Raw genomic sequence first — 142,399 nt, 5'->3', positions numbered from 1 at the left:
TTCCCTGCAGCGCAGACAGCAGAAAATCATCTCATGCTGCAGATATTTCTGCATGCTCCCTCTTGGCCAATCTTCCTGTACCCAGGGTCTGAGCCGTGGCTCATCCGTGCCGATGTGTAGTCCTCAAACTGCCCCTTCATACAGAAGGGGATGCCCTAAAATGAGCAAACAACATGCAGGGGAAGAGGAAAAGCAGAAGCTGGATCAGAGGGAATGTCAGCTGATGAAGTAACAAATCCATTTGCTGATACAGCTTCTACAACCCCAGAGAGCCTTTGCCAAAATTAAGCAATTCCCTTGCCTCACGTTGGTTCTAAGTGACTTTCAGTCCGCACCAGCTGTATGAGCTCTTACGAAACTCTTTTACTACTGCTTTGTTGAGAAAAAAAATAATATTAATATTAATAAATAATAATAAAAAGAGTGTCTTGGAGTTTTGAATTGAATGTTCAGTCCACACAGATGGGGTTTTGATGCTGTGCCTTTGGTCCTCAGCACCCAATGGGGCCAAAATGCCCTGCTGCACCTGCTGGGGAAGCCCTCCAGAGCCTCTTCCAGCTGGGACATGGAGCTGGGCACGTCTTCACAGCGGCTGGGTGCTTTTCATTGGCATAACAGGAACAAAAGAGCAGGTAAAGTGTGTGCAAAAGGGTATGTGAGCGCTTCTTATAAAAATGCTAATGCTGCTTCGGGCCTCTTGAGGGTGTTTGGTGATGCGCAATAAATTACTTTTATAGGGTTTTGTGAGCAGCCGTGAATTTAACGCTATTTTCAAGGAGCAAGAACTGTCTCTCTAATCACAGGCAAGGAACCTGAATAAAAAAACCTTCCAGTCAGCAAGAGTAAAAATATCAGGCCTTTACCTTTAGAGCCTTCCTGATAATGCCTGGAAACCAGTTAAACCTGTGTACCCAGGAGAAAAATATCACAAATAATGTGTCTCTTCCAAGACGTTTAGTTACTCTTCCTTCTGCAAAAATCAAAGGAATGGTCCAAAAATGTGAGGTCATTAGAGACAAGCCCACTTCCCTGGCTGAGATGCGTGGTGCTCCGGTCCAGGGCAGTGACCCTAAGTGATGAGCTGCTGCTGCGCTCAGATCTCGTGGGTCTGCCCACGGTTTGGAAGCAAACAGCTTCTGCTTTGGAGATCGGGAGCAGAAGTTGGTGGAAGAAAGCTGGTAATGGGACAGGAAGGATAAACTGAGGTCTGTGAGCCACCTGAATTCAGGCACAAAGTCCAGGTTCCTGTGCAGGTGACAAAGCAGGCGGGGAAAAGGTGCTGCTGGGTGCCCCCTTCCCAGCCGGCATGCAGGAGGTCAGGTCTCCAGCAGGCACCAGCCCTGCAGCCCAGGCTCCTCGTCTGCCCAAAACATGGGTGCACCAGGGCTGACCCCATATTCCTGGAAGGAGAGAGCCCAAGGACGAGAAGTCGAGCTTTAGGGAACCCAGAGGCTGTTGTGTGCGGCTACAAGATGCATTGAAGTGGTCCAGAACTGATTCAACTTTTAAGTGGTCATTTTGTTTATTTCAGATGAGAAAAAAAAAAAAAAAATCCCTAGCAGAAAGCGACCCGGGGTAGGATTTGAGCTGGGGGTGGATGGCAGCTCCTCCCTGTGAGTCACCGAGCAGGACTTCCCCAGGATGTGCTCCTCCTGAGAAACTCGGGAGAGGTTGAGGCTGGCAGGCAGCAGCATCTCGGCTGACTCGCAGTGCTCCGGTGCGGAGATTGCAGGAGAAGTGCAGCCTGTTTGGCTTTGTTTGCACGGATATCCCAAAGCCTGTGTGTGCCTCTTCCTTGTTCTGGGGCAGTTTATTTGAGCAGTCTGCACTGGGTTCCCTCTGCAGACACTTTGTCTGTTTACACTGCTCCAAAACAAGCTCTCCTCCTAACACGCAGCTTCGTGTTTCTGCTTTGATTTGCCCGGCACTCTGACCCTTCCTGGAGATGCTCAGACCCTCCAGTCTTCACCCCTTTAACACGGTGATCATGTTTTTAGTTCCCCGGATGAAATATGACATATATAGGTTCAGCACACCATGCTGGGTCTCAGACATGACCTTCAGCTGAAACAATTCACTACTGCAGGTGGTCCTTGGGCAGGCAGGGGATGCAGCATCTCCCAGAACAGGAGTCCCCAGGGAATCGAGGAGTATCAGGACACCCAGAGGATAACCCACGTGTGCCCTCCTGGCAGGGGGTGGGCTTTCACTTCCCAGCAAATTAAAATCTACCAGGTGAGGTGCAGGGCATGGTGATTCTCCCTGCAGTTTGAGCTGTGGTTTGTAGTTTAATGGTAAAACTCCTTTCACCTGCAGACCTTGAAGGACTGCAGGTGCCACCCTGAGTTAGAGACAGAGCCGAGACCCTCTGTTATCTGCAGCTGCTGTTAAAAGAGAGGACGGTTTTGTGTCTGTGATTCCACAACACCTACAGATAACAGCACTATCGGGAGGTGGAGGAGGGCAACGAGGAGCAAGAGGTGTCTGACAAGTGGCCGGGGAAGGAGGCCGCGAGGTTAAAGAGTTACAGGGAACGGGGCCAGAGCCCATGCCAGGGGGGAGGCAGCTTCGCCAGGTGCTGGGCGATCGGTTTACTCCTCATCTAAATCTAGTGCAGGATTATTAACGGCGTGACAAGTGCGGAGTGTGGGATGACAACAAGGCCGCGGCCAGCGTACGAGAGCACTTGGCGCCGGGAGCTCCTGCTCCGACCTCTAAATTAGGAGTGCTTTCTCCACAGATAAAGACAGGGAACATGCTCTGAAAGGTTACCCAGGGGTTAATCAAGGTGCCTGAGGGATGAGCGGGCACAGTGGTTGCACCTAACATCAGGCAGGGATAAAATGGGCGAAGTTCCTCCACTTTTGGTCCACTTTTGGTATGAGGAGGAACCACATTCCTGCACGGCTCCGGCCTGTAGAGCACTGCCAGGCTGCGGGAAAACTCCTGGAAGCACAGGACCGAGGGGAGGTCTGGAGCTGGCATCCTCAGCTGACCTCCCGCTACAGGGCTCTGTTTATTTATTTATAAGTGCCCCGATAAGGCTAGAGTTCAGGAACGCAGCCGTGTTTATAGCTGCGGAGCCAAATCGCCCTCTCGGGCACCTTCCTCGTGCCAGGGAATTCTGAGAGGGTATTTGCTCTATCAGGATGGCCAAAACAGGCCCCCAAAATAATTCCCTGCAACACTACGCTGAAGAATACCCGAGCACATGGAAGCCCCTGTTATGGCCAACAGCAGTGGCTGCTGAATCGAGCCTGCTGAAGCAAACAAAACTCCTCGTATTCAGTCACGCTGCTCTGGGGGAGAAGAGCTGCAGGACCAAAGGTCAATATAATCCAGCACAGAAACCGAATGTGGTCTCGGTCCCTTGTGAGTGCTCCCACACACCACAGCAACACCAATGTCAGCCCTTGCCATCCCTGCCGTTTCCTATCGGCCTCGCAAACAAAAAGGCATGCAGCAGCCCAAACCAGCCTCCCTGCTTTGCAGCGGCACCTTTGTTGTTTTTTGCTTGCAACAAATATTTGCACAAGGATAAATTAAAAAATAAAACAAAATCATCTGCCACCTAGTGGCAAATTTCTTTCAGGGAGATGCTGGCGTGAGCATGTCTTGCTGTGTTAGTGGTAGCTGTCCAGGAGTATTTTTGTTTAGCAAGCTCTCATCGAAGCAGCATTTGGAGGGTACGGATTTCAGTTACACTTTTGGGTAAGTCCCAGGCATGTAGGTGTTCACAGAGCTCAGTGACCGAGTGATTTGCTTCTATTATGCAGGTCTTAAAGGTGCTTCAACCCGTCCGGACACATTGCACAGGACATAAAACGAATTAGGATTTTTCCTCAGTCTCCCAGCCTTCAAGTCTGTGAATTTAAGCACTAACAGCCTTAATTGGTAGGCTAAACATCTATTTGTAGTTCATTTCTGTAAGAAAACATGTTTTTGGTCCTACATCTTGCTTTAATAATTGGTGTGCATCCCCCCTGGACACATCACCGTGCCCTCAGGGCATCCCTGCGTCAGCAGCAGGAGAGCCAGGAGCAGCGGCTCCGTCCCGGCGGGGTGGCGGTGGTCAGGGAGCAGCAGAAATACCTCCTGCAGTGCCATGTCAGAGACACGTGGGGCCCTTGGAAAGACCAAAGCAGGGGGAATGGTGTGCTTCATGGAGAAAAAGTGATTTCTACTGTGTTAGTGGGTGAGACAGGGAACTGCTGCTCCCAGTCTGGTGTCCACAAGGGCACTGAAAGCCTGAAAAAGGGTGCAAATATGGAACAACAATACCAAGGGGCTGGAAACCGGCTTCTTACAATGAGCAAATCTGGAATTCAGGATTGAAAAGTGACTTACTGGCAATGTACGAGAAGCTCGTAGCTACCACTGTGTTCTGACAAAGCCGGCTTCTGAGGGCTTTTTTTCATCCGGCAGAGTCAAAAAGAATGAACTGATGGTGCCAGGCGATCTCATGTTAGTAACAAGGCATGACATTTAATTACGAGGAAATTAGTCACTGGAACAGAATACAAAGAGAAGCGCTGGAGTCTGTCTCCTGAAGTCTTCAAATCAAGACTAGAAGCTTCCCCAGAACTCACACTTTGGGCAGCTGGTTTGTGGTATAATAGGAGATGAGGCCAGGCGATCTGACAGTGCCTTTTAGTCTTAAAATCTGGGAATAAAACCATATCTGTAAATAAAATCATGATGTTCGGGAGTTTAATTTGTCTTTGGAAGCCCAATTTAGGAGCAAAGTGTGAGGAGGATGTGTTAAGGATGAGCAGTGAGGATAAGAGCAGTCGCAGCCAGCCCTGCGATCGCTGCGGGGCTGTGCATGCTCTGCAAGTCTGAAGTCATGGGTAGATGGGAGGTGTTGAAATCTGTTTCTCTTCTGCACGCTGAGACAGCTTCTGCAGAAATAGTTACCGAGTGAGAAGGCTGTGTCCCAGAGGGGTTTCGTTTGTATTATTCCGTGTGTTGCTCTGCCTGAAGGAGGTCTCCTCAGGGCTCCTGAGCATCCTTGTGGCCGTGAGAGCAGGAGGAGGCCTCCTTGCTGAGGCGTGGATTATTTCCATGTGTCCTCCACCAGCGTCAGGAAAACCAGGCTGCCCGCACGTAGGCTGGTACGTACTGACCCAGATACACACCAAGCCCATAAAGCTTGAAGTTTGTTATCGGATATTTGAGTGCTACCTGGACGCTGAACACCTGCCAGCAGCAGCACGTTTCTCGCACCAGTGTTGAGTTACCTCGCTGCCTACGGCCAAACCAGTCCTCGGGAGGGGATGTCTGCTAGAGGTGGCTTCTCCCAGGGATGGGAGGTGAACCCAGACAAATTTAGGGAACAAAGACCCAGCTTCCAAAGAGCAAGAACAACTCCCCACTAGCACAGGTAACCTTGGAAGGAGTCTCCTCCCTTTGAGGTGATTATTATCGAGCCCTAGGAAATATCCTTACAGCTCCAATGGAAGTGATGGGATTGGGAGAAATTTCCTTATTGTAGAAGTGTGATTGATAAATGGTTTCATTCAGCTTTTGAAATCCACAAGATTTATAAGCAGCAGCAGTACCTGTGCTCAATCAGGCTACCTCCTGCAGTGTCCTTTTACCTAGCAAGTGACCGCAGCCAAGTATTCCCCAAATATCTTTGTGTTTTCCCCTATCTTCGTGTTTTCCCCCTGGCACCCCCCCTTTCCAATCACCAAACCCTTTTGAAATGAAATGAGGCTCGCACACTTTTTTTTTTTTGAATGCTCTGTTTTGTTTTGGAAGAGGCGAGAAGTGCTGGTGGTGCCCACAGACAGGATGGAGCTGGAGCCCACGGGAGGAAGGAGAGAAGGAAGGACCCTGCCGGGGTCGCCCCGGGTGGCTCAGAATCTCATGAGGCAGGGGCAGTGCTTGTGGGCGGTTTCAATCTTCATGATCCTGTTGGATCCTACCGAGTAGGTCACCTCGTCTTCACTCACCCCTGGTGGCAAGGAGATTTCCTTCCTGATGTTTTTGTAGTTGTACTCCCTCCCTCGCGCGCTGGTGTGTGCCTCCTCGTGCTCCGCTAGCACCTGGACCTTCCTGTCCTTCACCTTCACGGTGACTTCCTCGGGGTCAAAACCCTTCACATCCATCACAGCTAAAACGTTACGGTCCCGGGAAGCACTCGGCAGCCTGTTAGATCTTCGTTGTATGCTGCAATGGAAACAAGAACAGCGCCTTGCAGACCGACTCGTGGGGGAATGGGTGGGTAACTCCGAGGCCAAGAGAAGCAAATGGGAAACTGTCAGCTCCACCTTCGCACGCAGGCTAACCCACAGCACTTGGGCTGCTGTTGGCCCATTCCTGCAAGCTTTGGTGGTCAGGAGCACTTCAGCGTGCCCTGTTGGGATGGGGCAGCTGAAGTGCTGCCATCCCTTCTGGTCTCCCAGCATTTGGTTACACCTTCTCTCTGTGTCCCGTACCGCCCCCCGTGCGGCCCTATTACCTGACCAGCTCCTGCTCGATGTCCACCGTGGCCGGCAGGGCCCTGCCCCGCTCTGCCAGGTGGCTGGATGTCCCGCGGGGATGCAGGCAGGGGCAGGGGGGATGCGGCAGGGGGCTGCAGGGGCAGCAGGGGGGCAGCTCCTCCCGCAGGTGCCGCAGCTGCCGGTCCAGCAGCCGCACCTGCCTCTGCATTTCTCTCTCGGCTCTCCTCAAATCCCACTCGGCATCCTCCAAAACGTGGTTGAACAGAGACATCTTCGAGCTGCGGCGAGCCGCATCAGTGCCCGAGCGCGGGTTGCGCTCGGAGATGGAGGGGAAAAAAATTTGCCCGGAGAGCTGCGGGTTGGCGTGAGGCGTGGGGCGCAGCCACGGGTGTTCTTATGAGTGCTGTGAGCCCGGGAGGTGCCTTGTGACATCAGGGGGCTGGGGACGTGTCACGGGGCTGGGGACGTGTCACAGCCCCATGCGTGTCCCCAGGAGACCCACCAAAACAGGCCGCCCAAAGCCCCATCCAGCCTGGCCTGGAGCACCTTCTCTGGGCAGCCTGTGCCAGGGCCTCACCACCCTCACAGTGAAGAATTTATTGCAAATATCTAACCTAAATTCACTTTCTTTTAGCTTTAAACCATTATTCCTTGTCCTATCCCTACACCCCTGACACAGAGTCCCTCCCCAGCTGTCCTGCAGCCCCCTTTAGGCACTGGCAGGCCACTGTAAGCTCTGCCCGGGGCCTTCTCTTCTCCAGGCCAAACACCCCCAGCTCCCTCAGCCTGTCTGCACAGGACAGGGGCTCCAGCCCTCTAAGCATCCTCGTGGCCCTCCTCTGGACTCACTCCAGCAGCTCCATGTCCTTGTGCTGGGGGCCCCAGAGCCAAATGCAGGGCTCCCGGTGGGGTTTCAGGGCAGCAAATGTCTGTTAGCAGCCGAATGCTTCACATGTACTCATGCACACATAAGAGCCAGCTTATTTTATATTGAATGGTAGTCTCACTCAGGAAAAAAAAAATCACTTTATGATTTATTACTCATAAAACGCTCGTTTTTTTTTTTTTTGTTTTCAGGCTGAATCTTTTATTTAAAAGCTGAATTCAAAGGCTGCCACTGTGTGAAGGGCCCCTCCTGGAAGGAGGCTGCGCACCTTTCCGACTGGGGTACTTTGCCTTCAAAACCCTGACGCTCTCCGGTCCCCCTGGCTCCACATGAAAGAGCCTTTCAGGAGGTCTCTCTCGCGTGGTACAAGCCTGAATCATTTATTTCACAGAGGAAGTTTCCTTTGCCAAGTCACATCTGAGGAGACGAGATCTGGAGCAGACCGCTCACGCTGAGGAGCGCTGCGCTAAATCTTCCTGACAGAGTCCTCGGGGCACGGAGAGCAGCAGCTCCCCGTGCTGTGAAGGCACGCAGCCGAGGAGAGAAGGTGGGTCAGGGTAACCCAGCACCCCTGCGAGGAAAGGGGGCCCCGCAGAGGTGGCCTGATCCTGGCCGGCTGCCCCACGGGACCCCAGGCTGCTATTTTCTTTTTTTTCCCTCTTGCTTTTTTTCTTCTTTCCACATTTTGGCAGCAAAGCCCACAGGCTGTCCAAATTGCACATTTACAGCAGAGAAGCCCAGTAGGTGCGTGACTTACATAGAGTCTAGGTTTGACCTTAAAGCTACCTCCCTTTCACATTTACCTCCTTCTTCTTTCAGTTATGTATTTATTTATTTATTTAAAGTTCTAGCAGGTCCCAAGAGACCCGTGAATCACCTAAAAAATTTATAGAGGAAAAAAAGAAAACAGGTAGCAGAATAAAGCAGTTGCCCACCTCAGGTCCCATCGGTCACGGCACGCACACTTCAGAGCCAGGAACATTTCAACACTTGGCCCTGGACCAGGGATCAGAAGAGAAAAGCTGAAGCGAGACTGGGGAGGATACACCAAGAAAGAGCCCCAGAGAATGGCTGGCAGTGAATACAACGGGCCATGTGGCGAGCCACCAAACTTGCCCCACTGCCCTTAGGACAACTGGTCCTGGGGGGCTGCTCTCCAGACGTGGCTGCTGTGGTCCCTCCTGTGAGCTCATGCAAGGAGGCTGCATGACATTTTACAAAACACACCCGAGGGGTTGCTGGTTTTCTAAGAGTCACTGCAAGCCAGCCACCCTGTGATCTGAAGGCTCTGTTGGCATTCAGGCAGGCGAACATCACACACAGAGAAGGTCTGCAAGGTCCTTTGCTTGGCTAGCTCAGCTGCTGAGGCAGCTGGTTTTAGCAGCTGGGACATCCGAAACCAAGGAGCACATTCTCCAGCACTTCCAAGAGGTGTCCAGCGTGTATTTATGTTTACTCCTGGGCAGCAGTGAGGGGGGTGTTGCCAGCAGCCTCCAAACACCACCCTCGGAGGCAAGGACACCTCTAGGCCACACGGGTGAGCCCCTCTCCAAGCTGGCACACAAGATGCAGTCCGTCATTTGGCCGTGCTGCTCGGATGATGACCTCTGGGCATGGCAGGAGAAGGACATCTGAGCTTAGTAAGTGTCCACGTGTGCCCTTACCTGCTGGTGGGGCTCTCCTGATCTTTTGCACATCCCTCGCAGCAGCACCTCTGGCTTGACATCCTGGGTCAAGTGCCACCACTTGCCCCAGAGCTGCAGGGAGCCACGAGAAGCCGAGCCATGAGGGCTTCACTGCCACCCCACTGATGTGTGGGGCAAGGACTTCTCACAGTCCAGCTTGTTCTCAGGCCTGGAGAGCATCAGCACAGCCCCTGACCCCGAGCAGGACACGAAGGTATGCGTGCCTGCAGGACACACACACACCAAGCATGTTAACTGAGCTGCTTTTCTCCCCCTCTGCTCCCTTTCCCATCCCATTCCCACCAGCTGAAGCACGTTGAGTAGGACTGCCCCTGACACACGGTGCCTGCTTTTTCTTGTCTTCCCGTGCCCTAAAACCTCCCGGGGAATTCTGCAGTGGGCAGACACGCGGTGTCAGCAGCGCCTGCTGTGAAGCCAAGCAGCACGGGAGCAGCTCTGCTGTTTTACAAACATTTCCTGAAACACCTGTGCACGGAATTGCTCGCCCCCAGGGCACCGAATGCTCCAGCACTGCCACGCTGGGTTGATATCTTTACTTGTATTTTCAACCAATGGTTAAAAATATAAAAACCTTTTTGCAGCCAGGACTTTTATTTATTTATTTATTTAGTTATTTTAAATGAGCTGTAGTTTTAAAACCAGAAGTAGACACGCATCTCTGAAGGCAATCTGTAGCCTTTTTTTTTCCTGTTTCTGCATCAACTGTGCAAGAATTGTGTGCCGTCAGGGTGCTTTTTTCACATTTCTGTTGTTGCTTTTATCAGCAAACAAACAAACAAACAAAAAAAAAAACAATGCTATAAACCTTTGGTCCTCCCCAGCACTTAGCACTGTTTGCAAATTACAGCAGCTGAGTATCATAAATTTAGTTTCAGCATCGTCTCAGCCATATGTGATCATTCTCAGGAGTGCCCTCATATAGGTTGCTGTCTGTGGATGCCATTTTTAGGAAAGGGACCTCAGCAATCAGATCTGGCTCGTTTGGCAAGTGATGGTTTGGGTTGCCTGCTGTCCCTTTTCAGGCTTCATGTCCTTTGGGGCATGGCGTTATAGAGAAACCGATGGTCTAAGTGGTTCAGATGAACCAGATCACACCTCAGCCTGGCACATAAAAGCCAGCAAATGTTAATGATAAAAAGCCCCAAATCACAGATGTCCTTGCTCCCAGTACAGCAAGAGAAAGAGGGACTGGTGACAGCCTGTGGTGCTTGGGAGGTGAGCAACACGTGGAGGTGGGTACACCACGAAGAATCATAGAAACGTTCAGATTGGAAAAGCCCTCTAAGACCATCAGGTCCAACCTTTAACCTATTTCACCGATAAACTCTGCTACTAAGTTTTACGCCTACACGTTTCTTGGATACCTCCAGGGATGGTGACTCAACCACTTCCCTGGGCAGCCTGTTCCAGTGCCTCACAACCCCTTCAGTAACGAAGTTTCTCCTAATATCCTCCTCTCTGAGGGGATGGCTCCTGCAATGTCCCCATGAGCTGGTGAAGCAGCTAAGGACAACCTCTTAACTCAGCACTTGGCCAAACTCCCCCAGCCCAAGCAGCCTGCAGAGCCCACGTGCCAGGCCCATTGCCCTGTGGGCACCAGCTTGTGGGGCCACGGGGACCTTCACGGCCCTCCAGGGCAACACGGGGCTGTGGGCAGGACGGTGAACGGGAAGCATGGCTGTGCCAGCCTGAAACAGCTCCTCCTGAACGCCTGCTCCTTCTGCAGCCATTTCTGAAAGCACGCGATCCTGTCACGAAGGGCTGGGCTCCTGACTCATGAGGGGCGTATTCATCACGGCAGCAGCTCGCTTCTGAGGCAGAGTAATCCGCCGTGTGCTAAACAAGCCTTTCCTGACGGGCTGCTCACACATGGCCGGAGCCGTGCCCGCTCCTTCCCTTCCTGCTAATCCCTCGGCAGCGATGCCCAAGCCCGTCCGGCCCCACTGTCCAGACGAGGGGCGTGCGAGTGTGTCAGGGAACGCCATGCCCCGTGAGTAACGCTGGCAGCGTCACTGGGATGTGTCAGGAGGAGCCGTGCGAGGCAGGAAGCCTGGCTGCTCTGCAATTATTTCCTGTGGGCTGCGGGTGGCCTCACCGTCGGGGACTTCTCCGGCACGGGGAGGTGGCACCCAGGTTGCTGTGGGCACAGCTACCACGGTGTTCGCCTCTGATCTGGCCCTTGTCGGTCTCACCGGTGGGCTCGAAGTCACCCTGATGATAAAAACCAACGCAGCTACGCCAAACGCCATCTGGGTTCTTCGTCGCCTCGTTTCTGAGCCTTCGTGGGTGTCAAGATCTTCCTGACACACAGGAAGCTGAGAACCTTAATCTTAAAACACAAAAGGGGAGTGGAAGGATGGACAGCAGAGGACGTCTATCAGACTGCTGCTCCATAGCCCCGCGAGGAGCTGGAGACCCCGCTCAGAGCCCAGCTTGTTGGGACGGCCCCTTAAAGATACCCCAAATAACATGAAGCGTGCAATCCCCTCCACTCCATCCACTTCCCTCTCCTCATTTCCATATGCGACGGAGGTAATTAGCCATGTAACCGTGCACTTCTGTGTCCAGCCAGGCATTGCTGAGAGGCTTGGAGCAGGCCCAGGGAGCCAGGCTCTCGGGCTCAGCCTGCTCCTCTTTCCAGGGACGGAGCCTCCCCGTACGCAGCCTGTCCCAGCGACGTCCCGTGGGTGTTATTCCTGGATTCCCAGCACGCTGCTCGTGGACATGACAACATTCTTTGATATCCTCTCGGTTCTAAAAACATTGTTAACACTCTTTAACCTTCAATCATTTGTTTTTTTATTTTTTATTTTTGTTTTTTCTTTAACATACTTAGGCCAGACAGAAGAAAATGAGTGCTACTTTTCCCTTTTGGAGCAAAACAGTTAATGAATTGCTGACTTGCCAATAGCATCTTCACTCTGCCTCTGCATGCTGGAGCACAATTAAAGCAGTGACAAGTCCCTCCCCTGCACATTTCAGGTCACCACCGAATCCAGCATCTGTGCTAAAGCTGCGTTACCCCATTTATTTATAAGATTGCATCTGAAACACCCAGCAGCAGCATGTCTCCAAGAGCAGAATCCAGTGGCATGCCTGTCCCAGCATGTTATTTGTATTCATTCACTAAGCTTGCCCTTTCTAGAGCCTCTTGTAACCCAAAACATCCCAACAGCTCCCCAGTGCTGGAAAGCAGCACTGTCCGTGCTTTCCAGCTCTTGGGTCAGTGGATGAGGTACGTGGGTATTTCACAGCAACACTGTCCAATTTAAGCATCTTGTCTACCTACATGTAAACACAGAAGAAAATGGTATTCTCTATAACAATGCATTTTGTGTTGCTAATTAACAGTCTGACGTCCACTTCTGTTCAGGGCAGTCCTCTAGAAATGAAACAGCTTGCTTTAGGTGTAGAAATCAATGTGTTAGTGCAATGCAAGAGAGAGCTCATTGTTACAACATCCACCTTCTGTTTTTCTCTCTGCACGATGAAGGAAAGGCCCAGCCACTTGTTGGTGATATTCCAAGGCTACCTGAATGCTGGTGAAGTCCCCTGCATTTCAATCCGTGTATTAAGTGAAAGTCCTTCCCCCGAAGAGCATCCTTGGAAGACGACCAGGAGCATCTGATGGGCTGCATGTGGGAATTCCCCTTGCAGCAGACCGGCTGCAGTCACTCGCTGCAGACAGGAATGCGCCTGCCAGCAGGCAGCACTGCGCTTCTCCAGCATTGTGCAAGGAGGCTTGGAGCCCTGCGAGCCTCAGAGTTCACGTCTTCTTGGGAAACCTGAGTATTTCAAGTCTCCTTTCCAAGCTGGAACATTGTATAGGTAGCAAAACAAGCTTACCGAAGCCCTTTGCTTAGATGCTGGTGCTTTGATATTTGATGGGATTCCTATGAAGGGGAGAAAGATCTAAAGTGCTTGATAATTCTGTCGTATCTCAGTGAAATCCATTTCCAATCTCATCTGTGCTGCTAGGGAGAAAAAAAATCCATCAGTTTTAATGAGAATGAAGCTCCAAGGTGAGGTTCTCCAGGCTACAGATCTGGAGCCTCAGAGCAGAAGGCACTGCAGTTATGTGTGGAGGAGAAAGAGCCTGAGATGTCTCTGCAAAGTGTTGTTATCCAAGATTTGTTTGATTTGTTTGATCGATTTTCTTCCTCTGGGGGTAATTATCGAATTAAATGGCTTAATAATGAAAATTAGAGAAACTCTCTGAGGGGGAAAAAAAAAAGGTAGCCTCAGAGCTTGGTATCCTCTCCCAAGAAAGCTGTGAAGTCTCTCTCATAATGTGGGAACTGTAATTTAATTGTGTTGTACAGTAGACTGGAAAAATGCATGAATCAGACTGACAAGTGCTTCCAGCCACCTGTGATTACAAAAATCCCAGCTCACAGCATGAGCCCTCTCCAAGCGCATCCAGGGGGTTGCATTGGTGAAACAGATCAAAGGCCGGACCAAAACGTTGCTCTCATCACCTGGCCTGAACTAGGAAAGGTCCAGATGTTGCTATAGCTCTCGCAAAATTTTCCTGTTCCGGAACCTATATCGGAATAAAATACTTTGTTCTATAATTAATAGCTGGGTTTCTGTCTCTACAGAATGTCTCGGAGCCCGTCCTCCCCCAGCATCTCGCAGGCACGCAGCGAAAGAGCATTGCTGGGCCACAGAGCACAGAGCTAGTCGAAACCTGTCCCTAATATCCAGGGCTGATTCTATTAGCTAATTATACGTTGTGCAAAAAGGGATTTCCTAACAGCCTTTTTTAAGTTAAAACGAAGATCTGGATCTTTTTTTTTTTATATGTCAAGGGACCAGATAAACCAGAATGTAAAACCCTGTAACAAACACACCTCACGTACTGGCCTTGTGCATCAGCACTGTGCCTCCTGCAGTTTTGTGCTTCAGTTTTTGGGGAAACACACAGGCTGGCAGGTGGTTACAATTCTCCTACAGGTGCCTGCGCTGCGAAACTTCCCCGACTCATTGTGGAGGTTTCCTAGCAACTTCCTTTCACGGGCTTTTGTGCTCAAATTTGTTTGGAGATGTGGGCTATCATAAAACAGTATTTCTGCCTATTTAAACTAGTTCAGCTCTTTTCAGCCAGCAAGGCAAGCACAGTAGCAGCAGCAGTGTCTGATTTATATCCTTTTCAGCTGTTTCCTCCAAAACAAACAGAACCATGAATTATTATAGGTGAGTTTCTTGCCTTTAGTCACTAACCGGTTCACCAATCTAGTGCTCAAATTGCTGAGCAATGGGAAAACTCCAAATCTTTTTTTTATTTTTTATTTGTTTTTAAGACATAGCACCTGTATTTCCAATGATGTCTGCATCAATGACATTATTACTCAGTTCCTTTTGCATACCTGAAACTAACAGATGTTGACTCTGGACAGTCCTTTCCAAATACGCGAGAGACACCGCATTTTTGGGGGGCCAAAAGTGCTCTTAAAAACAAGCAAAAACAAAACAGCCAAACCTTGCTAACCTTTGTGCGCGTGCGTGTGCAATCAGTTTAAAACTGGTCGTGGGTTTTACTTAGGTCTGTAAATTCACTGTGGGTGGTAGCATCCCGGTTTGAACACGCTGAAGGAGTGTTTATCCAGGATTTTGGACTGGCTCAAGCAGCTTGCCACGCCATCCTTAGCTGAAAAGGAAGTGAGCGAGCAGCTTGGTGAGCACAGCAAACCTGAGAGAGAGCAAGGGCACGCAGGAGAGGAACCTCCACGTGCTGGGGGAGCTTCTCGTCCCACCCGGGCACGGCTGAGGCACGGCAGCACTCCTGAAACTGCCGAGCATGAAACCTCTCCCCAAGCTGGCCCGCCGCTGTGGCTGGTTTACCTCCGCACCAGATAGCCCTAGCAGAGATTAGCCATGCTTCCACCCTTGTGTGCACTGGGGATTTGCCAAATCCTGGCATTTGTCACACTTTGCTGCCCTAAACCATTGTGTTTCTTGCTTCACGCCGCTGTTTGTCCCCGTGCAGCTATGTCAGCTGTTGCCATCAGTTGCGGAGACCAGGGCAGGCTTCCAGAGCAGATCAGGCCCTGGATTTCTACCAAAACCCATCTGATCCTGGCTGATTCCCCCCACCTTTACGTCTGGGTGAGGTGACAAGCGACAGAGCCCACAAAGCAGCACACCACGCAGCTCTTTAAATAGCTGTCCTCTCCAGCAAGTCACGGCTGCTCCTCTATCCTGCGCGCAGCAGTCCACCCACGGGGCCGGGAGGGCTCCTCGCCGACCATGCCGATTGTTTTAAGACCTGCTGACATTTGGAAAAAGAAATTTGATATTTCTCCCTCTTCTGTCAGTGTGACAGGAGCTGCTTGGCGTGTGCCTCGCGCCTCGAGCCCTGTAATTAAAGCCCGCGAGGTTTTGACGAGCGCCCAGGCGCCGCTATTGTTCCTGTGCTCAGCAGCAAGAGGTAGTGCGAAGGGTTAACTTTCCGCTGCGTGCCTCCACAAATCTGCATAATGCCTTGCATTTGGCAGCTCATTTGCATAATTTTAAATGACTCTTTTGTCTCGGAAATAAAATCTGAAAGGCAGCTTCAGGAGTAAGTGCTCGATATTAACGTTTCACATAATCAGAAGGCTCGGCTCAGTCTGTTTGTCGGAGCCCTTCAAACGGGGGGCTGGAAAAAAAAACAATTTTTGTAGGGAGCTGGTGTTTCCCCATCGCCGAGCCTTGGGTGTTCTCTCCCGGTGCCATCTTGGCTGCCCAGAGCCAGCTCTCTGCTGGTGCTGAGCCAGCCCACCGCCCCCCAGCAGGCCCTGGGGAGGGAGGCTGCTCCCCAGGGGCTGCACCACCGAGGCAGCGGCTAAGCCACTCGAATCGTCACATCCCAAAGCAGCGCACTGCCAGCCCTAGAAGTCAGGCAAAGCAGAGCACGTTTTCCACCTCACGGCAGCTGCCACCTCGCCACGCTGCAGGCAGGCTGCTCCTCTTCCTCTGGTGCTTTGCTGTTTTGCCACGAGGGCCCTCGGTCCCGTTCCTTCCCAGCCAGACGGAGCAGCTTCGGGGAGAGCTTGAGGCAAATCCAGCTCAGCCTGGGCAGCACACACAGGCTGTATGGGAAAAGGACAAGTGTACGTCTGTAATCCTGAGTGAACAGGTCTGTCAAATGCCAGCAAGCTTCTACACAGCACGTTTAGCTCAGTTTTACTTTTGTCTGATGCTCGTAACCCAAATTCAGGTGAACTCCAAACTTTCGTGCATGTGTTCCCTCTGAGTTTCCTCCCTCAGTCCCCAGTGGCATGAAAGTTTTAAATAAAACACTTCCAAGACTGTCTAGGGACATTTTTTCTGCCTTCACCTTTTGCCTTAGCCGACCCTTTTAACCGAAACTGCTGGTAAAATTAGCCAAAGGCGGGTTGCGGTGTTAAAAATTTCAGCCCCAATGAAAGCCTGAGGCAACACTGACTGCAAGCGAAGCTACCTGCACGGTCAGTTGGGAGCCCGTGGGTCTGTGTTTGTCAATCTGCCTGCCTGCTTGTGTCACCCACCACACACACACAGCCGTACACCTCAGCCAAGTGGTGGAGTTGCTGTTTTCCACCCCAAAATGCTCATCCACCAGCTAACGGTGTCCCTTGCCCCTTACGCTGCGCTGGATAAAAAACCTCCAGAATAAAACCTTTCCGAATATTTATTCGGGTTTGCCTCACCCCGGTAGTTTCGGTGAAGCCTGATGTTACCTACAGCAGCAGTTCTCAGCACAGGCCTTGCTCCTTCATCTCCCTCTATCTGCTGCCCCCGCTCCCTTTTTCTTTTTTCCCCTTCAGCTCTGACATACCATCACTGCAGAAACCCTAAAACCTCATTTCACGGGACTTCCACCTGTTAGAGCTGTCCCTCTGCACATGAACCAATATTTATTTATTTATTTATTTATTTATTTTGGACGTTTCATCACTTGTGCGACTGGTTGGGCTGACCTGGCGCAATGATGTTCTCAGCTTGCGAACATGCTACTGGGATAGAGAGGCACATTTACAGAGCAGCTCTCCTGCTCTGTGTAAGCGCCCTTAGTGATTTAAGGGAGGGGGGAAAAAGGGAAAAAGCTCACCAGACTGCTAGCAGAATAACTAACCCAATTGAATGGAAAGAACGGGGAAATAAAAACCCTTTTTTGTCCCAGTTAATCACCCAGCCTCCCCTGATGGGCTGCAGGCAGATGTGTGGGGATCTCACAGGCCACGGGGCCGAGCTGCTAAGGCCACGGGCCCAACTTTCAGGCTGCTAAATTCCCATTTCTGTCTCGTCACCAGCTTGCAGGAAGCTGCTTTGATGTGAAATAGTTAACTCCAGCTAGAAGCAGGGTGAGGAGCAATAACAAATGATGGGTTAAGGACGGAAAACAAAACGTGAGTCTGCCAGGTGTCGGTGGCTCACCTCGATCCCAGGCGCATCGTGCCAACCTCCCCTAGGCAGGAGAAGGGAAACCTAGCCAGGAGAGGAAAAGACTGCAGCAGAGCTCGGGTTTTTTTGGTTGCTGGAGAAGCCACAGAGCACAGAGCTGCAGCAGGTGCTCTGCTAGGTGCTGAAATCCGCAGTAAGATTACAGCTTGAGACCCGGACTTGCTTTGGACTTTGCTTCGGTTTGTGGCATAAGGTGCCAAAAATGAGATTTCTTTCTTTGCAATGCGCTCTCTTGATCACTCCAGAAACTTCCCTTTGGTCTTGGGAACCATCTAGAAGCCGCAGTTTTCTCCACAGCACCCCTGTTGACATTTCCAAGAACGCCGGCCTCATTTCTTCCCCGGCCAGTGACGGTCGGATGCTGCCAGCCCGATGTCATCTCTGTTGACATCTGAAGTCAACAGCCTGGAAAACGCGCTGTGGGGTCCTCAGATGCCTCGGGCTTTCGCTTTTGTTCAGAGCCTCCTTCCCCGACTCCTGCGTGCTGCACCAGCCCGGGGCACACCTACCAGCATCCACCTCCACCGGCCACACAGCAAAGGCCCTTGCAGGCTTTTACCCCAATCCTCCCACCCCTACAAAGTCCCCTCCCTTTGGGACTTGCAACAGAAACCTGGGGAAACACCCGGCTGCAGCTGCTGAGTGAGCCGAGCAAGCTGTGAGCAGTGAGTCCGTCCTGCTGCGTATTTTTCAGATCCTTCTGGGGGAAAAGTTCCTGGAGCATCCACCCGAGCTGCGTGTCCTCGCAGGAAGGGGCTGGGCGAGACAACCTGCCAACCCACACGCTCCTCTGATCCCAAAGCCTTCAGAAAATGTTGCCTCTCAGCAAACCTCAGCTTCAGACACGACAGCTATAAACCCACGGGAGTTATTTTACGCGGCCTTTCTAAGCGGGCAAAAATTCCAATTAGCCACGTCTACGAGGAGGAAACCCGTCCTGCTGGTCGGGTGGTGCTGTATTTATAGCTGCACCTTCGCGAGGAAGCTTCTTTATCAGCAGCCCTGAAAATAGCAACATTTGGACGCAGAGGAGTTGTGCAACTAAAGCTCTTAGGCCGAGGCAGGAGGCCTGCCTTGAAAATAGTTTGGAAAGAAAGAAAATCCAGTTGTGCTCTTCATTTTTCTCAGGACTTAGGAAATGCACATTTTGAAACCATTTTACTAATGGATGTTGTCGTCCCAGAGGCTTAGACAATGCAAAAGTCTTGGGAACATCTTTTTATTTTGAAGCTCTTGAAAAAACAAGCAAGAAGGAGCAGTCCTTGGATTGAACATTTGGACTGATGTCCTCTCATCCACGCTTAGGGTCAGCTGCTGTTGGAGACAGCAGGGTAAACTCCTGGTGTGAACGCTGAAAGCTGAGATTCGCACCACTGAAGTTTATTCTGGCTCCGAGCATGAGTTGCAGTGAAATCTTTTTTTTTTTTTTTTTTTTTTTTTTCTTTTTGTGTATGCTGAGTGTTTGCATTGGCACGGCCACAGGCAACGGCTAAAACTGGGGTTCAGTGATAATGTAAATAAAGCCACAGAAAGGGATTGCTCACAAACGCCAGCAGCAGGCTGCTGAGCCCTAACAGACCTATCTCCCTTTGGGCTTTTCCAGCTCTTTTCCTGTCCTTTATCTAATAGCTTTCCATAACCCATTAACTTTTAAAGCCTGCTCGTCAAGTGTGGAAGGAAGAGAGTAATTGAAATCACATCCTTATGCCCGGCCCTTAAAAACACTCCTCTGAACAAGTCACGTTACTTGGAAATCCAAGCGCTTTGGAGAACTAGATCTCGATCCCGAGAGCCACTGTAAATTATTGGGATCTTCCCAAGCCCCACTAAATGCATTTGAAACATCACCAAGGATACAGCAAGGATGCAGGACTTGATGTGGCCCATCTTCCAACAGTCCAGCGTGAAGGGGAATGACTGCCAAAGGCAAGCAGTCAATAGTGGTGTAAGAATAAAACCAAAAAACAAGGTGCGAAGTTTTACAGGAGATTGTCATCCTGATAAAATGACTGAGGTCGAGACAACTTAGAAGATCCTCCTGTTGCAGTAAAGTACGGGAATGTTTCAGGGAAACCATAAATAAAAATAACAAGAAAAGCAGAACAAAACAGGGAAAGAAGGAAAGAAAAAAGAACAAAACAAACACTTTGCTATGAGAAAATGCAGAACTAAGCCATCCAGAAACCCCTAGTTCTGTCTGAACAAAAAAGAAATCATGGATCTCCCCTGTTTTTAAAAGCACAGCTACTGCACTGTCCCGGTACAGAACAGATTTCATCCTGTTCCACGCCTTGTGCATTGCCAGCAGCCTGCTTGGATTTCTCCTCTAAGTAGTTCAGGTTGTCTTGTGTGTGTTCGCAAACGTGTTTGAGTATTGCTGCCACCTGAGAGCAGAACATATGGGGAAACAGTATCTGAGAGTAAGAAACTTGGAACACGACAATGTAATATTTGCTTTTTATCCCGTTTCCTCGTGTTAATGATAGCTGCACTGGAGAAAAATCCTTCACCAGCTCCTCAGCTCCCAGGGCTGCAGGCTCCTGACAGCCAGGGGGGAACCCAGGGAAGAACGGGGGCTGCAACATGGCAAGTCCCCAAATTACCTATGTCCTTACATTTGGGAACAGATTTGGGGGGAATACCACTACATGGCCTCAAAGAGGGCTCGTAGCTTCCTGACCTAGGCTGGGGGGTTATTTGGTACCATTATCATGGGGCATGCCAAAAAAAAATCCACACTGGTTTTCCAAATTCCTGAAAACATGCAAAAATAAGCTGGAAAACCAGCAAGGAAAAAAATAAAAATAAATGAGATGAGAACCTTGTTTAACCCCAATCAAGGTGTAAGTTTCTGTAGAAGTGACTGCTTTTCTGACTGGTTATATTTTGTGTAAAGTCACTATTTTCTGACTGGTTATATTTTATGTAGAAGTCACTATTTTTCTGACTCGTTATATTTTGTGTAGAAGTGACCATTTTTCTGATGGGTTATATTTTGTGTAAAAATGGCTATTTTTTCTGACTGGTTATATTTTACGTAGAAGTCACTATTTTTCTGACTAGTTGTGTATTGTGTGGAAGTGACTGTTTTTTCTGACCGGTTATATTTTGTGTGAAAGTGACTTGTTTTTCTGACCACTTACATTTTGTGTAGAAGCAGCTGGTTTTTCTGACTGGTTATATTTTATGTAGAAGTGACCGTTTTTCTGACTGGTTATATTTTGCATAGAAGTGACTTTTTTCTGATTGGTTATATTTTGCGTAAAAGTGACCATTTTTCTGACTGGTCACTTTTCTGTCCGGCCATATTTTGTGTAGAAGTGACTTTTTTCTGACCGGTCATATTTTGCGTAAAAGTGACCATTTTTCTGACCGGTCATATTTTGTGTAGAAGCAGCTGTTTTTTCTGACTGGTTATATTTTGTGTAGAAGTGACCATTTTTCTGACTGGTTATATTTTGCATAGAAGTGACTTTTTCCTCACCGGTCGTATTTTGCGTAAAAGTGACCATTTTTCTGACCGCTCATATTTTGTGTAGAAGCGCCTGCTTTTCCTGACTGTTTATACCTCGTGTAAAACTGACCACTTTCCCGACTCCTTCATATTTTCTACAAAACCGGCTATTTTATTAACTCGTAACACCGTCCCCCCCTGAGGCACCCGAGGCGGGCGCTCACCCCCCCCCGCCCCCCCCGGGCACGCGGCCCTTCACGTCCCCCGCGCATGACATCACCCCCCCTCCCTCCCCCCCCCTTCCCTCTCCACCAACCAGCGGCGAGCTTAGTGCCATGCCGCCCGGCGGCCGCTCTTCCGCCACTCAGCGCCCTCCTTACAGGGGCCGGCCGCCGCCCCGCCCTCCCCTCCCTCCCTGGCGCGGCGGCGGAGGCGGAGCCGGCCCCGCGGCGGAGCCAAGATGGCGGCGCGTGGGTGAGCGCGGCGCGCCCGGAGCCTCCTCCCGCTGCCGTTGCTGCCCGGGGCCGCGCTCGCCTCCAGCCCCTCCGCCACAGCACCCCGGGGCCTCCGGGGAGCGGCCGCGAGCGCCCCGGGGCGAGCCCGGTAGGCGGCGGCGGCCCGGAGGCCGCGGGCCCTCCCCCCCCCCCCCCCTTTCCTCCGCCTCATTGTGTGCCCGGCCCCTGCCCGCCTCCCTCCGCCGGGGGGAGCCGCGGCGGCGGCGGCGGCGCGGACCATGACCTCCATCCACTTCGTGGTGCACCCGCTGCCGGGCACCGAGGACCAGCTCAATGACCGGTGAGGGCCGGGGGGGGGTAGGGGCGGGAGGGGAGCCCCGCAGGGCCTGGGGCCCGCCGGGAAGGGCCTCGCCGAGGCCTCCCCCGGGGCCCTCAGCCCCTTCCCGGGGGGTGCGGGGCCCTGCGCGGGCTCTCAGCGCTCTGTGCTTCTCCCCCCTCATCGTTTATTTATTTTTTTAATAATAAAGCAGGCCCCGCTGCCGCATCGCCGCTGCCCTGCGGCTCGGCGGGGGGAAGCCGGCGGCCAGCTCGGCTCGGGGAGGAAAGGCAGAGCCCAGGGGAAGCGGCCTGGGAGGAAACCGGGCTGCGAGGCCGCTCTCCTGCCCCGCTCGGTGCGGCGCTGACAGCGAGCGCTGCGGCTCTGCGCCTCTTCCCTGGGGTCTGCCCGGAGCGTGCGCTGCGCTTGAGAAGCGCCGCTGCTGCTCTCGGCCGTAAATCCTTTAGAAACGTGCGGATTTTCATTTCTTTTGAAGTTTGTGCATGGAAATAATCTATATTTTTAATCATCGCTGGGTAGAGATTATATATTTTACACTATAGAGAAACTCTATTTAATTTTTTCGATGGTCTTTTAGGTATATATAAAACTTTAAAAAGTGCATGCTCTTGCTTTTATATATATATTTATATATTATATATTTATATATTACATATAATATATATATATATATTATATATTTTGTGATCTTAGTGGGTTTCAGGACAGGTCAGGGTCCAGTTCCCTTCCCCTGTTATTTGCAGTTTGGCTAAGGAAGAGTGATCTGTAGAGAAACGCTATTTAATCTTTACAAGTGTTTTTGGATATATATAATTTTTAAAAAGTGGATGCTTTGGGTTATATTCTCAGGGATTTTTGTGATCTTGCCGGGTTTCAGAATAGGTCAGGGTCCAGCTCACTTCCCCTGTTGTTTGCAGTTGGGGTTAGGACAAGTGACCCAGCTGTGCTGAGACAACTCTGTTAAGACATGGCAGAGGTTCGAGGGCATGCGACGAGGAAAATGGGTCATTGTAAAGATGAAACTCCTGCCGAACTGCATCACCCCTGCTCTTAAAAGAGGGAAAATAAACTCGTAATGATAAAATAGGTCCTAGACTTGAAGCATGTCAGCATGGAGTGTGCTTTTTTTTTTTTTTCCTTAACCTGATGATGCATTTTGCAGGACCCCGCTTCCTTTGGGGAGGCCTGCCCATTCCTAAGGGATTGTTTGGCTTTCTCCACAGTAACGCGTTGGGATTTGGCATACATCTTCCTTTAGAGTGACAGGCTGAGAGGTGATGCTGTAGGAGGAGTTCTGCTGCTTCTTCATTGTGCTGGTTTGATTTAGGATAATGATCTGGGGCTTCAAACTTAAAAGGACCCCAGCGGTTTTTCTTTGTCTTTCTTCCTTTCTTTCTTTCCCTTTATTTTATATCTTTTTTAATGTTGGTAGGCCCTTTCGAAAGCATTTGGCATGTAATTATCATGCTTTGCTTGGAGTGAGAGAGCTCATCTGTTTTTTCTTTAATGTAACCCATTTTCTTCACTTATTGTTAAACATGGTGTCCCTTCACTCTCCGTAATGCTTCCTAATTTATTATTTTCTGTTTCTTGCCATTGCAGCAGCTTTTTTGATACAGGAAGCTTCATCAAGTGTGGTAATTAATAGAAGGAGAAGGCTGCAGAAGTGCCTTTAAGTAGTGACTTATTCTGAAAAAATCAAGCGGCCCCTCAATCTGAGCTGCAAGTCATAAATTTCCGCTTGGTAAACATCATTTCACGAGAAGTGTGGTAGCTGCGCACCAGAACTTGCAGGGCAGGGAAACGGGAACGGTTCAGAAATGGGGCTGAGGTGCCCGTGGACGTGCTGCAAATGCCAGCTCAATTCTATCAGCGTTGTTGCCTATTGCAGTTCTGTCAATACAGATTAGGATCAGGACAGCTGAATGAATTTTCACATCATATACACATGGAAGTTGGAATCCTGGAACATCTCCAGTCTCTGTTTCTTTCCCTCCTTGCCCTCCATAGGCTTTTTGAGGCCGCGCTGCAGGTCGTGGTCGGTATTCCCCATTGCTTTTTTTCTGTCTCCATTCAGCATGATAATTGCTGCTCAAAATCCGATTTTGGGGCTCTAGTTCTGCGTTGTGCGTGTTCATTAGGAGCGTGCATCGAACGTGGTCGGCCGTATTGCTTTCAGGAGTGCAGTAATCACATTTTAAAGCACAAGGGATTTATTAGTGCAGTCCTGGTGTGAGTTTTTATCCGAAAGTACTCGCTACACTTAGCAGTAATCAGTGTGGATGTCTGCAGTGGACAGGTTGTGTTTGGAAAGCATCCTTTTCTTCAAGTGCTGATACACTCTTAAACGGCCTCCAAAACGCGAGGAAGTAGCTGTTCTCAGTTTGATTTGGTGCAGTTTGTGTCGCTCCGTTCTGCAGTTTTTACTCTATTTTCAGTGTCTCTAGTTACCCCTCTTACTCAGCAGCGACTCGGAGAGCAGCACAGCACTGAAGAGCAGAAGAAAAAGTAACTGTAGAACCGCGAATAATTGGGAAGGCTCCCAAACGCGGGCGCACACTGTTGGAAAGTGCTTAACTAGTATTTTTGAGAACACTTAATGCTCTGCCTTAGTGGTAGTTATTAGACCTCTCTCAAATTACTTGAAGCAATGTTGGCTTCTCCGTGGTGCTCATCCAGATGTCTGGAAGCTAGGTGTGCTGGAGAAAGCTCACCGAGTCCAAGGTTATATTTACTCCTGAAGCTGTCTTAGATTTCACTTTTTGAAACGGGTAACAGGCTAAACTTTCGTTTTGGATGAGCTAAAGTAATTAAACCTTTTCCTCTAAGTTTATTTAGGAAGGTAGGCAACTTGGAGCTCTTCCCCTGAACCATTTCTCTGCAAAGTGAATATGAAAAGTTGAATGGGAGAAATATCAGGTATGGCCTGCAGTAAGGCTCTGTAAAGTATTTGGGTTGTAAATAATTGCTGTCACCTCTGAAAAAGAGAAGCCCAGCTTCTACTGCAGTGTGTGTTAAATATATTTTATGGGTTATCCACCCCGCTCCAGGTATGTTTCAGAGTTGGAGACTTTGTGCCTTGTAAAGGAAGCTTAACACCCAACTTCATCGATAGCTCTGTCTTAGAAAATGTTAGTTTTTTTTTTTTAATTTTTATGTTGGGTAGGAAGTGGGTGTAACCGCAGCCAATAACTATTTCGTGGCTGTTAGGAAACCTCCCAGGAGCAGCTCAACCTGCTGCTCTGTGGAACGGGAGCCGTGCTCCTCGCATTACGCTTCGTGGCTTTCCCTAGACGAACTCCCCGTTGGGGATGGGGCTTGTCTGGAGGCTTTGCTTTGTGTTTTTACCTTGCACTAAGAAAATTACCGTCAGCTAAGCCATTGAAGTGGCGGCACAGATAGGGGAAGATGTCATTTTTGAAGTGGTTATTATTGATGTATGGGTAATGTCCTTTCTTCCTTCCCCTGTGAAGATGAGCCCCGGTGAATGTGGTTAAAGAGGGAGTGTTTTGCAGTTCAGGTGAGTGGCACGCAGTCGGTTTTCTTGCAGTGGGCTGCGTGAAGCGAGTGATGTGACAAAGTTCACTCGCAGCTGCAGTGAGTGCCTGCCTGCAGTCGTGCTGGGGGAAGGAAGGGATCTCCTGCTCCTAAGGGAGTTTGTTTTGCCTTAGTATGTTCAGTGCCTTGCTCTGTTATTTGAACACTTCAGTTTAGGCATGGCCTAAAATAAGTAAAATTAACTAGGGTGCTTTACATCCGTGTTAAAACCCTCTGACAACCAATTTCTACAGAAAAAGCACCTGGCGAGGACGCGTCCTTCTGGTCTGTGTCTCCTCGCTCACGTGCACGAAAGCATCATTGGCACGGTGATGGGTAAGAGAGCAGTGGCTGTGTGGGCTGCTGCTCCGGCCGATTCTTCCCCTTTCTTTGCCTTTCCTGATGAGCAAATCGGTTAAAAATCCCCAGCAGATGTTGCTGGACGGAGCTGGGGCAGGGCGTGGTGTGGTTCTGCGCGGGGAGCCAGCGGGGATGTGGAGCTGCTGTCCCGGCCCCGAACGCCTGCAGGAACTGCACGTGGGGAGGGAATGCGCCCGGTAACGAGGCTTTGGGTAGCCCACAGCTCCATCCTTTACACCCACCGGCCTCCTGGGAGACCCCGTCCTCTCCTGGCGAGGAGGCAGCCCCAGCATAAACTCCTCGTTGCTGCTCAGGGCTGGGGGAGAAGGGATCAACTGGCTTGGTTTGAAATAGAAAACCTCCAAGCTGCACGCGGCACTGCAGCCTTCTGTGCGCATACTTGTAGCTCAAGTGATTTATTTTGGCGTGCTTTAAACCGTTTCCTAATCTATTGTAGCAAAGCTGAAGTCAGCCCGCCTCAACCAGAGATGGATGGACTGAGGTTTGATTACGGGGAAGCCATCGTTAACGTAGTGCTTGGGTTCTGGGAGTTGGTTGCTCCATGAGACTTTAGGAACGGGAGATGTGCTGATTTATTTATTTTTTTTTAAATGAAAGCTTTTAGGTGTGTCAAATGGTTTGTACCACCAACGTGGTTCACACATTAAGAAGCAGGGCATTAAGATTTCATCTCTTTATTTCTATGTTGTTATTTAAGGGTGATGATTTGGGAGGCTGAGCATCATTTTCAGTCCAATTTAGGATCTTCATTTATTAATCAATTTAATATCTTCTGTAGAAATTCTGCCTGCAGGTTTACTTTCTTAAATATGTGAGGCCTTCTTCAGTAGATCAGAATAAGAAATCCGAGATCAGACTTTTTGTTTTTAGGCAGCTTGATTCTGATTTTGTTAATAAATAGAAACGTGGTTGCTTCTGCCCTCTGACTAATGGAACTTCTGTTAAAACAGCTCAAAAACTTTAAATTGCATATACACATACTTCCAAAGCCAATTTTTCACTAGCTGTTGAAAATTTTCCTATGAGCCAATTAAGTTTTCGTATCTGATTGATTGTCTGAGATTCCTTACCCATAGTACCCATAGGCCAGCAGATGTTCCTGGGTGGGTGAGCATCAGAATAGATGGGTTTAAAAAAAAAAAAAAAAAAAAAAAGAAGCATTTTTAAAAAGTGCTGTACGAGGGAGAGTAGGAGGGAAGAGGAAGCAGGATTGAGGTCCTTCCATTTTGAAAGCAGCGAGTTTATTTTGGCTACTGTAATGTGACACTGTACTGCGAGTGATCCGAGATGAGAGTGGCTGTGAGCGGTCACGAGGAATTTGGTAAAATAGCAATTGGGGCACAAACATTGTCTCTTTTCCCTTTTCCCATCAGCTGTGGAGTTTGGGTATTTTTGTTGAATAGATCGATAATTAAGTAAGATTAATGGGATCACATCTGAATAGTTGTATTTTAAGGAGAGCAGTGCATGACAGCTGCAAGAAAACCTTTTTAACTCAGTTTTCTTCGGTATCAGTCAACCATGTTTATGTTCTACTTCTTTGATTACAGCTTTCAACCTGCAACAGCATACTTTTAGGGTAACTTTGCTACAGAATGCGTTTATTAAATACTACAAAAGTATTCTCAGTGGCAGCTAGAACAAGATGTCTGTCATAAATATGTAATTAAGCCATATGGCTTTAATCAGTGCATATTACATGTTCTTCCTTAAACTTTCTAAAGTTTGAGCAGATAACTGTTCAGTGCCCAATTACACCGTGTCAGAAGTTACTTAACACTTGAGGGGAAAAAAAGAGGGATGTACCTAATCGTGGCAGGCTTTGCAGGGTGCCAGAGCTCTGTTTTTACTGTTATGGCACGGTTAATTGTCCTTGGCTTAAATGAAGCGGGCTGCAGTCCGCATTTGAAAATTGCATCAAGAAGGGGAGGGGACTTCAAAGCAGCTTTGATTGCAGCGAGTGCACTGACGGCTGCCTAGGTAGTTAAATTTGCAAGGTGTTCCCTATAGAGAGTTCTGCCTTTTCCTGCATCCACTCAATGGCTGCTTTAACTGAGATAAAACCAGGCAGAAAAACTACTTGGGCTTCTCTGCTGCACAATTTTACGTCTTTTAAACTTAAATTCAGTGAAGCCCAGTAAAGTCTGGCTCTTAGTAACAACTTCACGTAGAAGACTGCAGCAGTAGGCACCTGTACGTGCCCCAGGGAGAACGTGGGAACAAGGCCTGGTTGCAGTGGCTGGAAGATTTGAAATGGGGAGGGAACAGTTAGGAGAAAAAAGTATTGAATTAAGCATGAAAATAGAAAATTTTAAGGTGTTTTTGTGCAATACTGTGAGCCTGGCAGTGTAAATGAGGATGGTCACAGCATTGATGAGGCTGCTACAGCAACAATTACCCAGCTTTCAGACCTTAAGCTCTTCGTTTTTCTTAGCGTAGTATTATTTTAATCATGATTTCTATACTCTTAAAAAAGTCTTTGCTTAAAAAAAAAAAAAAAAAGTCAACCAATACTGCCTTTTTCTCTCTTACCCTTCCCCTCCAGGGAAAATTAACTGCTCTGTTTCAAATTAAAGAGCTCTTCTGTATCTTTGAGAGAGAACAGGTACTGCCTCGGTCACACAGAGGTATGAGATTTGCCAGTCCTACGCACTGCAGACATGCTGAAGAAGTGAGCAGAGGGTTGTAAGGTGGACACAGTGGGCATCCACGTTTCTGTAAAATAACTGGCTTGGATCCCGTTGAGGAGTGATGTAAGCACTGAATTTGCTGTCTTTGAGATCTTTGCCTACCTCTCGAAACTCTCATTGCCGCTGCCAGCAAAATTGGTGACAGTAAATGTTTCACCCTGTCTTCCAGAAAATCTTCGCTGCTGTGCCTTAAAGCGCAGCATGCTTTACAGTACTAAATCATATCGGTACAGAAAAGCTCTGAGTGTGAACTTGCCACCCATTTTCAACACCCCAGCAAGATTTTGTTGCAGTGCTAAAAATGCTCTTTAACACAGCATTCTGTGTTTTGTCTCATCGCCTATTTTTGTCATCCCGAGCCCATTAATGTTACGCCATAAGGTGTCTCTTGGAGACTTCTCAAATAATTCGCATCCCAAAAGAGATTACATGCTTGTTCTCTGCAATTTTATTTCGGGCAGCTTTTCTTCTCCGGTAAGCCAGTTACTACCTTGTATCAGAGAAGATGTTCTGAAATAGCTCCGCTCCTTTGTGTTTCTGATTTAACTTTACAGTATGGCATTTTCATAAAGAATGTGGTCTAAAAACTGAAAACATTCAGCTGATTAATGCTATTTTGGAAGGCGGCCGTGTTGGAGCTACGAACTGTCACTGCTGTTTTATTGCCAGCCGCGAGGTCTGCCAGCTCCATTTGTGACATCGGTAATGCAACTCAACAGATGAGAGTACGGAGGCTGCTGGGGGGGTTCACAATCCTAAGAAATGGATGTCTTCAGACGAAAAAAAAAAAAAAAAAGAAAAAAAAACACAACAAAACAAACCCCCAAAACATTAGAGGGGGTGTGTGTTTTGTTTGGTTGTGTGGGGGCTGTTCTTTTTTTTTCTTTCACACACTCTCATCAGCATTGTGGATATTTAGAAATATCTTGAGTATTCTGGGATGATGATACCCGTACAGCTGCACTTCGCCAATTTGCTAGAAAATAGCCCCAAAAGAAACTTGGGTGCTCTGTGCGCAGGGTTTTGTGGCATTGCTTTCTGCAGCGTGTTTGCCATCATCTCTAGCTCAAGCTGGATTCTCATTTTTGTCTTTTTTCATGCTGTGTAGAAGTAATAGTTGACTGGTTCAAGCCAAGCTTGAACAGCATTTTTTCTCAAAGATGTCCCTCATTTTTTTTCAAGATGGATCTTAAATATATGGACTCTGACATAGACTTACGGACAAATATTTCTGCTACGCTGTTTTTTACCAAAAATGTGACTGAAAAATAGTTGCCCATGTGAATGTAGTTGAATGAGAGACCTAAACCTTACTCTTTCATCTTGCAAAATAATTTTCCTTGAATGTATCTCAGTGTTATTCTTTCACTTACAACATGGCATTCTGCTTTTCTCTGTCCATCCTGGAAATGATCAGAGATGCATTTATTTTCTAACTAGTAAATATCCATAAGGGTTCTTGGAAAAAAGGACTTCCTGCTTTTAATACTTTTCTTGAAAAAAAGCTTTTCATAGAACTAGGTTGCTGTCTGACCTTTAATGATGAAGATCTGTCTCTTAAGGTTGTCAAAACTCTTGTGTTCAGCTTTGACCATACTTAAAATCATAATAATTACAGTGTCTGTCTCCCCCTCACCTCCTTATTTATGCAGTTTGCTGACTTTGGCAAAACCTATCTCCAGAACAGGGATGTAAAAGACCTGAATAACACTCCAGTGATGCAAACCTTGCTGTTGTGGGGTCAGATCAGGTAGTCAGAGCACACCGTGCCTGGGATTGCCCTGTGCTGGCTGGGCAGGAGCAGCCTGAGCGTTGTTTCGCTCCCCTGTGGCTCAGCATCGGGCAGGTCTGTTACCTGAAATAGTATGGCCGCAGGCAAAACGTGAAGTAGGAGGTACCCAGCGTGCTGCTTCAGGAGCTCTCGCAGGGGAACCAAAATGCTGGTTAGGCTGAGGGGGAAGCACCTGGAGTTTTGTGGCTGCAGTACAGACAGATGGAGAAGAGCAAATCTGTTTTCAGCAGTGGAAAAAAATTAAAAAAAGGTATTGTGAGGAGCTCCGCACCTCAAAAGCTGGGTTTTCTTTTGAGTTATTTTGCCTACGGTGTGCATCTGACAGCGATTTGGCTCTTGTTTTTCTGGCATGGTGCTTGCTTTCTATTCCCTTTGCCAGGTCTCGTTCTGTTCCTACCTAAATCAAAGACACAGTGACTGAGGGGAAGGTTTTGAAGTTGCGTGTTTGGTAGAAGAAAGTACAGCGTGAGGAGAGCTTCATGGTTTTTAAAGGCAGTTTTTAGCAACTTGGGAATGCAACGTGCAGGTCCTGCTGTGGCACCAGAGTTTTGGCTGAAGGTTTTAGGCCTTCAAGTATGAGGAATTGGCAAGTAAAGGACTGGACTTGCTAAATTGTCCTTCCATAGCGCTACAACTAGCCAAGACAAAAAGTACTTAAAAATTCAACAAATTTTTACCTTAATTTTTTTTTTTGTAGCATTTGAACGTCCTTATCAAAGGCCATTCATTGTCTGACATTGCACATAGTGATCATGGCTTCAAAAAGCTTAATGCAAGGGTGCAGAGATCATGACTTGGGTTCCCACAGAAGCCACAAGTCGGCCCAGAAGCTGGCTGTGCTGGTTTTAAGCCTCCATGGTGGTAAATACGCAGCCCCTGTGGTGGCTCATAAGGAACTCTTGAAGGACCTTTAGCAATCTAACACCACCAGACACAAAAAAATCCTAATATTTTACACTAACCAGGTATTTATTTTTGGTAGCTTCCTAGCCACGTGTTGGTAGGCAGCAGTTGCACGTTTCTGAACGTTTCAATACTGCCTCCTGCTATTTAAAGTGGATGTTTTTCAAGTATCCTTGAATTAAACCATGAGGTTCTGAATTCCCACTCCACATTGTACTGTCACGGCAGGATTTGCTTGCTGAAATGACGGGTAACTGAATAGTTTACAGCTTGCATTGTCCTAAGATGGGGAGCTCACACCCAGCTGAGGGAGTTGCTTCAGTGGTTGAGCTTTTAATGGCCTTCTGGCTAAGGAAAAGGCCTTGTGCTAAATGTTAAACAGAAATTTGGAGCAACTACGGGGACTTTGTGCAGGTGAACAGAGCTTGGCAGCATGAAACGATGACCTGATGCATTCTACAGGAGACAACAGATTTCTGTCTTGTGTTGCCTGAATCCACACCCCATGTTTTTGGAAGTCTGCTGTCACTGAATTTGCCTCAATCCGATGTTATTCCTTCTCCTGTAGCGTGAGTCTTTCCTTTTTTTCCCCCCACAGAAACTCCCAGGCATTGAGGCAACCTGCAGATCGATGTCTACTTCCCTACAAAGTCCTCTGGATACCGTACTAAATACCAACACCTGTAGGTGTGCAGCTCCTGTCAGGATCTTACCACTTCTGATTTCTTTCTGTTTGTATTCAGTCTTTTTATTACAGCTGTTTGCAGAAGGGGGCCGCGCTGGGCCGTAGCTATTTTAGGGCAGGGGTGTTTGCTTATTGAAGAAGTGTGACTGACCTTCTGCTCCTCTCGAGCTAGTTTATGGCCGTGCTTTGCACTTTTTGCAGTTATTTTTCGGAAGGTCATGTTCTCAGGTGTCACATCAATGATAAATATGAGGAAAGGGGCTAAATAGATTTGAACTAGAGGAACTGGTCAGTCAGATCTAGGAAACTCATCATTAATCAGAGGCATTGAGTTCAGGCAAACCTGTGCTGCTTCTCACAAGTCCGACAGGTGGCTGTTCCCTGGTCCTACTGGAGGGTTTTTTCTCGGTAGAGTAACTCCATCTGGGTATCTTAGTACCCATGAGTATTTTTGTTCTGTCTAAATGCTACTTCTCAAATGGTTCTCACACTCCTCAGTGTATTTTTTTTTTTTCCCTCTAAGCCACTGTCCTTACAGGGATTTGCCCCTACAGCAAAATGAGAACTCCTGGCTTTTCAGTGACAAAATCATCCTGCTGATGATTGATCCTTCAAGTGTCCTGAAAGGAAAAACTCCTCACAATCCCAGGGTGGCTGAGGCCGGCAGGGCCCTCTGGAGCCAGCCGGTGCCACCCGTGCCCAAGCAGGGACACCCAGAGCAGGGTGCCCAGCACCACGTCCAGGCGGCTGCTGAAGGGCTCCAAGGAGGAGAGCCCACAGCCTCTGGGCAGCCTGTGCCAGGGCTCCGTCACCCGCACAGCACAGAAGGGCTCCTGGTGCTCAGGGGGAGCCTCCTGGGGGCCAGGTTGTGCCCAAGGCCTCCTGTCCTGGATGTACAGACAGCAATGAGATCCCCTGGGCCTCCTCTTCTCCAGGCTGAACAGTCCCAGCTCTCAGCCTCTCCTCACAGGAGGGGGGCTCCAGGCCCTCTGTTGGGCTGTCCTCAGTGTGTCCGTGTCTCTCTTGCACTGAGGGAGCCCAGCACTGGGCACAGCACTCGAGGTGTGACATCCCCAGTGCTGACTAGAGGAGAAGGATCCCTTCTTGACCTCCTGGCACCGTTCCTCCTAATTACGCACTGCTGGCCCCTGTTCAACTTGGTGCCCCCCAGGATCCTCAGGTTCTTTTCTGTCAATCTGCTTTCCCGCAGCATGGCCCCCAGCGAGTATTGCTGCCTGGGGTTGTTTCTGTTCCCCAGGTGCAGGACTCTGCACTTCTCGTTGAACATCCCGAGGTTCCTGTCAGCCCATCCCTAGCCTGCCAAGGCCCCTCTGGGTGACAGCATCACCTGTGGTGTATCTGCCCCCTCCTCCCCCCAGATTTCTGCCCTCAGCAGAGTTGCTTCCCAGTGGTGTTGCAGGGACCTCAGAGGGAGTGATTTACTCGCTGTTTGCCACATTAGCTTTCTGTTAGTGCTTACTGACTCAGCGCCGTGTGGTACCGTTGTTCCAGGGCGGGTTATTAAACCATCAGCACTGCCTTTATCCATCAAACTGACAGTCCTGGATAATCAGGTTTGGGAGCCATTTTCTGTAAGGCCCCGGAGACAGAATACAGACTAGCTGTTAGCCGGGCCCCTCGGCAGCCTTGTTTTCTTCCTGCTTGTGGCAGTGACCAGCGCTGGATGACAGAAGGATTACGAAAAGACACCCAGTGATGCTTTTCTGCATGATAACAGTTTGTGTGATAACAATTTGCAGCTCGGAGGTTTCCTGAGCAGTACGCAATAGCTGAGTGCTTCTCTCGTTTCTGGGAGTGGAGCGAGGACAGCGGAACCGCACGTGGGCTGTGCTGCAGCCGATTACTGTGAGTGGCACAACTTTGGTGTCTGATGGCTTTATTTCAGTGATCCAGGGTCGGTCCCTGCCTTCGCACCACTGCTCTGCCACCCCCTTGCTCCTTGGTGGAGATCTTTCACCCTTATTTCTTCTGTGCCATGAGTAGGGCATTTGGTACGGGAACTGTGGCAGGCTGCCTCTTTATGAAGCTGCAACATTTCAAAGATTTGGTGTGGCAATCAGGGCTACGTTAATTCAATTTTGCATTCCTCTACTTGGAGTGGTTCATCACACCCATTAGTTTAGATGTCCCTTTCCTTTTCCTCCTCTAACCCTTGCTGTCACCACGTGGCGCTGAGGTTAGGGAAGCCCTTACAGTGTGGCTCTGCCTGATATCTTAACCTTGTTCTGAGTGCACGAATGGCTTTTTATGGCTGTAAAGGAGCAACTTCAGGAAAGAAAATCCAAGAGAATCTTCTGAATACCGTGTTTGGGGCTCTGCAGTGCTCCTCGCCAAGTACAGAAAGGCTTCCTTCTTTCTGGAGACATGCAGCATGTTCACATCTTCTTTTACATCTCCGTAGTTAAATCCTTTGTTTGGGTTGTTTTGCTTCAGTGATTTTTACTGTGTGCTCTTTAAAGACCTAGCTGACATTTAAAAATTTAGTTGGAAGCTGCAAAGTCAAACGGAAAGCAGCTTGCTTTATGGCAGCAAAGAAATTCGTCTCTGAGATGGTGGAATTTATTTTCATTCTTTTAAATAGATGGGCCAAAAGCACTATTATTTGAGTAAAACCGCAAAACATGCAGATTAGATACCAGCACCTAGAAATATTTTTTGTTGTTGTTATTCAACAGCAAATAAGCTTTTGAGGGGAAAACTATGCAAATCTTCCTACAGTTACCAGGTGAGATTTCTGTTTACAGTGCACCATGCTTTTATGCTACTTGCCAGCAGATTTTCAGTGAGGATAGAAAATGTAGGTGTGTGTTTCTTCTTGTGACTGAGCTTTCTGACACATTGAACAATTCTGAGGTTTTAGAGCAGTAAAAGTCCTGCTTATTTCCTCTGGCGGGTTTGTGGTGCTGTGAGCTGTTCCTGGTGTGCTGGAAGTGCTCTTGAAGGATGAGTATTCCCGGAGGGTGACTGGCCAGGTACGTCCTTTGGAAGCTGAGCATGGTGAACACGTGCCCTGGAAGTCTACAATATCTTAATAAATAAACTTCTTGGACAGCCTGCCTAATTTAAAACAGAAAACTTCCATTCTTACAAATTGGATTGAAGTTGTGAAACAGAGTTTTGCTAATGTGGTGGATTTTAAGCGCTTGTTTGAGTAGGCTGAAATCGCTTTGAAGTGTTCAGTGTTCCTGTAAAGCACTCAGTGCTTTGGATTGAGTTTGCTCTTCAGCTCTCTTCCATTTCTGAGCTTTACTTGGCTTTATACAGCAAGACAAGGCAGAAGGATGGCTCGTTAGATAAACTCTCAAAGTGTAAGTAAGTGGACTTGGAGAGAAATAACACCTTCTGATGCGTGGATCTGCCACTTGTGAAGTCTGAGCTCTTGTAATCCTGATCCGGAGCCTCTTTGATTTTGTAGTTAGAGCACAGCTCCTTTCTTTTCTCATCAGTTCGGAGAAGCTCTAGCTGCTAAAATTGAAATAAAAGAAATCCCTTTTGGGCTCGAGCTTGGATAAATTGACTTGTTTATCCTCACAACTGATTTTGCATGAATTTTGGTTGGGATACTTAATGTGTTTCTTAACACAGAAGCCATCATCACTGAACTTTTTGTCTAGTGTGTTTCCCCCCAAATCCACTTGTAAGTGAAATACATGGTGCTTCCGACTTTATCCTTTGAAATGGTTTAATTGCCTTTAATGAGATTTTTTTTAAAAGCTTAACCTCTCCGGCCATTCACATCAGAGATGAGTTTTTAACCGCAGAAAGAAACCGAATAAAAGCTCTCAGTGTTGGCATTCCTTAATGCAAGAATTGATTGAATTGGCTCTGCCTTTGTTTCTTCTTTTCGTGCATCGTCAGTAGGAATTATCGAATCCCACTGTCAAGATCAGCCTGATCTTAAAGGCAGGTCTAGTATTTGTCCTGCAGAGGACCTGCAGCACAATATCATGCAAGGAGACAGGGATAGCTGCAGGAAACATTTCTTTTTTTAAAAAAAAAAAATATTTAGAATTTTTATTTGCCCAAACTTATTCTCTGCACAGTATGTATGAACACATCTTTCTGCTTTACTCGTTTTTTTCAGCTGGTTTAATTCAGTGACTGTGGTGTTAGCACAGATACTGGTGGCAGCATGAGTGAGGAGGATGGGGATGAATGGAGCAGCTCAGCAGGGACAGCACCAAACTGCTCCTTTTAGTCATGCTCTGTGTCAAGTTTGAGTCTGGATCTTCAGGCCTCAAAGCCGTACTTGGTAACTGCTGTTACAGCAGCTGTGTAAGAGATGGACGGATTTCTGCAAGTTTGGTACTTCCAGTATTGTAGCATATAACCTTCTGTACTCCCCCCATAAATGTTGACAGCAGCCTCTTCTCAATAATGCCCCATCTCTTGATCTGTGTTGCAGGTAGACCTACTCCCTTCAGACAGGCATCACTGAGTTTCACAGAGTGCACGGCTCTTGGCTTTTGGAGTGCTCTGATTCCCTGACACTTCATTAATAAGTAGCAATGTGATTTCTTACAAATTCAAAAATTTGTCTTTTTCTGTCACAAAAGCTGAGCATGACTAAAACTCAGATAAGGAAGCTTTAAATGTTGCTCGTAGACCAGCCTAGTACCGATTCCAGTGCAGTGCTGCCTTGTTTGCTGCCAGCTTTCCTTACAGTCAGTGCAGTGACCTTAAAGGTAGGTTTTCCCACTCATGTTGGCTAAGATGAGTAGTGTTAATGGAAAACTGCTCCAGATTCCTGGGGAACTGTTAGGTAACACAGTTAAGACGTGAAGATTCAGCGATGTTTAACCTTTGTATTATGCAGCAGACCCTGCTGGCTTCACAGAGCCTTACAGTGTGCTGTGGGCTACGTAACATTCATCTTTGGGATTTCATTTGGTGTTCTTCCACAATAACTCACTCTTACGGGGTACCTTCTGTACCTATTGCATGTGAAGCTTGTGGTCTGTATCTTCCTTTTGTGGGTGGCCTTCAAAGAACCGTAATACTTTCCTGTGTGAAGTAGCTGTGGCCGCAAATGCGGATGGTAAAATGCCTCCTTACAGACAGCAGCGTGGCTGGGATAGCCAAGGCTGGCTCTAAGCACGTTCACCCCCTTCCTGCTCTCTTTTCACAGTGGTCTTTTCGCCTTGTGCTTGTATCAGAGTTATTTCCATCGATATCAATTGTCTAATTACAAAGGGGTTTCTGATCAAGATGATCTGTGAAACACTAGGATAAACCTGGCAAAAACAAGATAGGATTTTATTTACTTTATTAGGAAGATCTTTCTTTATTCACAGGGTTCATCTCTTGATTTAGTCTCTATAATACAAATATTCTTGCTAAATTTGGAAGCTGTTCAGGGGCTTTTTCAGATCCCTTCTCACGTTCGGGAAGACGGGAGCCAGAGTTTCCCCTTTTATTATGAGGGGATCTTTGCTGCTCTGAGATGATCTTTTCTAAGGCAGTGAGTGATAAAGGCAGAAGTTACACTGCTGGTTTCTGCTTTTGGACACTGCATCCTCTAAGCAGATGTGGGTTCGCCAGATTTCAGGTTCTGATCGTCTGTTTGGTGAGATACCTTAAAAGTGAGCTGGAAGTACTTTGGGAAAGACAGACTGCCTCTTGGTAAAGTTGATGTTTTCGGTAACCCTATATAAGGTAGTGAATCTTCTACAATTTATTTTTCTACTTGTCAGAGTTCGTTGTTTGTCCATTTTGGTGCTGTCTTTTGTGCATATTTTTCAATCTCGTATGTTTTGAGGAACTTACTGCCCAATTTTTGGCTCTGACGTGCCGTATACTTGGATTCTTTAGAAAATGGTAATCGTGTCTGCTGTGGAATAGTGTATTGAAACTTAGTACAAGGAAACATATCTACAACTAATGCTCATGGCTTCATCTGTTTAGTTTGTGTGTAAAGTTGTAAACGGTTGTAACAGGGCACCTTGTTTGGTGGCGAGTTGCAAAACACAAAAAATGCAAGAAAATATGGGTGTTGTAGCAAGGTAGCAGATGGAAGGGTAAAACTCTAAAATAAAATAAAACCTCAAACAAAAACTTGACTTGAAGCTGAACACCGTCCATTTGTGATGTTGTCTCCCAACATCAGGTAGAATTTAGATCAAGCTTGATTAAATCTGGTGGTAAGTGGTTGCCACAATGCTCTTTCAGTCCCCTGCTGTAGTGTCATGAATGTTGGCTGTTAATAGTTAAATCTGGGATTAGATGTTCAGTTTAATCAATGCGTTATATCTTGAAGTATCCTTACCAAACAAAATTGTGTTGTAAATGTGCCAGCTAAGTGGATGTTTTATACAATAGAGGCTTCATTTCTTGTTTCTTTTTTTTTTTTTTTTTTCTCCAGATTAAGGGAAGTTTCAGAGAAGCTGAACAAATATAATTTAAACAGGTAAGACGTATTATGTGATGCTGCATGTAATTTAGGAAAGGGTGATTTTAATAATGCCAACAGGAATTAGGACTGTTATGGAAATAGCCTTAGAAAGCCTCAGTACTTGTAGTAAAGTTCAGAATCACAGAATTGTAGGGGCTGGAAGGGACCTCCAGAGATCATTGGGTCCAACCCCCTGCCAAAGCAGGTTCCTCAGAGCAGGCTGCTCAGGTGGGCATCCAGACGGCCCTTGAATATCTTCAGAGAAGGAGACTCCAAAACCTCCCTGGGCAGCCTGTCCCAGTGCTCCATCACCCTCACCATAAATGCTTCACATAGAAGAAAATGTTAAGTTTTCAGTTATGATATATTAAATTATTAAATACCCTCCGTATTAAATGGCTAAGTTAAAGTGTGTCCCCTATTGCTTATTGATGATCAAATTAAATGATAATTCTCAACTGTTAAGGTTTTGTTTTGCAATTCCTGTGATTAATGACTGGAAAGACAACATAGAAAAAACACATGCTTCATCTGATGTACGTGTTTAGTCATTCTTGAATGTTTTTATATCAGTAACCATCACTGCTATCATTGTTCCTTCCACATGCTGCTTGTTTGTTTGTTTCTGGACCTGAAAAGTTTAAAAATGTTATATGTTGCTCACTTTTTGTTTTCAGCCACCCCCCGTTGAATGTATTGGAACAGGCTACTATTAAACAGTGTGTGGTGGGACCAAATCATGCTGCATTTCTTCTTGAGGTAAATGACTCAAAAACCTGTTCAAATAACAAACTTAAAACCATACAGTTAAAAGTAGTTCTTTTAAAATCAAATTGATAAACTTTCTTGAGCAACCAAAGACATGTTTTTGCATGCTTTTTTTTTCCTGTAACTGTCTTGCATTTCAATTTTGGACACTTGGTTTTCTTGTTTTTAAATACAGGATGGTAGAGTCTGCAGGATTGGTTTTTCAGTTCAGCCAGACAGATTGGAATTGGGTAAACCTGATAATAATGATGGGTAAGAAACTCTTTTCTTCATATTAAATCATTCCTTTGAACTGGATAAGCAGCTTGGCTGCTTTTTTGTTTTTGTTTTGTTTTTAAACTAGATTGCCTTTGGAATGGGTACTTTGAGTAAATGCATAATAGTTATGGTGATGCAGCCAAACAGCCTAGCTTGACAAACTGGTGTAGGGAATAAATACTAGATGTGGCTCTAAAACAAGTGAGACAGGATGTCTTTAACTTAAAGAAACAAACAAACCGCACCAAAAATAATAATCATGGAAAGAAACTGTCTTAAAGCGTTAAGCCCCACGTAGAATCCACTCTGAAAGTGGTCTTGTCTGGAAAGGCTTACTTTTTAGATGCATTTTCTTCAGCCCAGGTAAGTCCTCTTTAATAGGGCTATTTAACATATTTGGATGTAAAATGTTGCTTAATATCAAAGGAGCAAACTCATGCTCAGGTCTGCAGCTAGAACAACTGGCAATTACGTTTTGTACATATACGCTAACTGAAAGCTTAGCACAGTGGCTATCTCAATCACTAATTAGGTTAATGTGTACTTGCAACTGTGCTGTTACGGGTTGCTGATGTACGTACGATCTGTTAGACATGCTTTCCATTTTCTTTTCTCAGCGTACCTCTTAATATACAGTTAGATTAGTTTGGAGTATTCCCCAAGGGTGTTGCTTAAGCTGGTATGTTACCAGACTGAGTCCCTGAGAATTTAGACCTGGGATTCCAGGTTTTGTTCTTAACCCATTTGGGATTGTTTTGTGACTGATTTACCATCTTTTACTTTCAGTTCAAAGTTGAGCAGTGGCTCAGGGGCAGGAAGGACATCCAGGCCAGGCAGGACTAGTGACTCCCCATGGTTTCTGTCTGGTTCTGAAACTCTGGGCAGACTGGCAGGCAACACCCTTGGGTAAGTTTTGATAGGATTGAGGCTGCAATCTGTTTGTTCCATATTTGAGTATATGTGTATACACATATATAAATTGTATGCAGTATGTATAAGGGAACGTATAATTACAGCAGTTGTTTAGGTAGGGTATAATAAAAAACCTTGGTTAAAATCAGATATGCAAGTGACCCTTGAGGACCTAGGATATGGAGCGTTCTTCATGTATGTGTGGAGAATAACTTTGTTTTGGCTGTGTTGTCCTCTTCTGAATGTTTTTTAGTTACTTGATTTTGAAAAGCAGTTTTTTTGGAGGGACACTATCAATTTAAGCTATCTAATAGGATAGTGGCATCAAGTAAAATGAGTACTTGTGCAGGTAGTCTTCATTATGTATACTTACGGGCTCTATGTATTCATTTTTTTGCTTTCTTCTCCTCTGCCCCAAATAATATGCTGGTTTGTGTTACTTGGGGTCTTACACATAGTAATAGGAAGGAAACATTTCAAAAAGTTGTCATTCAGAACCTATAAAATTTTCTATACGCTAGATATACTATATAGACTCAACATTTTATCATTAGCTTTAAAATTGATGGTGTCCCTTCATATAGCAATGTAAATTGATCTTCTTTACATAATCACTATGAATTTGTTATGTGCTTTTATAAGAAGTTGAACGTGTTTTTCAAAGGTTCCTAGCCACAGTAAGGAGACTTGCTGTTAGAAACTGTATTTTCTGCATGTGAATGTTTTGTTAAAGGGAACTACACCTCTTCCTTCAAAGCGAATTTCTTGTTTGTTACCACATAAGCTGATTTCACTGAGGGTTCAGTTGCCTGAAAGATATCCTGTACCCCAACTTCCTGTGAAACCTGGGCATCTGAACCTAAATCTGTTTGCTAAACTTCAAAGGCAAATTGGTACTGTCGTGTTCAAAAACCTGCTGTCAAAAGTGTAGGGATTTCTCCTCAGACTAGGAATGTGCTGAGTTTTTTGTCTGAGCAGAACGAGTTAAAGTCACTTGAAGCTATGTGCTCAGGAGACCAACCCTGGAGAGTTCCTAAGTTCTTTCCCTTGCATGTTTTAGAACTCCCCAAACTCAGAGTAACAGCAGATAGTCTGTCTGCTCTGCTAAATGAAGGGAGTACTTGCTGTAATAACCTGAATCTGAAAATGTGCCAATGGTGGAATCCTTAGATCACATCATGGGATTTGGAAGATTGCTTTCATGCTAGTGGGCAGTGAAGAGATGTGAAAAAATGGTAGATAAGCAGAAAGATTTCAGTTCTCTTTGTATTTATTTTAGGTTTAGGGAGCTTCAGTAGGAATAGCCGTGTCCCAATGATTTTTTTTTCTCCATAGATCTTTGAGAGTATAGTTTTTTTAAGCTAAAGTTGTATAACAGAAAGTTAGAATATTTCAGGCGAATTTAAGTCCCCTTGAAAGGAGTCCAGATGAAAAGAAAGCTTTTGTAAACACAAGGGAAGTACGTTTTATGAAGACAACATTTTTGTATTGAGGTTGATTGGTAGATTTCCAAACTCTCAAAAGGTGCTCACCTCTCAAAGAGGTGAAGGAATGAAGCCTTTCCCTTTTAGGGCTATTAAATGCTTCACCTTTTTTTCTTCAAGTTTTCTTGAAGTTTTAACCACATTTTAATAAGCTTTTAGTTACACTAAAAATAACATCTGAAAATGGCAATGTGTTAAGTCAGTGGGTTTCTCCAGATCTGATCTCACTTGAGGTAGTAAAAATGCACAGTTAGTATAGTGTGAATTTAAAGAAAATGTTTTTGTGATAACTCTTAATTATCAAATTAGGACACACTTGGAATATTTGAGTTATATTTATAGTTTTAACTGTTAGAGCTCTCATGTCTGTCACTGACAGTTTATAACTTAAAGTAGAGAGAAGTATCTGTATTGGTAAAATCTAGTATGTAAGCTTTTCTTTAAACCCACATCTTCCATGCTGAGAGTTGAATTGGAAACTTTTGTATAGGAAGAACTTCTCTTCCCTCAGCCCCCTTTCGCGCCTTTAGAAGCTAGTTTATTTTAAGTAAAATATCCCTCCCCCCCCACTACTATCTATTTTTGTGGGCTCTTTTTCTATCTGATCAGACAAGATTTTTTTGCTGAAGCCTTCATTGTATTACTTAGTGTCTTGTATTGGGCTATTGTCTGTGTGGTTGCTGGCTAGAGTCCTGAAAATGCAGATGTCTGACAGGGCCTCATCTTAGGTGGATGCTTGAGTAGTTCTGCAACCGTATGGTTCTTGTCTGAAGAAAAGAGCAGGATGCTAGTGATTAACTTAAACTATAAAATGTGAGACAATTATTTTTACCTAATTAGCTTTTGTATCTACAGGTGACATACTTTTAATGGGAATTTTAGATACTGTTTTGAAGAACATACCTACTGACTCACTGAAATTAAAAAAGCTGCTTGTTCAGTCAGTTTATGCATGCCTTTGCAGCGCAGGGGATGCTGATTTCACCAGTAGCCATAGGCCCAAAGTAGAGTATCTCAGAACTTTATCAATTAACCTGGTGTTCATATTACTAGTTTTGAGAGAGACTTTCATAGCATTTGCCTATGAAGTCAATCTCCTGTATTTTTCAGAGACTGTCTACAAGTTATTCTTAATAAAACTGATGCCATATTTCTTGAAATCTCCCCAAATACGCTGCTATAAAGTACATGCTTCTCTCTAAATCTTTTTAGAAGTCGCTGGAGTTCAGGGGTCGGTGGAAGTGGAGGAGGATCTTCTGGTAGATCATCTGCTGGAGCTCGAGATTCTCGAAGGCAGACCAGAGTTATACGCACAGGACGAGATAGAGGATCTGGACTGCTGGGGAGTCAACCACAACCAGTGATTCCAGCATCAGTCATTCCAGAGGAACTCATTTCACAGGTACGTGAGCTAGAAGCTTCTTGTTTTCAAAAATATGGACAGGAAGGTGCTTTAATAGTACTGCATTTTCTCCAAGGAATAATGGTGTAGGTTTGAAAAGATGGACTTCTAGTTGAATTGCTTTTATTCTGAAATGCGTAATGTGAATGACAGGCTACTTTTGGATATTGGAATTTTCGTTTCCCAGACTTCCAATGAGGCGAGGTGTATGTTCAGTCTTGATGATAAATGCAGCGTGTTGTTCATTTGCAGATAAAAGATGTACTGAGAAGGTCAAATATTTGAGAATCGTACCAAGCATGTAGATGATAAAGTTAAGTTTCTTAAGGGAGTGTAAGGAAGGAGGAGCAGATTGGCTTTTTTTTTTTCCTTGTTGGATAAAAGGAGATACCCATTTTAGATTGAAATGAAGGACACTAAACATAATTAATCTGTTAAAAATACTAAAACATTTTCTTCATGGACACCTCCACTTAATTTTTTAGTTAAATGTAACATGATTTTCAGGTTCTGCTTTTACATCTTAATGCGCTAAAGCCTGGATAAACTGATAGACTTCATGTTGTGTGATATGTGATGCAGCAGTTTGTTGAAACAACTCTGTTTCAAGGAAAATGTAATGAATGTATTTTAATTCTTAGTTCAAACCAAGTTGCTGGCCTACATGTAGAATACAGATGCTAGTTACTAGGCTGAAGATAATCCTCTCACGTGCTTTGAGTGGCCTATAGCATAGCTGGCACAAGATAGGAGCTAGCAGCCTTGGTATCTACAGATACACCAGTGACAGAGTGGCTTCCTGTCTCTCTTTGAATTCCAAACTTAGTAAAAGCCGGGAGATTTTCACAGAAAGTTTCTTTTGTGTTTGCAGTTTTCTAATAAAAACTTAAATGTTGCAGAAACCACTGAAGGTGAGCCTTTAGAAACAGGATGATGAGAAAAACAGGGGAAATGGCTACCTCTTTAAGGACAGTGGAAAGAGAAACCAGTGTCAAAAAGACAGGGTTGGAGGTCTAGTTTTGGAATAACAGTTGATGGCAGAATTCTGACATATTTAAACACTTCTATAGAAACAATAAGCAAAATCCAGTTTTGAGAATATTCTGTTTACCTAGTGCATTGAGCATTTCAGGAAGTAGTTTCTAAGGTGACCCATAAGGAAGTTCAGCACCAAAGTCAGAGTCCAGTAAGCCTAACTTGAACTGAGAGGAAGTTAAATATCCAGTACAAGATACTGAGAAAATTCAACGTGAGCCTTTGTTTGTATGCTCTTTGATTGACCTCTGGAGAATTGATAGTAGCTCTCTTGATTTTATTAGACTTCCTTTAGTGTTAAGTATCCTTATATTAGGAATGGTGTTTGGTGAGCTGAAAATGACTAGTGATCTATTCTGCTTTGACAGGCACAAGTTGTTTTACAAGGAAAGTCCAGAAGTATTATCATTCGGGAACTCCAGCGAACAAATCTTGATGTAAACCTTGCTGTAAATAATTTGTTGAGTCGTGATGATGAAGATGGAGATGATGGGGATGACACAGCAAGTGAATCATATCTTCCTGGAGGTTTGTATCCTGCAAATTTTGATAAGGAAATGTCAATGTGTCCTTATTTTCCTGTATTTAAACACTCACAGCGTGCTCTGTGCTGTGCAAGGTATGCAGCGAAGACTTCCTTAATTGTAGGAGCAAAGTCTAAAGATGCAGAAAACAAAAGATACACTGGGATGTTTCGAGGTATTAGGTTAGGCATTAATAACTGTTCATTCTGTGGGTGGCAAGAAATTGAATTTAGTTATTTTTTTAGGATTCCAGGCTTTGTAACATCAGCATTACTGACGTCTGTATTTTGTTTCTCAGTGAGTTGCTGAGACTGCTGTGTGGCTTGCTCATAGAAGCTAATTCTGAAACCTTCCAGTCACTTCAGTCACTTGCATGTTTGTTGTTTTTTTTACCACTAACATATATTCCTAAGATACAGCAGTTTTTAGAGCAAAGTTAGGCTGCTTTTTTTTTTTTTTTTTTTTTTTTTTTTAAAAACAAAATTTAAGTTAGGGCAAAATGGTTTACAGTTACAGTTAGACTAAGAATTTATTCTTTGTCTCAAGTACCCCCTATAAATGCTGGAGTATTCTGGCAATGCAGGTATAATGCTGTAATCGAAGTCCAGTTGTTCTCGGAATATTGTTTGCCCCATGAAATCGATTTTTAGGGAAGACTTTGAGTCTTCTTTTGCATTGGCCAAATGATTTAGGTAATCTGACTTTTCTTGTTGAGTAAACATATTTGAAAGCACAGCAGCCAAATCTAATGTTTGTATTAGATGCACTGCATGATAAGAACACATCTAAACTCTGACTACGTACTAGTTTTTCTTTTTGTGTGTCAAAATGACATTTTGGTATTTCTCTAATAGATATTTTTTCTGCTCATCTGGTTCACCAGGAAGGTTCATGGGCTTCCTCCATCTTTATCTTGTCAATCACATGATTAGACAAAGGTTTTTTGTTCTGCAGCAAAGGCTTTGTAATTCATTTGTCTCTTGGCTTTAGTTGCATCAGTCAAGCTTCTTTGTTTTGCTGTAGGATCAAGAATCCTCTGGTGAAAAATCCTTAATATGAGTCTTGATTTTAGCGATCAGTTTTATAGCAGTAGATGCATTGGAAGAATTAAATTCTCTCAACTCTTTGCATGTATTCAAAGCAGGAGTTCTTACTCTAAGCATACCAGAGCGTGTTCCTACAGAGCTTGCCTTCAGAAGGCAATTCACTGTTAGTCATTCACAGTGAAAGTTCCTTTTAACTGTACTAACCAGCTTCCTTACAGCATTAACTGTTCTCTTAATACCTCTTGGGATCATAGGAATCAGTTAACAGGGACTGTCTGACAACCTGTGGCTAGTAGCTTTTATTAGAAGGTTCCTGCACTGCGCTCTGTCTCTTGTATTTGAGATGATAGCTTGAACGCAGACTTACACTGTCTTCAGTAAACAACTTTGTCCTTGGCTTTATTTAGAAGGCTTCTCACCTGTTTAGGCTGATCTTTCCTACAAGAGATCACAACCTACTATTTTTCCCCTTTACCCACAGAGGAACTGGGCTATCTTTTCTCCAGTTTTTGTGAGAAAAGGGGTAGAAATGACAACTGAAATGAAACTTGACATGTCTTAGCCCCAGTCTGTCTGCAAAGATGTAATTCACAGTTTGTAGAACGTGCTGTGCCTTCTGTGTCTGTCTTAACTTATTTGACTTCTACAGGCAAAAATAACTAAGCTTGTTGTGCAGAAATGGATTTACTTCATAACTGAATGTGATCAAAACATTTGGAGAAGTCTAGCTGAATACTGATCAGTGCTGTCACGACTCTACTGTTGGTATATTAAATAGTACAGATTACCAACCCTTACTTGAAATCTAGCCTGCATGATTATGTGATACAAGAGAACCTGATAGCTGGAGAACCTTGCATGTAGCTCTATGGAAAAATTAACGATATTCTGACCTTCAGAACTACATAGAGCCAGTTTTTAAGTCTTTTGCTCCAGAAACTTTGTGTTCTTCTTATTTGCACTTGTCATCTTGCTTCTGGATTTTCTTTGGGACCTTAAACATCAGAGTTCATAGAAGGAAGCTGTAGATACCCAGTAACTGCTACACACATTCTATTTTTAGTCAGGTATTTATACATGATTCTGAAAGATAATGAACTTCTACTTTTTATGATGCCAAATTTTACTTTAAAGTGTTTTGGTTTTGTTCCTGTCAAATAATAAAAAAAAAAAAAAAGACAAGGCTGTTTTTGCCTCAGGACTTTCTGAGGCTCTTGCATTTTGATTGAAAGGGTATGCTGCTTTTTGCTTTCTCCCTTCTGCATGTCTGGTGCTTTGCTTAGATCAGACTCTTCAATTTAGGTGTTACTCCTCTAAACTTTTGAAGACAGATTTTTTTTTTAAACATGAGAAATAACTTGCACTTGATTTAAAATAAAAAGAAACAAAAAGAAAAAATGCTGAGATTCTTTCCAGGCACTGTGAAATGTGTAAGTTGTTGTTTAATACGTCATGATTTCATGAATATATCAATTGTGATATAAATCCAGTTAGTATTGTAAGGGTTATGCATCTGAATTATTTAAGGGAAGTAAAGAAATGTCTAAATTCTTCCAGAATTCTTCAAAAGTGTCTTAAGTGAAGAGCAGAACTTAATTTTCTGTACAGATTGCCTTCAATAAGTTCTCTTAGAAATTTATTTTTAGAGCCTTGTGTACTTTGACTTTTCTAATCTAGTCCTGTTTCTTTATGATGATTCAGTGAAAGGAATGTGGGTTCATTTGATGTGTAACAAATACATGAGGAAAAAAATCAAAGTAAAAACTACATAGAACAAAATAATTTAGTGTAGAAAAGACTCAAAGGAGTCTAGATTAATATTCCAGCCCATACCAGGTTGTGTTAGAGTATTCTTTCAGGCTTTATGTTCTGTTAGTACTCTCTGGTTCTATAGAATTTAAAACACTCGGTTGTTTGTATAGTTCATGTGTGCATGTTTGCTCAGTAACGCCTTTGTATAGCAGGTTCCCACTACTGGGACTTGAGGAACAGTTTTGGTAGTATCCAGACTAGTTTGAATTTCAGAATCTGAGATGAGTTTGTTCTAAAAAGGTAAAAATCAGTGGTTTTTTTTTTTTTTTTTTTTTTTTTTTTTGGTAAGGAGAGAGATTGGCTTGTGTCAGCAGTATTTACTGTATTGCCTTGCAGTGAGGAAGGATGGGAACCAGAGCATATGTAGAGATCAGTTTAAAACCTGGGTGTTCAGTGGGTTTCCTTCAGGGAAGACAATTAGGTGCGTGTTTGTTGTGGTTTTCTTAGTGTATTTTTTTTTCCCTCTTGGGTTTGAAGATGAACTTCAGTTGGGTAATGTTTTGAATAAGTATCTCTTATCAAGAAATGAAGTCTGGAGTTCTGCTTAAGTCTGGTTTCCTAGGAAACCAAAATACATGTTTTTGTCTTACACTGTCACAGGCTTGCCAATTTTATCTCTGCTTCTTTCAAGTTTGGATTGTGAAGACATCGAATTCTTGTATTTTTCATAAAAATACGCAGCTGAGGAAAGGGGAGACACCTTATGATTGCCCCCTTGATGGAAAACATTTAAACGTGAGCTCAGTTTGAGGTTGGAATTGATCCAGGCAATGCCTTCAATTAATGAATCCATAAAAAACAGTTCTAATGCTACCCATGGAGCTATTGGAAAATTATAATAAAATAATCAAATACAGTTTACGTGTATATTGAAACAGTCTGCTCCTCCTCCTCCCCCCCCCCCTCACTCCCCCCTTTTAAAATGTCCTCTAAAATCTTTTTCCTCTTAATTTTCAATGGTATTTACTAGGTCATAGGTGCTTTCTCACCTAAATATATTGCTCAGAATCATCACATCTAAATCAGTATTTGAGGGGGTTGATTCTGGTCTACCACTGCAATAAGAAACAAAAGATACTATTTCATGGGTTTTTCCTGAAGAGCAGAAAAATAAAGTCATAGAAAATGTTTTTTCCCTTTTTTTTTTTCCCCACCTGGATTCTTTAACTGGATGTAGCCTTGCAGTATCTGTGTTTTCACAGAACTAAAAAATTCCAGTGATCTTTGAAGGGGAGTGGATTTGGCTCCTATCCCTACTGGTTTTAGCACCTTTGTTTGCTGGTATAGAGGATGGAAGAAGGGGGATCTCTTACAGAAATATTGGAAGAAAAATAAAATCTGATATGAAGCTGAAAGAAGAGGGTAAGAAAAGGCTTCATTTCCTCACTTGTCTTAATGCACATGTAGCCAAAAATGCATAGTTTCAGTTCTTAGGTCTTATGGTTTGGATACTTACTTTCCTGTTTGGAAATACAGCTAACCTCAAGATATCTAAAATGCTGGAAAGTACGTGTGTGTGTGTGTGTTCGATGAGTTAGTGCATATTTTCTTTCAGGATAATTTCTAGTTTAGCTTAGTTTAAAGGACATTGTCCATTTTGAATGAGGCTAGTGATTTTTTTTCCCATGCTGGCCAATTCTGTTCCTAAAAGAGATCAAAATTTTTCCAATTTCTGGCTGAATAATGACCAAAAAATTAGAAAGTTGCTAGACTGCACAGAGGTGGAGCTTACCTGGGAAGAAATGGGAATGGTGAATGTGATCATCAGGATAAATGTTTCAGCTGTGTTTCCAGCTCCTGAACTATGGTAATTAAAAGCTGATATTTAAGGTGAGGTGTTCTGCTGCATTATTGTTGTGGAAAACCAGTGGAAAACTGGTAAAATGTGCAACAGGGTAAGGCCACCCTGAGAGATCTTAAGTGTTTTGGTAAGGCAGAGCCTGCTTGCCAAACAAGATTTTTTTTTTAAGTAGGTTTTCTGACCTAGTCAAGGTCAAGGATCGTGTTCTAAAACACAGCGTGTGGACCATACAGTTCCACACTGTGCTTTTAGAAGCACAGACTATATACTCCAGTGGGTTATTTATTGCAAAAATAACTCACAGGTCTTGCTTTGAAGTCCCCAGAGCTCACTATTTGTAGTGCTGTTCTTAGGTGAAACCCTTTCTTCTGGAGACAGTTGTTGATGGCTGGTTTGTCTTAAATTCCTAAACTCCAGAAAATGTAAGGATGACTGTTGTGATTTGCTGGGATGTGAATGGCTCTCACTTTTAGTGTCAATAAATGGAACTGTTAAGTGAATTACTGCTGGCTGTGAGAGAGGACTTAGTTTCTTTTCAGTTTTGGGATACCTTCTTGTTTGTTTTTTCTTTTTCCCCACTTTGCTCCAGACACTGAGGAAAAAGTCTCATAATAACCAGCCTTTAAGGTTAAGAATGCTTTTATTTAGCTTATCCAAACCTTGATTTCTGGTCACTCTTTTATATTTATTATGAGGTTGAGGCTGAGAACTACATGTGTTGAAGATATTCCTTGTGTGCTTTCTGAGGGAAATTGGGGTATGGCCTTCTGTTAATGTCATGAGTGGTTTAAGCAAAGTGCTTTAAGTGCTTCTGCTTCCCAGAGAAGCTCTCCTGACTTTACCTTGTTTGGCAGCCTGGAAACTTAATTTTGGGAGCCTGATTAAATTTTCAGTCAAATTTGTGTGGACTTTTCAGAAAGGGCACAGCTGTCTCCTGAAGCAGCAGCACGTGTGCTGAGGGTGGTGCTGCGTGTGGTAACGTAGCACCTTCGTGGTGCTGTCTGACTGCCCACTTAACTAGGCCTGAAGATTACTGCTGCTGAAAGGGGCGGTTCTCTTCCCACCTGGCTTCCATATCCTATGAAGAATTATTTCAAGGCAAGCCCTGAAATGGCTGGTTGAGATTTGGATATCCCACCTTGGCCCAAGGAGAGGACTTGCCACAGTGATGAGGGATGGAAATAGGACTGTCCCTTCTGTAGCAAGGAGGTGCCAGTCTGGTTTAGCTGTCTTGTCAGTCAGTGTTTCTGGGCTTTACTAATTTTCAGTAGCCTCTTTTGTGGGTGGATAGTAGCTATAGTTTAGTAACCATAGGAAATGGATAGTTCAGTGATGATCACTACTTCAGAGAAATTCAAGTTTTCTGAAATAGTAGCTTAGGTGGTCACGGTATGAGTTCATCTTTCTGAGTTTAACTGTGTAGTATTAAAAATATATATGTAATTTTTAAAAATGTTGCTTTCTTCCAGATAACTGTTTGTTGTTAATGTAGCTGCCATTTCAAGGTTTGTACTGAGAGCTGCAAGCTGCTAGCTTGGGAGTGAAGTATGGCACTCTGAAAGAAACTCTCTGTGGAGGAACTTGTAACCTTTGCCATCAAAGACGTGGCTTTGTGAAGGCCAGCTTTCACCATCAGTTCTGTCCTTCCTTAATTCTAGGTTGTAATTCTAGGTCATCTTTGGAGTTCTGTCTGTGTGCATGAGTGTGTGCACATCTGTGCTTATGTATCCATTTGGGTCAGATGTGTATCCACAGGGCTTTGCTCTTCCAAGAGAAAGGCTAAAGTCTGAATTTTTGGGTTACAGAAGAAAATTGTTTTGGGCGAGACTTCTTTGGGAAATGTGGTTAGAAGAGTGACAGAGAGCAGTTCTTGTAGGGAAACTGGTTTTATGCACTAGTCTATACCATGCTTGATTGTACATGTGGGTGCATAGGAGGCACATGAGTTGGAACTGGTGAATCTGAAGAGCAGAAATTCAATTACTAGATAGGATTTCTTTTGTTGTTTTGATATTTATTTAGTTGATGGTCTCTCTAGCTGATGTTTTAAGTAGCTGATTATTCACTTAAGACCCTTGTCTCCTCTTATAGAGGATCTTATGTCTCTTCTGGATGCTGACATACATTCTGCTCACCCAAGTGTCATTATTGATGCTGATGCTATGTTTTCAGAAGATATTAGTTACTTTGGTTATCCATCCTTTCGGCGCTCATCACTTTCCAGGCTAGGCTCATCCAGAGGTAATTTTGCACCTTTTTTCTTTGTAATAAGTAGCTTGCTGTGCAAAAAGCTAGTGATAGTGCACACTGGTGGTTTAGTTTTTGATTTAATGCGAAAGTAGACTGTGATATGTTGTCGAATGTAGAGTAGACAAGTAGATTGTTGGTCATCAAAATTATTAATGAATTGGTGAATGTCAGCAGGTAAGTTCTGTGAGAACTTTGATAGTCACGTATTGTTAAAAATTAATTTGTCAATCATTGATGTTGCAAGATGTAAAATTTTTGCATGCTGAGTTTATTTTAAACTGTGCAGTGTAAATACCTACTAATACATATAATGGATTACAAATATGTAATTAGGCTCAAAAATCAGTAATGATTGTTGACATGCAGCATTCTTCATCTTTTTTTTTTTTTCTTGGTTCAGGTTACTCTTAATATGCTGTTCTTCACATTTCCCTAAGTATTACATGATGGAGGTTATATTTACGGAATGAGGAGAAATGTGTTTAAAGATCAAGGAGGGAGAAAGAATTAAATTTGATTTTTTTCAATTTGATTTTTTGAAGCATTTTTATAGCCGATTAGAGAGAATTATTAGCAGTTGATACCAAGACCATGTTGAAGCATTTTTGGTTTTGTTTTGTAAAGCATATTACACGTAAAAGATTTAGAACAGAATGTGCAGCAACTTCCTAGCTTTTTGAAGCTATTTTGCAAATACCTAGTGTATTTCAAAACTGTTAATCCAACCTCTGCTGTGATTTTTTTGTTGTTGTTTAGTATAGTTTTGTTGCCTTTCATGAATCTGTTCTAGTATATTAATTGCTGAACATGTAAGTTCCTGTCACAAAGCTACTAGTCGGGGTCAGTGTGGTGATTGCTAGAAGATAAGTACAGTAATTTATGAAGTATATCTGTAAGACAAGCTGTTATGTTTGGCTTATGTAAAAACTTTGCCAATTTTCTAATACAGCAAAAGACCCAAGACTTGGTGTAATTTATTGAAACTGATAGAGTAACGTGGTCATCTCATACATGTAATTCCAGTTGACTTTTGTGAGCATAAGTGAAATACTTAATAGGTTAAATGCATTATGTGCATGTACAAATATTCAGCATCTGACATAACTCCTTCTAAATTCCTCCTTTTTTTTCCTTTCCTAAGGTTATTCTATATAAGACGTTACCACGAATTTTATAATCCTTATTTTCCATGCATAGTTGACTCTTGGAAAGTTAGTTTGATTACCTGATTTAAAAAATTTATCTGCATGAGCGAACTGCAGAGTACTGGCTTTAGACAGTTTGTAGGCCAATTGGAGGGGAAGCATTTTGGTAAGGAACATTTTCCTACAAGGATCCTTTTTAAAAACTTGTCTGACTCTTGAAAAGTTTTCATTTGATCTACTCAAAACAGATGCACTTTAATTTACTAAATCCAGTCCTACAGGATACTGCTTTAAACACAAGGGGTTGGATTATCAAACTTGTGTACAAAAGCTTTTTTAATGCTTGCTTTCTTTAACTTTTTCAAATTACTGTTTTTTTGGAAAGTTATTATGAAACTCTCTAATAAATACTCTTTTTTGGTTTGCATAAATATCTAACAGATGGTATAGACCTAGATTTTTTTTGTTACTTCATTGATTAAAAACAGTACTACAAAACTCTGTATTTTGTACTGTAAAACATTAAATTTCTATGTTTACTCTATCTGGCCTCTCATGATGCAAATGAAAATGCGGTAGCATTTTTGATGATGCACAAAACTATTTCTTTATTTCTAGCTTATTATTTTTATATTTAGTAATTCTAAAGTACATGTGCTTGAAAGGGTTAATATTTTGAATGTTGCATGTCAGGACTTTTTTTTTATTTTTAATCTTTGTGAGTAGATTTAACTGCTGTTAGTTGCATCCTGAAGGGTCTTTACTAGAGAGTGGCTTACTTTTATCCCACTGGTGTGACCCAATTGCATACCAGTTCTCCTTCTTCCCTTAGAGAGAGACTCTGAGCTGTTGCGTGAACGTGAGTCCGTTTTACGTTTGCGTGAACGAAGGTGGCTTGATGGAGCCTCATTTGATAATGAAAGAGGCTCTACAAGTAAGGAAGGGGAACCAAACCTGGACAAGAAGAACACACCTGTTCAAAGCCCTGTTTCTCTAGGAGAAGACTTGCAGTGGTGGCCGGATAAGGTACTGAAATTTTCTGCCTCTTTTATTTGCATGCTGTGCGATAAATCTGTTGTTGTTTTGTTTTTCCAATTAAATACTCTTGTTTCCATGTTGAATAGCTCCTCTTAGTTTGTGAGAGATAATATAATAAAGCATATTTGTTACCCACTTATGAAAATTGTAACTAAATATTTATAGCCTCATAGTTAAGACATTAATAACAGAAGCATTAATTTCCTTTTCCACATGTTTTGAATACGCTGCTGTAGTTCATAAAGTTTTTTTTCTTCTTTTCATACGTAGGTGTTCAAAGAATTTAACAGGCAAAAGGAAACTCATAAAACAGTTTATTCAATTTATTGCTTTATTTTCCTGTCTCTATTTTTTTCCTTTCAGATTCAATATAGATAGAGAGCTTGAAGAGGGAGGTGAATTTAGAAGCTTATTTCTGCTTACAGCAGCTCACTTTTAATCCCTGTCATCTTTATTCTGGCATTCAAACTGAAAAATGTAGATACCTTAAAAAGAATGTTTATCAAGTAGTTCTTCTCCCAACCAGACCTCATGTGTCTAAGGTGTGATTTTATTTTAGCTTTTTAATTGGCCAGTATCTTTGAGCTTCTTTGCCAGCGAAAAATGACAGCTTTTGTTCCGCTTGCGTTGTCATAATGGTTGAATGGTAGGCCATCTAGCTTGGGTAGAGAGATTCCTGGGTTTTTAGCATAAAAAAGTAAATCTAGTCTACATTTAGTCTACATACTAAATCAGTTTATGTCCACTGCTGTGTTTTGATACTGTTATTATCATTGTTATTACTGTTTTGTTTTTCGCTACTTCAGATCGTTTTTCCTGTTAAGCCCATTCAACATGTTAGCAGTAATAACTTACGGAATTAGGTGTTAGGTATTTTTGTTTGTTTCTCCACCCTGATGTGGTTTTTTGCTTCTTTGTAGACTTAGCAGATTATGCCCTACGATAATTATTGCAATCTTTTATTGGACATCTTTTATGAAATTAACTTGCTGCGATGTTTAATTGCATGCTTGCTCAGTTCAGATATACTGGCATTCTTCCACAAGACATCTTTGCATATGCACTGCTGTAAACCCTAACTTCCAGTTAAATGGAGGTGTCTTACTAGAAGGAAGGGCCTTTCATCTTTATCTAGAATTAGCTATACTTTTTATTCTGTCCCTCAGTTGAACATCCATAACCAATTGTTCTACGTCTTTCTTGCTATAGCCCCACTTTTAAGTTGTGTTGGGGGTATGTTCCGACAGAAATTCTTCAAGAAAAATCATGAGGGAGATGATTTAGCTGAAGTGCCAGCTCAGATATTTCTTCCAATTTGAGAATTGGAGAGGAGATCTGGAGATGTCAGTGAAAGTTGGAAGTTAAGAATAACTTAGGGGAGAGATTCGAGTACATGAAGAATTTCTACAAAATAACCAGTCTTGTTTGCAAAATTTTTCCTTCATATTTCATTACTTCCACGTTTAGCACATGAAATGTAGTAATCCATGATGAGGATGGGGAACTGCAGTTTAGGGGAGGTAGAGCACTAACCTGAAAGGAATGGATGAAACTTGGAGAGCTGCTGGTGTTCCCAACATTATCGACTTCACCCACATCAGACACTAATGATGTGGAACATTGCAGAGTTTTTTCCACTACATAAGTGAAATCAGCTCCAAGAATTCAACTCAATAAATTACTACTTCTAATAGTGCAAATCTTGTTTGTATTAGTAGTGTGTGCCACTTGCCAGTGAAAACAATGTATTTTACCTGGCAGAGCCAGTCTGTTATATAAGTATGGCTGTTTTCTCCTCCTAGACTGTAGTTAGGTACAAACGGAGCTTTATTTAGCTTGTTTGAAGTACATATATTCTGTTTAGCTATTGACACGCAAAGATTTTTGTCACCGATCTGATTCATCTTCAGGGTATGTAATTCCTTTGGTCTGAACTCAGAGTTAAGCACATGAGACTCCAATTACAGAACTAAAGCTGTCATGCCATTTGTGCATCTTTGCACTGTTCGTGTCTTGAGTGATGTTCTAGAGGTGTATGTAGCCATGCTCCTGATTTTTAGGTCACAAGTGCTAATATTTTGATGGGAAAGAAAATTTATGGATGATGGGTCTCTTCTGAGCTGAATTAGTGGTATAAAGCTGTCTATAAAAAGTTTTATAAAACAAATGGACAATATAAAAAGTAACAATGATACTGTCTTGGAGCAAAAATTAATTGGTTTCCATAATTTGAGGAATTAGGACAGGTGACTTTGAAAGATTCCTTTATGCTGATGAAATATTTGAATCTCATTATGCTACAGTAGGTTACTTTTTCAGAATATGCAATATTTATGTGATAGCAATTGTTAATCATGACTCAAATTAGCATTTATGCTACTTCTGTGCTATGCTGGGAGATGTCTTCCAGAGCAATAAAGTTCTCCTACAACTTAACGAACTTTAGGTTCTTTTATTGTGGTATGAAAGAATTGCTTGTGGTTTCTTCTTTCTGCTGCGTTCTTTCTTTTCTTTCCCGAAGTTGAGCACTTTGATAAGAAACATACTGAATCCTTTGTTATTTCATACCTTCTGAAATCTACGCTCCTATGCATGAAAATTGTGGTTTTTTTTTCCATGTGTAAATCCAGATTAATTAAACAAATTGTTTCCACTAGTAAACTTCTGAAGCTGAAAGAAAAGCTCCTTAATTTAGGGGAAAGGTAAATGTACTGGATGGTGGGCTTTTTTTTTTTTTTTTTTTAACAGTCTGACACAAGTTCAGTTTCCCATCAGATGGCTGAAAGGCTTACATGTGGTATCTTCTGATCCAAGAGAGGCAATTAAATATGCTGATCTGGGAGATAACTATTCCAGATAACATGAGTTATCATGCACCTGTCTTTCAGATCTGAAGCTCTAGAAGACAATTTTATAGCATCTGATTTTACACTAGCTACTTCATCTATTAAAAGCTATATTTTCCCTGAAGTGGAAGGGAATGCTTAGTTTCTACTGGTAAAGAAGTTGAGAAAAAACTGTGGGTGCAATGGCTGAGGGTTGGTAAATGCCTACGCAAATGTTTCTCAGTAAGCGGAAGTAAATATTTTGTGAAATTACCAAGTTCACGGGTCTGTAGTCTGAGGTTCCTTTCAGTGCGAGGGGAAACAGGAGCTTGGAAAAGAATGATTATAACTGCTGAGTATTTGATGCAACATTGGTAAGCAACCAAATGTGAGAGAAAAAAGGGCCTGTGAGATCCAGGTAGTGTACAGAATAAAGCAGTTGAGCTAAGTGAAGCGGGATGTTTCTACTGCTCAGTATGAGATGTGTTAAAATGTTAGAAAGAAGAGGAGAGGGAAAAAAAATTGAAAGTAGTCCATAATTAGAAAATAATCCATAATTATAAGCTTGTCTGGTGTGCTAGGTCTTAATGATGTATTTAAGTAATATCTAGCACGCTGATTTTTTTTTTTTTAATTTGGTTGTGTTTAGAGTTGTTTGTTCCCATTTAGTAGTGGAAGAGGGAAATTGTTTAATCGATGAGGTAGAGAATTTGAAAATGTCTGATTTAGTTGGAAGATATCTTTTATGAGTTTACTTTGGAATGGAGTAATGGAATTATATTGCTTTATTGTTCAAAAAAATAAACACAATTTTATAAACTACTTAAATGTTAGAAGATGAGATCTTCCCAAGTGTGCGAGCAGTGTGTTGTTCTTAAAATATTGTGGAAGCTTTTAATAACCCATCAGAGTTAATTGCCACGTATATTTTTTGCTCAACTGCAGGAAAATACTATGTAAGTACCCACTTTTTCCTCCTTCACCCTATCAGCAGCAATACTGCATATTTTTGTTTGAGGCAATGCTGAGCTTTAGACCATCTGGAATACATTTTTCTCTACAGGTTCAGCATACGGTGGAACTCTGGAGAAAACAGTTACAAGAATTTTGTTATTTTTTTTATTTATATCTATTACATTAAAATCTTGATATGCAGGTTGTATAATTTCACTTTTTTAGACCTCCTATGTCTGTATTTATAGGATGGAACAAAGTTTATTTCTATTGGAGCCCTGTATTCAGAGCTTGTGGCAGTTAGCAGTAAAGGAGAGCTCTATCAGTGGAAGTGGAGTGAATCAGAGCCTTACAGAAATGCACAGGTACTGTACATCTTTAAATCCTGCCTTTGGAATGTTTTCTATGCTTTGAATATCTAAAATATTTTTTTATTGTTTCCAAAGAATCCTTCACTACATCATCCACGAGCCATGTTCTTGGGATTAACCAATGAAAAGATAGTGCTCCTCTCTGCAAATAGTATTAGAGCAACTGTTGCTACTGAAAATAACAAGGTATGAGCTGAGTGCCTGATGCTGAATTTGACAAGCTGTTTTTTCCACTTACTGGCAGTGCGTAGTAGAGAAGTTAATCCTTCAGCTTTAGTAGAAGGTAAAGTTAGTTCAGTAGAAAGTGTTTCACTTGTTCATTCACTCTTTTGCAAAAAGAATCCAGCTGATACTTTGTAAAAATGTAAAAAATAAAAACAAAGTCAAAAGCAAGAAAACCAAAAACCCAGTGAAATAACCAAAACCACTTGGATCTGGTAGATTTACAGTTGAAAAAGGCTATCTGAAGCATATCTGTTTTTATCTAGTTATTGGAAATGCTTGGCTTTTTGCTGTTGTAGTTAAAACCAACATGGGTTTTGGAACAGAGATGCTTGTTAATGTAATTAGTGGAAAAACAGAGGGCATTGAAGCTTTCAGTACTGTAAATTATTTTACCTAAACTTACTTTTATGCCCACTTCAGAGTGAACCTGATACTGTGAAGTGTTGTTGGTAAAGCATATGCACTTGTTTTATGATGCATACCTGCATTTTTGTCACTTTTTTGTTTGGTACTAGAAATAGAGGGGGAAAAAAAATCTGCAAAGCTCTTCTCTAGGAAAGTAAAAGGTGCTGGTGGGTAACATCCCAAATGGGATCATTGCTACTTTTTTTTTTGGTCATTTCAAAACCAGTAAATACTACGTTATTGGTGCAAATCTCTTCATCTTTTTTTCTCCCTTGTGTTCTCTGTTCCTTTCTTCCCTTTTCCCTTAGGTTGCTACCTGGGTGGATGAAACTTTAAGCTCAGTAGCTTCTAAATTAGAGCACACTGCACAGACATACTCGGAGCTTCAGGGAGAACGGATTGTTTCCTTACATTGTTGTGCTCTTTATACATGTGCCCAACTAGAGAACAACTTGTATTGGTGGTAAGTAAATACTGTGTCTATGTATAAAAATACAGATCCATTGACTGTCTTAATGTCCTTGGTTCTTAAAGTCTTTGCAAAACTGTTTGACTACAGTTCTGGGTTCTGAAACTCTGTGCTTGAGCTTAAATTCAGTTTTTAAAGTGTACATATTCTTTTTCCTTCATGCTTAAAGCTTTTCAACCCAGTTATAAAATCTTTAAGGGAATAAGGTTATTTTTATTAGGAGACATATATAAATGCTTTAGTATTCAGATATATCAGTACTGTACAGTGTAAGAGAATAGCCTTCTTTATGCCTTTCAGGCATCTTTCAGATTATAAATGTGGAACAGGCTTACCCAGATATGAAGTCCACATTCTCCTGTCAGGTTCTTTTAGAAATTGTGGTCTGAATCCTAAGGAACAGATAAATAATATTGGATGCTCCTTCCGGAGCTTGTTGCTGAAATTATCTAACTCATAAACATTGCAAAATATAAAATGTTCAAGTATTCTAACAATGAAAAGATTTATGTTCAATAAATCCCTCAAAAATAACACTGTTGATTTTCTGTTAATCAGATGTAGACAGAAGCTTGTTACTACTGATGTACTTGGTTACAGTTGGCTCTGATACATTAGACAGGACTTTGGTCTTTGCAACATTAGGAATGGATGTTTTTCATCTTTTACTTAGTGTGAAGGAGGTTTCCGAACAAAAGCATCTAAACCTTTAACCCGCTGTGGCTAAACCATGAAGTGTTGAAATCGTGTAGCATCAAAATAATAAGCATGCTTAACTGTGTATGTAGGTGTTATTATCAGCTAAAATGAGTGGATCTAGTTACAAAACCAGTTGCAGGTTTTTGTTTTTCTTTTGGTTGTGGTTTTTTTTTTTTTTTGCCTTGTAGCTGCTTAAATCTGCCATAAGAGTCTGAAGTCCATCAGCTGTGCCCCCAGAGAGGAGGAGAAGCTTTTAGAATTTAGAAGTAAAAAAGGCTTATCCTCTTCCCCAGTAACTCTGAATTCTTGAAGTTACAACTAGTCATAGGAAAGGCGTTGTCACGTTCAGAGGGAGCAACCCGCAACTTCAAAGTTGTGACTGGAGCATGCCATCTGAGATAGAGGTCTCAAAACGTTTTGGGCTAAAATGAAAGCCATTCAGCAGTGACATATGTTGTGTGCTTTGTCTTCCTCCTTCTCTAATAGATTTTCTGTTTTAGATGAATTTGGAAAGTGGTGATGAAGAGAAAAATGTCATTTATGCAGTTCTTTGGGAGAAGATGGCACAGAGGCTTGTATATTTGATCGTGACTTCATTAAGCAGAAGGAATAAATTGTTCAAAGCTTTAAACAAAGCATTTCTTTCACAGCCTTTATTAAAAATATGTATTTTTCCACAGGGGTGTAGTTCCTTTCAGCCAAAGGAAGAAAATGCTAGAAAAGGCCAGAGCAAAAAATAAAAAGCCCAAGTCTAGTGCTGGTATCTCCTCCATGCCAAATATAACTGTTGGAACCCAGGCAAGTGTAACAGTCACAGGTGACATTTTTACAGTGTTGTACGATGAGCTTACAGCCTGTTCTTAAAAAAATAAAAATCAGGTTCCATTCCTGTTGTGCACCAAAGTTGTATGGTATTAAAATGGTATATTTTAATTACATGACTGTGATGTGTCCTGTTAATGTTATTTTTTTTACTAGTATGGTTATTGTTGCAAACATGGAGAAATGAGCTGTACACATACAAAGTGTTTTTCTTCTAATTTACTCACTGATTTTGTATTTTGAGAGAATGAAATTTCAGTAATGTTATGGCTCTCAATAAAGCATGTAGCTTTGTAGATATTTTTTTTGTAGATATTTTGCACTTAAGTACCTGCAAGATCAGGTCTGGGACTGATGTATGTATGCAGCAGAATAGGCATTCGGTTTGAAGCCTTTGTCAAAAAGTTTAATAGCTGATACAGAGATGTAGGATTCTTTTTGTGGTTAGTGTTAGAATAAGTATGAGAGAAAACAGCTCCATCCCAGGGAACACGTTTCTTTTGGTTCCCGATCCATTCTAATCAACTCTGGGAGGAGTCTTTGTTTTTGGATGAATCCCTCCTTTTGCAGTTGAGCATCTAAATACTGTGTGTTAAACAGTTACACTGCTAAAGCTGTTATTTTCAGCTGTGAATTGCACAATAGCCTCTTAAAAAAAAAAAAAAAAGCTTAATACATCATGCTGACTTTCCTTTTCTCACATGCTTCTGTAAGGTTTCTTTCCTTTTTTTTTTTTTTTTTGACTATGTACGTTACCAAGAAAATACATGCATATGTGGTTTCCCTCAGTATAGCCCACTTCTCATCGAAATACTTCTATCTGTAGGTGTGCTTAAGAAATAACCCCCTCTATCATGCTGGAGCTGTTGCTTTTTCAATCAATGCTGGAATTCCTAAAGTGGGCGTGTTAATGGAATCTGTTTGGAACATGAATGACAGCTGTCGATTTCAGCTTCGGTCACCAGAAAGCTTGAAAAACCTGGAGAAAGCTAGCAAAACGACAGAAGCAAAGTAAGTGAGAGGATGCAAACACACAAAGAGAACGTGTATTTGATATTCTTTAGAATTGTTGATTGATACGAATTTAAAAGAAGAGAGGTCAGCTTCCAACTAAGGGTGCTTGTTTTCTGTGACATTTTATACATTTTCCTTAACGTTTTAAAACTTAATCCCTGATTAAGAAGCACAGCACCATTCTCAATGTTGGATGCATACCCTTGAAAGTTAGGATGTTAGTTTCATGGTAGGAAGCTACTTAGCTTCAAAAAAATTAAATGAGGAAGTGTTGTTGTTCCTTGAGAAGGTAGAGAAAATGGCTGGTTTCTTGTACGCAGAGACACTTTGTCATGGAAAACCCCACATTCCTTCATTTTAAATAAAACTTTGTATTTTAGACCTGAAAGCAAACAGGAACCAGTGAAAACCGAGATGGGTCCTCCACCATCCCCAGCTTCCACTTGCAGTGATGCATCTTCAATAGCCAGCAGCGCATCAATGCCATATAGTAAGTAATGTGGAGCTCATGGTGATATAAAACGTTTGTCCAGATAAGTTCTTGTAAAAGGCAGGCCTAGAAAGATACTGTATTAATTTCAGAATCTGATAAAAAGTAAAAATCTCTTTCAATCTTCTGGTGTGAGCCACAACATACATAAAAAGCTTTTATAATAGAATTTAGATAGTCAAATTTAAATGTGGTAGTATAAGCAGTGACTACTTGATGCAGGGTGTTCCTAAGCAAATATAACAGCTCTCAGAATCAAAGGCGTCTTTCAGGAGGTGATCAACAGGAAGTCTGAAGATAGTTTCTTGTATGTTTAATTGGAACGTGATAGTTTGTTTACATCCCAAAAGTTGAACTTGTTTTTGGAAAAAGCCTTTTAAGGTTGAGGTGTTCTTAAACAACTTGCCTTGCAGGTGAACTTCACTGCTTAGAGCAGTAGTTGGTCTTATAAAAAATGGTTGGTATTATAAAAAATGACTAAAACCAGTCATTACTTACTGATATATAAAACAGGTGGGAAGTTTTATTGCATTAAGTTCTATTTTTTTTAAATACAACAAAACTTTTGAAGTACAACCGAAAAGGCTGTATTAGAATTTGTCACTGACCTCTTGTGCATCTGTTTTTTTTCCATTTAAACTTGCATATTATTAAAGGCTTAATTGCAACACCATCATTTGAAGGAATCTTTTCCATTCTTCTACTTGTTCACACTTGTTCTAAGTGTTCACTTAAAGAATTGAGTTGCCTCATTCAGTGACCAAGAATCTTGTGTTGTATACCCAGATGTGCAGTAGTGACTCACAGAACTAGTAGAGGCGCATGCTACTGATGCCTTCTGTTTTGCAGTTCTTTCACCTGTAATTATTCATTCACTGACTATAACTCTGCGTGGGATTCTGAACTAGAGTTTGAAGTTAAGCCCATTGTTAGAAGTTCTCTGCTTCTTCCTTTAATTATGTTGATGGTATTAATTATACTATAGAAACTTCAGGAGATAAAGATTCTTATCAGTGTTAATTTAGATACGTTAGGTATTTAAATTTGTTCCCCAGTGTGTTTGAGTTTACTATGGTTAATGTTCAGATCATGTCTTTGCAGAAAATCTTATGGCCTAAATAGCTATTTTATGCCTAATTTGCTGCTACACTAGATGTTTACCGAAAATCCATAGATTAGCGGGCAAGCAGACTTCTTGCATGGATGATAGGAAACGCTGTATCAGGGCTGAATGAAGGGTCTTACAAGTTGGTTGTTACCTACAGCATAAATACCTGAGCCCTGCTAAGACAATTTCTTGTAATTAGTTTTCATTAAATGTCTTTAAAAATATTTTTCTTTATCTAATATCTTTTATTAGCACTAACCTTTTTTTGGGGAAAAGAAGTAGTGGCAGTAGTTAGGTAGTTCTGATTGTTGTAAGTCCATTTTCACATTAATCTCTAGTATTAATTTCTATACTTGAACATTGACACTTTTTTAGCAGGGGTGAGGGTAGGAATACTTCGTGGGTTCTAAACAATGCATTTTGATACTGATTAAATATTTCAAGTCTTTTTTAATTAACTACTTTTTTTTTTGTCTCAGAGCGACGACGATCTACTCCTGCCCCAAAAGAGGAGGAGAAAGTGAATGAAGAGCAGTGGTCTTTGAGGGAGGTTGTGTTTGTAGAAGATGTTAAAAATGTTCCTGTTGGCAAGGTTTGTCTAAAATCCACTCTCATACCATCTTTTAAAAATCATTTTAGAGGAGCTAACTGTTAAAGTGCTTTGCACTATTATATGTGGTATACTGATAGTTTTGGGGATGCACGAGAGTTTGTGACTAGCTGTATTCTAGTCAGAATGCTGCAGCTGCGTGACTTCTGTTACATTTTTGTTTATGCATAGCACAATAATACTAGTAGACTGTTGTGAGGAAAACATGCTACATCGTAAAAATCAAGTCTCTTGAATTGAACTAAAATATTAAGAAACAGATGGGATTTAATCTGAAAGATTATTTCTGGTGAATGGAACAGTAACTGCTGCACTTCAGTGAGATAGTGAAGAATTGCATGTGTTGTGACTGACTTTTATGTGCACATCAGCTTCATGTTTGGGTGACTCTGTTCTGGCAATCAAAGAACAGGAATGTTTTGATTAGAAATAACGTGCTTCATTAACATAACTGTAAAATTATTTGATCTAGCAAATCTGTTAGGTCCCTGGATTTTTTCATTTTCTCACTAGTAAGCCCTTCAGTACAAGTAAGCAGTAAAGTTTTTGGTTTCTGCTTCAGCATTGTGTGATGTTAAGAGGTACTAGGTTATCTAGACACTTCTTTGCTGTGCTTATCAAAAATAAGGACAATGGGAAGGCCCAGAGATGTTTTACAGGAAATTAAAACATTGGGTTGCTTTCTACCTGATTCATAGAGGATATTTTAAAAAGAAATAAATACATAATTCCAGCAGAGGAAGTAACAGTTAGATTTGTCATGTTCACTATACTTGTTCTAGAGTGGAAGGCTTGCCTTGAGCAGTGTATTTGAAGGCCCACAATGAACTCTTATTTTCATGTTTAGATCACTTCTGCAAAGGGGAGTATGGAGCAACTTAATCCATTAAAACTGTTCTATTTTTGTAAATGAGGTTTTGAGATCTAGTTGAAATCATTTGAATCTATTGTTTGCCTGTTATACCCGCTGTGGGAAAGCTGTTTAGTTCTGTAAACAGCTGTAGGGTGTCTGTCTTTGTGAGCTGCATCAAGGGGAGGTACTGTAATAAATAACAGAAGAGTTTAAATTTTAATATTTTCATATTTTCATTGAAATTATAAAACCAGTAAGTGGGTTTTCTTCTGAATATAATTACTGGTTTTGTCTGCTCTGTAACAGTTGTTTATGACAAAAGTGCTTTTTTCTTCCAGTGATGTATATCATTCACTTTTCCACTGTTACAGTTTTGTAACACCTAATCTTTGAAGGTTAGATAGAATCCAGCAGACAAAATCACAAACAATTTTGCCCAGTGGTGTCTAGGTTAAGGACAGAGCACGGTACATTCCCTGATACGTGTTCTGCATGTAATCTGGATCAGTTGTGCAACTGTATGAAAAAGACTGGAGGCACCTGAGACTGCAGAAGGGATACTCTTTGCAGTGTTATCCTGCAGGCTCCCAGAATAGCTAGTGTTGTTCAGTGTGAAACAGCAATGTTGGCAATTCAGCTTGTTGTGAGTTGAATTCAACAGAAAGGTAGTTTGACTTCTGAACAAGAACACACAAATGATTCCTGAATACATACTGAAGCTAAAGACTGCAAAAAATGTAGTCAAATGGGTTTGGAGTCTCTTAAAACTTCCTGGGTTAAGAAGTACTGCCCTTTTAGAGTCCCAAATATACCTTCATCACAGCATGTTGTTTGCTGAATGACTTTTTAGAAAGTCATATCCTTGCTATATTGCTATGGATGGCCTCCGTTTACAAAGTTTTTTGTAGCAGCACTCAGTCATATAAAAACAAACGTTCTACATGGCAGACTAGAAGCTGTGGTTGAACCATTGTTTTTGGGGCGGTTCTGTGTGGAGCCAGGAGTTGGGACACGATGATCCTTGTTGGGTGCCTTCCAACCTGAGATATTCTGTGATTCTCTGGTCTTTGTCTTGCAAGTCTCTATATAAATCTGTATAAATCTGTCTTTGTGTGTTCTAGGTCAGAGTTAATGTTCACAAATCTTTCGACAGGGTCTGAATTTTCAAAGTTTCTGGTAGTATTCATAGTCTTCATTGGTGCTCTGCTGTTAGAAGTAGGAATTCTGTTACTAAAGTAAAATTACAGTATATGGGTATTCAGTGCTCTGGCACTTTGCAATGCTCTTTATTGCAGAAATGTGCTAATACCTTCATATTTGTCAGTGCATCCTTTTCTCTAGTGCCCTTGCTAGCCTTACACGTCACTAGAGAAACTGGGAGAAAACAAATGTGCGGATTTTTATTGGCTAAAATATCTTGAAAGCATGAAAGATGCTTTTTATCATCAGTCCCCTGTGAGGTAGAAAGTTTGTAACAGCTAGGTCTTTGTTGCTTTGTAGGGACTTTCTGCGTAGGAAGTATTGAGAAATTGGGGCCTAATAAGACTGCTGGCTTTTATCTAGTTTAATCAAGACTGAGAGCATAATGAAGTCTTACTACTTATCAAAATTAAAATGTTTTTCTTCCCCTTGTCCTCTTCCATTAGCTTTGTTTTCCTTTCGAGAAAATTATGGACTCAACTAGGAAACTCAAAGGGCCTTGATGTTTGGTGATAGCGTAAGATGCCTGTATATCAAGGAAAGCTATTTGGAAGGTTCTGATTAGAATGCATTGCAGCAACTCCTTAGAGAGGCTTACAATCTCAGAAATAACTGCAAGTGCAGGGCTGAAAAACTGCATTTCCTTGGGGGGCAGAGAAAGGCACATACATGGAATGTGTCTGGATGGACTTCTGTGTCCTTTAGTCTTAACCGACTGAGTAGATAACTTTCAGTGAGTATAAGGAATAGATAGTAGACCTATCAAACATTTATTTCACTATGCACAGTCATCTTGAGGAATGAGCATTAAGATTTCAAAACAAAGACTTCAAAAGTTCTTAAATGTGGCAAAATAAAAAAGCAATTCCCTATTTCCTGTATTACAAGAGCTAATAGGCACTTAATAAAGTCAGTGTAGATTTTTTTTTTTTTTAGTTGTTAGCTAATGTTTGGAATTATTGCCACAAGAATAGTGTTTATTTCCAAAAAATGACAGGACAAATTAGTAAGAGAAGGGTCTATCCATGCTTTAAAAACCTAAAGCTGTCTTGCTGTTGCCAGTAGGTAGAAGGATATGTTAGGGAAGCAGCAGTAGGAGTGTCTCCGGTCAGTTATGTTGTATCTGTTGCAGGTAGGATGCTGAAGCGGAGTGACTTCTGATCTGGTTCAGGATGCCTGTGGAGTCATTTGGAAATGCAAATTTAAGTGTTAGTAACTGTAGTTAAACAACAAAGCTAAAGACCAGGATATGTAGGATTTTAACACTGATTGTCAACTTTTTTTTTTCTTTTCCCAACAAAGCTCTGTTTCATTTTAAAGCAAGTTAGCTTCAACAGTGTCTATCCAAAGCTTTTATTAAAACTGTAATGTTTTCTGCTTGTAGGTGCTAAAAGTGGATGGTGCTTATGTTGCTGTGAAATTTCCAGGCACTTCCAGTAATGCAAACTGTCAGAGCAGTTCTAATTCAGATCCTGATCCTTCCTCTCTTCTCCAAGATTGCAGGCTGCTCAGAATAGATGAACTGCAGGTACGGCTTTGTGAAACACTGAGAAAAGTGTTTCGAAATGTCAGTACTGTGTGCTTTATTGTATCTTAAAATTTTATGACTGTTTTTAGGTTGTAAAAACTGGTGGAACTCCAAAAGTTCCTGACTGTTTCCAGAGGACACCTAAAAAGCTGTGTATTCCTGAAAAAACAGAAATTCTAGCAGTAAATGTAGATTCAAAAGGTAAGTGGAACTTAACCCATAAAGATATTCCATTATATCCTTTACTCCCTGTCTCTCTTCCTCATGGAAAACTGACTTTCAAACTAATGTAAATAGTTAAATAAACAGTGTTGATCTTAGTAAGTCCCTAAAAGCATAGAAGTTTGGCATTTTTACCAATTGCCATTAGTCCAAGGCATTAACGTTTTATTCATATATCTTTGAAGGAGTTCATGCTGTTCTGAAAACTGGGAACTGGGTTCGCTACTGCATATTTGACCTTGCTACAGGAAAGGCTGAACAGGAAAACAATTTCCCTACTAGCAGCATTGCATTCCTGGGTCAGAATGAGAGAAGTGTTGCTATTTTTACAGCTGGACAGGTTTGTGGCCTTGCATCTCAATCATTTATCCTCACTGTTTTTCACTTTTATCAGCTTTAAATGGAATGATGCTACCATTAATATTTTGGAGGGGTGGGTGGAAGAGCAGTCTAACTCACTGAAGCACTATTAATAATCTCATTCAAATTCTACCTTGAATCAAAAGTAAAAAGGGGGAAAAACCAACTTGATGGAGTAGTTCCTGTGTTCGTGTAAACTGGCTAGCTAGCTGTGTTTTAGAAGTGAGACAGATGAAAATCCACTCTTGAGAACAAATGAAAGAGTTAGCAAAAAAAAAAAAAAAGTTTGGTAACAAAATGGATATATTAAGGCTTTGTGCAACTCCCCTTTATTATCCATTCTTAAATATCCTATTTTATCTGATTGTACAGTTGATTACACTGTGCAGGCATCCATGAGGAAGACCTAGGAAAAAAAATACCAAAGTCATTTCAGCGACTTTCATAAACAAAATATACTTTTTTGGGGATAGTTGAAGGATATATTTGTGGCAGAGAAATGGAATTTGTTTGTTGGATTTCAATATATTCACCTTTCTTTGGAGTATTTAAGTAATCTAAAAGTGTAAGTAATGTATGTTTCATTATGAATGTTTGTCATGAAGATGTATTTAAAAGTATTTGCTGTCTCAAGCACATTTCAGGCATTTGAGAAAGGGAATCTGTTGTCTTATGTTGACACACTTGTAATTATTAGTGGTGGAAATGAGAATTTGGGGTAAACTCTCATTGCTGGGAGTTAAGCAGAAATGGACCTTTTGGGAATGGAAATGTTTATAAGTTGTGGAGATTTAATTTTAAAATATTTTCCCCCAACACAGGAATCTCCCATTATTCTTAGAGATGGAAATGGTACTATCTACCCAATGGCTAAAGACTGCATGGGTGGGATACGAGACCCTGACTGGCTTGACCTTCCACCTATCAGTAGTCTTGGAATGGGTGTTCATTCCCTAACAAATCTTCCTGCTAACTCGACCATCAAAAAGAAAGCTGCCATTATTATTATGGCTGTTGAGGTAATAGTTTCTATTATATATATATATATTTTAATTTGTTTTTATAAAATTATGCTTGAAGGGGCTTAGTGTTTAGATAGCAGCTTGTATTTTTTTGCTGTGGAAACTAATTTCAGCAGAAGATTTGAATAGAATTATCAAAGCAAAACCAAATTGATGTAGTAAAGTGGAAGACCCATTGGTGGTACATGACTTCTGTATCAGGTTTTAATCAATGCATTTTTTAAAGCATAACTTCTAAAGCTCTTGTCTTCATGTGTGTACTATCAATTTGAAACTTTTGTTTTATGAGTGCAGAGCTTTTCTGAGGGATCCAATTACTTTATTTTTCTTGTGAACACAGTATGCTTTTAACATTTTTGTACCTTATATTTGGACCACAAATTAGAAACCTTTGAGAATCAAGCAAAGATTTTTTTCACTTGAATTGCATGTAGAGACCTGTACTCATCTGTGGTGCTGTATGAGTAGTTCTGCTGTGAATTTATCTATCATGCTTGTATATAAACCAATAATTGATTTGGTGATTTTTAGTTGGATCTGCTGTGTGCTATGCTGCCACCAGGAGGTATTGTGTACCTGTTAGATTGATTTCACAATGGAGCACTTAACCACTGTGGAAAAGCAAATTACATATGTAGTGAGCCTCCCAGACCTTCAGCAGCTTCTTGTCATTCACTTCTCCTCATGTTTATCACTTAGTTAAAACAAAATATATAAGAGCTAGTTAATGTAGACCCCTTATTTTTTCAGTCATACCACTTTTCCCAAGTTAGATGAAATTAAAAGTAATTTATCTCAAGAACCCAGCTGTGAAGCCAAAGGCATACTTTGGGGAGTTCGATAGCTTCTGCTGCTTAAGCCTGTCTTTTCTTTTCTTGTGCCTGACTGCATGCTGTTCTGAGTTTTTAGTAGTGCTGTAATTGAGATAATACGTATTCTCAGCAGTTCCTGCACTGACTTTCAAGAACATCCTAGGTTTAGATCATTCTATGAATTTCAAACATGGAAAACTGGAAGTGCCTGCCAAATCTGTATGTCTACAGTTTTTGTACTTTGATTTAACTTACTTTATTCTTTTGAGTGCAGAAGCAAACTCTAATGCAGCACATTCTGCGGTGTGACTATGAGGCTTGCCGACAATACCTGATGAATCTTGAACAAGCAGTTGTTTTGGATCAGAATCCACAAGTGCTGCAGACGTTCCTTGGCCATAGATGTGATGGAAACCGCAATATTCTGCACGCTTGTGTGTCTGTGTGCTTTCCAACCAGCAACAAAGAAACAAAAGAGGAAGAGGGTGAGCTCAACAGTGTCGTGAAAATAATTGCACAGTAAACTTTTATGCGTTTTCCAGAGCACTTGAAACAAAGCCTGCATTCTTCAGATATGAGTATCTTAAAATTTTGCACCTAAATTGTGTCCTAACCTGTCAAAGATGCTGAGGCAACACTTCTATTACTGTCATAAAGGTTTATAAGTATTCGGTAGCTGGGAGTACTGAAGTGCTTTTATTGATTGCAAAAGACAAACTTTTTGCATCCCCATATTCATTTTAAATGAAGACAAGTATTTTTCCCTTTTATATCACTAGTATCCCCATTATATCAGTAGTAAACATAATGAGAAACAATACTTGATATTTTTCAAGTGTTGTAGTGAACATTAACGACTCCAATTTTACTTGCAGTTGACATGTATTAAGAAAAGTAAAAAAAAAAAAAAAAAAAAAAGGCTTTTTGTTAATGTTAGTCACTGACACCATATAAAAATGTCTATTAAATCCCATTATGTAAAAAGTATGTTAACAGAACAACAAGGTTGCTAAGTCAAGCACTCAAAAAAAAAATAAATTAGGAGATCCAGAATTAAGTTTACCCAGGTGCTGTACGTGGGTATGCATTGTGAAATGGTCTTTAATTACACCCTCATACTATTTTTTCCACAGGACTACCTCATTCAGTGCACAAGATGGACGGTGCTCACCGAATGGGTAGCTATTCAATATTTCTTTTTATCCTCATCATTCAGTGTGTGGCCCCATTCCTTACTTACGCACACCATACAAACCCTGCACTGAATAATGAATGAACTTTCTTGTGAGATTTTTGTATGGTGCTGTCATTGAATTTTAGTCATTTATAAACCTTATTTGTTCTTCACATCCCTATTTATAACATGAAGCTAATGGTACAGATTCCTCATCTCTTGAAGGTGGTTTAGCTTGAAGTTTTTCTGCGTTCAAAGCTGTTGACTTATTTTGAGGGTTCTGTTTGAGAAGTCTAGGGCCTAGTCCCATTTTTTTGAGTAGGTGTTATTTCATAACACTTCATTCCAGAGCTGGATTTAACAGTGATCTTAGTTGTTCTGTGGATGTTATTTATCTCTGTGAATCAGGCACCTTTTCTGTGTCCAAAAATGAGTAAAAAATGTATCACTATCATCTATAAAAACTTGTTTAACAAAGTTCTCTGTGTTGGTAGATGTGACTGAAATAGGATCCAGTTCTCCATAGCGATGTCCAGTGGTGTTAAACACGAGACAGACCTTTCCCTTCTCCTTTCCAAGCTGTTACTGCCTTACTGCTTGCACCTTTCCAGTTTAGCAGCAAACAAGGCACAAACAGTTTGCTCATCGTACAACCCTTCATCTATGGTGTGTCGTCCATCCTGTGCACTGATTGAGGCAGGGGTCTTGTTGAGGAAAAACAAAACAAACAAAACAAACCCCACCACCACCAAAAAACTATCTGTGTAACTGAAGACTTTTACTATAAGCACACAAGGAAGCTGAAATAAGGATGCATGGGCAAACTTAATCTGACTTTTCCTAATTTGAGTGCTTGTCTTTGCAACCTTGACATTCTTTCAGTAACTTCATTTGGATGTAATTTAACTTTCTGAAATCTGAAAAGAGTGTGAACCTGATGGACTTTAACACCCCTCTGCCTCTCTCTTTCTCTTCACAAGTGTTGTTTTAAAAAAGGGATTCATGTCTTCATATTCAGATCACATTCACCTTCCACTGTACCTGCTAGAGTTTGATACTAGGACAATTTATTTTCTGTGTATCATCTGGAGGGCAGTGCTGACTAATGTTACTGTAAGTTACACAGCCATTTGCTGAACTGTAGAAGAAGATTGATTTAGGACTAAAGGCTTCAATTCCAGGCTCCAGGTGTGGTGTTCCTTGAGTTGCAGAAAATACTGCTCCTTCCCAGCTAGCGCCTGCCTGAGATATTCTTCCTTAACTGCCAGAAGGGGAATAGAAAAGGCAGTGATGAGCTTTTTTGTTCTCAGATCCTGTGCCTAGTTTCCCCATAGTTTCTGTAGTGTAAGATAAAGGAATTTCAGAAAGAGTGGACCTAGACCAGTAAGGCTGGGGGCAGGCTGCTCTGTTTTTTATCTCCTCAGTCTAGCCAGTGGAATGGATCTTACAACCAAAGAAGGTAGAATTGTTAAAGTAATCTGAAATTTAGTATAATAAATATTTAATGAAAACCTATAAACAGGTGAGTTTTTCTAGAAAACTATGGCAGATTTCATAAAACATCAAAGCATCTAATTACCCATAGAGGCAGGGCATTTGCAGTTGATGGATTTCCAAAAATCTTTAAGTGGAACAGCTAAAATTCAGTTAGTTTACTGCAGGACCATGGATAGGTGAAATCTCTCTGTTGAAGAGAATTTGCATTGCTTGAGGGATCACGCTTGAGAGCTGCTGTGTGATAAGGCCACAAGTACTGTGTGATGGGTCATGAACTAAGAAGTGGTTTCCAGAACTACTGTGTCTTGTAAAGGAGTACTGCACAAATGGCAGTTCACTAAAAACTACAGGTCAATGAGTATAGAACTGGGGGCACAAGGGTTAGGAGTGTGTCAAGCACTCAGTAGCTGTGCTGTGAATAGTTAATGACTCTTCTCTGTAAGAAACCTGCATGTACTTGAGAACAAGCAAACCCCAAATCTTTTGCTACTCATCACTACCAGCAGTAGCAGATCTGAAGAATAAAGGTATTATGAAAGCTGACAAACACTCGCAAATTACCTTATTCTATCAATTCAAAATGTAGAGTATTAGTGGGTAATGGTCTTGTGAAAAAGAATTGGGATTATCTGGGTCTTAATACTGTCCGTGGAGAACAGAAGTGTGAAGGATGGTGAAGGTCAGTTTGAAAAGCCTTTAATTGGGAAGCGAGCAGTAGCTGTAGCAACTTTGAAACGTGTCCCGAAAGAATCATACTCGCTTTGAAGAAAAAAAAATACTTAGGAATGAAACTTTTCCTTCTATTTTTTTTTTAACAAAAAAACATTGTTCAGTCTGAATTGAAAATAGCTCTTCTCCTGGCCTGTGTCACGCCGAATGTAGCTTCTCTTTCAATTCTTTCGGTATCTATTGCTAGAGTGATCCATAACTTGCTGTGCAGTGGCTGTTATCTTTGCCAGTAGCCTGAAGAAGCGGTGGGTGTTATTGTATGCAAGCCTTGCACGGTTGACTTCTACTGCTCTGTATTTATTTTGCAGATAAATCTAAATTAGGCCTTTGGTTCAAGTGGCTGCTTCAAGTTGTGCTCAGTACAACTAGGCAATTTTTTGTGTTCTGCCCAGCACTTGGCACAGCTCAGTCCTGCTTATGACTAGGACTTTTATGTGCTGTGGTACTTAAGCTTTTAGATGGGAGAAGCAATGCTTATTTAGAACTTAAACTGATTGTGCTGCCATATTACACTCTTACCACAATTTTCCTAAGCATGCTCATAAGTAGAGCATGTATCTTACAGACCCACAACTCTGCATTGTTCTTCACAGCTGTAAATTGTGAAGTGTGTGGTGTTTTTGTTTTGTTTTGTTCTGGCTTTTATTTGATTGTCATTACTTTTGAAGCCTTTACTCGGCAAGTGTCTAGAGTCAGCTATGTGGTAGAGCCTTGTCTCTTCGTGACACTGAAAGCTTGTTCTGGAACATGGCGTGCCTTAAGTTTCCTTCCTTTGCTTTCTTCCCTTTTAGACACCAAACCCAGTCAAAATTATGGTTAATACTTGTTCAAAATAAAAGATAATAATGAAAAATCCTACTTGAGACTACTGTTGCCCTCTAAATCTTAAATCAATAAATGCAGGGAATATTTTATAATTAGTGGCATTTCATGCCTTGTGTTCCTTCCTTATAATTTTCCCAAGTGAAATTTTGACACTAACTTTTTTCTGATTTTTATTTTTTTTTCAGAAGCAGAGCGCTCTGAAAGGAACACATTTGCTGAAAGGCTCTCTGCTGTGGAAGCTATTGCAAATGCAATCTCAGTTGTGTCAAGTAACGGCCCGGGAAGTCGGGCAGGATCATCAAGCAGCAGAAGGTAATGTTTTCTTGTTTTCTGTATGTTAATTTTGGTATTAGTTACCAATCTCTTTTAATTCTTCCTTTCAGTCTAGTTTAAGAATAGTTTCTATTGCTAGTGTGAAGTCAGATTTCACTTCTTCAAAGAGAAAAAGATGGAGCTCCAGTCCTGTACCCCCAGCTCTCACAGCTGATGGTGGGATATTTCTAAACTGATTCTCTTTTCTGGGGTTGTGGCGTTAACTCCTCAGTAGTAAAATGGAAATATTTCTCCTTGGGAGAAAAGGATAAGCTCTAGTGTTCTTCATAAAGGTGAATTAAATATCTTGGAAGGGAAGTACTCTAGTTGTGCCCAAGTTCTTTCTCTTATGAGAATTTCTGAGGAAGGTGGTCACTTGGGCAGATAAACAGAAAAATAGAATTTCCTAGTATGTCTGATTTCGCTGAAGTTCTTTCTGTTTCCATCATGTTAGCTGAGTGGTGATCGTGTCAAGAGAACCAAAAGGTATCTGTATTGAGTTCTAGTCAGTTCAGAGCACTCCTGATGAGGGCATGGGTTTGTTTTTTAACACAGTGCTATAGTCAGAGCATTTGATGTAAAATGTTTTTATCCTTCCCAAGCTGCAGTCCTCATCATTGTGATCATTTTGATATGGGAGGTGAGGACTGAAGGTTCCCTCTCATGTTCTACAGAAGACTTCACAGAATCACAGAATTTCTAGGTTGGAAGAGACCTCAAGATCGAGTCCAACCTCTGACCTAACGCTAGCAGTCCCCACTAAACCATATCCCTAAGCTCTACATCTAAACGTCTTTTGAAGACTTCCAGGGATGGTGACTCCACCACTTCCCTGGGCAGCCTGTTCCAATGCCTAACAAGCCTTTCAGTAAAGAAGTTCTTCCTAACATCTAACCTAAAACTCCCCTGGCTCAACTTAAGCCCATTCCCCCTCGTCCTGTCACCAGGCATGTGGGAGAACAGACCAACCTCCACCTCGCTACAGCCTCCCTTGGCTATATAAAAGGAAGTGCATTTAAAAACAAAAATGTACCTCTTCGTATCACACTGAATTCTTTGGCTATACGTTATTCCTATCACTTTTTCTTCTTCTAAGATGATTTCTTCTTCTAAGATGATATGGAATTTCTTAAAATTATTTATTGACTATCATCAGTAAAACAGCACTTTCATGTTACAAAATTTTAAATTAAAACTTACCTCTAAAATAATTTTAAGCCCTTTTTTAATTGCTTCATGAACTTTTTTTTTTTTGAAGTTAGATTTAAAAAGACAGCATCAACAGAAGCAAATGCCAGGGTCCTGGCAACAAGCTTGGGGTAAAAGGAATTTCAGATAGTGGTGATAATGCCTGTCACCTGCTCTACCCTGCAACAGGCAGTGCTGAGGAGGAAAAAGTAGATGTGTTTTTGGCTCAAACCCATCTCGATTAGTCGATGACTGACTGCCTTTTCTTCCATGGCTGGTATATCCTGTTATAACAAAATGGAATACAGGAATGAAAAATACCTCTTTGCTCGTTCTACACAATGATGAAGAAAAATGTAAACAAGAAGTTTGGTTTTGTTTTTCAGTTTGAAAGTCAGCTTTAAGATGTCCTAATTATACATGAAAATGAGTTTGTATTTTTACCTTTTTATTTTGTTTATTTTTATTCAGTTTGAGATTAAGGGAAATGATGAGAAGATCCTTGAGAGCTGCTGGGTTGGGCAGACACGAAGCTGGTGCTTCATCCAGTGATCACCAGGACCCAGTTTCTCCACCAATAGCTCCTCCCAGCTGGGTTCCCGATCCTCCTGCAATGGATCCGGGTAAGTCTACTGTTGTATCAAGTTAGACTGTAATATAAGAAGAGATTTAATGAAGAAACCAGTGACTTTTAAGGTAAATTGCTTAGACTTGACTGTGAGACTGAAACATTTAATGTCACTGAGATAGCAAGGCGTGCTTTAAGAGTTCACTGAAGGCTTAAAAGCTCTTTTTTTAATCCCGTGTCTGCCTGTCTTATGCTGGTGTCAGACTTCCGTGAAGTATGCTTTATAGTGTTGCTTCCATGGATGCTAGTCTAGGAATGTTTCCGTTTGTAGGAAAGAGTACCCATTAAACAGAAAGCTTGCAGTGTGTTAGACGCTGCAGAAAGAGCATGTTGTTAGGGATGTCTTTATATATTGATATACATCCTGCTGTTCTGTTTACTGAAAGATGGTGACATTGATTTTATCCTGGCCCCCGCTGTGGGATCTCTTACCACAGCAGCGACTGGCACCGGCCAAGGACCGAGCACCTCCACGATACCAGGTGAGGACCCGCTGCTTATCTGATTATGCTTTAGAAGCAAAACGATCTGAAAAGACATCTTTGTTTGCACAGACTTTCTACATATGCAAACACTTCTAACCAAATGAAGATTGGATCGAAGCAGAATTTCATGAGGGCGCAGAGTACCTGAAGTTTTACATAAAATAATTTTTACCTGAGGAATGAGAAGCATAAAAATTTGGTGATCAGTATGAAATTGATCTTACTGCCTGTATTTCGGAATGTAATTTGGAACTGCAATTTACAGTATTTCAGTGAAATGTTGCAGCAGCTAACAAACTGCTGAATAGTCCTACTGATGAATCACTGAAGTGAAACATTGAATTATTTGTTTTTAATAGGTAGTCATTTTTTTGAGGGAAAACAGTTTCTCTGCATTTTCATTTTCTCATTATAGGGCCTTCTACTGAACCATCTGTAGTGGAATCAAAAGATCGGAAGGCAAATGCTCATTTCATACTGAAATTGCTGTGTGATAGTGTTGTTTTACAACCTTATCTTCGAGAATTGCTGTCAGCCAAGTAAGTTTTCAAATCAATTTTCATTATTCTTTTTAATGTTACATAATGCAATTTATTGTATAGAAACCTTTTTAAAAAGTTTAATTTAGAGTCACATCAGCTAAGATGGAGAATGTTAGAAAGTTGGCAGCTTTTGTATCATGTACAGAAGTAAAATGAGTAAAAGTGCTTAATCACTCCCTGGTATTTCAGTTTGCACAAGGTTAGCAGTGTTAAGTTTTTGTATGCTTCCTACCTCTCCTGTTGAAAAAAATAAACATAAAGGGTCAGTGTTTTGACTTTTCTTTTTCTTCCCCACTAGGGATGCAAGAGGCATGACACCATTTATGTCAGCAGTCAGTGGCCGGGCGTATCCTGCTGCAATTACAATTCTAGAAACTGCACAGAAAATTGCTAAAGGTACATCAGTTTCACTAATTATTAGTGTATTGTTTTTTCAAAAATTTGGCATTAGCATGCATTCAGGTTCATTACATTCATCACATAGAATGAATCACATAGATTCATTCTTTGTATGCAGTAGTACATGGGTTTGAGGAACAGGTGTTGGTGCTACACATGTCTTTACAAAATAGTAAAGTATACTGCTGCACGTTTTGGAAATCTGTTACAGAGTGTCACCCTTATTTGTAGTGTATGTATTATGAAAGATTTATGTGAATATTACTGCTTTTGTGCTTTACAATCCTTAGTGATTTAAGGTTCCACTTTCCAGTGGTACACAGGTATCACATTGAACTTATGTATTTGAACTGGAGGGAAACAGATCAGTAGGCCAAACTAGATGATGTTACTAAAGTGACTTTTATGCAAACATATACTTGATGACTCTTTCAACGTTGGTGATTCATTGAATTGATTAGAATGCAAGTGAATTTAAAACTAGAGGAAGATTGTTCAAGGTTATTTTTTGGTCAGGAGCTGGCAGCAGCTTCTGGAACAATTACCTGTGATGTGACATACAAGGTTTTCAAAAAAAAAAAAAAAAGTGAAGAATTCATTGAAACTTACCCTGTGATTCTTCTGTCAAGTATGGATTTTGTTGGTTGTTTCTGTGTTTTTTTTCTTTTTAAACACTGACATTCTTTTCTTCTAGCTGAAGCAACTTCAAGTGAAAAAGAAGATGATGTGTTTATGGGAATGGTTTGTCCTTCTGGTACAAATCCGGATGACTCTCCCTTGTATGTTTTATGTTGTAATGATACATGCAGCTTTACCTGGACTGGTGCAGAACATATTAACCAAGTAAGGCTTTTTTCCTTTTTAAGTAATATTTTTCAATCATGTATTATGTTAGTCTAGTGATCCAATTTTTGAGTAATTGAAGTAGTTTTTAATTTTTGTAACTTGTCTAATATTGTCACTGTTCCTTACTCTTAAGGCAGGCAGTGTTGGTCAGAATATTGCTGTTAATGGGTGTGGTTTTCACCTCACTAACTTTGGCAAAAATTTTGATGGAAATAACTCTTAGAAAACAGCGAATATTAAAATTAGCAACAGTTTCACTTTCTAGAATCGACTGACTTCTAAGTGAAGGCATCAGTTTTAAAAAGTGCAATTTTAACACAATGCTCTGAGATAAAAAGTACATAAAGGAAAACCTCCGTATAATACTCTTAACTTTTTTAGGATATATTTGAATGCCGAACATGTGGCCTGTTAGAATCTCTTTGTTGTTGCACAGAATGTGCAAGGGTCTGTCACAAAGGACATGACTGCAAGTAAGTATTGTGTTCTGTTTCTTATAATCAAATCAGTCTTGTAGCTTTGTTTCTTTACTGGTGATTGGTTTTGGTTCTTTTTTTCCCTTGATTAAAATATATTACTGATCTTCTGTTCTCTAATATCTGAATATTTTAAATATATTTTTCTTCTGCTCTGTAAGATTTATTTTATGGATCTGAATTGAAAGAATAACATGCAGCCATCTCGTAATTTTCACTTTATAGAATTCAGAGTAACTGAGTAAGTCTAACACCCTTAAGTGTGTAATAATCTGAGAAGAATATGCTTCATTTTGGGCACCTCCAAAAGTTTTCTGAAGCCCTTGATTGCCAATGATGGATTATTCTTGTAAACTTCCATAAAGAAGTGTAGTATACATGTATTCATCTCTTAGATCAACTGTAATAAAGGGAGAAGTGAGCTAAAAGTCAAATGAACAGTCAAGATGTCTCTGATCGACCTGGCCAAAGTTTTGAAGCTGCAGAAGTTTTGTACCACTGTTACTGCATGTAAATGTTACTGCATTAACGTCCTTGCTCTAGTAAGCTAACAAATACAATTATAAAGACATTCTCAGCATTTTGACAATTATTGAGGTTTTACTGCATGTAGAAAGGAACTTCAACTTAACTTTGGCTGGAGGCTATTTTGGGGGAAAAATATACTTTCTTGGATGAGCTTTAAGGCACTATGAAAAGCTCTACAGTGAAACTGCTCTCGTGAAGTGAGTGTAGGAAACAAGAATGACAAATGTCAAGTGTAGTGTTGTAAAAATGCATTTCTCTTTTAAGCTACATCTTGGTGTAATATAATAATATAATTAACAAAATTCTAGCAGGAATCTTAATGTCTACAATAACACCTACAGCCTGCGTAGAAAATACTTGGTGTGTTAATGAACAGTGTTTGCAGCTCACTTTTTCTCTTTCTTATAGGCTGAAACGAACATCCCCCACAGCTTACTGTGATTGCTGGGAGAAGTGCAAGTGTAAAACACTAATTGCAGGACAGAAATCTGCTCGCCTTGATCTCCTTTACCGCCTGCTTACCACCACAAATCTTGTTACTATGCCAAATAGCAGGTAAGTTCATATGTGCAGTGACTAGAGCAGAATAATCTTTATTGCTTAAAATATGTGGTGTACAGTATCTCCACTAATCAATTTTTCATTACAGGGGAGAACATCTCCTCCTATTTTTAGTACAGACAGTTGCCAGGCAAACTGTGGAACACTGCCAATACAGACCACCTAGAATTAGGGAAGATCGTAATCGTAAAACTGCAAATCCTGAAGGTAAGAGCCCTTTCACTGAAAGAAATGGTATTTTATAATAAATGGCAAAATTTCAATACCTCTTCCTCGTATTGCTTTTTTTATCTCTTTAGATTCTGATATGCCTGATCACGATTTAGAACCTCCTCGATTTGCTCAGCTTGCTTTGGAACGTGTTCTGCAAGACTGGAATGCACTGAAGTCTATGATCATGTTCGGCTCCCAGGAAAATAAAGACCCGTGTGTATCTACAAATAGTCGACAATGTAAAGTTTGATTTGACGTTTGAGACCTGCTGACTTACATAAAATTTAATTTCTTTTTGTTTTTTTCTAAGTCTTAGTGCAAGCAGCAGGATAGGCCATCTCTTGCCTGAAGAACAAGTTTACCTTAATCAGCAAAGTGGAACTATTCGCTTGGACTGTTTTACGCATTGCCTTATTGTCAAGTGTACAGCAGACATTTTGGTAAGCACACTTAGCCACGTTTTACATTGACTTCTGAATAGTCATAGAATGGTATGGCTTGGCAGGGAACCTTGAAGATCATCTAGTCCATTCCCCTGCTATGCAGAGACATCTTTCACTAGATAACGTTACTCAAAGACCCACCCAACTTTGAACAGTTCCAGGGATGGGGCATCAGCAACATCTCTGGGCATCCTGTTCCAGTCTTACCACCTTCATTGTGAAAAATTCCTTTGCTATATACCATCTAAATGTACCTTTTTTCAGCTTAAAACTGTTGCTCATCGTCCTGTCACATGCCCTGGTAAAAGTCTTTTTCCATCTTTCTTACAAACTCTCTGTGATATAATGGGATATTCTAATGTATTTGGGGTGATACACTGTGAGACTAATTTGAGAATAACTTCAAATTAACTGTGTTTTTTTTTCTGAAGTTACACTGTTATGACTGTGCTCTGTTTTTTTTTTTGTTTTTTTTTTTGAATCTTAATTTGGTCTGTTTCATGCTTCTAAATTACATGCTATTATTGGGTTGTAATAATCTGTTTCTGTAGCTTTTAGATACTTTACTGGGTACTCTGGTAAAAGAATTGCAAAACAAGTATACACCAGGACGTAGAGAAGAAGCGATTGCTGTTACGATGAGATTCCTGCGTTCTGTGGCAAGAGTGTTTGTCATTCTTAGCGTGGAAATGGCTTCGTCCAAAAAGAAAAAGTAAGTATGGAGGATAGGAGGGGATTGTTTTGGTTGTTTGCTTTTCTGTTAATTCTCTCAATAAATGAGTTGATACTCATCAGTAATAGGCAGGAACATAAGAACTAAGGTGCAGTCTGTCGGCAGTGTTGTATTGAAATGTACGTGCCTCAAGATTGCACAATAGCTGCTGGTATTGTGTGTAGCTTGTGAAGTTTTAATTTCTTAAGATAGACGCTGAACTTCTCTGAGGGTTTTGGGAAGTAGGTTTTTTATTATGTTAGTCAAAAATACAATCTTTATCTGTTTATTATTTGTAGATTTAGATATTCATCCTTAGTCTTTTAAATTACTGAACGTTTTTAACTGACTTCAGTAGTTCCTCGTATTGCTGCTATATACACGTCTATGTACATACTGAAGATAGGATTGTTTGAAAAATGTGTTATATTCATATTGAAGATGTACTTACCTTTATTTTTCCTTATCTTTTCCCTAGCAATTTTATTCCACAGCCAATTGGAAAATGTAAACGTGTATTCCAGGCATTATTGCCCTATGCTGTCGAAGAGTTGTGCAATGTAGCAGAATCCTTAATTATTCCAGTCAGGATGGGAATTGCACGTCCTACAGCACCCTTTACTCTCGCTAGCACCAGCATAGATGCCATGCAGGGAAGTGAAGAACTGTTTTCTGTGGAGCCTCTACCGCCAAGACCATCATCTGACCAGTCTAGCAGGTAAAAGCTCACTATTTATTCTTTTCAAAGTCTGTTAAAGATGGGTTTTGTTCTTTGTTTTTGTTGTTGTTTTGATTTGTGTTTATTAACTTTTCATTAGTAGAAAAAGCTGCTTATTCTGGGCAAGTATTTTGGAAATACGTTCCTACTGACAGATTTCTTACCTAATTTAGGTTGACAGTGATATCCAGAGGTCATCACCCTGTCCCCTTCTCCCTGTATCCCCATGTCCCTATAGATCCCCGTTCAAGTTTTTGTCAGGTCACTCAGGCCCTTGTCCATTTAGATGCAAAATCTCTCCAAGGACTTAGATTCCACAATGTTTTGGTGTAACCTTTTTGGATTGGTGACCACACTCACTGTGAAATCTTTTTAAAAAATGTCTTAATTTTTTTTTATTTCCCTTTTCCTTCTCTTTTATTCTGGCATAACGTGAATTTCTTCTTGTTCTAACTCACGTCCGTTTCTTCTTGCTTTCTACTCTATACCTCTGAGAAATAGCAAAAAAAATTTTTTTGCTAGCTTTCAATTGAATGTAAGTGATCTACTGACTTTGGAAGTATTTACACATGAAGCACTGAGTTACTCTTACAAGTTCTGAAGGTCTTTACAGATTTTCAGTGGTCTAGTTGTGCTGATCTACCATTTCATGTGAGCTTTGCTATCAGTGAGTTATTCTGCCTACTACCCACCCATCTAGGAAAAAGAAGCTGATCTTAGTTTCATGATAAACTTGCAAAAGTCTTTCTTCAGTCTGGTTGTTTCAGTCTAGGCATTTCATGCTTTTAGGTTTCCTTTTAAAAAGGATCTGAACTGATGCTTTTTCCTTTCTTAATTAATGCTTTTTTGTTATAACCTCTTCCTGTTTTTCCGTTTTTTAAGTTCTAGTCAGTCTCAGTCATCGTACATCATAAGGAATCCTCAGCAAAGACGAATCAGCCAGTCACAGCCAGTTCGTGGCAGGGATGAAGAACAAGATGATATTGTTTCAGCAGATGTGGAAGAGGTCAGTTTTCTTTTTCTCCCTTTCTTTCTTCCCCTCAGTGTGGGACCTAATGCATTAGCACATGCTTTAATTTCAAAGCCAAAAACTCATGCGTCAAGGTCTCTAGCTTTCAGAAGATACTCAACTACCCTTTACAAGCACAGTAATACTCCATGGAGTCCATAATTCCACAAGCATTTTGTTTTCACAGAGCTTTGAATACAAAACTATGTTGTTTCCAACAGCGTTTAGTTACTTGAGAGTATACAAAGTGTGTACAAAGCATTTGAATAACAGTATGACTTAAAATACAATAAATACATCTGTAGTCTCCTTTATATGTAATCTTACACTTTATTATAACTCCCTTTTATTAAAATGGCCTTTCAACATATGGTTACTAGAGGGACTTCTACCAGGATGAAGCGCTTCCAAATTTAGAAACTACTTCTAGGCTTTGTTCAGCTTTACTCTTTCAGCATTAAAATCTGATGTCCAAAGCTGTCTTTCATTCGTGGGATTTTTTTCTTAGATATGTCTTCTTGTTTGTTAGTGTTTTACATGAAATTTTATACTTTCCTTTTGAAAACACACAGATCTTTGATATAGAAATTATTTTGGTATAAAATTAAAATACCTCTTTCCAGGTTGAGGTGGTTGAGGGGGTAGCTGGTGAAGAAGACCATCATGATGAGCAGGAAGAACATGGTGAAGAAAATGCTGAAGCAGAAGGACAGCATGATGAGCATGATGAAGATGGTATGTATAATGTGCATTGCGCATATTACTGATTGGAGGAACTAACTGCATCAAAACCAGAAGGGATCTTCAGAGTCATCAATGATCATGATTTGAGAGCATAAACAGAGAATCAAAGGGGTTAGGGTTACACATCATAGAAGCAAGATGGGTAAAATTAGAGATTACGGTGTACCTCCCTGTCACGAGTTACTTTTGTTTTTGCACAAGGAGAAAATATTAAAGTATCAAAGATTAAAAAAAAACTTGTTAGATGTTAACATATCAGATTTTTGCCTTTTGTAATTGCTACTGTTGACAGAATATTGACAGTTTCTGTTGTAAACCGGACTATTGAAAAGTAGCATAGCTCTTAGATGACTAATGATAGAATAGCAGTTATGGTAGATGTGCTTTCAAAAAGGATCTGAACCGTGGTGAACAAGTTTTCAAACCACTCATGAAATATGGAATTATGGATCAATTTTTAATAGCCACAATTCATCCATTACTTTTGGAAATTCTTGCTCTTAATGTGACTTCTCTCGTCTCTTTGGGATTAGATCGTCCAAAAGTATGATTTAAATAAAATTACCTTCTACTCTTTGTCTGTGGCTTATGTTTCCAGTCAGCTCATTTACAGGACAGGAAATATGTTCATTCACTTGCTGAGTACTTGGAATATTAATTCTAAAAATTTAAAACTGAATAGAACCTGTATTTTTAAATAGATTTTAAAAAAAAAAAAAAACACACAAATATTCCTTGGATATTCACTTGAAATAGCATGTGGTTAATTTTTCTCATACAAATGCACAAATAGCTATGGGGTTTTTTGGTTTGAGCAGCTAATCCTTCAAGCCTTAATTTTCAGTGTGGGTACTGAATGTATATGCACAGGGCTAAGTGAGAAGGTCAGGGGTAGCTAACTGCTGAAAAACAAGGAGAAAGCTACACATATTGCTTCAGATTTGCACTGCTTTTATGTCCTTTCCCTGTATGTCTTTTAGTTTCTGCTACAGTCAGGGGCTCTGGGTTTAGTTTAATGTCTTTTATGAGCTACTACAGCCACTCTGTTTTTCTCTGTTTTTAAACATGAGTTTTTTTATATTGTTTTTGTAGGCAGTGATATGGAGTTGGATTTACTAGCTGCTGCTGAAACCGAAAGTGACAGTGAGAGTAACCACAGTAATCAGGACAATGCTAGCGGGCGCAGAAGTGTTGTCACTGCAGCTACTGCTGGCTCAGAAGCAGGTATGCTACATCATCTCATGTTTAATCCAGCCGTTCAGGTATTAGGATTAAATTGTACAGGAAAAAGAAACGTATTAGTGGTTTAGCTTTGATAGGGGCAGGACTGGTTTCAGCTACAAAAATGTTATTCTTTGCCTTTGGAGCTGGACTGTATCCAACACTTCAGAGACACACTGGAGAAATGATTTACTTCACAATTAAATGGAGCAGAGTGAGAATTACCTGATCATGACATTTTTATAACAAATACCTTTCCCTCAATCTTTTCCTTTTTTTGCTTCTTCAACCAGCTTCTTCCCTCACACCTCTGTCTTCCAATATTTCCTGTTGTTTCTTTGCCTATAATTAGAAGGAACTATGCAGGCTTTTTGCAGAAGCTGTGCTAAAGTGAGAGCCATCTTCTCTGCTCTTACAGAGCTTCTGCATGTGTTAGCTAAAGATTATTTAGCACTCCTGTGAAGTGCAGTGAAATGTTTTCACTCATTTTTAGTGCAGAAGCTAGCTATGGTTTAAAGCAAAACGTGAAACCTGATCAGTCATTTAAAGGCTTTTGAAAACAAATGCTGTACTGTTGTCTGGAAGCCCAGTTTTTAGAGCTCACTGACAGGGGGCAGAATCAGTGAACACTTTAAAAATCAGATTATTTCTTCATTTGTCTTTTGAAATGCAAATAGTCTTAGTGCTTTTTTTTTTTGTTTGTGTGTGAAACTGATTTTGGAAAATATGCAGTATGTCATAAGGATTGAAAATTTGTGATAGTGGTATGTGAACGTTTTTATAATGTGTAATTTTTTTCTTATGAAAACGTTTTTATAACAGTTGTATGATAAATCCATGCATGTATATGACTGCAATTGTCAATTACTGTTTATTGCTTATTTTCTTTGACAGGAGCTAGTAGTGTTCCAGCATTTTTTTCTGAAGATGACTCTCAATCAAATGACTCCAGTGACTCGGATAGCAGCAGCAGTCAGAGCGATGACATAGAACAGGAGACCTTTATGCTTGATGAGCCTCTGGAGCGAACCACAAATAGCTCTCACGCCAATGGTGCTGCCCAAGCTCCTCGTTCTATGCAGTGGGCTGTACGCAACACCCAAAACCAGAGAACCACTAGCACTGCTCCTTCTAGTACGTCAGCCCCAGCAGGCAAGTCTGAGTAAAATGCATGCATGACAGTCAATTAACTTGTGGCTTTGCTCCCTCCTCTCTTTTCATTTGTTCTCTTAAGGAGGAAATGTTACATATTTGTTCTAGAAAGACAGCAATGATGTATCTTGACTGTTCTAGTACTGGTTTTGAGTTTAACAAAAGGAAGGATCCAGTCTAGTTCTTAAGATGTTGCGAATATGCTTGCAGTAGCTAGTCACGTTTTTTTTATGTAGTGACTTTTTACTTGCTATAGATGTGATGTCACTAATATTTACAAGGGTTTTTACTAGAAATGTTCATGATATCTGTCAATACATAAAATGTTTAGCAAAGCTTAAATTCATTAATGTCATTCTTTTATATTTAGCGAGTTCAGCGGGCTTGATTTACATCGACCCATCCAACCTGCGTCGGAGCGGTACCATCAGTACGAGCGCTGCAGCAGCAGCTGCAGCACTTGAAGCCAGCAATGCAAGCAGCTATTTAACATCTGCAAGCAGTTTAGCAAGAGCATACAGCATAGTGATACGGCAGATATCTGACCTCATGGGTCTGATTCCCAAGTACAATCATTTAGTGTATTCTCAGATTCCAGCTGCAGTGAAGCTGACTTACCAAGATGCTGTTAACTTGCAGGTAAGAACATACAAACTTCGTGCATCAGCATAATCTCAGTGTTATTAGGATTTTTTTAGGTAGAATCATAAAATTATTGAGATTTTTAAAGACCAGAATAGAAAAGAATGAAGAAAGTTGGCTAGTGTTGGATCAAAAACCAAATCAGTGGAGTTAGCAAATAGCAAGGAAATGAGGCTACAGAGCTAATATTGGAACTAAATAAGGAAAAGACTGAGCTAAAAGAGGAATTTTTGTATGCAGTTGAAATTGAGATCTGCATAGAAAATTATGTCCTTTTTGCTGAAGTTGCAAGTGGTGAAGGATAGAGGACACCATATTGGGATGAGGGCTGTTAAAGCTACCAAAAAGTTAGGAATTAGGCCAAAAAAAACAAAATGTGCTATCTGGGAGTTGCAATGTGGATATAAGGTGAGGAGTAGAAGAGGTGCCTAAAAATGAGGGAGGGATCGTGAGGATGCTTTACAGAAACACCAAGGTAGTAAGTGAAGAGAACTGCACACCACTACAGTAAATCAGGTGTCCCCGTAAAGCTTTCAGAAATTGTTTGTTGGTCATTCTTGAGTGGGATTTTTAGAGTCTCTTTGTGGGAAATCATACATAACTGTAAAAGTAGTGGTGAAGGCTTGTGTTGAGATTGCATTCTATCATCTGGTTCTGTTGTTTGCAAAACTCATTAAATCTCATTTTCTGTAGAATTATGTAGAAGAAAAGCTTATTCCTACTTGGAATTGGATGGTTAGTATCATGGACTCTACAGAAGCACAGCTGCGTTATGGTTCTGCATTAGCATCCGCGGGTGATCCTGGGCATCCAAATCATCCTCTGCATGCTTCTCAGAACTCCGCCAGAAGGGAAAGGATGACAGCTCGTGAGGAAGCTAGCTTAAGAACACTCGAGGGAAGAAGGTATGAAAACAATTTAATTATTGCATGGTGTATGAAGTACTAGTTCTATTTAATTCTGTAATGCAGCAGCATAGTTACTGTTTTGATTAATGGTGCCTTCCTGTATTGTTGCTGCTACTTGGTTTATTCTGATGTAGTAGTTTTATCTCCGGTATTACCTCTTTGTAATATATTGCACCTCAGCTGCATTTACACAGAAAAATGTGAAATCATGGTCATTGCTCTTACTATCACACAGTTTTGTATTTCATGTCTATATTTCAAATGTGGAGAATAATAGTAAAGGATGCCAAATCTCTGTGTTCAATTCTTTTCTCTCACTAGGCGTGCTACTTTACTCAGTGCTCGTCAGGGAATGATGTCAGCACGTGGTGATTTCCTGAACTACGCACTGTCTTTGATGCGTTCGCACAATGATGAGCACTCAGATGTCCTTCCTGTTCTAGATGTCTGTTCACTAAAGCATGTAGCATACGTTTTTCAAGCGCTTATTTATTGGATTAAGGCAATGAATCAACAGACAACATTGGATACTCCTCAGCTGGAACGGAAAAGGTATTAAGTCTGACTCAGAACCAAAAACCTCATTGCATGGCAGTGCCTCTAACAGATGTACTAAAGACAAGTTATCAGCTGAAAAATGCAGTCTGTTCCTCGTGTTTAACATAATAATGACTAAGTTAGAAATCTGTTAAACGTGCTAGAAATGGCATAAGAGAAAACTTAAAAATTTGGTATGGTGAGCACAGTAGTTTGATTTTTTTTTCCACATGTTTGGGGTACTTAAGTCTTAACCTCATTACCTGAAGCACGGTAGGGAAACTGATAACAGAAAATGTCATTAAGTTGAAAGCTACATTGCCTCAACGATAGCATTTTACAAGGTATGCCAGCATTTCTTTCTAAGTTTTTTTTAGAATGTCCTTTGATATGAAGTGGTGATTAATGATCACATGCATACCCATGTGTTGGTAGTCTATGCCAACTATTTCTACTTACTAAGTTTGGAGGTGAAGTACCTGAGTAGTCATAGCCAGCAGGTAGATAAATGCAAGTCTTTGCTTATCCCTGCCCCTGATTTTCAGTGTCACAAATCAAAAACAACACAGAACTGTTCATTTTCCCTACAAATTTAGCAATTGTAAAACATGAGTGATCAATATTTAAGATATACTGGACTGCTGCCTTAGTTCAGATGTTACTCTCAATATATCTTGTAATGTAAGGCCTGTTAGAACCTCAAAATGTATACCAGAGGTTATTGTTAGAAACAGTAGTTTCCTCAGAAGTGGTAGTGGTTTAATGCAGTAACTGATCCGAGTTTTGGTGCAGGCTGAGTTGAGTAGTTGGAGCTGTGGCTTTAAACCTTTTCCAGGCAGTAACATACTTCTGGAATCTTCTTTGTTCCCAAAAATTCGTGTACTGAAATCTGTCAAATAACTTCACCAAAGAACTAAGTTCTCATGAAATGCTTAAGCTACGAATGCTTAGACTTTCACATTTAAAAGTGAGTGGTTCACATTAAAATGAAGTCCCTTGCTTCTGTTAGATGACATTTGAGTAGAGCCTGCATGAAATGTTTTTATTGGTTTTCATCTAATTCCAGAACATATTTGGCGTACACTGCCACAAATAAAAACAATCAAAGTTTGTGATACTATAATAAAGTGAAATCTATTTCTCTAATGCATAGCTCAGACTTACATTTTAAAATCTGATCATACGAAATTACAGGATCAAGCATATTCTACACCAGTGAATTTTAGAACAGTATTCAGTTATATAACTCCTCCCCTAATTCAGAGTTCCTAGATTGTTTGGTACTGATATGGTCTTTAAAAATAAATATACCCATTGCTGACTGAAGCTTTAACTCTTTAGATCAACCTTGGTGGGTGGCCTAATGCATTTAGGGGTAACTGCCTGAGCAGTGTAGTGACTATGTAATGAGAAGGACTCTACAGCTTTGAATGCCACCTCCCAATGGAAAATACCTGCCTGTTCACCAGTGACTTTATAGTTCTTACGATGTATAGCTTGCAAGTATATTTACTGATTATACTGTTGATTTTATTGATTGCAACTGCTGTAAATGCTTTTTTTTCTTTCTTTTAGAACTCGTGAACTTTTGGAGCTGGGTCTTGACAATGAAGATTCAGAACATGAAAATGATGATGATACCAATCAAAGTTTGTATACAGAAACACTTCTATCATATGCTAAATTACAATACTTTCACAATGTTTTTTCCCATTAGTTAGCTGAGGCTTTGAATAAGTGTTTGTTATTTGCATACGTTAAGACAATGGAAAGATGTCCTTACTAAAGTCTAGCTATGAAAGACTTTCATACCATTATTATTTTACCAGATTTGTCCTGCCATTGCTTGTTTTCATTGTGGGCCCCTCTTTTCATTTGCTTTCTCTCTAACCTGCAGAGTTTGTGCCCTTATTGTTCTGCACAATGGCAGAATTTAAAATTAGAATCTGAGCTAAACTGTGGTGGTTTTGATCTGTTGAAGATACTGCTGAAAACAATAGAATGTGTACTCTGTATGAAGTAGATATAGTATAGCAGTGCACATTCATTAAAACTTGCTACAGTAAAAAGAATAAAAGTGTCAACTAAGCGACTTAATAAAAGTAGAAGGTTTGAAGAAGCTTGCTGTAGAACTGCTAAATCTGTAGAGGGGTGGTTTGCATTCCTGTTCCTTCAGTAAGATAGCTAAGAGAGGAGCTTAATAACTGTTGATAGTTTAAATCCTTTGCTTTTATAACTGAAAATTAAGGTGAAATCTTCTCTGGTGTTTAGGTGCTACACTCAACGACAAAGATGATGATTCCCTCCCAGCAGAGACCGGCCAAAACCATCCATTTTTCAGACGATCAGACTCCATGACGTTCCTTGGCTGCATTCCACCCAATCCTTTTGAGGTTCCTCTGGCAGAAGCCATCCCCCTGGCAGACCAGCCCCATCTATTACAGGTGCCACCAGCGATGGTGTTCTGAAAGATAACTGCAGTTTGCTTTTTCGTTTCTAACTGAAATATATTATTTACCCAGAATGCTTTTGTTCATTTTCAGCCCAATGCTCGCAAAGAAGATCTCTTTGGCCGACCAAGCCAGGGTCTGTATTCATCTTCTGCCAACAGCGGGAAATGCCTGATGGAAGTTACAGTGGATAGAAACTGCCTTGAGGTAGATCTAAAAGTTTGATTATTTTATACAGTGGGGATAACTTAAGCTAGTACCTTCATTCCTTAAGAGACACTTCAATTTTTCACAGAAAGTTTTAAGTAGCTTTTAAAAAAAAAGATAATTCAAAAGCACAGTAAGTGCAAAAACTTTAATTTTTAATTTTTTTAATGTAGGAATTTTTATAGTTACTGACGTAGCATATTTCAAGTAATACTTTTTGAAGTCTGCTATACAACATGAGTTAATTTTGAAATACAAATGTTATAATCATGATAACAAATATTACCGTGCTCAGTAGGTTTGCCATTTAATGTTTGGTCTGTGGACAAGTCAAGTGTATGAAATACAAACTCAAAACTAGAAAATTGTTTTTCCTGTTTGCTGAAGCCATTGATATTGTGTTTATCAGAGCAATTATAGTACTCTTTTTTGTGTGTTTTAGGAACTACATATATCCTGAGAAAGCCTTCTAGTCTGTTTTGATTAATCTGTAATTAAGTTTTGCTTTTCCTCGTTTAGGTTCTTCCAACTAAAATGTCTTATGCTGCCAACCTAAAAAACGTTATGAGCATGCAAAATAGACAAAAGAAAGAAGGGGAGGAACAAAATGTACCTACAGAAGAATCTGAGAGTTCAAAGCCAGGGCCTTCCGCTCATGATCTTGCAGCACAACTGAAAAGCAGCTTGTTGGCAGAGATAGGACTGACAGAAAGTGAAGGGCCACCTCTCACATCTTTCAGGTAGCTGGATTTAAAAATTACTGGATGAAGTATTGCTGAGCTGATAAAAGGATATTTGGGACTAAAACATTTTTTTAAATTAAGATGGGTAGCTTTATTTAGTTGGAAAGTGTTGTTTGTCTTTGGAAGCTTTTAAAACGAACAGTTGATCAGTCTTGAAGCCTGTGCAAGCCAGTAGAAATCCTTTACCTAACTTCCTTCTGCAGACATGCTATGACTTCTTCGGTAACTGAGTTAAAAATAGCAGTTAACAGCTTGCCATCTGTGGCAGGTGATACTGACCACATTTTATGCAGTTAGAGCCCTGTAATGGTGGATCCCACATAGCACTGAGGTTGCTTGTTTTCGGAGCAGTTACTCTGTGGAAGCAAGACTTGTGTTTCAGCTGAAACACAACGGATGCCAAGTTCCCTACTTACTGTTCTGTGACCATTCCAAATGCAAATCAAGTTACAAGTTCCTTCGTATACTAATACTTAGTAACTGATTAGCTTAGTAGGCAAAAGCCATTTTTAATCGACCAGACTCTAGGGGGTTATAAGATTGAGGTCAGTGTATAGAATTGTTTATATTTTAAGCCAAGTGGTATTGGTTAACGCTGCACAGTAGCTGGAAATCCTAGACATCTCAAGAGAATTTATAATCAGGTTATCTTGCTGTAGTTTCCAGGTTTTGTTATTTAAAGTGTATTGTTTTTTATCTGTGTTTGTCAGTGACCCATGGAATACTTCAATGTCTTGCTTGACTTGTAATCAAGTAATTAACATGGACATTTGACCTCTACACCTAACTTTATAGTACAGTGATGTCCTGCATAGTCAAGTTGTTTCCAAATAAATAACTTACTTGGAGGCAAGAGGGTAGGTAAAAGTAGAACTATGCCATATATGTCCAAAGTTAATTTCTTTATTCTCCCTCTCTCAGGCCACAGTGTAGCTTCATGGGCATGGTTATATCTCACGACATGTTGCTGGGACGTTGGCGCCTTTCTTTAGAGTTGTTTGGTAGAGTATTCATGGAAGATGTTGGAGCAGAGCCTGGCTCGGTATGTATTTTCCAGTTTAAGGACAATTCCTTTTCCACCTAAACTGTGAACCTCCCTTATTCTGATTTTTTTTTATTTTTTATTTTTTGTTTAAGATCCTTACTGAATTAGGTGGCTTTGAAGTAAAGGAATCAAAATTCCGCAGGGAGATGGAAAAACTTAGAAACCAGCAATCCAGGGATTTAACGTTGGAGGTAAAAAATGTTAGTTTTTCTTCCAAATTTATCTTAATTAAAAGCTGAACTATCAAACGTTGCAGTAACTTGATAGGAGAATATGTGCTTCAGAGTCTGCAGGCCAATGTTCTTAAACCTTACCGTATAAGCTGTGCTATGATTACTGTGTAGTTTTTCCATATTCTAATGAGCGTTTTCTGAGGCTGTGCAGAAGTGTCCAGAAACTTTCTTGTGAAGTTGAAATTCTGTTGATATCGTGGGCGATAAAGAACAAATTTCTTTGTGTTTTTTAATAGGTTGATCGAGACAGAGACCTTCTAATTCAGCAGACCATGAGGCAGCTCAACAATCATTTTGGTCGCAGGTGTGCTACCACTCCAATGGCTGTGCACAGAGTAAAAGTTACTTTTAAGGATGAGCCGGGAGAAGGCAGCGGTGTAGCACGAAGCTTTTACACTGCCATTGCACAGGCTTTTCTGTCAAATGAGAAACTGCCAAATCTAGATTGCATTCAGAATGCCAACAAGGGTACCCATACAAGTAAGTGATATGCAGCAGTTAATCTCCAGATAATATTCATAAGTGTTGGATTTATCTCGCATTAAAACATTTGCTGTTGTCTCACTTCAGGGATTTTTTTTATTGCTAAGTCTGCATGGGAACTTTGAAAACTGTGTATGTTAGTTCTCTGAGGCAAGGAAATTGTGGTGTTTTTTTCTTAAAACAGACTCTTCTTTCAAAAGTTCTTAGTTCTTTTTAGCATCTGCCTCTCCAGTAGGTAATTACCATCAAGATTTTAGGCAGCAAGTGCGTATGTTTTATATGACTGTTCCATCTGGCTTGTCACAAATAATTTTAAATGCTTTTTGAAACTGTATAAAAATTTTAGAATTATTTTTGCATTTGTAAGTTTGTACAAACACTACAGGTTCCTTTCATAAGCGTGGTTGAACGTAGATCACTAGTTTAAGTTAAATGGTTCTGTCTCATTGATGTCTTTCAAGCTGTGTCCTCCTTACACTGACACTGCTTTTGGGGAGAGAAGTATAAAGAAGTTCATGGTTATGAGTTTTTTTCCTCCTTTAGGTCTGATGCAGAGATTGCGAAATAGGGGGGAGAGAGATCGGGAAAGAGAGCGAGAGAGAGAAATGCGGAGAAGTAGTGGCTTACGGGCTGGTTCTCGGAGAGATAGAGATAGGTAAGTGATATATTTTTCATTTGTTGGAGCTGGTTTGTCAGATAGAATGATTGCCTTATTCAGATAGAATTCAGATTGCCTTTGTCAGATAGAATGATCTAGAGGAAAGATAATTCTACTTAAATTTAAGGTGTCTGTCTTTCTCAGTTTCGGGAACAATTTATGAGGTCATTTCTTGAAATTCAGTATGTACTTCAATTCTTTAAAAATTGTTTTACCATTGATAGATTGTCTCAAATGTATGCCATAAACCTCTCCTGCAGAAACAATAATAAAAACTTGTATATTAGCATCACTTTGTGAGGTGGTTTGCAAACAGCATTGTCATTGGTGGCATGTCTGATTGCGTTATCTAAAATACTGGTAGTATTAAAATCACTGCCTCGTTTTGAATCATTCTGAAACATTCCCTCTAAGCAGCGATGAGAAACAACTCCTCTTCTAGCATAAAAATTAATGCTGTTTTGAATCCTTGTGCCAATGATACTGTTGCAGAAGAATTTTGCGTATTTCCTCTGAAATCAGTACAAACTGCTCTAACTTCTTTTAAGGGACTTTAGAAGGCAACTTTCCATTGACACACGGCCTTTTAGACCAGCATCAGAAGGAAATCCTAGTGATGACCCCGATCCTCTTCCAGCACATAGACAAGCCCTTGGAGAAAGGCTCTACCCTCGAGTGCAAGCAATGCAACCAGTAAGTCTTGTCTGTCTAGTACATTAAATGATATGTTAAATGTTCTTGGCCTATTTTCAGTTTAAAAAAATAAAATTCCCTGTCCGTTATTGTTTAACTTGCCTGAAAATATTTTAACATATATGCCCACTTCTGTATTCTTCAAGATATTTTACAGTTTCTATAATTTATCATTTAGCCTATGTGGTATCTTGCAATGCATTCTATATTTAAAATACTGAAACTTTCATAAAGCTGTATTTGAAAATGAGAGAACTGGAGGAGGATATAAGACGTGTCATTCTGTATCCCCAGGCATTTGCAAGTAAAATCACAGGAATGTTGTTGGAATTGTCTCCTGCTCAGCTGCTTCTCTTACTAGCGAGTGAAGACTCCCTTAGAGCAAGAGTTGATGAAGCTATGGAACTCATTATTGCACATGGCAGGTAAATATCAAAGGTTCTGTAAAAGATGAAGACTGATCTTGTGGCCGAGACACTTGTACTGTGCTACATCTCACTCCAGTGCATCTAGCTTGCTTCTTGCTTTCTTCCAGACATTTTTCTCTGGGCAAGTGATTTGTTGACTTTGGTTAAATCAAATCTGTCTGGTGTCAGAATATGACCATTCCTTATTGTGAAACTAAATGTTCATTTGCCTTTCTTTTCTTTTCCCCCATTAAGGGAGAATGGTGCTGACAGTATACTAGATCTTGGATTGCTAGACTCTTCAGATAAAGTGCAGGTAAGGTATTGTTGCACAGTTAGAAATTTACTGGAGATCGTTATATCAGTTCATTTGGAACCTAGAATGGAGCCTTCTCTTACCTTGCAAGACAAAGTTCTGCTTAATTATCTTGTGCAGTTATCTTTTATCTGAGTAAAGCTGTTCTTGATTCTTTTCCTTTGAAAAGATTAAGCAATAATCACTCAAAAGTATAAAACATTACAGTCAGGAAATGTCATTGGGCTTCTTAACCAATGAAACTTGAATCCTTGGCTCTAGTAGCAAAGAGTTTGCTTATGTGGGTTGGTAGCTAGAAATAGATTTCTTAATTACTATTCTGACTTCCAAAACAGGAAAATAGAAAGCGACATGGTTCCAGCCGCAGTGTAGTGGATATGGAATTAGATGATACAGATGATGGGGATGATAACGCACCACTTTTCTACCAACCTGGAAAACGAGGGTTTTATACACCAAGACCTGGTAAAAACACAGAAGCAAGGCTGAATTGTTTCAGAAACATCGGCAGGTATGTCATTAACGTACTAGACTGAACAAAATTTAAATGATGAGTACATGAAATACCAAGGAAGAGTACCAATGATCCAAGCTGCAAAAACTTCCTTTATTCTTTGTGCTCTATTTGGCACCTGGTGCTCAATATTAGTTAAATTGCACATTTCAGCTTGAGGTTTCTCTTCCTGTTAAATCTTTTTATCTTTTTTTTTTTTTTTTAACAATCTGAAAGGGCAGAAATTATATCTTTAAAATGATTATATGCCCACAGTGGCTGTTTTTTTTTTTTTTTTTTTTTTTTGGTGAACTGAGGGAGCTGGAAAGCTTGATTATTAAGAGTATTTTTACTTTTTTAATGCAAGTTTGCTGAAAAATCCTCAATGTAATATGTCATACCGAAACAACAATCAAACTTGTATTTTCAGAATCCTGGGATTGTGCTTGTTGCAGAATGAGCTGTGTCCTATCACGTTAAATAGACACGTAATCAAAGTTCTTCTTGGCAGAAAGGTAAGTTGATCATAGAAATTTGAATTTGCTTTAATTACATAAAATCTCATCTTTATAACTGCTTTTTCCCACGTGTTTTGCGTTGACTGGTAGAGTTGGTAAGTGTAAAGATGCTAGAATGCTTTTAAATTGAATTCAAGGTTTTCATTTTAGATTGTGAACTGAGTAAATCTACTGGAAGGTATTTGAGATGGAAAGATTTGCAATAGGTTAGCCTTTGATTCCCTTCAGAAACAGCAAATTCGCCTTTTATTTTCCCCTTTCTGAGGCTGAAGACTCAAAAGGGTGGTGTTAGACAGCATCTCAGCTTGCCAAAACCACTTTTCTCAATATTTGATAAAACTCGTAGGATTTAATTGTAATTACATTTTGTCTTGTGCAGGCATAAATTAATTCAGAGCACTAGTTACTTGAACTTCTTGCAAAAATCCCCTGTTTTTCACCCCTGAATGAACACCAGTGACATGCTGCATATTTCATGCATTAGTCAAGAACATCGTAAGTTCTTTCTGATGCAACATACTTACACCAAGGTTTGTTATTGCTGGCCTTTTCTTTAAAAACAATGCTGATCATCTAATGAGTTTTCCAATATATATATAATCTTTCACAAAAAGGGTTAGTGGCAGAAAGATATGTCTTTAGATATCCCGATACCTTCCAAGAGATTTCCCTTGTATTCACATCACACATCAAAGAATAATTTAGTTAGAAAATAATGGATGACTTTTCAGCTTGATAATGAACCAAAAAGTGAGGAACTGTAGAAAACAGTAAAAAGTAGGTGGTGTTATTCTGATTGCTGGAAGCTGTGGTATTTGGCTATTAGGACATCAGCCATTTAAATGTGTAGCTGCAGTATGTGCTTCAGTGGAGAACAGTCTTTCAGCATTTTGCAGCACTGCAAATTGTTTCCAACTTCCATCAGCCATCATCTCAAATGGTCACACAGTTTTGAGTATATTCTTAAACAGGTATGTTTCAAACATCTGTGTCTTTTTATAGGTGAACTGGCATGACTTTGCTTTTTTTGATCCGGTTATGTATGAAAGCCTCCGGCAGCTTATCCTCGCTTCCCAGAGCACAGATGCTGATGCAGTGTTCGCAGCAATGGATTTAGCATTTGCAATAGACCTGTGTAAGGAAGAGGGTGGAGGGCAGGTAAGGATGGACATACCTGCATCTTTGTAGTTCAGGAATTTGACAATTTGCACATGTTGCCATGTGCATATAATCCAGATCCTTCTAAGGTCCCAAAGCTAATGTTCTAGCCTTTCTAGATCCAAATAATGTATTCTCTTTAGCCATTGAACTGTGGTTTTTTATTTTTTTTCCTTGAAGGTGGTGTAGAACATACCATAAAGCCTGGATAGTAGAGTCAGTCCTTGGGAATCCCTAATGTTTTACCCTGGAGTAGTAGAAGCAAAATTTTCTACTACTACTTTTTAGAGGAATATTAAGCTGTAAATCGCTGATCTACATACCGTGTCTGTTGTAGTAATAATCTAGTTTTGTCATCTTCTTTAATTGTCCTTGTTACTTTGCCATAGGTTGAGCTTATTTCCAATGGTGTAAATATACCAGTCACTCCTCAGAATGTTTATGAATATGTCCGGAAATATGCAGAACACCGAATGTTGGTGGTAGCAGAACAGCCTCTGCATGTAAGTTTTTGGTGGAGCGTGCTCTTAAAAACCAAAGTAATAATCCATAAGATTTCAGTCAGGTAATTCTTCCCCTCATTATGGTATTGTTGCTCAGGTTCTTTGAGGTATGACAGCTTGATTTAAAAGACATAATAGTTTTTTGTAATTGTATAGCTCTTTTTGCAGTGCTGTGAAGACTGAGTACTTTGAGCAAGTAGTAGAGTACTGAGTACTAGAACGAAAGGACAACTTTTAAACTTGATTTCATTGGTTAAGTCTGGCAAGAAACCTAACAGTTGACTGTATTGAGTTTGAGTAATTTTTGGAGCTTTTCTTAAATGAAAGTTAGAGTAATATATTTTTGTAAATAGTTTTATGTAAGACCAGTGCTTAAAATACTCTGTCATGTGATACTAAATCTAAACTTAGCCATTTCTGCTGACTAGTTCCCTGCTGCAGTTCTGAGACATAGGAGCAGACTATAGATTACTTCTCTGCAGATTAGGTCCAAAATTCTTCCACAAGGAACGTGTTTCTGGAATGAACTTGCTTGGTCTCGACATCTGCATAAATTAATAAGTACTTTGTTATAAGAGTTGAAAACTGTAACACTTGTATTCATTTGGGATTTATTGAAATGAATTTATTCAAATTTTTCCATTTTGAAAATTGAGTTTTAACCTTTACAGGATATAATCTGTATAAAAGGTGTATATGTATACTATCTATGTATACACGTATTACAGTTTTAAACCAGAATTGTCATATTAGTGTCTGAAGAAGCAAAGTGAACGTAAGATGTCATAAGCATTTTTTGTAACTCATAGCTCAGCAAAATATCCGAACTTCTCAGTAACAGAGTGCAGATGCTTCTGCTCCTGCAGCTGGCGAAACATTAGTTCAAAGCATTCCTGGTTTTGCAATACTTGGTGGTACCGCTCTGCTGCTTAACGTGCTGGTGCAGTTCTTTGGTTCAGAAAATTGTATCTCAGGTGGGAAAGCTTTGAAAGAGAAGAACAGCTAATAGAATACTAAATTTTGAGTTGATAGGGGATTTCACATGGAACTTCTCAGTAAGTGATATGACTGTAATGTGAATCTTGTGGCTTTCACTTAAGGCGATGAGGAAGGGTCTACTGGATGTGCTTCCAAAGAATTCATTAGAAGATTTGACAGCAGAAGATTTCAGACTTCTGGTAAATGGCTGTGGTGAAGTAAATGTGCAAATGCTAATCAGCTTTACTTCTTTCAATGATGAATCAGGTATGAAACAACTTAATCATTCAGAAACAGAGTTGTAGAGTAAATAGAGTTTAGAGTGTGAAGTTACTAGCATTAAGCTTAAAGCACCTCTTCAAATTTGACATCAGTTAATAAGTCATTGAAAATCGTAGTAAAATTCCTGCTATGTTCAGTACATACCTTGTAAAATGTTTACCTTCAGTTGGGGCGGGGTGGGGGGAGACACATGTTTTTTGACTGTCGCTTGGCATTAAAGGAAAGGATTATGTTCCTGGTAGTGCGTCTTTCCCTCTGGAAGTTCAGACCTAATGTTAAAACTACAAATGTGATGTATGCAGTCTAATATTTCTTTGATTTTAAAACTGTTGAGCTTCCATTAGGCTTTTCAGGTGGGAAGGTGTGGGAGAAATACTGAGGTATGTCAGAATTAGCCTTTACATTCAAAAGTACGTGTATTGATTCTGAAATGAGCCTGTGTCTCCAGTATCAGATTGTAGCTGAGATCCAACTTGCAGTACATGTAAAATAGCTCTTGTATTTATGGTTCAGCACACCAACTGAATTACATAGATATATATTTTTTATTTATTTCCCATAGGAGAAAATGCTGAGAAGCTTTTGCAGTTCAAGCGTTGGTTTTGGTCCATAGTTGAGAAGATGAGTATGACAGAAAGACAAGATCTAGTAAGTTGTCCTTTCTCGGTGAAAATATGCAGAACAACTGGCATTAGTCTTGCATCATTACTGCTTTTCGGTATCTGTACCTACAGAGACTTTGTATGTGACAGTAAGGTTGCAGAGCAGAGTAGTAGTGATTGGTTAGACTTTAATTTCTGGAAACATTTGATGTGAATACTAGACCTTGCAGCTGGAGGTATGTGTGGTAATGTCCTTGCCTATGTTCACAAATGTAGAAGCATTCTTACAGTCTCTGCCGAGTAGTTCTTAAGCTGAGTAACTTGTTAGTCAACTGTGTTGTGGGCTAGTAGGGTTTTGAGAGTGATTTCTTTTCCTGGATCAAGCTATTCTTTTGACTTCTGTGTGTCCTGAGGGCAATGCCTGTATCCTCTCTGTTAATGTCAATAATGATACCATCTCCTTCTTCACAAAACCTCTTTGGAATAACTGATGAGAGGCATGAAAGAGTAAGATTGTTTCACTTTGGAAGACAAGACTTATAAGCTGTGTCCATGAGCTTCTTAAAACTACTTGCTTTTAACTTCTTACCACTTCAGGTACTATCTTTCCCTTACAGTTTGCTAAAAGGAAATGAGGACTAATCTATAAAACAGAAAATTTAGAACACATTTGTTAAGCAATATCCGTGATTAAGCTTTGGTAGTGACACTGCTCTGCAAGTTTCACACTTGGGAAAACAACCCAATGTTCTCCCTTGCTGACTTCTGTCTGTACAAGTACTATATTCCTCTTCCTTGGTCATTAATGCTCCTGATAGAGATTTCTGGTATGTTTCATATCGATGGCAGTTAAGAATCTTCCCAGATGGAGCTGGGGACAGTATGCAGTGTAAATTTTAGCCTTGTCCAGCACAATTTTAAATACCACCTCCTGTTTTTTCAGGTTTACTTCTGGACATCAAGTCCATCATTGCCTGCCAGTGAGGAGGGATTCCAGCCTATGCCATCAATCACAATAAGACCACCAGATGACCAACATCTTCCTACAGCAAACACTTGCATTTCTCGCCTTTATGTCCCACTCTATTCCTCTAAGCAGATTTTGAAACAGAAATTGTTACTCGCCATTAAGACCAAGAATTTTGGTTTTGTGTAGAGTATAAAAAGTGTGTATTGCTGTGTAATATTACTAGCTAAGTTTTGTAGATTTTTCCATTTGTCTATAAAAGTTTATGAAAGTTAATGCTGTCATACCCCTGGTGGTACTTTAAAGATTTAAATGCAAACATTCCTGTACTAAATTTGTAACGTAAAGGCAAAAGGAGCACTGGCAATACCTGATTGCAACAGTTTGCTAGTCAATAACTCCTTGGCCTAACCCCAGCCAAAGATGACAGCAGAACAATATAATTTACACTGTGATTTATCTTTTTGCTGAGGGAAAATATGTAAAATGTTCTGAAAATTCACTGCTGCCTTTGTGGAAAGTGTTTCAGCAAAGGTTCTTGTATAGAGGGAGTAGGGAATTTCGAAATAAAAAATTAAGTATGTTCTGTGTTTTATTTTAACTTTTTTATGGTGTTTAATTTGTGGTTGGCTGCAGTTGTGTATCATGTATATTGAACTTGTAAAAAGTTCCTGACAGCTCAGATCCCAGAGTTGGGATCGTCCACTTATGAAACCACTTTCACTGCAATTTTTGTTCTGGTTGCATTGAACTCTGGCACATCAGATACCATCACTAATATTTTGCATGTAATCTGTACCTTTAGTGTGTTTTTTTGTACATAAGATGAGGCCAATGCACAGTATTTCATAGTTCACAATCAACATTTTTGTATCCCTGTTCCAGTGAACAGACAGTCAGGAGATTGTTCCACTACCAGTTCTAACCCGACACTTGTACTACGTTATCTAACTATGTAAACTCAGCCTGGGCACTTTCTGGTAACTGTAAAATGTTTATAAGATCATGATTATTGAAGATACATTTTGGAAAACTTTAATGTTCGTGAGCAGCTTAACTTCTTTTGTATCTAGCCTTTTTTTAAGTATCTTGTTACAGTTTTTTAATAAAGAAATTACAGACAAAATACCAAGTTATACTGAAGAAACAATAGTTTTTATTTATTTAGCCATTTATACTTTAGCTGGCAGCGTACACCAAACACAGTTCATCAAAAATCTGAATTTTGTAACTGAAAAATTGACCTGCAGAAGACATTTATTTAGCCCGCATTTTACAGTTAGCAGAGAATCCTGAACGAAATGGGCCAGGCAACCCCTTCTTTTGACAGAATTGGTTTGAAGGGAAAGTGGCTTGTTCTGAGAAAAAACAAACAAAAAAAAACCTCAAGGTTATTAGGTTAGAATAAAATTTTGAAACTGTGTTGTAGTGGGTTTTACTGTATTTTCACTTTTGAAGTGGTTGCTTTTGGGGAGGGCAGTCTGAATATAATATAGGGCTTGTTTTTCCTAATGCTTGAGAGGTTTTTGAGAGGTAGGGAGCGGTTAATAAAGGCAGGAGCTGCTTTTTTTTCCTGTATCATAAATTTCTAAAAGCTTAGTGGACTGAAGTATTGAAGGCTAAGGGTTTCTGTGGTGGTGATGTTTTCCATCTTTCTTGCTTCTCCAATGCCATGAGTCTTGGAATTTTTTTCTTCCTTTCCCTGGGGAGAGCTAAACTAAGGCTCCATTAAAATCTGAGTGGAATTCAACTCTGCCAGAGTTCCACTGGATTTTCCTTTGTGCTTTGCGTCAGCTAGTGGAGGATGTCCAGAAGTTAGCTACAACTGAGATTATTTTTTAAAAGGCTCCATTCTCATCATTTGTTTAGTTGCTGCAGGTATGAAGCACAGTTGAGATCAGAGATTCTGATCACACATTGCCAAATTGATGCAGAAAATACTGTTTTCTAGACAGGGTTGACTGTGTCAGGCTCCTGTAGTTAAACTGCAGATAAATCGAGTAAACAGATGCAGAATTATTTCTGCATTTATTAGTACTTCCTAAATGACTTATCCTAGAAAAGGATAGTTTCAGCGCATGGGAATTGGAGTATATTCTGGATTTTCTGTTGGATACTTCAGTGTATCTTAGGTTTTCAACCTACCTGATTTTACTATTTTAGTTTAAATATGTTTTAAAAGGCAGTACTGCACACGAGTCCAGGTGTAAGTGTGTTAGTACAGAGACAATTCATGCTGTATGGCTGTTGTCATGCTAAGGAGAACAGTTACAAAGGTACAAAGCATCCTACACCTTATGCTTGGATTTCTTACTGGTGTAATTATTTTCATCACCAAAAACTCCTCTAAGGGACATATGTGAAGTTAGTAGAAAGCAAAACCAACCAAACAACAAAAAGAAAGAAACAAACCCTGGTTAGGATCGGCCTCAAACCTACAGTCTGTAAAATAAAGCTCCCTCCCTCCCTCACAAAGCTTTGTGAGACTTTGATGTATTAAAAAGTATCCAAGGTCCTTGGATGAAAGGCCATATATAAATGTAAAATACTGTGTGTATATATCTATGTATTGTGTGTATATGTATATAAGTGTATGTGTATGTATAACATATAAATATATGTTATATGTATATATATTTCTGTATATAGCTTAAACCTTTTTTTAAGTCCTGTAATGTATAGCTAGACAAAAATAATGCAGGTAACTCACAGTAGCTCACCGTATATACACACACACGAGGCTTTCTGATGACAGAAGTGGAGAGGGGATCTAGGAATGATTTATGCTGTGGTCATTGACTTGAAATGTATATAAATAGCTTTTTTTTTCCTCTGTATGGTATATTTAAGCTATATCGAGATTTTAATAAGAAAAATGTTTATTAAAATCATACACCTCATCTCCCGTTGACTTAAGCCCTTCTGTTAGTTCACTTTGAAGATGTGGTAGAGAAACAAGTTAAAGGAAGATTCTGTAATGTTTACTTTCTATATAGTCCAAATCCTTAGCTGTTTTTAACTGCTGAAATAGGAGATTAAAGGATAGATACTGCTAAAACATTTTCACCACCATGCTAGTTCCTATGCTGAAGCTAGGGAGAGCTGACACCCTAGTGCAAACTTCCCAGGGTTAGTTCTCAGCACTGGTTTCAGTTGCTTCAGCTTACTGTTCCCAAATCCAGAAGGTAAATTGCTTGCTTTGGTAGCTTACCAGAAGTGGAAATCTGCAAGGACTTTTCTTATCAAGTGCTCTTTCTCATCTGTTTGGTATGGGAGTGTCTTTTCTTTCCTGCAAGGTAGTTCTTTGCTCATTAAGTAACAGTTTAAAAAAAAAAAAAAAAAAAAAAAAGTAGTGAACTGGCAGATCTGTAAATCAGAAGCACTCCCATCTGGTACAGCAACAGTCATGCAGGGAGGAGTAAGAAATGTGATTTTCTTTATCTCTTAACCTGAATTTATCTTTTAAAAGAAGCGCACAGTTGTGCGTAGACCTGTTTTTCAGAAGTTTATTTGACTCTGTGCATCAGCAGAAGTGCACCAAGAGCAGGGCATGGGACAGCTCGCTTCAGTTGTGTGGGTGGGAGAAGTGGAGAAGTCGCCACCCCATCTCCTGATGCAGTTGTTTCTTGCAGTGCTCTTCTTGGAGGCCTTGTCCAGCACAGCTTTGTCATCTCTAACACTGGGTGACAGATTAGGGATAGTACCTGCTGAGGAAGCTTATCTGCTGTTCTCTTTTATCTCCCTTTTTATATAACATCCTTATAACCTGTGGATCATGTGAATTTCTGTAAATGCCCTTCTAAACCTTTCTGGCTTTGTACTCTTCATTGATGCTTTTGTTTCTCTAGCTTCCTCTTCCTGTGGCAAACTACAGGTACCTAGCTTGCTTGCTTTGCTTCCTTTTCTCTTTTTAAGCTGTGGAATGTGACCTTTTTCTGAACTTTTCAGTCTAATCATTTTTAGTAATGGATATGCCAAAATCAAAGAGAAAACTCCGCAGGTCCTAAATAACTGGAAGTCCTAAATAACTGGCTTTCAGGATGTGGTGGTGGTTTATCCCAAGCTCTGAGCGTCCACACACAGACAGAAACGTGATGTCGAGTGGTCCTGCCAAAGCTTCACTGAACGTCTTGAACCCAGTGCTGGAAGTTCACGTGTGTGCTCCCTGTGGAGAGGACGTGGAGACACTTCGTAATCGAAGCTTCTTCTAAAGCTGACGTGCATTGCGGTGTGATCAGGACTTCTTAGCATCTTCAGGAGTGTTGCTGGGTCCTTTCCTAGTTTGGAAATTGCTTTCGTGGTTTTAATTTGTAGCAATTTGGATGTTTTTATTGCTGAGCAGGTTTGCTGAACTGAGAAGCATGGTTTGATTTCTGATCTTCTGTGGAGTTGCCTTTTCAAGAGGCTGACTTAATGTCTGGCTTGAAATGCAAGCCTGTAATTCAGACTTTTCCCCTTTGTCCATGGCTTTCTTAATATGAAGCTTTTGCTTTTCATCATTTATCACCACAGGTTGCTCTGTAGTAATGTACTGTTCAGTATAGCAAGAAGCAGATTGTTGCTACCAAGCGTTTGAGAACTTTTTTCCCTGTGATGGGGAAACTTTTTGGTATCCTTTGTCCAGTGACAACAGCCAACACAGCCTATGTTTGAATGCTGTAGTCATGTGAACCTGTTGGAAAACGCGTTGCCACAACCTGTGTTAGAGTTACTGTGCAAGGAGGCACTTTCAGGGTAGCTTTTCAGAAAAAACTTACTTTGAACATACTGGAACTATTCATGAATTAATTTTCATGCAGTGAGTGTTTTTCATCTGGAAAGGCTGATTTACCTTTGACTTAGAAATGATAATTCTTCAATTTACCTCAAATAGTATTCTTTATATAAAATTTGATCTTTGTAAAGCATTTTTAAAAGACAGATATTCCCAAAATAAATAGTATCTTTGGGGGGAGGAGATGTTATAGTTGAAGCTGTGATGATGGACGTCGTACTTGGTATATTTTTTGGGACTTAATTTGTAAATTACTTTACCTTGCCAAGAGTAGTTGTCCAAGGAGTTGTAATCGATGCTACTGTTGATTACGTATTTTTTCCCTTTGCTTTCGTTATCTTCAGAACTAAATATAGGACAAGCCTGCAGGTTGTCCTCATTCATGCTCTTCTGAAGGAGAACGTGGCCAGGCTTTTTCTTTTTTTGGATGAATTTTTTAGAGCGGATCAAAATTACTTTGTACAGACCAAATTTTGGGAATAGAAAGCTGTGCTAGTAGCTGGTCAGGTCTGGCTCTCTCCAACAGCATACCAAGTGCCTGTGCTGCTGCCTCAAGTCCAGTCACTGCAGTTAGATTTAGAGCTCTTGTGCAGCCACAGGCGACCAAACCTGTGAGAGGACCTGTTCTGGCAGACTGGCTTGGAGTTTGGCATCGTGCACCTCTGGGGAATGCCCCTGCCCTTTCAGAAAGTGTATATGGAAGTCTGTGGGTCAGAGTCCCTCCACACACAGAAACAAATACCCTAGGGCTTGCGTGCTGAGAAAGCAGAGGAATGCGACCTTGGGGTTGCACAGGACAGCTCTTGTATCGCCAAGTGATTAGGAGCTAAAGAATGAAGCAATGTTTGCCATCCACCTTGGTGCTTGTTTTAAGACACTGCAGTCCACTTCAGTAATCTTTAAGCCTTGCACAAGCATGCCTAATACTAAATTTCATATATACGTTTATTCCGTGTAAGCTGCTTTAGAACTCCATGATTGCTTTTCCATATTTCAGTATCATGTATATTATGTAATTAATTTTATACAAAACAGTTAATGGAAGCTTGGGGGTTTTGTGGGGATGCAAGAAAAGCCAGCTGCTGTTCTGTTAATCCTTCACTCGTTAACGGTTTGTTTCCTTTGCTGTGTTTTTCCCTCTACATATTAATTTTCAGGCACTATGTAAATAGACATTTGCTGTGCAGCTGTAAAAGGGAATGCGTATCTTTAAGAAATTATCCTCGAATATTTGTAGTCCTTTCTGTTGTTATTACATGAAATTGTTGTATTTCTTACACTTTCAAATACTCAGTCCCTTATTTAAGGAATTTTGAAACAGCAGCCAGGATTGAGGTTAGGGACAGAGGACTAGGACGATTGATAGGCAGGTCAATGTTATAAAACAGTGTGATCAGTATGCTTGAGGTTTTTTGAGAGGGATGTGTGAGTTCCTGGGTCATCTGTGCACTGCATTGTACTCACCAGTGTAACTCGTCAGTGTTAACGGGTCAGCTGGGCTTGCTCTAAATCAGCACTTCTGTCATCATTTGCTCTGGACCAAGAAATGAGACCCGAAGACACACAGTACGTGGAAGAGCAGAGCTGTTGAACATGGATATTAAGCAACGTGTGGGGATGTTTGAGTAATAAAACTTAAGTCTGGCTCAAAAAGAGCAGTAGTTAGGTAACCAGATGTTAGTATAAAACTGTATTTTCTCGTGCTTGTTACGTGTTCTCAGCTACTCCTTGGTGGCTGTGAAATTTCTCAGATGCTTTTAAAAAAAATAATGACAGAAACTGACAAAGGTATGCGTAACTGTCTTGAAAATGATACACGGATCAGTTGAAGCTCATAACTGCACTCACGTACCTTTCTGTGGCTGTGGGTTTGGCTGGTACTTGGGCTCGAGAGCACTGGGCAGCGGTATCGGGGTGGTGCTGTGGCTGTGACTTCTCTGCTGAGGAACCTCCTCAGCAGAGGAGGACCTCCAAGTCATCGTCCTCCTCCTCAGGTGCCTCCCTCCTGCTCTCCTGGTGTTTCTCTACCTTTACAGAGTGGCTCAGCAGTAGTTTTACGTTGGTTGAATGTCTTGGGTGCTCATAAACTTCTCTCGCTGATGTTTGCTTCCACATTTGTCTCTGATGTCAAACCTTTGTGAGAAACCAGGCCCTCCTGCATGAGGTGGGGCTTTTATTCGGCTGCCCTTTTTTTTTTTTTCCCTCTTCCCTCCAGACTCCTCAGTTGTTCTGATAAATGACCTGCGTGCCTACAGGAAACTGCTGCGGCCAGCCTGGCCCTGGGGAAGGAAGAGGAAACAGCCTCCAGGCACTAGCCTGGTGCAGAAATTTCTGTTTATAAGAAGTGATTCGCAAAAAATGATGGAAATGTTTTAGTAGTGCTTCCACGGGCGGTGCTTGTACTCACAGGGCGGTGCAGGGAAAGGGGCAAGAGTGTGTTACAGGTGGTAAGCAGCTCTGCACCACACCTACATAAATTACACAACTACTGGAAGGTGTTCTGAGGTCTGTATCAGCTTAGGATGGACTCAAAAATGTAATATTTTTCTTTAAGTTGCACTTTTTCCATACGCTTCCACCATACTCACCTTTATCCCCTAATAGCCACACCGCTATCAGTGCCAGCTGCCACCACTACAGGTGGTTGTTGCAAACCCGTTACCTCCCTCTACTACTTTATCTGCCATTATCGTCTCTTAGCGGCTTGCCTGGGATTTTATATATGAATATATGTATGTGTATATATTTATATATATTTTAGTAAGAGCAGCCGCTGCCCTGCCCCCTCTGCCTCCCTCAGCTTTCCGCCTCTATTTTTGTGTCGCAGGCGCGGGCCCGCAGCCCGCTCCGCCCTCGGGGAGCTTTCATTTTTTTTTCCTGTTTATTTATTTTTCGGTTTATTTATTTCAGAGTGCTTGTGCGACCTCTCTGAACACCACAGCCCCGCGGGCCGTGCAGCCGGGCCGTACAGCGAGACCCTTCCTCGCCTCCCACCGGCCCCAAGCGGGCCCCCCGGCTGCTGGGGGAGCCTCGGCGGGGCCGTGCCGGGCTGAGGCGAGGCGAGGCGGTGTCCGAGCCCCGCTCCGCCCCGGCGGAGGGCCGGGCTGCCGCCCACACGGCGAGGCCATGGGGGAGAGCCGGGAGGCGGCCGGGCCGCAGCGGGTAAGGCCGGGCCGGGCCGCGGGCGGGCGGCGGGGCCCCGGGGCGGGGCGCTCCGCGTCGCGCTCTCCCCTCAGGGCTCCCCTCAGGGCTCCCCTCGGAGCCCCCCTGGGCCGGGAGGGGGCTCCGAGAGCCCCCCGGAGCCCCCGGGGCAGCGCCGGGCCTGAGGCGTGCGGGGCCGAAGGGTGCCCCCCCCCGTGAGCTTCCCCATCTTGTGTGCCAGCAGCGCTCGAGTCTGTGGGCAAAACTGAAAAATAGTTTTGTTGTTTTGGCTCTAAACATCGGCGTGTTGTGTCCGTAACGGAGGTGGATGCTGGCGTGCCAGAGGCAAACAGAGCCGCGCTGTCCCTTCTGGCGTGCAGATGACCGCACACATCCATCCTTCCTCACGCGCCCTGAGGGTTTCTGCAGGTGTGGCCCATGCCAGCCCTGCCACTGCTTGTCCTTTCCTTCCCTCGCTGTACGCAGTGCAGCAGCGTTTGTTTCTGGCAGCTGCGGAATAACAGGAGTGTGAAATTCTGGTGTTTGTCCAGCAAAGGGCGGGTGGTTGAGAGACCGGAGTCTGTCACACGAGGAGGGGGTGCTCCTCGCTCCTACGGCACATGCGGAGTGTTTCCAACACCAGCTGGAGGTGAAGGAAAAGACCAGGACGCTGAAAGGAAGCAGAAGTGTACAGGCCTCGTGAATGCTGCCTCCCCTGGTGCTGTGAGCTCTGCTGGGTTCCCCGGCTCAGGATCCCTGGCTGCGATCAGCATGTGCTGACCTCAGGAACCAAAACAGAGGAGGATTTTCCATGATTTTTTATCTGCGTTGTACCATGGGATGCACCAAATTAACAAGCTGGCTAGCTTGCTCTGTGTTACTCTGATACAGTTTGTACCTGGAGGGGTGAAACCCAGAACTGAGAGAGACTGCACTGTGTCGTAGCCACAGGAGCTGCCTGTGAGCTCAGAGGTGGAGCATGTGTGCAGAACTCCTCTCCGACCCCAGCAGGGCTTAGATGGTGCGGGAGGTGGATTGAGAGGGAGTTTCCAGCGTGGTGTATTTTCTGTGGGATAACTCTTTCAAAAATTACCACTGTTGTTTAAACTGGTATAACTCCCCAGTTCTGCACCGTGGTCAGAATGGCTCAGGAGCATTAGGGCTTGGGTTAGGGACTGCTAGGCCAGCCTATACGTCTAAAACATTTGGGGGCAGCCCCCAGGCAGCACAGAAGGCTTTTGCTCAGGAAATCATCGGGCCAGCAAGGGAGGCTCTTGCGGTGTTTCCTGTTACCAGCAGATGGAAGCGCCGGCGGTGGGGCCGGCCCTGAGGACGTCGATTCTCCCCCACGATGCTTTCGGGTCGGCTACTGCAACCATCTCTGCTTCCTGAGCGATGCAGAGGGGCTTGCACTCTTGTGGTGCTCAGCAGAGACTGCAAGGTGGTGCTTGGAAATTCATCTTGTGTAATTACGCAATATTTAAAAATCACATAAACTGGTAAGGCTAAGGCAGAATACGCTTCTTGATGCGTTTTCTTTTGGGATTTGCTTTGCAATCCTCCCCAGCGGTGTCAGGAGGATCTGGGAACCACGTCCTGCTGGCTGAACTCGGGACAACCGTGAGCCAGCAGCTCTCGTGGAGGTTGCAGCGTGCTGTCTGTCCTCACAGCTCCTGGTGGTGCTCGTCTCCAGCAGGTGCTGGGCAGCACATCAGGCAGGGACACTGCCTGGAGGCAGGGTGGAGGCTCTGCTCGTGGAGGAGGGACCTGAAAGAGTGATCTGTAAGGATGTCTGTGAGGGCAGTGATGCAAAGGGACCCAGCCGAGGTGGCTGTGGAGGTGAGCCCTGAGGAGCAGGCAGGCAGCGCGCTCTCCTTTTTCGACGGCGGCGCGGGTGCAGCCGTGATTTCCTCCTGGCACCACAAAAAGCCCTCTTCTTCTGCACTCAGGTGCCAGATGCTTCCTGGCACCGCTGTGGCTGGCGGGAGGAGAGCTGGTGTAGGCAGAGCCAGACGGAAAGGCAGCCTGAGCGGGGGCACGGATGGAGGGCAGAGGGGAGAGCACCCCAGGGAAGGGTGATGTGGCCACCCCTGGGGGACAGGTGAGTGTGATACGGGTGGCTTTGAGCTGTATCGTTGGGGCACAGCGAAAAGCAGGGGGTCCGTAAGGGCAGCCCTAACCAGGACTGTGCTTTATCCTCAGAGCTCTTCTCCGAGTGCTGTAGAAAATGGCCTGAAGCCTCACGAGGAGCCTCTCCTCAGAAAAAACCCCCGTCGCTTCGTCATCTTCCCCATCCAGTACCCGGACATATGGAAGATGTACAAACAGGCCCAGGCCTCCTTTTGGACGGCGGAGGAGGTGAGCTCCGGGGCAGTGGGTTGGCACAATACACGTGGTTGCATTAATTTGATCTATCTTGGGGTCCCTGCAACAGGGCAGGGCTCCCTTTGTGGACAGTGGAAAGAAAGCTGCTTCTACGAGGTGATTCAGCTCACCTCCGTTAGGTGTTTGGTGAAGGATGGTGATAATCAGGGAAACTTGCTAAAAATGCATATAATTTACTCCCAAGCACCCTGGTTAGATGCTCGTCACCATGTTACGATGCTAACTGGGAGTTAGGCCATCTCGTTTTCCCTGAGGTTGCTGGTTGGCCAGGCCTGAGCTGTACTCAGCTCACTGCACTTGCAGCAATCTTGGTTTCTGAATTTGCATGGATCTAGAGAGACAACCTGCCAGGGGACCAGCTCGTTACAACTCAAAGCTTCTGCATCTTTGCTCATTTGTGAGCAGTGCTCTGCAATTGCTGAGCCCTGAATAGACCAGAAAGCACCCTGGGATGGCAGCGAGTAGCTGCCTTTACAAGGGTTATTCCATTGCCTGCCGGGGAGGGAAGCTGTCCTGTGTCAGAAGAGGTTGGTTTAAATAGTTACAAAGCATTCAAACTCCTGCCTGAGGAGTGTTGCTTTTACCACATTACTGGTTCCTTCTTCCACTGTCCTGCCATCTGTCAGCACGTTTCCAAATGAGTTGGAAAGTTAAAAACTGGGTTTGTATACGTGTGTGTTTGTATGTAAATACATAAAAAATTTACATTTACATATGTATGTAAATACATTTAAAAAAGCATCTATTTGTATGTAAATAATACACACATTCACATATAAACGTTTTTTAGCCTCATTGTAGTTTTCACATCTGGTCCTACTTAACAGCAGCTGTGTTTCAGAAATCCCTCAAAACAAACAAACAAAGAAAAAAAAGGCCAGTGCAAAGGAACCCTTGTGGTTTTCTCCCGTGGCTAGAGCGAAGTGTCACAGGTGGGAGCCGTTGCATGGCATTTGCCCAGTGCTGTTCTGGGGCAGGATGGAGGCTGAACACCTGTCAAGGGCAAAAGTGCCCTCAGGGCATCTTTTGGCAGCCCTGGCTCTAGGTTTCTTTCAACACCAGCATTTATTTCTAGTAGACTTTATACGTGTCTCAGAGTGAGCTCTTATTAATGTGTTCATACTCCTGCCATTGAGATACTGATGCTTCTTGAAACCCGATTTCTTTAGAATTCAGTAGATATTATTTTTATTCCACATTACAAAAGTGTGAACTGCAAAGCAAACACAGGGTGTTAGCGTTGCAGAGGGAGACAGCCCTACTGCAGTACGTCCGCTGTGCTTTGTGTTCACACATATTTAATTCTCTGTGTGCAAAGATTTGAAAGCCAACCCCAAAACTCTGCCTCAAATGTTTGTCTAGGCTGCTTTTGTTCTTGCAGAATAACAAGCACAAAATGATGATAATGTGCTTTTTATTTTTATTTTTTCCTTTATTAGGTTGATTTATCAAAGGACCTTCCTCACTGGAACAAGCTAAAAGCAGATGAAAAGTACTTTATCTCTCATGTTCTGGCCTTTTTTGCAGCCAGCGATGGAATTGTAAATGAAAACCTGGTGAGAAAGCTTTACAGCTTGAATACTGACTCGTTTTATTAGCTATTGCTTTTTCCTTTTTTCTGATGTTAATGCATTAGTCAGTTAAATGTGCATATTTACTTCTCATCATCCCACCTTTGCCAAGGGAAATAAGCAGCTGGTTTTGCTGGGCCAGGTGCCTGAGTTTTGTTGGATCAACTGTTGTCAGCGAGACTCCAAATCATGTCACTGCAAAACGTGTCTTACATCACAGTTTATTTTTTTAACGATGAACAGAAAGTGAGGCTTCATTCAGCCTGAGGTTTTTACTGCTGCGGTATTGTGCTCTTTCCGTCCTGTGTGTGTGTGCCACCACGCTTCACTGCTCTTGTCCACACGACAAGCAGAGCAGATGTGTTTACTTCGAGCTAGCTTTCTCTGTTTGCTTCTGCACCACACCTGTCCTATTGACAGACCTGTTCAGAGTAGGGCTGAATTGCTCCCATCCCTTCTGTGTGGCAGCGATTATTGTCTCTCCTAGCAGGCTTGAAGAGCTGTCAGATGTGGCTGGTTTTACTGTGCTCACGGTCCTGCTTTTTGGTGTTGGTAGGTGGCACGCTTTAGCCAGGAGGTGCAGATCCCAGAAGCTCGTTGTTTCTATGGCTTTCAGATTCTCATCGAGAACGTTCACTCGGAGATGTACAGCTTGCTTATAGACACTTACATCAAAGATCCTGAGAAAAGGTAAATCTCTCAATGTGCTGAGACGTGGGAAATCTTTTCTCTAGCCCAGTGGCACCGTGGTTGGGCAGCAGCAGCTGCCTTCTGTTCCACACTGACTTCCTGGGGGGGTTAGGGACAGTTGCTTGAAGCTTTCCAAGCCTGTAGTCCTGGGACCAGAGCCTGTGCTTGGGACAGTTGTCCAGTTCTTTCTGTGTTATCAGGAGAGATGAGGTTTAGCTCCTTGAGGAGGAACTGGCTGCCACCTGGCTTGAAATCTGAGAGCCAGCTGGGTCTGGTGGGTGGGCACCCTGGGGTAGGAAGTTTGGGTTCACTTCCATCTCTGCAGCTCACCTCCTCTGGGGCCTTGGCTGTGCCATTTTCTGCACGTCTGCCTCCCTGTGCTCTTGTTTCAGAGATGCTCAGCCCTCTGGGGTAGGAGTTGTTACTTGGGTCAGTTCAGAGCCTAGCACAATGGGTTCCACTGCCTGGTGGAGACAACCAGGAGAGATTTACATAAATCCCTTCTTTGCATTATTATTCTGATGTTTTCTTTGTTTTCTTCTACAGGGATTACTTATTTAATGCCATTGAAACAATGCCTTGTGTCAAGAAGAAAGCAGACTGGGCTCTGAAGTGGGCTGAAGACAGAGAATCCACTTTTGGTGTGTATCTTCTTAAAAACTTGTTTCTGTTGAATGTCCCAAACTAATTGTACGGGAGTGAGCTGCACCCCTGAAATGCGAAATGAAATTCTCCAGATGGCCTAGTGGCTCATGGGTCTCTGGTCTGACGGAAGAGCTAGAACTAACTTTGAGTGAGCAATTAGATTTTCATCTTCAGACAGAACAATACATTAATGGCAGTGCCCACTGGAATCTTGCTATGAAAAGTGCCCGTGGGTTTCTCTGTCTTTTTGTTTTCCTCATACCCAACGACCCTGGCTTCTTCAGTTTTTGCTGGTGGCTCTTGTTTTCTAGAACTTTTGATGGTCTCTTCCAGTTGGTTCCTGTTTTGTACTCCAGTGTTCAGAACTGGACAGCTGAAGCCTTGCAAGCCCAGTTTTTTTTTGTGTGCATGTTTGTGCAGACAAATTCCTGTGTGATGTTTGCCTTTTTTCCAACATGATGACTGAGCCTGGGCAAAAAAGGATTCAGGAATCATCTCTCTCGAGCATTTCTGGCTTGCTGTTGTGACCAGGCTTCCAGTTACTGTATCTCCTCTCAGAGTTGAGAGTAAAGTCAAACTTTATTCTAATTTTTTAAAGTACGTTTCTACTCTTCTGTATTTTCTATCTTACTGAGAAAATTACCCAAATGTACAACATTCTGGAAGCCCGGGCCTTAAAATTAAATGTTTTGAGATATATTGTGTGAAAGCAGCATGGCTTGCTTGGTGTTTCCTTCCAGAGTGGCCTTCAGCAGGGTCTCCACAGCTTTGGCTGCTTTCTTACGCTGAGGGCTCAGTTGCTGTGTTTGTTCTGCGGACTCTTGGCCTCCCAGCCTGTGCAAACATGACGTGGTGCTGCTGACAGGAGGTTTAGTTTCAGCACAACTCATTTATGTGATCGTTAGTCAGGTGGAATGTGGTAAAAAACACATGGTTTTTGGTATTGTGCTTCATTAAATTGTATGACCAGTCTTCCTCCCCTCCTGGGTGGAACTAACTTAGGAGGTTTTTGGCGTTGTCAGATAAATTCTTTCCCTAGTAGCTTCTGCGGTACTTTTTTACGTGTTGCTGTTCGTGTTTTTCTCCTAACCTGAATTTCTTCAGATAAGCCAGCAGATGGCATTCACATCTTGTTTGAAGTGCGATGTCTGGAGTTTGGGGGATTATTATTATTTTAAACAAAAAGCTACACAGTTCTCACTGGGAAAAGGCACCAGCATTTAATGCAAAATGTCTTAATGTTGGAATATACTCGGGGAGCTTTTGGAGGTGTTTAAAATAGGGTACACGCAGTGACGTGTCTTCAGCAAACACTCAGATGGTCTCGTAGTCTGAGGAAACTAATTCCTGTAGAGAACAGGGAGAACTGGGACCAGTAATGCTGTGATTTCCTTGGTTGAAAGGTGGGATACAAGTAGTTTGTGACTGGGTGAAGGGTTTTTCTGTGCCTTTATTTTAAAGTAGACAGGCTTCTCCCAGTTCCTTATGTTAGTTACACGGCCATTGCCCTGCCTCTTAGGAGAGAGAGAAAGCAATGCTAAGATCTTGGCCACTTTGGCGACTTTTGTTCTTTCCCTTTTGACTTTTTTTTTTTTTTGTGGCTGTTTCAGAGCCTGCTCAGTTTTTCCTGTTCTGCTGGGCTTGCCTGTGGTTCAGTGCCGTTGCGAGGGTTGACCTCTGTGCCTCGGGGTCTGCTGGAGGATGTGGTCGGGCACAGCACCTGCTGGATGTGCAGTCAGTGCACATCCCTCCCCTCCAGCACGGGGCTGGCTGATGCTCCTGCTGACGAGCAACACGCCCTTTCATGTCTAACCGAAAATGTGTCGTGTTGAACAGGTGAGAGAGTCGTTGCCTTTGCTGCAGTCGAAGGCATCTTCTTCTCGGGCTCGTTTGCTGCTATCTTTTGGCTGAAGAAGAGGGGCCTGATGCCTGGACTGACTTTCTCCAATGAACTCATTAGCAGAGATGAGGTAACGTGTCATATGGGAAAGGGCAGAACTGTATTTCCTAAAGATCCCATACTTTCGCTGGAGCAGGTCATGTCTGTGGCAGCAGGTAGGTTTGGGAGGAAGCCGAAGAGCAGAAAGGGGACAAAGCAGCTGAGTGGGGGCAGAGGCAGTGGCTGGGCAGGAACCAGTCCAAAAGAGAATCCAGCAGTGAGTGGGGGATGTGATTCTGGGTGTGACAGAGCCCTTCTAATGCCGGCAGTGCGGGAGGGTAAGGAGGTGGCAGAAGTCTGAGTGTGCTCTCTGATAGCCAGTTCTTTCTACAGCCTGATAAAGGAACTGCACAGGCTAGGAAGTTTGGATGCCTGTGAAGGACCAGGCTCTTCCCAGAATATGCATTCAATGTCTGCATGCGATGGGAGTGCTCCTTAGCTGGAGATGTGATGTGTCTGGGGGGCTGCATGTCAGCACGCTGACTCTGGCAGGTCATTTCCCCACAAGTTCCCTGTCTTTTCACCGTTTCCTGGACTGCTGTCGGCCAGATGGCAGCAGTTCCTTGTGGCTGAGGCCTGGTTTAAAAAAAAAACAAACAGCAACCAACCAAACAATTCTTCAGCCTTTATTTCCTTGTGTCTTCTGTTTCCGTGAGTCATCACGAGCTGATCCATTCAGAAGAGGATGTACTTCCTAGAAAGGTGACTTGCAGCTGAATGGGATGAATGTTCCCCTTTACAGCAGCATAACTGTACTTCTCTGAAGTGTTGAGCACAGAAAGATGTAGGGGTTTGGGGGCTTCACTGCCACATTTCCACCTGCATAGCTGTTAATTGTGAAGAGTAAGGCATGGCGCACACAACACCTGCATCAAACAACAGGAAATACTGCTACAAAAGAAGTGGCAGTGAAAGAATCTACACTGGGAAACCGCAGCATGAGCTGTACACCTGAACAGATCCGTGGTTAATGCTCAGTATGGTTTTTGAGCTGCAGGCTCTGCTCCCAGGCTCTCTGAGCTGCTGCATCTCTGATCTTAGAGGTGCCAAGCTGCTGGAAGCAGAGCATGCTGAAGCCAGTCACCTTTTGCATCCCGCTGGTGATGCTGCCCTGGATGAGGCCCTGGGAGGCCCTGCAGCCAGCAGCCAGTGCTGTCCCTAGCAGGGGAGTATTTCCCAAATCACATTTGCTTCGTTGCTACATGGCATCTACAAATCTGTAGATGTTGTAGTAGCAAATCCCTCACACTCACTGCGTGTTGTGTGGGGAGGTGATTTGTTAATCTTGGATGTGATGACTCTAATCCAAGTCCACTTTTTTGAAAATGCTGTAAGGAGAAGCAAGGGAAGCTACTAAAAACTTAAAATAATTATTTCTGTACAAGTATCTCAGAGTAGAGAACAGATCAGTGGTTTACACTGACTGACATACTTTTGCAGGTCCTGATGTGCAGGAGTCTTTCTGCAAAAGCATCTCTGGTGAGAGGCAGGAACCGAGCAGGGCTCTGTGTAGAACCGTGAGCAGTAGAGGGGCTCCCAAACTGTTACCAGACTGGAGGAAGGTGTTTGCTGGTTGTTACTTTTGCATGTGTTGGATTTAGGTGTTAGTGTCTGTGCTGTAACCCAGAAGTGCCCTCGTGGGTCTGCTGCACGCAGGGACATTGAGACTGTCAAGAAGCAAGAGGCTAGGAAGCTTAAACCTGAACGAGGCTACCTCTAAATAAGAGTAAGCCATGTGAAGGAGGGAAAAACTGTCTTTTTGTTGTTGTTCTCTGTTATTTCAGGGCCTACACTGTGACTTTGCTTGTCTAATGTTCCATTATTTAGTGAACAGACCGTCAGAAGAGAGGGTCCGGGAGATCATCGTTAACGCTGTTGAAATTGAGCAGGTAAGCCTGGCTAGGACGGCGTGGGGCGCAGCATGGGGGGCACTGTATGTGCAGAAATACATTAACCTCTAACTTCTGAAATTCCATATGGAATGCTTGGGTCCCTGGTGCGTTATACCACCCTTTCCATCTTCCTTAAATGTGGCACCAAAAGGCAGAGACTTTCTGATACAGTTGCCAGGTAACTGAGAAGCTGAAGCTGGCAGGCTGCTTTCCCCTTAATGACAAAAAAAAAGAAAAAAAATTAAAAAAGAATAAAGGATTCTCTCTTAGAGAAGAGTTTGTGTACCTCTGTCCTTTCAGGATGTTTTTCTTACCCTACTCATGCACAGACCTGTTTGTCCCCAGTGAGAGCACAAGGTCTGCTCCGGCCACGTGTTTGAACCTGGTGCTGTGTCATAACTTTTTTCAGAATTGCTGTTTGTTCACAGAAAGTCCTCCCCATCTCTGCATTGCTGATTTTTCCCTGCATTGCTGAGTGTTTTGCAGGACTGTAATTTACCCTGTCTTTTCTGTTGTGATCTAACTACTGTGATGACGATGAATGCCCCAGCACGGCCTTACAACACTGACAGGTCCTGCATCAGTGCCTAAACACGTCCGTGGCTGAGTTCAGTGCTCATATATCACTATCCTCTCTGATTTATCATTCCATAATGGCTGGAAACCAAGGAAAACCGGGGATTTCTGGATCTATTCCTGCTCCCACTAGTATGGTGTGTAGGTTTTATTGAACTTGGAACTCAAGCACTGCCTGAAGCTTGGGATCTTATGGGAGGGGGGAAAGGAAGAGGGCAGTAACAAAAAATTCTTGTACCTTTTCCAGAAAAACGTGCTAAAAATAAAGGAAGATACAAGCAACTACTGAAAACAGAAGACACTTGTTGAGTTTAGTGATGCAAGTTATTTATTCAGACAACTGCCAGGGGAGCCTGGAATATCACAAATTGTGTTGCTGTGAAACACAGATGTCTTCTTTCCTTTTCCCATCTTAAATTGCATTTCTCTAAATGCCATCTGTATTTTAACTTCCAGGAGTTCCTAACAGAGGCGTTACCTGTCGGTCTGATCGGAATGAACTGCACTCTGATGAAACAATATATTGAGTTTGTCGCAGACCGGTTGCTAATGGAGCTTGGGTTCTCAAAGGTAAGAGGAGAAATTGCCAGAACTGCTGGCCTGCTAGAACAGCCCAGGAAAGCTGTCAGCACAGAGCACTTTGTTAGCGTGCCTGGGAGCAGGTCACATTTAGAACTTGCGCTTTCATGGAGTGACAGCCGAAACCACAACATTAATATATGTGCTTCCCTATTTAAAAGAGCAAGAACAATTTAGGCCATTGTTTCTCTCCAGCTGCTCTGCAGGTTTGTAATGGGAAACTTTTGCTGCGCTCGAGTGCTGCAGTCCGAGAAGGCTCACAAGCACCTTGCACAGGTTAACTTTGCCAAGCTGCTGTGGAGTGACAGTACTGAAATAGCTTACAGAAGTGCTCATAAATTCTGCAGCATTAATATGAGGGATGATCTGCTTTGAAAGGCTTTGACTTGTTGTTGTTAAGCATCGTTACCCTTTCAGAATCACCAGTGCAATAATGTTTACTTTCCCCAGGTCTTTCATGCAGAAAATCCTTTTGATTTCATGGAGAATATTTCTCTGGAAGGAAAAACAAATTTCTTTGAGAAGCGGGTTTCGGAATATCAACGTTTTGCTGTTATGGCAGAAACAATGGACAACGTTTTCACTCTGGATGCAGATTTTTGATGCCTTGGCAAACTAACGGTTTGGGTGACGGTTTCCCCATCTCATTTTCTGCTGTGAAGTTATCTCCATTTCCTCTGTTGGAGTTGGAGGCTACTAGGATTTTTTCCTGGGTTTTCATGTTGTTTGTTGGAAGAGGAAATACTTCTTGCTCTGTGTCATTAAAAAAAAAAAAAGGGGGTCCTTTTTTAAAAAATTTATATGGCTTTTTAAAAGGATGTCCTTTTTAAGGTTCCCTTGACCCATCTGCTGTAATTGCTGTCTTTTAAGATGACCTGGATGCTATTACTTTTTTAAGACTTCAGTAGCGTTTTAAGAAAGCAAGCTGTATATTTACCTTACGTTATGGTGTTCTGCTCTGAAAACCAGGTGAGGTATCACTCTGTGTATATATGTTGATGTAAGTTATTTTTGTGGTTTCTCTTTTCATGTTTATAGATCTGACTGAGAGTAAAAGCTCTTCACTTTTAAGTGAATCCAAGAAGACATTAGTTGAAAAGTATGAACTACAAAATCTTATTACACCCAGGGATACGGTTTGATCTCTGCAAAAACCTGGGTTTTGTCTGAGACAGTTTTTACTCTGCAAACCTGATGGCTGTCAGTAGGAATTTAAATCACATACATATGATCTTTATATTGCAGCTGTTACTAAGCACGTCAGTGGACCTTGAATGGCCTTGAAAATGCAAGCCTTTTAGTAGAGGAGAAAAAAACACATCCTGTAGTTTGGCTTGTGCTGCCTGGTTTTCCTTGCTTCTCTAAACAAGTGCCTTATTCAGCAGGCTGTAGTTGTGCTGGGCTGCGTGACAGAACGGTGAGCTCTGGGTGTTGTCTGTCTTCTCCCCATTGTACCGGGTGATTTGGTATTTTCCCCTTCTCAGCTTCACCTGTGCATGGATGGGAGTGCGAAGGCATCTCATTCCAAGGGACTGCCTTGAGGTGTTACAGGCATATCCCTGAGCTGTGAGGAAGCACTGGTAATGCACTGAGGTACTTCAGGTTGCGTGTTGAATGTGAACCACAGAAAGTATTGGCACAGAAGAGCTTCTGGAGTAAGGTATTAAACCTTTCAAAAACAGATCTTGAAGTAGTGTATTAGCAGCCTCACAAAGGACTGCTCTTTGGTTTTTGGTGCGTGCCCAAAAACTTCTTCAATTTTTTGATACCACATGCAGAGAATAGAGCAGTTTAAGAAAACCTCAATATACTGCAGTGATAGTTGGGATGTAAGGAATAGTGTTGACTTGGAGGTGGATTATCTACAAGTAGGCTCTTTTTTTTTCCCAAAGATTAAGTAAATGTTCATGAGCTAGACAAAGAATTCTGCTTTATTAAACACAAACGTTTTTCCATAATGTTTAGTGATTTGTACGAGAGCTTTTTAAGTCTTCCCTACTGTTACAAGCACCTTGTGCTGCTTTCAATATGCCTGGCGTGAGCTGAGCTGACATCAGTTACTGCTGGTGGGGTGGTTACAAGGGTTATTGCCCTGCCATAGCCCTGAGTAGTGGAGTTCCACGAAATGGGTTCACTGCATTACCATAGTTCCTAGTGAGCGATTGCCTCTGCTGTGAAGACAAGCAGCAAAAGCGACTTTTTGTTTGATCTCACTAAAAGATCATGGAGTACGGAGTGAGTACGCAATCAGTGCAGCTTTTTTTTTTTAAATTCCATGAGCAGAACCTGCTTCATTTACCATAAAATCCTTGCGGGGGAAGGGGGAGATGTGGAAGATATAGAGAAAAGCTGGAGCTGTTGTCGCTAAGAAATGTCCTACAACTGCGAGAGAAGTGTGGACTCTGGCGAGGAAATCCAGCACCTTTTGCAAATACTGTTCATGGGAGACAAAATGCTGTAAGTGGGTCTGTTGTTGGAGGAGTGGAACCTGGTTTTATGTCACTAAAAGTAATAAAAAGCATTTGTTTTGAGCGTTGTGAATTAAGATGGGAGTATACAAACTGTTCAAATATGGAACTGTTACCTGCTCAGGTTCTCTAAATGTACTTGAGATACCAAAGTGGTCATAACTCCCCTGCCTTCCCCCCGCTGGGTGTAAAATAGTTCTGTAGTTTCAATAAAACTTGAACATGGAGAGGAACGTGCCGTTGTCTAGTTGTGTGCTTTATTGTGGAGCCTAAAATGGTAAAATTAGGTCATGCCAGAGAAACTTGGTGTTCATAGATTTTGGTTTCTGGGAGGAAGATGTGTGTTCTGGGGCATGGGCTTCACAGTCTAGGGAACAAACACATTTTATTTTATTTTATTTTTTTCCCCTGGAATTTTCTAGGTTAAGAGTAAGTCTCCTGGGAGTCCTTTGGGTTCCCCCTTGGGTGGCTGGGAAAGCTTTTTTGCTTGTTTGGGGTAAAACAACTGCAGCTCTGGAGGCAAAGATGTGGCTGGGTCAGAGGGACCTCACTGCTAGATGGAGACACAGCTGTTCAGAAACCTCCTGGAAAGATGATCCCAGTTTTTAACACCCAAAACTCCTCATTTTCCTTCAAGCAGAGGAACATGGGTGGCAGGAAAAGGGGCGTATTGATCAGCAATTGCCGCAAGTGCTTAACAAAAGCTGCCGGTGTGCCCCCAGCCCTGCTCCCTGGCCGTGAACAGACCGCAGAGTTCGGTAGGTCTGTGACTGGTCCCAGTTTCTGCTGGGAAAGAACAGAAAGTGGGTGAAGACAGAGCAATTGGCGAGCTTTCCCTTAGCTTTCCTTGACAGCCATGCTGCTGGGCTGAGGGGATTTTTGTGGCAGATTAGGATGTCATGATCACGCTGCACACTCAGAGCTGCAGCCAGGGCTGATCTAATCCTGCCACGCTTTTCTTCTTGCCTGTGGGTGTTATTAAATGACTTGTCCCACAGTGGCTCCCCCAGTCTCCCTTCCAGCCCTTCGTGGCAGGCCTGATGGCTGTTCAGACGGGTTTTCCTCCTGGTGGAGCCCTTGAGTCAGCAAAGACTCATCTTTCGCGTACTAAATCCTTGAGGGCTCATTCCGGGAGAGCAGCAGACGCCAATATGTTAATACTACTTGTAGCTACACAGCCCAAAGCGTTGTACACGTTCAGGTACCCTCTGCACACACTCAGAGCTGAGGGGAGAAGCCTGTGGGTGCCACGGGGCCTCCTCCGATCCCATCACTTCGGGATCACGGCCAAGGTGGCCCAAGCCATAGGGCCGGGCCTCCAGCAGCTCCGGTCAGCTCTGCTAACCAAAACATGAAACTAAAGCTGTGTTAGCTGAAAATGCAGCTGTCTGTGAGGTGTACCAGCATTTGGCCAGCCCGTGTGCCTGTTGTGAAGCGCCCCGCCGAGCTGCCCGGCCTGCTGGCCCCGGGGCTGTGAGGGGACACCGGGGCTGACCGAGAGGCCCACCACCAGCTCGTTTCACACAACGTGTCTGCACAGCTGTCCCACGGCAGGGCTGGGGCTTCCCTGCTGCACTTCTGCCCCTTCTCATGAAACTGGAGGGGGTTTGTGAGCGACAGGCATGGGATTCATATGCCAGTTATCCCTTGCAGCGAGGAAGCCTCCGAAACCTCTCTGCAGGCCCTGAGGGGATGGCAGAGGAGTTGGTATGATTATTTTATTTTTCTTTCCTGGCGGTTGGCAGATCCAGGAGAAGTGTTAAGAGCAAGCCTTAATGTGCAAATCGTTTTTACTCGTTTGTTGAAAGCCTCTGGCACCCAAGCTAATGAGCTTCAGAGCTGCAGGAGGAGTTTGGCTGCCCGGAGACATTTCTTAGCACAGCTCCAAACTCCGGTCTGTCCAACTGCTCCCCTCTGTGCACGGCATCGGACACAGATGTGGCTCAGAAGAGAGGATATTCGGGAAAGCGAGGCGATGCTCACCCCCTGTCCTCTCACAGCCATTTTGGAGGGACCTCTCCAGTCACCGGATAGGAATTCCTCAGCAGAGTGAAGAATTAATTGCATTATAACTCTCTTGACTTTGCTTTCTCTATTTTCCCCCCAGGGTCTGGTGTCATTCACCCTGGGCCTGTGTTCTTGAAAACCAAGATCTCCTTGAGAGGTGTGTTGAAGCTCTCGTGCCCCTTACACTGTTCATCGACGTGTGCTCTGGACTGAAGCGGTCTGTTTGTTCTCACAACAGCCACACAAAAGGGCCAGTTTTTGCCCAGGACCAAAGGAAGGGATTTTTTTTTCCAGACATCTCCCCTTCTTCATTGTAAGCTGAAAAACTGAACTTTGCCACAATTGCAGGGACATCAGAGACGTGTAACACGAATGCACGCGGGGATGGCTGTGGCTGGGACGAGGAGCATTTCCACCTTATTTAAGCCTCAGGCACTGTAAGGCAGGTCCTCACCCAGGATGTGTCAGTGCAGTGCCATGAAACCAGCACACCCAGTCACAGCCCGATGGGTGTGAGGCTGGAAATGTGGCTCCCATGTGGTCAGCACCCATAAAATCCCAGAAAGAAAACCCACGTACAGGTGAGGTGGAGAGGATGTTAGGATGGAGGCCTGGTTTGCACCACACTGGACTTGTGTTTACCCTTCCCAAGGGCTCAGCAGTGTCTCACAGCACACTGGAACAGACATCCTTTATTTATTTGTCTATTTTTAAAACCAAGTGCAGTCCATCAGCACTGGGACGTGCTGGTGGGGATCCAGCCCAGCATCGCCCCTGCCCCAGCAAGCCGGTACCATCCAGCAGGGTAACGGGGTTCATTTATTTCCCAGTGACCTCCTGGGGCCATTTCCATAGTGGGGAACATTTACCAGCTCACAAACTGTATGAGAGATCTTCTAGATTAGTCAGTAAACTTTCCTGCAGTCTGTGAGATGTAATTCCAGGTTTGCACCCTGAGGATTTCCTCCCTGGCCTGATGCACAGTGGTGTGGGGCTCTGTGCTCACTGCCAAGTGAGTGTGGCCCTACAGCCAGAGGCGAGCTGTGCAGGCTGGAGGGTGCTGCCAGTGTCACCCCGTGGGTTCATTGCCTGCACAAACCCTGGCACGTTTCTGGAGCAGCGTGAGGACAGGGCAGCTGCTGTCTCTGAAGCGCAGGCTCTGTGGGATGGCCGTAGCGAGCACTGAGGTCTGCAGCAGCTCTGTGCTGTGGCTCGGTCTGTCGGGATTTTCTGCTTACATCCCCATGCGAGAGAAAGGGAGAGAATCACGCAGAAGGCAAATTTTCTTTACAGAATTAAAAATAAATGCCAGCCCCCTGCTCAGCTGTTCCCTGCCATCCACACCCACGCAGCGGCAGCATCTCCTGGGGCTCTGCTGCTGATTGATGGGTGACTTTTCCCAGGGACGCCGGCCCGCGTGGAGGTGGCCACCAGCTGCTCGGGGCAGGGCTGGTGCTGTGGGACCTGGGGGTTGAAGCACAGGAGGGAGAAGCCCCAGGGACTGCTGGAAGCAGGCAGGTGGCTGGCCTGGGCCACCTCTGATGGGCAGAGTAACACCAGAGAGCCCTCAGACTGCATCCCCATTTCTGCCTGCTTATTAACATGAGCCTCGCGTTAGGAGCCTAATTAGTGTAGGTTGTGGGGCCGGGTGATTGAGGCAGGAGCTTGAGGCAGAAGCCAGATCTGTGAGGGCCGGAGGAGGTAAATGAGAATAATCTTGATGAGACCTACTCCAATTTGCACCTTCCTCACACGTGCACAGCTCTCCTCCAGCCCCGTGGTGTGGCAGCAACAGGAGTTAAGGATCCTGCTGCAAATTGCATCCACTGATGGATAAAGCTCACAGAACTTGTAACATGGAGAAATCAGGGGAAGTTCACACTTCATTAATTCAGGTGCCTTTGGGATAAGCAATATCCTCCTCCCGGGTTTCTGGGCAACATCCAGACTGCAGCCCCAGCCACTGTGCTGTGCACAGGGCTCCTTCCCCACGTCCTCTGAACTGGGGCACTGGTGGGTACACAGCAGGTCTGACACTATAAATATCCTGGGTTTGCTGAAAGACTGTGTTGTTCTCCGCTGAAGACAGCAAAGGATGATTTTCAAGAAAACAAAAGAAACAAAACATCTCTTAGGATCACAGAATCATTTAGGTTGGAAAAGACCTCGAAGATCATCAAGTCCAGCCCTGGGTCATTCAAGACCACGCCTCCTTCTCCAGTTACCTGCTGCACATCTCGATTCCTTAGCTCAGGGAGCGCTCAGGAAGCCTGCTTTAAAGTTTCGTGGATTTCAACACCAGGAAGCCCACCTTCTGATCTTTCCACACGCCATCACAGTGTTAGGAACAGATCTTCTTGATCTTCGTGCTTCCCCATGTATGAGTCCAGCAGCTTCAGCAGCTTCTGTGTGTTTGCTCCTTTGGTGCTGGAGCTGGGAGGGGAGCAGGCAATTTCCTTTGCAGGTGACTCGTTATCTATTGCTATTTCAAGCAGTCACTTCCATCTAAGGGATAAAGCTCCAAATTCTCCTACTTTTTTGGAAGGTGGAGATGTTAATATGCTGTAGAGGGAGAAAAAATGCATATAAGCCTATATTAACAAGACTACAACACTGCACTTACTATACATGTACATGTGGATTCTCAGATGGTTGCTGTTGCAATTCTGGTGTGCCTTCTTTTCCTCCAAAACATTCTTTTTCTGAGCAATGTCTTTCCTATCTCTGCGTCTCTTTTCCATCCCAGTCCCACAATTTACTCCTGCTTTTGGGGTCATCCTCATTATCATTTACATAGTTCAAGCCACATGAAAATAAACCAAAGCAAATCCAAGATCTACTGTTCCTTTCATGGTAAGTTTAAAGGTAGCAAAGCCACTGCACCTTAAAGTGAAAACTCAATTTAGTTGTTAATAAGTAGCATCCATTTTTTAGAATTCAATACCCGTATTTGATTAAATTTTGAAGAACTGTGTGTACTGGATAACAAGATGGAATTGCATTAACAATCCATAATTTAATTTCTCATCAGACTTCAAATAAATTTTCTACTCATGTGAAACGAATTTCAAAGTTGTTATGGTTCATCTTCCAAATGTTCCCTCTTTTTGAGGTTAATGTAGAAACATATTGCACAAATCATGGGGCAAGGCAAGGATGAAGTAATTCCCTTTAGTGTCTTTCTTGAAGAGCCACAGAAGCTGTACTTATTTGTGAAAGGACATGTACCAAAAGGAAAACCTTTAACTTAGCCTGATCAAAAATGTTTATTTACATTCTTCCTTCCACCTGAGATGTTTCTGTAATATCTTACTAACAGACCAAAAAAAGAAGGAAGGAAGGAAGGAAGGAAGGAAGGAAGGAAGGAAGGAAGGAAGGAAGGAAGGAAGGAAGGAAGGAAGGAAGGAAGGAAGGAAGGAAGGAAGGAAGGAAGGAAGGAAGGAAGGAAGGAAGGAAGGAAGGAAGGAAGGAAGGAAGGAAGGAAGGAAGGAAGGAAGGAAGGAAGGAAGGAAGGAAGGAAGGAAGGAAGGAAGGAAGGAAGGAAGGAAGGAAGATATTTTTAAGTAATTTTTAAGTAAAATGTGGCGAAGATAGCCTGGTTCTTTAGAATTGCCCCAAAATACAGTTCAGCTCTTTAGTGTTGGTCTGAACATGAGTTTCCAGCAGGAGATCGACTTCATAGGATTAAATCTTATTTACCCTATTTTTAAAAACTTTTTTTTTGTAAAGTTTTTGTTGGGTCTGTAACAACCCTGCTGGATAAGGACACGGTGTTGCTAATAACGGCCTTGACCAAAACTAATAATGCTGTGGTTGTATTAAAGCTGTTCTCTGTCATGTACTACCCAGGAAAAAAAAAAACAGTTTTTGTTTTCAGCAATCTTCTGAGGTGCAAATAGGCAAAAGGAAAGGCAAATAGCCTAGACTAGAACAATATGCTGTGAAAGGGAGAGAACATTACACCTTGTACTTTGAAGAAAATAACATGATAGAAAAGTAGAGAAAATGAAACAATTTTGAACACGGTTGTAGGATTATCACTGCGACTTGCTAATAAAACAGTTGATAGCTTAGTCTCAAGGCAATGTCCAAGCCCATGAAGCCTATAATTGGAATCTGGGGGCTGATGGAGATCTATTTTGGTCTCCAAGTGTGAACTGCTCTTGTTGTATGGAGAAGAGAAGATTACGTGAGAAATCCTGACGAGGACTCATTAAGATTATTCTATTTGGCTCTAAATAACTGAGGTGATACCTGGTACTTTGGTAATAAATGTCACCACCACGGAGATGCTACAAACTTCAGTGGAGTTGTGAGTCACTGAACGTTATTTTTTTTTTATTAAGAGTAGTTTCATACCTCCTAAAGGGTACATACATCCTCATTCTGGGCTGACCCCAGGCTCCGTGGTGGGTCACATCCCATCTTCTTGGTAGGGTTGCACGGCATCGCTGCCTACTGATTGCCAAAGCAAAGAAAGGGTTGGCCTCCTTTGACAGCCTTGAAGAATATTATGCTATAGAATATGTGAATAAAGACTGCTTCTCTGTGTTTTGTTTTACTCCGGAGAGCAATCTATTTCCAGTGCATTACAATGTTCTCCTACATATGGACACATCCTATAAATATCCTCCTGCAAGGCTTTTCTGCAGCACAAATACAACGGCGCAGCCCTCGAGTCCCACTGGTGTGCTGGCAAATTTGTGGCCAGCGAAGGCTTGGTTTTAATGCAGCTCACATGCAGCGTGGAGAAACACAGCGGCACAAGGTGAATAAGGATGAACAGGGTTGTCTCGTTAAAAAAAAAAAAAAACAAAAAAAAAAAAACACATTAAGAAGTTATCCCATTAAAGCTGTGTCTTCTGTGTTTGAAGAATATTTTGAACTATCTAGCCACCGTCAGTGCTTCTGCCTTTCCCCACAGGTTGTGGGATCGAGACCCTTCTTAGAGTCAGAGGGGAAAGCCCTGCTGGCTCAGCAGCCCTTCCCAGCCCCCCAACCACTGCCTGTCAGGGTTTGGTACCTCACAAGTCGTCAGGCCTAGGAATAAATGCCAAATCCTCCACTTCTTGAGCAGCAGAGCCCCTTGGAGGGTGCCCATGGTGCTCTGTGCTCTGGCAGGTGAGACCCGAGTTCCATCTGCCACTGCCAGGGTAGCCGTGGCACAGGAGAGAAGGATGGGGAAAATGTTGAAAAGTATCAAAAAGGGAAAAAAAACTGGAATGCAAACCTCCCAGAACAAGTTTCACTGTGTAATTGCAAGTGTCCTAATGTTGGGGCTGGTCCTCAGGGAGCTCCTTGGGCTGGTTTTCTTCAAAATCCATGATTTGCTGGGTAGGGAATACAGCTTCCAGTGCCCTCTGTTAAGATCCTATTTTGGGGTTTTAGAATAAGTTTTGAAAGAAATAACCACCCTGCTGCTATCGGCTGCGCAAGCACCACTAACTCTTTCCTCCTGGAGCTACTCATCCACTGGCTCCTCACCAACAGACCCAAACAGATATTTATTTGAAAACACATATTTTCAGGTATTTTTCTGGAAGGATTTGTGAAGGATTCCCCTCAAAGGCCTGCCTTAGTCCCTGTCTCTGCAGCTAATCACTTCTTTTAGTTTATGAACGCATATTTTCTGAGAATGGGCTACATCATATATATGATCCCAGCTCTGTGCACTGAAGTAGGGTATTTTAACTACCATTTTTGCATTCTTCCTTAGTGCAGGCTTCAGACATTCAATTTACAAAACTTGTTATTATGGGACCATCCTGTTTCTTATTATTTAATTTCAGGTAGCTAGATTTTCAGAGGGGCTCAACTTACCATGTTCCTAGGCGTTTAAAACCCCGCTGACTCTTAGATCTTCTTTAAAAGTGTTAGGAAATGGCTGGGAAAGGTTTACGTAATTTCTGCAATGGCAAATTATTTCCTTGTCCATGCCCCAAAGTTTTCACGCAAGATAAGCTCCTGCGCCTGGTGTGGCCCCAAAGTACACCTCAGAAGGTCAAAACTCCAGAAAGCCGAGCGTGGCTGATAAACACGAACAAGAACACCTACGTAACCTTCACTTGTCTGCTGCCACTTCCACCAAAACGCCTCCGACTGCATGGCTCTGACTTGATCCCCGCTGACATCCCTGCAGACAGCCCCACTGCATGCAGCCGGAGCTGCAAGAGAGCCCCTAATGATTTTCCCTTTCCTCCTCTTTTTCTTCACCCAGTTTCTCCTGCAGGACAAAGGCAGCGGTGACAATTGCTGTCACGCCGCAGTGACAGCTCAGGGAGCTGCTCTAGGAGGCGATGCTGCCAGAAGCGTGTTGCCAGCAGCTTCTGGAGACGTCTCTGATGGAAACCACCACGTGGTGGTGGTCCGTGGGGTGTGCCCCCCACAGCCACCTTGGTTTGTCACCTCTGGGGACACTGTTGGAAATGACATTCACTCTAACATGTGCATCCTACTGAATTTAATTAGAAATTCTCGGCTTTAATTGATTGTTTCACAGTCCCTGTAGATCTATTTTAAGACTTTGTAATATATAAGTCCTAAACGAAGTTGCAGAAGTAGGTTACTGCGTGTCATGGCTCCTGGGCAATGACTGAAGACAACACAACGTGAGGTACAGCCTATGGGAACTGGAGGCAGCTCTGTGCTTTGCATGAAGTACCTACCTCATGCTTTCCAGGATTCCCCATATTATTATTTCCATGTAGCCACAAAATCATGATGATGCTCATCTTTTTCTTTCAGCATCCTCCTCCAAGGACTTTTTCAGGGTCTGACATAAGTGCGGTGGGGACAGGCCCAAGCCCAAGGGTCATGACAGATATTTATACTTCCAAAACAAGCCCGTACTGAGGTTAATGAAGAAGGCTCATCCTTGACCTCGAGGGCCAGGGCACTGCCATTTCACCTGGGGTCTGCCAGCTAACGCAGTGCCCTTGCTTGCAGATGGGTCCTGAGCACTGTGAGCACTGTGCACCTCTGGAGTCACTCACCTGCAGCACTGACCTTTACCCAGAGAGATATCTTTTTTTCTGCCAAAGAGCATAAATTCTCATTTTCTGTGTTTTTTTTTTTTTTTTTTTTTTTTTCCTCAGATATAAATCAGCTGTTGAATGACAGCAGTACGTGCAATTTCTACCTGTGTTGGGACCACAGCCTGGTGGGCACCCCCTCCCCCCCCCCCCCGTGCAGCTTGCCTGCCCTTGAAAGCCCCTCTGTCTCTGGGCAGGTACACAGGCAGGACAATCTGTTGCCTCCTGTGCTTTTAGCCCCTCAGATCACTATTCTGCTCTCAGTAGTTTTTTCTGATTTCCTCCTGTCCTCTCCCTTCTCCCTGCCTGATTTTCCTGAGCTGATGATCTACCTACACTAAGCAGCTGCTGGGCTTGAGGACCTGTTGTTACTCCTGGTCAGGCAGAGACATCCCATCTCTGAATTTCTCCAGACAATTTTCATAGCAAGAACTTCATGATATTGGTCAGAACCAGGTCTCCAAATGCTTGCACATGCACAGCTAAAACTCTGACTCGATAGGGGAAATGTTAATAGTATTTACATTTTATGCAATAACGTTTTAAGAAATGCAAATTGCCTTCCTTGAATTCATGATATTATCTGGCCTCCAGCAACCTGGCATGAGAAGTGGGCTTGACAAACATCCAGAGAAGTTCCTGTGGTGACCTGAAGACCTGAACACCTCACACAGCAGCAGGATCCTTTAGAAGTCAGCTTTGGCTCCAGGTATAAAATCACAGACTCACAGAATGGTTTGGGTGGGAAGGGACCTTAAAGCCCACCCAGTTCCAGCCCCCTGCCATGGGCAGGGACACCTCCCACCAGCCCAGGCTGCCCAAAGCCCCATCCAGCCTGGCCTTGAGCACCTCCAGGGATGGGGCATCCACAGCTTCTCTGGGCAGCCTGTGCCAGGGCCTCACCACCCTCTGAGAGAAGAATTTCTTCCTTGTGTCTAATCTAAATCTCCCCTCTCTTAGTTTAAAACCCTTCCCCTTGTCCTGTTATTATCTGACTGAGCAAAAAGTTGATCTCCATCTTTTTTTTAAATCCCCCTTTAAGTACTGAAAGGCCACTACAAGGTCTCCCAGGCCTACTCTTCTCTTGTAGTCCAGGATGCAGTCGGCCTTCTGGGCTGCAAGCATGCACCAGTGGCTCTCGTTGAGCTTTTTGTCCAACAGAACCCCCCAAGTCCTCCTCTGCAGGGCTCTTCTCAATGAGTTTTTCTCCCAGCCTGTGCGCATGTCTGGAATTGCCCCAACACAGGTGCAGCACCTTGCACATGGCCTTGTTGAACCTCATAGGTTCACATGGGCCCACTTCTCAGTCTTGCCCAGGACCCTTTGGATGGCATCCCTTCCTTCTGTTGTATGAACTGCACCACCCAGCTTGGTGTCACCTGAAAACTTGCTGAGGGTGCACTTGATCCCACTGTCTATGTCATTGATAAAGGTATGAAACAGCACTGGTCCCAAGATGGACCCCTGAGGGACACCGGCCTTCACCAGCCTCTGCCCTGCTGGAGGCTGAAATTGCTGTGCTGCAGGGCTTGCGGGAACATGGGGACATGGGCATGGGCATGAGCATGGACAGGAGGCCTCCCTTCATCTCCTCACAGCGTGTGATGCTGCAGACCCCCCTGACGGATGTGTTGAAGGTTTATGAGGACACCTTGGTGCCCACACCGGTGCTGAGCCCCCAGTGCTGGCTGTGAATGCCTCTTTCCAGCCAGGGCAGAAGTGAAATCCCATCTTCTGCCAGGCTGAGAAAACACAGCGAAGAATAATGGTAGGAAGTGTGGATTCAGTGCAGATTGCAGCCCGTGAAGAAAGAGCCTGAGCCCTTTCCAAATATTTGTTCTCTGGAGCTGGCAAGTGATCTGAACTAAAACAAGGCTTATATAACTCTGCCTGGGTTGGTGAAAGTTTTCTCTTAGCTCCGTCCTAATGCAAATCAGTTGCAATTTACTTTCCTTTTGGCTTGACAAATATAACCAAAGCAAAGCAGCTGTTATCTAAAGCAGTCCCTAAACATTAAGCTAGTGATGCCATTGCAGACCGTCCTCACCCCTGCCCTGACACATGACACATTTTGGCATTCTGGTTTTTCAGCATTTGTGTTAACCCATCCCTGCCATGCTACGATGCCCCGCTCAGCCAGCATGTGCCATGCTTCCCATGGCGCCTCTTCCCACACGCATCGATCGCATTTACCCTACCAGCAGTGTAGAAATTATGCACATTTCTGTGCAAACGGCCCACCCCTGTCTAGCAGCAGGGTTACATAAAGACAGACTACAGAGAGAAGTCTTCATCGCTGCATGGACAGCCCTTTCAGCTGTTGCCCATCTCACCATGAGAAGCAGCACCTTCAGATCTCAGGTGGCATGTCCATGATTTAAGCTCAGGACTTTGTTAAGTCTCCTGCCTTCTCCTACGAGCCGTGATATTTGGAAGAGGACTTAAAAATATTTATGTATCAGCTTTTGGCTAAAGAACTTGCAGAGCAGTAATGGCCTTCCAAATTCAGGTCTTGGCTCCCAGTCTTATTTCCTATTCTCTTGGGATGCCTTGGGTCAGTAAAGAAGTCGCAGTCCCTTTTCATAAGCACACACACCAACACTCACACTAAGAGGCATTTTCCAGAAGTGAATTGACAGTCTACCCATTTATTAATGCCCATTTCTCAAAGAGATTCTGGACTAACTCCCCAGACCAGTGTTTATACCAGCAGGTTACAACAGAGGAGCTAAAATACAGCAGAACAGTCTTTCCCCTAATCACGAGACCTAAATCGTGCTTTCTTTGCATTCCTGGCATGATCTGCTATCTGTCTGAATGTATGGCCCACCAAGGCAGACACCTCATCTTCCTCTGTACCTCCAACACTCTGCAGCTGTTTAGGAAGTAAGGAAATAGGAGCGGAGCAGTAATAACTCGAATATAAAGATATGTGGCTGTAATAAAAGTTGCGGTAGCAATATTGGATTTTTGTGGTTTACATTTCCAGCTTTGACTTTCAGAAAGTGACATTTATATGCACTCTGGGAATGTGATAATAATCTTGGTATGCCAAAGTAGTTTTCCAGTTTGAAGGATAATGTAAAACAAATTAATTTCAGTTCTTAGATTAAGTATCTCCCCTTCCCTAGATGGTAACTGCTCAAAGCTACTATAATAAAATTTAATGCCTGCAGTACTGTGATTTTTTTCTGTAGTCCACGGACATTTGGTTGTTGGAAAAGACGGAATGGAAGTTGGAAAAGTAAACTAAGAGCTATTGGTTAAAAGTCTTTCTGTACAAAGCCATCTCCTAATGTTGACTGTTCCATGAAGTTAGAGACAAATTATAATTGTACTGTTTAATCAAAAAAGTATTTTATTTCTACAGATCTCTGTTTGCACAGACTCTATTTTTTCCCTCTTAAAATATTTATGAGAACATTTTACGTTAAGTATTTTCAGTGGAAAATTGCCCAAGAAACTACTTGCAGATTGAGGGAGTGAACCCAGTGGGCAGCAGCTACAGATGCTACTGAATTTGCTGAATGTGGAATACAGGATAAATGCAAAGGAGATTGAAAGGTGCTTTACGGGCTCAAAATAGCAGATCCATTTGATACATTAATGTTTTGTCGCCTCTGATCAGACAATCGAGGTCTGGAGTAGCAGAATGCTGCTAAAGGTGACAGGAAATGACAGAAATGACCCAATGAATTACCCAGTGGAACGTATTAATAATTCGATGTTGGTTTCCAAGGAACACTTTTTGTCTCACTCGGTACAGCAATCCATTAGGAAGAGCATCATAAAATGGCAGCTCCATTCAGAAATGAAATGAAGGTGTTCTGCCCTCGGAGGAATTTCAGAGGTGACGTCCCTGGTCTGGGGACTTTGGGGGGGAAAAGGACTGTTTTAGGTGAAAGAGGAATGGTAGAAACCTGCAGATGGGAATGACTCCTGTCCATGTTGTGGTTGGTCATCTCAAGAGTTCCTACAGCTATCACATATCCACACAGTAACCCTGGGGTATTCAGCTGCTCAAAATGTAAGCAGCATACAGATGCACTACATCTTCCTGAATGTGTATTTGGAGACAAACTGGGTTCCCCTCTGTGTAGGCATGTTGTTCATGGAAAATATCAGCCTGGCTTTGATGACGTTTTAGGACGGCTGTTTGTAGCTGCAGTAGTTGGCATGCTTTGGAGGCCTGCAAAAGCTCATGTGAACAAACATGAATTTGTCAATGAAACTTTTGTTGTGATCCTGTTCATGGGTGTGTGGAAAAATGCACAGACAGGCTTCTTTAAAAGATGCTCATGATGTTCCCAGAGAGATTGTGGAGTGTCCCTCCTTGGAGATCTTCAGGAGCTGCCTGGGCATGGTCCTGGGCAGCGTGCTCTAGGTGGCAGTCCTTGAGCAGCCTCTACCACTCTCTGATTCTGTGAATTCTCTTAATTTTGCACAGCTGTCGTTTCATCTTTTTTCCTCTTTTAAGGATGCTATTCTTTACAACTAATGAAACACCAAATTTTAGATTCCTTAAGACCATAGAAACACCCACATTTAGCCCAAAGAGAGTGGAGAACTGTCCCACAGCTGCCCTACAGAGAAGAGCTGGCAGCATGGCAGGATGTTTCTCTGAAAGCCTCTGCAGTATGGTAGATGTCCTACAGTAGGTTTGACACTACTCCTGATCCTTTTCAAACACCTGCTTAGAATCATATAATCATCTACTCATAAAATCATAGAATGATGGAATGGTTTGGGTTGGAAGAGACACGTACATGGCCTGAGTGGCTGTGGGTGGAGGATTGCAGGGTGGCCACATGGGGCTTGGTTGTTTGGGATGGAGCAGCCTGAAGCCAGTAGCTTTCCTGAAGTCCCAGGCATGTCCCCCCAGCTGAGTTCCTTGTGTTCCTGTCCTTATGTAGATGATGTGCTTCTCCCAGAGAGCAGAGCATAGCCATCAGCATGGTTCACAGAGAGACTGCTCTGATGTCAGTCCCTAATGCCATCCCACGGTGTAACGGGAGCAAAGCTGTGGCTTCTGCTCATGACTGGACTTAGGGGGCAGTTTGGTGAAGCAGAGCAGGCCTGATGTAGGTTTCTTGGTTTTGTTGTTTGTCTGCAGAAAGTGGTCAGGGCATAGTAATGTTGCAAGTAGCTTCACAATTACAGATAGACCACAATCGCTGTTGGATCAGCCAGGGTATCGTCAGGGGCTGGGGAATGAAGGAAAAACACACGTAAGCTTTCAAACTCCTCTTCTAAGCCCGATTCCCAGTTGTGCAAGTCTCTCTTTCTGGAATGCGGATGAAGGGCTGTAAATCAAGAGTCATCATCTTGCTTTAGCAAGGCATATTGTGACCTTTCAGGCACATTCCCTGCCAACTACAGAGTTACATGGAGTTGTCTTAGAAATGAATGGAAATAATGTAAAAGTGATAAGAAATTTAAGGAATATTGCAAAAGATGTTACTTTGGAGTGTTTTTATTTTTTCTGTCAGTCTTTCTGTTGTCCTTCCAAGTGCAAAAAATGTGTTTATCAGCAGAAAGATGAATATTGAGGGTATTTTATAGCCATAAAGCAGAAGTTTAACTACATTCATAAACACAATTATCCTAGCCAAGGCAAACAGGGAAAGCCTAGTGTTTTGTTTACAAAGAGATAGCTGCCCTTCAAATATTTACAAAGAATGAAGACAAATTCAAGAGCAGTTGGCAGAAGGATTGGAAGCAGCAATGAGTATCTTCGTGTAAGCTTGTTATTCTTGGGGTGAAACAAGACTTTGTAAAAAAAGAAGCTAATTCTGAAATTATGAATGTAACTCTGAGGCAAACATATCTAAGCCCAATAGATGTCAGATGAGTTGTGGGTCTGTAGTCATGTTAATCAATGCTACTCTTTCAGTGTCTTTGCTTTCAGGAAGATTAGGTGCCTGAGGGAGAAGTCCTCGTGTTAGTAAACGCGACTGACAAACAAGTTAGGAATGCTCACACCTGTTTGTGGACACAGTGTGCTTACTAGGTGCTTCATAAAAAAGGCATGGCAGGGCAGCAGAGAGGCATGGCTGAGCAGGTCGGGTTTCCGTGCCTGGGGATGGGAAGAGATCACTCAGCTGGGAGCCACGCGGGGAGCTGAGGATGGGGCAGAGGAGGTGGGAGAGGCAGGCAGCACAGAGCCTTCTGAGGTGATGGAAAGGAGAGACCTTCCCAGGGGACTGGCTGGGATTAAATGTCAATGGACAGAAAGCAGGATACCTCCTCTGCAAAGCCAGGATGGCCTTCAGAGCTGTTTCTGTTTTGCTGTGGGTGTGACTGGGATGTATCTGACTGTCCCACGTGGCTCAGGATGGATTTTTTTTCACAGAGGTGCTCACTGGGGAACTGTGCACATCTCATGCCTCTTCACACTCCCATGGGCACAACAAGCAGATGGTCACAGTCTCCTTCAGCTCTGTTCTGTGACAGGACTTGCCATTGCAATCCATTTGTCATAGATTATCTTAATTTATGTTGTTTGAGGAAATTTATTTTTTCCCACCAACTAATTTAGGAGGAGAGATCCATCTTGACCCCTCCCCATTTCCTTGGATTTAAGTTGTCAGGGTGAATTAAAGACAGGAGGGATATTCCTAACCACGCAGGCAGGGAGACTAGCTGGCTTGCCTCAGTCCATTGCTTGCCGACTCGCTGGTCCCAGAACCTCATCACTCCACTGGTTAAAAAAACATTTTCTACCCTGGATCTATTTGGGGCCGGTTTATATCCATTTGTTCTTGTGCCAAGGCTGTCTTCCAGTCTGAATAACTCTTTTTACTCCCTGGTATTCCCCTTCCTCCAGGGATATTTTTAAAAAGCTATCCTATCGCCTCGGCTTTTGCTCAGTTAGGCTGAGCAAAGCAATCACTCCTAACCTCCCCTGACAGCCCTGGTAGCTGTTTTTTGCACCTCTTCCCATCTGAACACTTTTTCTTGGATCTGACTGATTAGATGGATCATCAGCTTACTGCTTGAGCTGCTGTAGATTGAGGAGAGGTTGATTTAAGCTATGTCTGCTAGAGCTGCCTGTTCACTTTGGACCCTGTTGTGCAAGTAACAGCAAGAGTGGAGTGGGAAAACTCAGCCCTACTCACTGCTGTGAGGCAGACACGGCCATCTCTGGGACTGGGCTTGGACAGTGAAAAGGAGAAAAAAAGACATAGTAAAGCTGACACAAGCAGAATTTCACACAAACGCCTTGGAGCCATCAGATCTTGCAAAAACATTATCTGAAATCCACACCCTGATGAGCAACACTTGAGTAATGCACTTGATAAGCAAACAAGATGTCCAGGCCTGCCTCATCTGTCTGGAAGACCCGGAGCTCTGAAAATACGTGGGCAAGAGACAGCCTCTCTGGGCCCACAACGGGTAGAGCAGAGGGCTGTCACAAAGAAATATTCAGACTTGCTGAGATGTTGTGCTCTTCTCTTGTCATCGCTCAATGCAGTTGGGCTAAGCCTCATATTTGGGACCAATGTTGGGCTAGGTCTCATATTCGCTGCCAACACTTTTTTAAGGCTCTTTTGTGCCTGCAAAAGACTTCTTTGTGAGAGATTTTCATGTTATATAGAAGAGATGCTAAACTCTGGGTGATTTGAAGAGCTGCCAAACACTGCAGCTTAGCTGCTGGGTCAGTCCTGAAAAGCAAGGGAGCTGGACTGAAATTTCTGTTCGGCTGGTCCATTTTCTTGTCTCTCTCTGAAAAAGATTATACATTTTGGAGGATTGATGCTGCTGGGTAACTGAAAAACAAACAAACAAACAACAACAACAACAAAACGATGGTTAATGAAGTCAGAGTGTTTTGTAATGCGGTGGCCAGAAGGGACTCAGTCTCAATTTCCATGGGATCTGATGTACCAGAGCAGTGCTGATGTTAAGCAGGCTAATGTCTCCACAGATAAGCTGCTTCTGGTACCGCCTGGCTTGCAGCATGTGTCATGACTTTGTAAATGAAAGTTCTTCCTCTTCTACACGCCACACTTTTTTTTGGAAATGCTTCTTGAGGCTGTTGTGCCATGAGGCAGAGTGCTTTCCAATCAGAAAGACCAACTTGTCTCTATTACCCATCTTTTCTCCTCCTGTAAATGACAGCTTATCTGGTCTCTGGGAAAGCTCTGAGATTATCTCAGCTGGAGCACCAGTTTTCATATTGTTCTGGTCCTTGGTGCTTGTATTTGGATTATTTTCTCTTTGCACCACATGCTCACCCACTCATTACTGTCTCCTGTATTACTTCTTGCTCCCTTTGTGTCATCTTCTTGTTCTTTTCTGTTTCTCCCTGACAATTTCTTTTTCTTCTTCTTCTTCTTTTTTCCTTCCTTGAGTAAATTAACATTCATTTTGTTTGCCTTGGTGTCTTTCACTTCATGCAGTTCCTCAGAGTTCTCTTCCTTCCCTCATCTATTTGTTCCTTTTTTTTTTTTTTTTGGTTGCCCTTCTGTTTTTCACACGTTGTGTGATCTGTTCTGTTCCTGGCTGCCCCTGCCGCGCTTGCACACCAATTCCCATCTGCATCTCCTCCAGTACATTTTAAAGACCTGGCCACTGACTGCTGTTTTCATTAAAACCTCCCACACGACCATAACAAAACCTTCAGCTTGTGGCCGGGCAGTGAGCTTGGGCTGTTCAGGCACCACATCAGAAAGCCAGGGAGGGGGAGAGCGAAGCACCCCGTGCCCCCACCAGGGCACAGCAGCAGCCCTTCTGCCAGCATCTCCGCCGATGTCTGCAGGAGCTGGCCGTGCTCGTTAGCACTTGGCAGCACAGCAGTACTGCCAGCTCTGCTCAGCCTTCACGCAGCGGGTTCACAGGTTGACGTGGTGAATGATTTATTGCCAAGAGTCAGGCTGAGGGGAGAGGTGAGGCGGTGGGAGGCTGATGGAGGCTGTGGGGAGGAGGAAGGCTCCTGTTGCAGGAAAGAATAGGCTGCTCTGGGGTGCTTCTTCAGACAAGCAGAAAAATGAAAGCACGTCTCTGATGTTGTTTATATAAGAAGCCAGTTAGATGCAGTTGGAGTGGGAAGTCAAGCAGTAAGATATTTCTACTGGAGATGTGCAGAAATATTCAGCAGCATAGTTAGGGGCTCGTGAGACTTGCCTTGGAGATCTGTGCTCCTCAAAGGAAGATACCTGGAAACTGGTCAGCCCACCATGCAGGGTAGCTTCCTCCTGTTCCTATCTAACACTGTTTTTCCTGGCTTCTTCCCTACCTGCCTTGACCTCTTCCCTTTGCACTCTTCTTTAAACCTTGTCCTCATCACTAAAGATGAAAGGCTGTGTGAGTGCCTTGTGGTGTTTTCCCTTCTGGTTGTTGTTTCAGATGGGGTGAAAACATGGGGAAATGAAGCCTTGGTGAGAATTTCAGTAGAATTTTAATGTTGATGGAAAGAAAAGGAAAAAAAAAATGTTCATTGGCTCCTGGGCATAGCTAAAAGCAGAATTTACTGATCTACTGGAAGATCTCAATGTGCTAGTGCTCTGGCATGCTACTGTAGTGAGGATTCTTGCTTCTGCAGTGAAGATAGAGCTGTCGCCTTGACTGGCAACGGTGAAGATCATTTTCAGCATGTGGTAGCAGATCTTATTAAAACCTGTGGATAGACTGGCGTTAAACTTGAAATGGTCACCTAAATCAAAGCCAGGGAAGGTTGTCTTCATTAGCATTTCAGCCTAGTCCCTAACAGTGTGTGGCTAATCAGACTGATGTTTGCATCTGTTGTTTTGTTTTGTTTTTAAACATTTTAGCATAGGCAGGTGTTTTTGTGATTTATTACTTAATATTGATTTTTAGATTTATTTGTTCTGAAAAAATAATGGTAGGTTTGAACATAAGATTTTACCTGTTCCCACTGTTTTTCATTAAATCTTTGACCGAACTATTCCATTACTCTAATTGCGAACTGTCTTTAGCTTTGTTCCAGATGTTTTTTATGAAAACTGCCTTGTGTTTCTAGGCCAAAGTACGAAGCGATCCTGAGTCATACTACGAAGTCTAAAATGCTATGATTTTAATACAATTTCAAGGCATTCATCACTTCACCACTGTTACTCAATAACATAAGAAATATTTATGGTTTTACCCCCCAAATTTCATAAAACTGCAATAATTCCTTCCAGTGATTTCATAATGAAAATGTCCTGGAGCTTCTTCATTTGTGCTTAGATCTTGACATTTCAATATTCCTCATGCTCTAAGTCCCGTCTGTCCCAATTTAAATGTAGGAAAAGTTTCAGATTTTTCCTTGACAGCTCGGATCTTCTAAGTACAGTCTCTCAAGAAAGGTGAAGGACTTCAGGATGTCTACAAGGTTTGCATCCCCATCAAAAAACCCTTCCAGAAGCACTGCCGGCAGCCAGTTGAATGGGTTGTTAACCATAGAGGCTGGGCAATAACCAACCACATGAAATTTAATAAGATCAGGTGCCAGATTCTGCACCTGGGACCAGGAAACCCTGGTTATATGTACAGACTGGGGGACAAGAGGCTGAAAAACAGCCCCACGGAAGGGGATCTGGGTTTTCTGGTCCCAGCAAGGTGCACATGAGCCAGCAGCGTGCCCTGGCAGCCCAAAGGGCCGACCCCACCCTGGGGTGCCTCAGGGCCAGCACCGCCAGCCAGGAGAGGGAAGGGATTGTCCCGCTCTGCTCTGTGTTTTGGGCACCACAGTATAAGAAAGATATAAAACTGTTAGGGAGTGTCCAAAGGAGGGCTACAGAGATGGTGAAAGGTCTAGAGGGGAAGATGTGTGAGGGGCAGCTGATGTCCCTTGGTTTGCTCAGCCCCGAGCAGAGCAGGCTGAGGGGAGGCCTCATGGCGGCCTGCAGCTCCCTCACAGGGGAGCGGAGGGGCAGGCGCTGAGCTCTGCTCTCTGGGGACAGCGACAGGACCCAAGGGAACGGCATGGAGCTGGGACAGGGGAGGGTCAGGCTGGGGGTTAGGGAAAGGATCTGCACCCAGAGGGTGGTCGGGCACTGGGACAGGCTCCACAGGGCAGTGGTCACGGCACTGAGCCTGCTGGAGTTCAAGAGGTGTTTGGACACTGCTCTCAGACACATGGTCTGGTTTTCAAGTTGTGCCGTGTGGAGCCAGGCTTTGGTGATCCTTGTGGGTCCCTTCCAACTCGGGATTTTCTATGATTCTATAATTCCATGAACTGTAACTTGCTGTTTGCTCAAGTGTGACTCTTTCTTTCTTTCCAATGGTGAGGAAGCTTCTGTATGAAAATGATAAACAGAAATCTTTTTGAAGCGACCTTGAGAAATAGTTTTTCTTTCCAAGCTTCTGTGTTTCTGTATTTCCATGTTCAGCCCCTGCACCTGTCAATGCATGAATAATGTAAAGACAGCACGGTATTAGCAGCTGTAGGCAGGAATGCCAAAAGCAGAGCTAAGCGCAGCTCCTTGCTGGCTGACCCAGAGCTCTGACAACTTCTTTGTTTTCCTATGCTTGGGGAAGATATTTCTAACAAAAATAAATAAATAAATAAATAAAAATAGAAAAAAGGAGGACCAGCTCCCACCATGCTAAGAAACCCAGTGTAATCGGGACTGGTGGGAGGCTGGGCAGCTGTGGGACAAACAGCGTTTGGTCAATGACACAAATCCCCTGGTCTTCACACCAAAAATCTCCCTCTTTTTTCTGCTCTCCAGGCACACCTTCTCCTGTTTTCCTCATTTCTCTTTTTTTCTAGACAATTGAACATCACCCAGCACTGAGGTCTCTAGGATGATTGTTCCCACCGAGTTTCTGCTTCCCCACTTTTGGGGGATTTCAGTGTCAAGAACCCTAAAGGCTATTTTCTGCCTTTTAATGTCATAGAGTGCCACTGCCCCACACATACAGTGGTAGTGTTGACTCTGCTGAACACAA

At 42.5% G+C, this 142,399-nt stretch overlaps 2 protein-coding genes and 1 long non-coding RNA gene across 21 annotated transcripts; all 3 read left to right on the top strand.

The window, feature by feature from the left end:
• The first annotated feature begins 21,388 nt into the window (after window positions 1–21,388).
• UBR5 (ubiquitin protein ligase E3 component n-recognin 5) lies at window positions 21,389–101,936 on the top strand. Of its 17 annotated transcripts, none has more exons than XM_084510594.1 (60): window positions 21,389–21,717; window positions 38,085–38,129; window positions 38,792–38,873; window positions 39,058–39,134; window positions 39,927–40,046; window positions 42,749–42,938; window positions 44,342–44,501; window positions 51,248–51,397; window positions 53,384–53,577; window positions 57,617–57,733; window positions 57,815–57,925; window positions 58,678–58,832; window positions 60,218–60,335; window positions 61,186–61,370; window positions 61,754–61,863; window positions 63,451–63,563; window positions 67,019–67,162; window positions 67,252–67,363; window positions 67,570–67,724; window positions 68,566–68,763; window positions 69,853–70,063; window positions 70,712–70,756; window positions 73,989–74,115; window positions 75,775–75,926; window positions 76,318–76,413; window positions 76,832–76,955; window positions 77,257–77,354; window positions 78,052–78,200; window positions 78,585–78,676; window positions 79,616–79,762; window positions 79,857–79,975; window positions 80,068–80,194; window positions 80,292–80,421; window positions 80,976–81,136; window positions 81,615–81,854; window positions 82,737–82,860; window positions 83,487–83,598; window positions 84,700–84,831; window positions 85,723–85,984; window positions 86,355–86,619; window positions 87,316–87,527; window positions 87,852–88,082; window positions 89,643–89,716; window positions 90,339–90,511; window positions 90,590–90,724; window positions 91,244–91,464; window positions 92,389–92,509; window positions 92,605–92,712; window positions 92,982–93,225; window positions 93,772–93,883; window positions 94,435–94,579; window positions 94,874–95,004; window positions 95,242–95,302; window positions 95,638–95,813; window positions 96,226–96,310; window positions 97,316–97,471; window positions 97,861–97,974; window positions 99,075–99,219; window positions 99,797–99,882; window positions 100,780–101,936. In XM_084510594.1, exons 1-60 carry the CDS (start codon window positions 21,656–21,658, stop codon window positions 100,990–100,992), a joined length of 8,454 nt encoding a protein of 2,817 aa, XP_084366720.1. In that variant the 5' UTR covers window positions 21,389–21,655; the 3' UTR covers window positions 100,993–101,936. The 17 variants fall into 17 exon arrangements, with proteins under 17 accessions (XP_084366720.1, XP_084366709.1, XP_084366716.1 ...); XM_084510583.1 differs by having other exon boundaries at window positions 53,366–53,577; window positions 76,369–76,413; XM_084510590.1 differs by having other exon boundaries at window positions 53,366–53,577; window positions 80,298–80,421.
• LOC311433096 lies at window positions 53,932–55,683 on the top strand. Its single transcript, XR_014690563.1, has 2 exons — window positions 53,932–54,131; window positions 54,799–55,683. It is a non-coding gene; the product is annotated as an uncharacterized lncRNA (long non-coding RNA).
• A 6,458-nt stretch (window positions 101,937–108,394) lies between the features above and the next one.
• Window positions 108,395–121,696, top strand: RRM2B (ribonucleotide reductase regulatory TP53 inducible subunit M2B). 3 transcript variants are annotated; one of them, XM_084511145.1, is made up of 9 exons: window positions 108,395–108,739; window positions 110,921–111,076; window positions 112,543–112,659; window positions 113,231–113,364; window positions 113,911–114,005; window positions 115,846–115,979; window positions 117,733–117,837; window positions 118,873–118,986; window positions 119,446–121,696. In XM_084511145.1, exons 1-9 carry the CDS (start codon window positions 108,704–108,706, stop codon window positions 119,596–119,598), a joined length of 1,044 nt encoding a protein of 347 aa, XP_084367271.1. In that variant the 5' UTR covers window positions 108,395–108,703; the 3' UTR covers window positions 119,599–121,696. The 3 variants fall into 3 exon arrangements, with proteins under 3 accessions (XP_084367271.1, XP_084367272.1, XP_084367270.1); XM_084511146.1 differs by lacking the exon at window positions 108,395–108,739 and adding an exon at window positions 109,045–110,217; XM_084511144.1 differs by lacking the exon at window positions 108,395–108,739 and adding an exon at window positions 110,329–110,819.
• Window positions 121,697–142,399: the final 20,703 nt, after the last annotated feature.

The sequence above is a fragment of the Aythya ferina genome (assembly GCF_964211825.1).
Source record: "Aythya ferina genome assembly, chromosome: 2".
Classification (NCBI taxonomy): Eukaryota; Metazoa; Chordata; class Aves; order Anseriformes; family Anatidae; genus Aythya; species Aythya ferina.
This window is presented reverse-complemented; position numbering and strand designations above follow the sequence as displayed.

Excerpts from the sequence above, each read along its gene's own strand:
- RRM2B (XM_084511144.1), top strand. The coding sequence starts at position 110,760 with ATGGAGGGCAGAGGGGAGAGCACCCCAGGGAAGGGTGATGTGGCCACC. Across the intron at positions 112,660-113,230 it reads GAATTGTAAATGAAAACCTG|GTGGCACGCTTTAGCCAGGA; the intron begins GTGAGAAAGCTT and ends TGGTGTTGGTAG. Across the intron at positions 114,006-115,845 it reads AGACAGAGAATCCACTTTTG|GTGAGAGAGTCGTTGCCTTT; the intron begins GTGTGTATCTTC and ends CGTGTTGAACAG.
- UBR5 (XM_084510589.1), top strand. The coding sequence starts at position 21,656 with ATGACCTCCATCCACTTCGTGGTGCACCCGCTGCCGGGCACCGAGGAC. Across the intron at positions 57,734-57,814 it reads AGCCTTACAGAAATGCACAG|AATCCTTCACTACATCATCC; the intron begins GTACTGTACATC and ends TTGTTTCCAAAG. Across the intron at positions 78,201-78,584 it reads GTGCAGAACATATTAACCAA|GATATATTTGAATGCCGAAC; the intron begins GTAAGGCTTTTT and ends TAACTTTTTTAG.